General features: G+C 43.2%; 2 protein-coding genes, 1 long non-coding RNA gene and 1 pseudogene across 8 annotated transcripts; 2 read left to right on the forward strand and 2 right to left on the reverse strand.

The window, feature by feature from the left end:
• Positions 1-2,847: 2,847 nt before the first annotated feature.
• On the forward strand, positions 2,848-36,768 carry LOC147576087 (uncharacterized). Of its 2 annotated transcripts, XR_015241749.1 has the most exons (6): positions 2,848-9,641; positions 9,790-9,852; positions 15,138-15,292; positions 30,923-31,147; positions 35,419-35,530; positions 36,647-36,768. It is a non-coding gene; the product is annotated as an uncharacterized LOC147576087 (long non-coding RNA). The 2 variants fall into 2 exon arrangements; XR_015241748.1 differs by lacking the exon at positions 15,138-15,292 and having other exon boundaries at positions 2,856-9,641.
• Positions 13,084-60,446, reverse strand: LOC112854424 (cytochrome P450 2C21). 4 transcript variants are annotated; one of them, XM_086680421.1, is made up of 11 exons: positions 59,150-60,442; positions 58,992-59,046; positions 42,188-42,489; positions 37,621-37,783; positions 35,647-35,796; positions 33,446-33,606; positions 31,497-31,670; positions 30,499-30,640; positions 26,882-27,069; positions 22,344-22,485; positions 13,084-14,578 (listed from the first exon to the last, which is right to left on the reverse strand). In XM_086680421.1, the coding sequence occupies exons 3-11, from the start codon at positions 42,428-42,430 to the stop codon at positions 14,397-14,399; spliced, it is 1,545 nt and encodes a 514-aa protein (XP_086536547.1). In that variant the 5' UTR covers positions 42,431-42,489; positions 58,992-59,046; positions 59,150-60,442; the 3' UTR covers positions 13,084-14,396. The 4 variants fall into 4 exon arrangements, 3 of the variants coding, with proteins under 3 accessions (XP_086536547.1, XP_086536546.1, XP_086536548.1); XR_015241747.1 differs by adding an exon at positions 20,664-20,807 and having other exon boundaries at positions 14,456-14,578; positions 58,992-60,446; XM_086680420.1 differs by having other exon boundaries at positions 58,992-60,442.
• Positions 43,455-45,637, forward strand: LOC112854793 (coenzyme Q-binding protein COQ10 homolog B, mitochondrial-like; annotated as a pseudogene).
• A 1,541-nt stretch (positions 60,447-61,987) lies between the features above and the next one.
• Positions 61,988-111,976, reverse strand: PDLIM1 (PDZ and LIM domain 1). Of its 2 annotated transcripts, none has more exons than XM_086680429.1 (7): positions 111,956-111,976; positions 94,283-94,434; positions 92,593-92,677; positions 87,690-87,889; positions 70,273-70,424; positions 62,917-63,034; positions 61,988-62,503 (listed from the first exon to the last, which is right to left on the reverse strand). In XM_086680429.1, exons 1-7 carry the CDS (start codon positions 111,959-111,961, stop codon positions 62,317-62,319), a joined length of 900 nt encoding a protein of 299 aa, XP_086536555.1. In that variant the 5' UTR covers positions 111,962-111,976; the 3' UTR covers positions 61,988-62,316. The 2 variants fall into 2 exon arrangements, with proteins under 2 accessions (XP_086536555.1, XP_025774217.1); XM_025918432.2 differs by lacking the exon at positions 111,956-111,976 and adding an exon at positions 111,067-111,280.
• Between the last annotated feature and the right edge of the window lie 13,717 nt (positions 111,977-125,693).

Below are 125,693 nucleotides of genomic sequence, written 5' to 3' on the forward strand. Positions count from 1 at the left end.
CTTTTCCTGCTTTCTCCTCTAGTGTTTTGATGGTTTCCGTCAGCATGCATTTTTAAAATATCATATGGGGATAGTGTACATATACATATGTCCAAAGTATATATTCACACATAGTATATATTATATATACACATATACATATGAGGTTAAAAATGTTGTTGTACAAGGAATAGAAGGATCATACCTCAAGATCATAAAAGCCATATACGAAAGACCCAACACTAATATCATCCTCAATGGGGAAAAACTGAGAGCTTCCCCCCTAAGGTCAGGAACGAGACAGGGATGTCCACTCTCGCCACTGTTATTCAACATAGTATTGGAAGTCTTAGCCTCAGCAATCAGACAACACAAAGAAAAGGCATCCAAATCGGCCAGGAGGAGGTCAAACTTTCACTCTTTGTAGATGACATGATACTCTACATGGAAAACCCAAAAGATTCCACCAAAAAACTGCTAGAACTGACTCATGAATTCAGCAAAGTTACAGGATATAAAATTGATGCACAGAAATCAGTTGCATTCCTATACACCAACAATGAAACAACAGAAAGAGAAATCAAGGAATCGATCCCATTTACAATTGCACCAAAACTCATAAAATACTTAGGAATAAATCTAACCAAAGAGGTGAAAACTCTACACACTGGAAACCATAGAAAGCTTATGAAAGAAATTGAAGAAGACACAAAAAAATGGAAAAGATTCCATGCTCTTGGATAGGAAGAAAATATTGTTAAAATGTCGATACTACCCAAAGCAATCTACATATTCAATGCAATCTGTATCAAAATAACACCAACATTCCTCACAGAGCTAGAACAAATAATCCTAAAATTTGTGTGGAACCAGAAAAGACCCCGAATAGCCAAAGCAATCTTGAAAAAGAAGACCAAATCTGGAGGCATCACAATCCCGGACTTCAAGCTGTATTACAAAGCTGTAATCATCAAGACAGTATGGTACTGGCACAAGAACAGACACTCAGATCAATGGAACAGAATAGAGAACCCAGAAATGGACCCACAAACGTATGGCCAGCTAATCTTTGACAAAGCCGGAAAGAATATCCAATGGAATAAAGGAACTCTCTGCAGCAAGTGGTGCTGGGAAAACTGGACAGAGATATGCAGAAGAATGAACCTGGACCACTTTCTTCCCCATACACAAAAATAAACTCAAAATGGATGAAAGACCTAAACGTAAGACAGGAAGCCATCAAAATCCTCGAGGAGAAAGCAGGCAAAAACCTCTTTGATCTTGGCCGCAGCAACTTCTTACTCAACACATCTCCAGAGGCAAGGAAAACAAAAGGAAAAATGAACTACTGGGACCTCATCAAAATAAAAAGCCTCTGCACAGCCAAGGAAACAATCAGCAAAACTAAAAGGCAACCCTATGGAATGGGAGAAGATATTTGCAAACGACATATCAGATAAAGGGTTAGTATCCAAAATCTACAAAGAACTTCTCAAACTCAACACCCAAAAAACAAATAATCCAGTGAAGAAATGGGCAAAAGACATGAATAGACACTTCTCCAAAGAAGACATCCAGATGGCCAACTGACACATGAAAAAATGCTCAACATCACTCACTCATCATCAGGGAAATACAAATCAAAACCACAATGAGATACCACCTCACACGTGTCAGAATGGCTAACATTAACAACTCAGGCAACAACAGATGTTGGCGAGGATGCGGAGAAAGAGGATCTCTTTTGTATTGTTGGTGGGAATGCAAGCTCGTGCAGCCACTCTGGAAAACAGTATGGAGGTTCCTCAAAAAATTAAAAATAGAACTACCCTATGACCCAGCAATTGCTACTACTAGGTATTTATCCAAGGGATACATGTATGTTGTTCCAAAGGGACACATGCACCCCAATGTTTATAGCAGCACTATCAACAGTACCCAAAGTATGGAAAGAGCCCAAATGTCCATCAATGGATGAATGGATAAAGAAATGTAGTATATATATACAGTGGAGTATTACCTGGCAATCAAAAAGAATGAAATCTTGCCATTTGCAACTACGTGGACATAACTAGAGGGTATTATGCTAAGCAAAATCAGTCAGTCAGAGAAAGACAAGTATCATATGGCTTCACTCATATGAGGACTTTAAGATATGAAACAGGGAAGGGAAACAAAAATAATATAAAAACAGGGAGGGGGACAAAACATAAGAGACTCTTAAATATGGAGAACAGAGGGTTACTGGAGGGGTTGTGGGAGGGGGGATGGGCTAAATGGGTAAGGAGCATTAAGGAATCTACTCCTGAAATCATTGTTGCACTATATGCTAACTAATTTGGATGTAAATTTAAAAAATAAAATTAATTAAAAAATGTTTTTTTACAGCTAGACTCATAGTACACATAATATTCTACAACTTGCTGGTTTTCTACTATACGGTATGCCAGGGAAAGTTCTAAGTGATAAAAATTCGAGCAGATGATTTGAATGGACAGATTACAGAATAAGTGATGAAATGGTTACTAAACAAATGAAAAGGTTTTAAAAGTGTACAAACTAAAGCCGTATTATATTTCTTTAAACCTTGATTGGTAAAAGAATTTAAGTTATTTATCTATTTATTTTGAGAAAGAGAGTGTGAGTGGGGAAGGAGCAGAGAGAGAGAGAGAGAGAGGGAGAGAGAATCCCAAGCAGGCTCCAAGCTGTTAGCACAGAGCCTGATGCAGGGCTTGATCCCATGAACAGTAAGGTCATGATCTGAATGAAAATCAAGTTTAACTTGATTTAACTGACTGTGCCACCCAGGTGCTCCCCCCTCCCCCCGCTTTTAAATTTTTTTATTATTTATTTATTTATTTATTTTGAGACAGAAAGCATGAGTGAGGAAGGAGCAGAGGCTGGGAAATGAAAAGATTTTAATGGTAGTATTAGCAAACGTGTATGCCAACACAAAGTGCCTTGTTCTAATGTTATTAGGTGCCATGACATCTACCCTGAGATTCTTACTGAAACTTGTAATCTCTTCTCCATTGCCACTTTCCCCATCCTTCATATTCTGAACCTCCTTACAATGTTTTTGCCACTTCTCATGTTTCGTATTAATTAATCCTTCTCATAAACTTAAGAGGAAGATAGTATTTGTATTTGTTTCCTAATGCTAGTATAACAAATTACCACCAAGTTAATGGGTCAAAACAATACAGATTTACTATCTTATAATTCTGGAGTTAAAAGTCCAATATCTGTTTCTTTGGGCTAAAATTAAGGTGCTGGCAAGGCTCCTTCCTTCTGAGGCTCTAGGAGAGAACCCATTCCCTGGCCTTTGCAGCTTTGAGATGCTGCCAGAATTCCTTGGCTCGTGACTCCTTCCTCCCATCACTCCATCCTCTTGCTTATCTTCCCCTGCTTACCTTAATCTTCCTGGCTCCCTCTCTCTCCTAAGGACTGTGCCATTGCATTTGGTCCACCTGGCTAATTTAGGATAACCTCCTTATTTTAAAATCCTGAACTTAACTGTATTTACACCATCCCTCTTTACCCTGTAAAGTATATAATCACCTGTCCTGGGGTTAGGACATGGCATCTAGACAAGGAAATATGATACTTAAGCACTCCTCTCCCCCTGCCCCATGTATTTCCCTTAATTCCTAGCCCAGACCCTGGTGTTAATTGTTCAGTAAATATTTACTGATTAAACACATAGATCAAAGAGTAAGAAGACCTTCAAAGAGGGTTTTAGGATATAAGAAAGTCCCTCAACTCCTGCGAGAAGTACTCATTTATCTTTTTTTTTTTCTATAAGGAAAAAAATGCCCAAATTTCAGTAAGGCTGTTAAAAAAAAAAAATCCACAGGCCTAAAATGATGTCATTTAGGCTGAAGTCCCAAACTGGGGCTTAATACATAATCTAACTGCAACTTCAACCTTTGCCAGAAACATAGTGTTAGTCCAGAATTTTTCATTCAGCGCCAATGAATCTGCCACTTGGGTCCTCTCCACTCCCCCAAAGAAAGATGAGTCAATCTGTATGAAAAGACAACTTGCTTTTCTCTCTAGGAGGCAGCCATGTCTTGAAACAATCCTTTTGCTAATAACTCTCTTGCCCTACCCTCTTATAAATACCTTCTCTTTTGTATATCTTCTTAGAGCCCCCTCTATTTGCTAGATGGGATGCTGCCTGATTCAGGAATCAGATCTTCAAATTTACTTGGTTGAATTTTGTTTTTTAACAAGGCTTATTTAAACTGATCTTATTTGAAGTGTTTCTTTAAAAAGAAACAGAAGCAAATCACACCCAAACTTCCCAGTGATTATTTTCCCTAAGATTATTAGATATAGGCTACCCATATCTTATTTTTGTGTTGTATAAATATAATAGCATTTGATGGTGGAAGTATGAGACTAATCTCATAGTAACTAGGTAGACTTCGAAAAGTAGAAGGCTTCCTTCAATCGTTTAAAAAGATAATGTTATTAATGATAATTTTAAACCTCTAAGATTTGTGTTTGCAAAGAGCCAATTTCATCATTGAAGAATGTCTACTTCTATGAAGTTCTTAAAAGAGGTAAAAAACTAATTGCTAGAACAGTGGTTGCTTCTGAGGATGGGGATTGCCAGCAAGAGGTGGGAAGGAATTTTCCAGGGGGATGGGATTGTTCTGTGTCTTGATACGATGTGGTTACTCAGCTACTGGTGGTTGTCCAAACTGTATAAGCCATAAACCCAGATCTTACCAGAAGGCCCCAGTCCCCGACACACCCTCCCCCCCGCAATTGAGCAAGATGTTTAAGGCCATTTCAAAAAGGGAAGATGTTTCAAGTATCTGAAAGTAAGCCTTTTCTCCTATTCTGATCTTGTCTGATCATATGTATATACTTGTCCTTTTGAGACAGAGAGGGTGAAGGGACTCCATGAAAAAAAACCATTCTTTTTCCTTGCTTTTCCTGCTTCTTTTCTTACTGGGACCTGCACCCCCACCTTACACATGCCTTAACGTATGTCCTCCTTACGGGGGTTAATGATTTCTTTGGAGTCTTCCAGCACAATAGGTAACATCTAAGGAGTGACCAGGCAGGCTCATCATAAATGTTCTCCAAGACCACTGACTCCAAACACCTTGACGCCAAGACCCTGGGCTTCAGGGAACAAGTGACTTATGAAAGACACCTGGACCCTATCCTTGTTCCGCCCGGTTCCTGGATGCCTGGGGATGTGTGTACCACACCACAGTTGTCAGTGAAAATCCCAGACACCAAGCAAAGACAAGACTCCCTCCTTTCCTTCCTGAGTCTCCCGGACACTCAGTCTGTATCTGCTCTATGTTTTCAGTAAACTCTGCTTCCACCTCCTGTTGCCTCACGTTTGATTTCCAATCTATGTGAAGCCAAGGACCTTCTTGGCTAGTCTTGCAGGACCCCCTCTGGGTCTCTGGACCCAGCCTGCTTATATTACTTTCAAGGTATAGCTGGGCTTCATGTTTTGCATTCTGATTACAGTGTTAATCTTGATAAAAATGATTTCTGATGCTAAATAATAAAATATTTAAGACCAGACTGGTAAGTGCATATGCAGAAACTCTCCAGACTTTAAAAAATCAAACCATTGTTTCCAAATAACTTGTGCTATTTTGTTTTCTTTTTTGCTAAACTAATACATGTTCCCAGGGTGCCTGGCTGGCTCAGTTGGTAGAGCATGGGACTCTTGATCTCAGAGTTGTGAGTTCGAGCCCATGCGGGTGTAGAGATTACTTAAAAAAATAAATTAAACTAATACATGTTCTGTGTTGTATGTGTCAAAACATCAGATACCTAAGAGAAATCACGTAATTTTACCACCCAGTAACTACTTTTAAAAATTGGGAAAATCCCTTCCAGTACTGTTTTCTTTAAAATGGAAGCTGTCTATACATTCTCTTACAACAAGCCTTTCTGGCTTGGTACATTCTGAACGTTTTGTGGCCAAGACAGTTCCCTGAGTAGAAAAGCAGTGAAGTCACACCGGGACCTGCTGGGAAAGGAGTGGGAAGACAGGACTGACCATACAGCATTTTGCCATCACTCTGCCTCTCCTGGTTACCGTCTGCTTCTGCAGAGAGGCTTGCGTCTCCAGAGATGGGCAACCGGGGGTCTGGTAGTCATGGAGGAACAGTCACTTTTCTTTCATGGAATCCTGGCTGCGCTGACCTACAAGAAACAAAAAGGAGCACACAGACTTGCTTCTAGCGTGTTTTAGCCAGATTTCAAACACTTAAAGTTTTTGCCAGGGAGATATGAAGCTTGAGTCACAAGCTGTTATAATCATCCAATGGGCAATGTTGTTTTTCTACCAGCATTTTGTGTACTATCCTATTTCAGAAAATTTTTGTTCAAGGCCAGCTTGCAGACAACAAAATTCTAAAGCCATAGTATGATCATAAATATTTGTGTAGTGCTACTGTGTGCCAGGCATTGTTCCAAGCACTTTATCTACACTAAATCTTTCAATATGATATTGTTCCAAGGCCATCTGGGAAGGATATTTCCATGTCAGAGTTCAAGTTACCAATCCAATACGCCTTGTTTTTCCTTTAAAAAAATCAAAGCATATCAAATAACAGCATAATGATTCTCTAATAGCTGCTTTTATATTTCTGTATTTTAGGAAACGATCTAGATTGGTGCTGTCTTTTGCCAGATTTCTACTGTGACTAATTACTTTCTGAGTTTTGTTTATTTTGTCTTCTATGAATCTGTCCTTAGCTCTTATTTCTTTTAAAGAAACTGTCTTGGCACTGTATAACTGGTCAACTGCTCTGTTTAGGCCTCCCGCTAAGTTGGCTCTCTGCACCCACTGTCCCCTCCCAGCACCGTGACCTGTGATTACTGTGCCTGCAGCCATCTCACTGGCCTGGGCTGAGCTCCAACCACAGCCACTGAGGGGTCCAATGATCAGCTTGGCTTCTGAAGTGTCTCTCAGCCCTTTAATTTTTCACTTGACAATGAAGGAAAACCATTTCTTGGTGACTTCAGTCTTTCTCTTCAAAGAATATAAAAACTCTGCTCCAAACTTAGAATTAATAATATTTCAGTTAAGAAGGAACTTTATTTAGGAGTTGACTGACTCAAAAGATTTCCTATTATTGATAGCAGTGGTTCAATAAATACAAACATTTTATTGATTAATTTTAACCATCTCATTGCATAAACTTTGCCTCAAGTGAGTGACGTGAAATCAATGGGAGCCCTCTCACCGTGCAAGCTGGAGGATATCCTCAAAAGGTAGTACTGAAATTTATACTGAAAATGATTATATATGGCAATATGCTTGAAGACTACAAAAAGCAGCATGATTTCCCCATTAAAACTGAAGTTTGAGGGGCATCTGGCTGTCTTCGTCAGTAGGGCATGTGACTTTAATCTCAAGGTCATGAGTTCAAGCCCTACGTTGGATGTACTTTAAAAAAAAATTGATCTTCAGGGTTCTAAATATGATTTCAAGCAGTACAGGGCAAAATTTCCATTTATTTTGCCTGTTGATAATTGAAATTAAGTTGAAAATTATTCTATAATTTATCTTTGCAATGTCTTATAGTTTTCCATATAAATGTGTTTCACATCATTTCTTAATTCTAAATCTTTTATTATTTCTGATGCTATTGGTGGATGGATTTTTTCTGAAATGTCATTTTCTGATAGTTTGTTACTAGTACATAGAACACTTGATTTTGTTCTTGAGTTTTGGACATTGGCCTTATATCTTGCTAAATTTATTAGTTTCAGGGGCTTTTTTTGTGGATTCTTTGGTGTTTTCTGCCTACAGCATCATATCATCTACAAATAATGACAATTGTACTTCTTTCCCCCAGCTGAAATGCTTTCTATTTTTTCCTTATCTTAATAAACTGATTAGAATGTCCAGTACAATGTTAAATAAAAATGGTGAGACTGGATGTCTTTTCCCCATTCCTAATCTTTGGTAGAAAACTTCAGCCTTTCCTTATTTTATATGTTATTAGCTGTAGGTTTTTCATGGATGCCCTTTATCAGGTTGAGAAAGTTTCCTTCCTAGTTAGCTAAGAGTTTTAATCATGTGTCAAACAACAAAATTCAATTGAGCAATTTAAAATATCAAATTGGCTTTATCAAACTATTCATGATAAGGCAACATCCTATCCAGCAAATGGAAAGGAGCTCCATGGAGCCCAAGAAAAGGAAAGATTTATAAAGGCAGAGAGGAGGCTGGAAAAAATGCATTATTTTAGGTAACGTAACCCTCCTAAGGAGGAACAGAAGTGGTCTATCCGTAAATTTCCTAGTGCTGACTAGTGAATTTTATGTTGACTGGTTAAAGATTACATTCCTAGGTGGGTTGAAACTGCAGTTAGGCTAGGCATTATGTCTTGGGGTGCTGATGTGGGACCTTAATATAAGTGACTCTTTTGGGGGGCCTGTGGTTTTCTTTTTAACACAGGAAAGGCTATTAGGCTTTGTTAAATGCTTTTTCTGTATCCACTGAAAAAAATCACATAGTTTTCTCCTTTATTAATATTGTGAATTATACTGATTGATTTTCAGATGTTAAACCAACCGTACATGCTGAAGATAAACTCCACTTCGTCATGACATATGATACCTTTAGTGTAATACTGAATTCAATTTGTTAATGTTTTGTTAAGTCTTTTTGCATCTATGTTTATGAACGTTAGTGATCTGTAGTTCTTTTGCCTTGTGATGTCTTTGGTTCTGAAATCAGGGTATTACTGGCCTCATAAAATGAGTTCAGAAGTGTCTTTACTTTTCTGAATGATTTTGTGTAGTATTGATATGTTGTTGTTGTTGTTGTTGTTTTCCTTTTTCCTTTAATTGTTGGTAGAATTAACCAATGAAGCCATATGAGCCTGGAGTTTCCTTTGCTGGAAAGTTTTTAATTACTAACACAACTGTTAAAATTTATGTAGGGCTGCTCAAGCTTACCATTTCTTGTTGGGTTAGATATGGGATTTTGTGTCTTTTTTTTTCTTTTAATTTTTTTAATTTTAGAAAGACAGCATGAGCAGGGGAGGGGCAGAGAGAGGGGGAGAGAAAGAATCTTAAGAAGGATGCACTCTCAGTGCAGAGCCCAACATGGGGCTCAATCCCATGACCCTGGGATCATGACCTGAGCTGAAGTCAAGAATTGGATGCTTAACCAACTGAGCCACCAAGGTGCCCATGCATGGATCTTGTGTCTTTTAAGGAATTTGTCCATCTTACATGGGTTGTCAAAGGTGTTTATAATAATCTCTTATTCTTTAATGCTCTGAAGGCACTATAGTGATGTCCCTTCTTTTATTACTGATATCAGTACAATGTATGTTTTCCATTTTTTTTTGTAGCTAGAGGTTTATAAATTTTATTAATTTTTTTAAAAAAACGTCAATTTCTGCTTTCATTAGTTTTTCTCTTCTGCTTTTCTCTCTCTTTTCAAAAGAGAGAGAAATGTATTTATTTTGAGACTGATTGCATGTGTACTCATGTACCCACACACAAGCAGGGTAGGGGCAGAGAGGGGGAGAGAGAGAATGCCAAACAGGTTCCTCACTGTCAATGCAGGTCCAATGTGGGGCTCCATCCCATGAACTGTGAGATCATGACCTGAGCTGAAATCAAGAGTTGGACACTCAACCAACTGAGCTACACAGGTGCTCCTCTTTTTTATTTCATTCATTTCTGCTTTTATATTTTATTTCCACCTTCCTGCTTGCTTTGAATTTAATGTTCTCTCTTATATTTTATTAAAGTGGGAGATGATATCATTGACTTGGGACTTTTCTTCTTTTTCTATTTTAGGTATTCTAAAGCTTTAAGTTTTCCTCTAAGTGTCCTGTGTTGGATGTATCCCCATAAATTCTGGTAAGTTGTATTTTCATTATTAGTCAATTAAAAATATTTTTCTTGTGACTTATTCTTTCACCCAATGATGACTTAGAAAGTATGTGGTTTAATTTTCATATATTTGGGGTTTTCTTGTTATCTGATATTTTTAAAATTACTACTAAAGTTTACTTAGTATGGTTTTCTTTCAATTTGCATTCATTAGTTTATTATCTTGCAAACTAGTAATTCAGGTCATTTATTTTAAGGCACAGTTAAAATTTTCTGCTCTGAGTTACAGAGTAAAAAAAAAAATCTGCCATTTTAAGTGTTAGAAGTTCAAGTTTTCTTTTCTAGAGATTTTCTTTTTTTTTACTTTTTTTAAAATGTTTTATTTATTTTTGAGACAGAGAGAGACAGAGCATGAACGGGGGAGGGTCAGAGAGGGAGACACAGAATCTGAAGCAGGCTCCAGGCTCTGAGCTGTCAGCACAGAGCCCGACGCAGGGCTCGAACTCACGGACCTTGAGATCATGACCTGAACCGAAGTCGGACGCTTAACCGACTGAGCCACCCAGGCGCCCCATCTAGAGATTTTCTTTTGTTTTGAATTTATATAAATGTTTATTAACCTTTATAGTCAAGTTAAAAAAGAGTTCTGTTGAATTGAGGAAAATTTATAATCTAATTCATTAGTTATTTAATTTGGAGATAAGTCAAGGTAAACTAATTTGTTGAGAAAACATTTCATAGAACATGGAAAAATTCTATCAAACTCTCTTGAGCAAGCTAGGGAATCTATTTGGAGTTCATAGCCAGGTTTCTATTTCTTTATTTGCTCTTTGTTTTCTGCAGTAATTGTGTGGTCAGACTATGGCTTGAGCTAAAGATTTAACTTTAAAGTCCTTCCTGGGGGTTGGCAGCGGGGGGTGAGGGGGTTGCCTGGGTGGCTCTGTTGGTTAAGCACCTCACTTTGGCTTAGGTCATGATCTTAAGGTTTGTGAGTTCAAACCCCACATCTGCTCAGCCTCCACTGTCAGCACAGAGCCTGCCTCAGATCCTTTGTCCTCCTCTCTCTCTGCCCTTCCCCTGCTTGTACTCTCTCTCTCTCAAAAATAAATCTTTAAAAAAAAATGTAAATAAAGTAGTTGCTGGGACAGGGCAATCTCCTTTATATTTTGACCTAGCTCATTTATACCATTCTGTGTGGCTATTTTATTTCTTTTGAGATGAAAGAGAAAAAATTACATACGCAGAACACTTCAGATTTCTCATGTATTTACCAACAGGAGGACACGAAGCTCCTGATGAGCTAGAAGCATTAATTCCCAGTACAACATGCATTTATATAGTTTATACAATTGTTGTAAATACTAAGAAACCCTTTTTGGAAAGTCCTTTATCTTTGCTTAAAGCCATATAAAATCAATATAAAGTTTTTTTCTTTAATTTTTATATAAGGAATTTTTTCTAGCCTTGAGATCAGTCATATAACATTGTATAAACATAAGGTGTACAGCATAATGATTTGATATATGTATATATTACAGATTACCACAAGCCTCCCTCCATAGTTACAATTTTTTTGCATATGGTGAGAACTTTTAAAATCTATTCTCTTAGCAACTTTCAACAATATGATATAGTTTTGTTAACTATAGTCACCATGCTATACATTACATCCCCACAACTTACTCATCTTACAACTGGAAGTTTGTACCATTTGACCATATTAACTCATTTACCCCACCACCCACCCCTGGCAACCACTAATCTGTTCTCTGTGTCTATCCAGTTTTTTAGATTCCATATATAAGTGAGATCATACAGTATTTGTCTTTCTCTGACTTACTTCATTTAGCATAACGTGTTGAAGATCCAACCATGTTGTTGCAAATGGCAGATTTTTTTTTATGGCTGAATAATACTCCATTGTATATACAATTGACCTGTGACCAGCAGAGGTTTGAAATATATAGTACTGTATATTTTTAAAATTTTTTAATAAAAATATACAGTACTGTAAATATATTTTCTCATGATTTTCTTAATATTTTTTCCCTAGCTTTGCTTTATTATAAGAAAACACTACCTAATATACAAAATATGTGTTAAGCAACTGTTTATCAGTAAGGCTTCTGGTGAACAGTAGGCTTTAGTAAAGTTTTGAGGGAGTCAAAAGTTATACACAGAGGAAGCTTTAGTGTTTTCTCTGTATAGGATCACATCATCTGCAAATAGTGACAATTTTATTTCCTTACCAATTTGGATGTGTTTTCTTTTCTTCCCCTGCCACCCCCTTTTTTCCTTTTTCTTATCTGAATGCTGTGCTTAGCACTTCTAGTACTATGTTGAATAAAAGTGGTGAGATTGGGCACCTTTGTTTCCTTATATTAGAGGAAAAGCTCTAAGTTTTTCACCGTTGAGGTTGATGTTAGCTGTGGGTTTGTCAGATATGGCCTTTGTTATATTGTGGTATGTTCACTCTGAGCCCACTTTGTTGAGAGCTTTTATCATGAATGGATGTTGAATTTTGTCAAATACTTTTTCCGAAGTTATTGAGATCATGTGATTTTTTTTTTTTTTTTATCCTTCACTTATTTTTTGGAATAGTTTAAGGGGAATATGTTTTAGGTCTTCTTCTTTTAAATGTTTGGTAGAATTCACTACTGAAGCCATCTGGTCCTGGACTTGTTTTTATTGGGAGTTTTTTGATTACTGATTAAATTTCCTTACTAGTAATCAGCCTGTTTAGCTTCAGGCTTTTGTTTTTAAGATTTTATTTTTCAGTAACCTCCATACCCATCGTGGGGCTCAAACTCACAACCCCGAGATCAGGAGTTGCATGCTTTTCCGACTGAGCCAGCCAGGCGTCCCCAGGTTTATTCTTGATCCTTGCGTGTAGCTCCCCCAAGACTTTCAGGCTTCAGCTCAAGTGGAGGTGTTTACTTGGTCCTTCTTACTTGGCCAGCTCTGGTCTCTATTCTTTTTCTTCTACTCCGGAGAATCTGCAAAAATTCTTTTCAGATTCTAAGGCTCTTAAATATTTTATAGTTAGCCTTTCAGCCACTCAGCACCTGATTTCAAATCAGAAATCACCTCAAGAATAAAATCATACAAGTATCAGAGTTCCCGATATAGATTTCCCAAGCCCTCTGTTATCTTGTCCCCACAAATCCTCACAGCTTTCATCTTGTTCCCATGCTGACAAATTTATATGCACGTGTGTGTGATAAGTCAGAAAGAGACAGAGACAGAGAGACCAAGACCTAGATATATAGATGTTATTTATTTCTGGAAATTCCTGGTCATTGCAATGAAATATTTACAGGTGATGGGATTTCCTACTTGAAAATCTATGAAGTTTTAGTTAAAAATTACTAAATCTACCAAAGAATTCAATCCTCAATATTATACAAGGATTTGGTCAAATAGTGTTTTGATTATATACTCATGATAGAAAAGTAAACAGACACATAATTTTTGTCTTATGCTTCAGTATGTATGAAAAATAAAAGTGCACATGTGCAGCCACTTCACATTTATTCCTGAATAATGAAAGACACATATAGCAGCCTTTTTATATCAACAAAAATTCAAAAATAAATACCCTTGAATAAGGAGATAATTTTAAAAATTATAGCCATACAACAGGGTATTTTTATTTATATGACTTGTAAAAATATGTCACCAGCAAATCATAGGTATATTATAAATATATGTGTATACACACATACATAAAAACCCATATTTCTGATATGTGTATTCAAATATAACCATACATACACATCACCTTCCCCTATTCTTTGCCTTACTATGTCTGTGTATGTGTGTGTCTCCATTTGTGTGTTTAACCAGTAGGGGAAAACAGGAAGGGCATCCTTGGACAGAGCAGCAAATTCAAGTTTTATCTCATGTTATTGCCTCTGGCTAGAATGATCTTCTGTTTTCTCCCTGCATGTATATACTTATACATACATGTATACACAAACATGCATCACACACGATTTTTTTTTTTATTTTATTTTGAGAGAGATTGAGCACAAGCAGGCAAGGGGCAGAGAGAGAGAATCCCAAGCAGGCTCCAAGTTCAGCACAGAGCCTGACATGGGGCTCGATCTCATGACTGCAAGATCATGGCTTAAGCTGAAATCAAGTGGGATGCTTAACCAACTAAGCCACCAGGTGCCCCCCCCCCCAGTTATTTTTTAATAATTATTGGGAAAAAAACAAATTGTACATGCCAAACTATCAAGAGATTATTCCCCTGGAGAGCTAACTGGAGTAAGAGACGAGCAAATTTTATATATTTAAAAAACTTTTTTAACTCAGGATAATTTTTAATATTCAATATGACATTTGAAGTCTCTTACATTTGGTATACACTGCAGATGAGATACAGCTTAAGATCTCACAATTACAAAAAGAATTTTATTGGAAAGTGAGTTTTTGTTCCATGTGGGGAAATCTGAACTGAATCTGAAAGGATGAGGAAAATTAGAAGAGACAGGGTCAGGAATGTCATACAGCTAACACACAGGACAGAAAGCATCTGGCTTGTTCACATGAGGCCTGACCTTTCTTCAGACTGGAATGAAGCACAGCTTAAATACGGGCGGTGCAGCACCCACCCCATTGACAATTGGGGCAGTTTCAAGGTCCTTTGGATCAACCACAGATTTCAACGTAAAATGCTGTAAAATGTTGGTCAGTAGTAAAAACAGCTCCATGCGGGCCAGGCCTTCTCCAATACAAACTCTCTTTCCTAAAAATGACACATAAATACTCAATTTTTTTTCTGAGTCAGCACACAGGGAAGAAAATAAATATATTAATAGACTAATTAACCTATGCCTTCTTTTGTCTACACTGAAACCTGGTTACCTTCATTTCCTCAGTACGTTTCTGTGGGCATGTGTAAAGGCCAGGGCAAGTCACCACAAGATGGGCCACTTTGGCATAAAAATTATTTTTAGTTAAAAGCAATCAAAACCCAGCAGATTCAAGAAAAGCTCCTTACCTCTCCCTCAACTTCCAGCTTATACCAAGAAGAGAGCAATTAACAGAGATTCTTCTTTACCTAAGAAACTTCTCTGCGTAACAGGGAGACCTTTGTTTTTGAAACATCTCTCTCACCTTCCCGCTAACGGTGTTCCTTCCCTGTGAATCCCCAGACCCCTTCCCCTCTCCTTAGCTCAGGACGTCATAGAAACCTCATGTTGCCTGACTGTATTTGAAATTTCATGTCTGTGGATTCCCCATATCTATGAAACTAAATTTGATTTTCTCCTCTTAATCTGTCTCATGTCAATTTCACTTTTTAGTCTAGCTGGGAAGGACCTTGAAAGGCAGAAGAAAATTTTTCATCCCGGACACCTGGCCTAGTTGGTAGTACACTTTAACACACTGGATGCTGCTTGTCACAAACATAGCTGTGGCTGGGAGATCCTTGGGACATCTGACCTAGAGCCGACAGAAGGTAAGATTTCCTACCATGTCAGTCTCCTGGAATCTGAGGAGTCTGATAGAGCAAGAACGGTGAGAGTCATTCTCTCTTTCTAAATTCAGATTAGCAGGAGAAAATACTTGTGTAACTGGGTCCTTGGACTTAGCAACTCTTGGTAAATTTGGTAGAGCACTCTTTTGGAGGAAATAGATTAACCAGAGATAGTCTTTGTTTTCCTTGTTTCTCTTATGTTGTTTGTCATAATAAGGAATTAGCATAGGGCAGAAAGCAGGCATAGGCCCTATAAGCCTGCTGTTTAAAGGACATCTTGGAAACCAAAGCTGCAAAACTGGTGGGTGCGGGTCGAACACTTAAAAGCTATTAGAGCACTTGCCACCTTAAGAAGGTTCCTGTGATAGGATAAATTGGTCACAGAACAGGTTAGATTAACACTTGGCCACCTGCCAACCTCAAGGAAACAGCTGTGTAATGAGGTACACTTGAAAACAACACACAATCCCCAACTCTGTGGCACATTCCTCTTAGGAATGAGTGTGGCTCCAAGACACCCAAGATTTAGCTGAAAGAAAAACCAGATAGGGTTTTTCCCTTTGTCTTGTTCATAGAACAAGCTCCTAAGAGCTTGGCTTTGTGAGCAGTGATAATATGCTCTTTGGTCTCCACCATCTACCTATCTGGGTGCACCTTAATGTCCAATTGAAAGGAAGAGGGATATGAGTCTCTCTCTCTTTCTGTCTGGCCATGCCAGCTCTCAAGGGTGTTTGTCATGAGAAGTCCCAGCCCATAGGAGCCTTTATATTCTCAACCTTCATTTCTTGTTAGTGCTGGAAACTGCCATTATAGGAGCACATGCCTAGTGTCACGGATTATTGTCTTTGACTGGAAGCATCTCAAGATTTTGTTGGAGACCAGCAATGAAGGCCTCTGCTTTCTTAGATTAATTATGGGAGTAAACTTTTGGATCATGAGGGCTGTGTCATCTATGCCCTTTCTCTGGACACCTCTTGTATCTTTGGTTAAGGCATTAAAAGGCTTATTGGTTTGAGTTGCTCATAAGAGATCCTACTCATCAATGGCCCGACGACAGATCCTTTAAATTAGTTAATGTTTGAAAAAAGAAGAAAAACATTTTAAACTTAGTTGAATGGCTAGCCTCAGGGATTCCCTTGATAAGATGAAAGAAGAGGAACTAGACTTAAAATAAAGGTCCACATACAACATAAATTCTCCCTAAAATGCCTATTTTAACTTCCCTTTCCCTATAAGGATTTACAGAGAGCACTCCAACTTCATCTCTACGTTCAAATTCTACAGGCTGCTCATGTAATTGCTGAAATCCAGGAAAGGAATTTAACAAAAGCAATAAGGCTGACTTTGCTTCTACCTTCCAGGGCACTGTAATTAGTTTATGACAGCTTCAGGCATTCCTAGGCAATGTACTTGGCTAGTGTATCCTAGACCCCCAAGGCAAAAGAATTTGTGTCCCCTGGACAGCTGCAAAGCTTTTAAATTATCAAGCCCTTTTAACCTCTACTTTCAAAGGATCCTAGCAAATTTAGAGAGAAATTAAAAAGATTAATCACTAGTCACAACCCTCCCTTCAGAGAGGAAACATGACCAAAATTTCTCCTAGGCAAATGATCAGGGAAAGGCCAATATTCAGGGACTGTTAGAAGCCAAGATTAAATTGTGCAACCAGAAAGAAGGCTTTTGTTAAAATGCTTCACACAGACTTTACAAAGGCATGAATCTTTTGATTCCCATTTTAATAAAAAATCTGCCTGATATAAAAAAGCAAATTTAGTTTAAAAAAAAAAAAAAAAGGGCCAATCCCGTGATATTCAGGCTGTAATCCAGTCCTTTGAGGAATTAGAAACAACTCTCTTTCAAAGCTCTACAAAACCAGAGATGCAACTCTAGAAACAAGTCAAAGCTTACCTCTCTTTACCAATCCCCAAACCTGGTCTATTTCTCTCAAAATGTTTACAGATACTACAGAAGATTACAATTTGGAACAATATTGTTTAGGACTTAAAAGAATAATTAAATTTTAAATAGTAATTACACTGAAACTCTAAAAAAAAATTTTTTTTTTACCTTCTCTGTCCCTTGAAATTATAAATTTAATGTCTTTGAACACAGCCCACAATCACCTGAGACTGAAAAAAAAGCAAAAGGTGGGGTAGGGCGACAGTGGTAGGGGAAGAGGCCTTTCCAAGTACAAACTGCTAAAATGCCTCTTGTGTTCAGACTTGGAAAAAACTTGGATACTTTTCTCTGTGCCTTTGTGATGTAAATTTTCTACATTTATCATCTCTAGGATGTAAAAGCCTTTCTTTTAAATACAAACTTCAGGGACACCTGAGTAGCTCAGTTGGTTATTTGACTTTTTTTCTTTTTTGAAGTTTATTTATTTTGAGAGAGAGCGAGCATGGAGGAGGGGCAGGGGTGGGGGGCAAGAGAACCCAAGCAGGCTCTATGCTGTCAGTGCAGAGCCCAATTCAGGGCTTGTCCCCACAAACCATGAGATCATGACCTGAGCTGAGATCAAGAGCTTATGCTCAACTGACTGAGCCACCCAGGAGCCCCAGTATCAGACTCTTGATATTGACTCAGGTCATGATCTCAGTCATGAGATCGAGCCCCACATTGGGCTCCATGATGAGCTTGGAGTCTGCTTGGGATTCTCTCTCTCTCTCTCTCAAAATGAAAAAATAAACATTAAAAAAAATAAATTTGTAAAAGAGCTCCATTTAGTTGGCTTGAAGACAAGTACTTGTAAGGACTGGGCATTCTAAAACTCAGGAAGATAGAAACTAACCTAAATATTTTTCAAGTTTATGTGATCTCAGAAAATATTCAATATTAAATTTTTTAATGTTTATTCATTTCTGAGACAGAGACAGCATGAACAGGGGAGGGGCAGAGAGAGAGGGAGACACAGAATGTGAAGCAGGCTCCAGGCTTTGAGCTGTCAGCACAGAGCCTGATGTGAGGCTCAAACTCACAAGCTGTGAGATCATGACCTGAGCCAAAGTTGGATGCTTAACCCACCAAGTCACCCAGGTGCCCCGAAAATATTCAATATTAAAGCTAATTTAAAGTTGTTGGTTTAGAGTACCTGGGTGACTCAGTTGGTTGAGACTCTGACTCTTGATTTCAGCTTAGGTCATGATCCACAGGGTCATGGGATCAGGCTCTACATTGGGCTCTATGCTCAGCATGGATTCTCTCTCTCCCTCTCCCCTGCTCGCATGCACTCTCTCTCTCTCTCTCAAAAAATTGTTGGTTTAATTAAAATAGCCATGTCTTTAGAGTTATCAGGATTAAATATAAAACTTTTATTCTGCCTATGTTTACTGAAAGTCAAATAAGTCCATATTATAGCTTACAAAATTTGTCAGGAAAAAGAAACTTAAAATAATGGTTGACTTTGTCTAATACCTTATAAAATTTTGTAGCTAGTCTCAGCATAACAGTTCAGAACAAGTAAATAGATGTAGGGGTGCCTGGTGGCTCAGTCAGTTGAGAGTCTCACTTCAGGTCATGATCTCACAATTCATGAGTTCGAGCCCAACATTGGGCTCACTGCTGTCAGCTTGTCAGCACAGACCCCGCTTCAGATCCTCTGCCCCTCCCCTACTTGTGCTCTCCCAAAAAATAATAAAAATAAATAGATAGAAATAAGATTAAATGGTTTGTAGGTAAACTTTTAAAGGGCTACCAAAATCTTCAGTAACCTGAAGTTTTAAAGTTTGGCTAAGTTAAATGTTAAGTTAAATTCATTGAATATCTAGATCATTTCCAAATAAGATAAAATAATGAAACCTTAAGTACCGAACATAGGTTTATCTGTTTTTGTTTCTTTTTTAAAAAATTTGTTGATTTATTTTGAGAGAGAGAAAGTGAATGTGAGCAGGGGAGGGACAAAGAGAGAGAGCATCCCAAGCAGGCTCTGCAATGTCAGTGCAGAGCTCAATGCAGGGCTTGATCCCATGAACCATGAGATCACGACCTGAGCCAAAATCAAGAGCCAGTCACTTTACTGACTGAGCCACCCGGGCGTCCCTCTATTTTTGTCTTATTACAGAGAAACTAAAGATAAATTTGGGTCTGTGAGTAAACCTGGTTTGTTCTTTACTGAAAGACTGTACTATGATGAAGTACATGTTTCTAAGTTACAAAATGTATTCACAAATTTGCCAATCTAAAAAATACTGCTATTATAGTTCACTGTGAAAGTGAGGTACTTCCGTCACAGACCTGCTAATCTGTGACACCAGGCAGGCACTCCTGTAATGGATCTTCCTGGCACAAACAGGAAACAAAGGTTGAGATGACAAAGGTTCCTATGGGTTGGGACCTCTTAAGAACTGTCATGGCCAGAGAAAGACTTGGAGACCCATTCTATTTGGCCACCAAGGTACACCCTGTTAAGTGCATCCTCCAGATGGTGGAGACCAAAGAGAATATTCTCACTGGTCACAAAGTCAAGCTCTTAGGACAAAGAACAAGACAAAAGGAAAAATCCTATCCTGTATATGTGCACTTCAACAGCTTTACCTAAGTGTTGGGTAGCTTGGAGCCACACTAATACTTGAAGGATGTGCCACAGGGTTGGGGATTGTGTGTTGTTTCACAGGGTGCCTTTTTCTTGAGGCTGGCAGGTGATCTGTTATCAATCCAACCTGTTCTGTGACCAACTTACCCCATCACAGGAGACTTCTTGAAGTGGTGAGTGCTCGAACAGATTTTTAAAAAATATATTTTATTTTTTGGAGCACCTGGGTGGCTCAGTTGGTTGAGCATCTGCTTTTGGCTCAGGTCATGATCTCATGGTGGGTTTGTGAGTTCGAGCCCTGCATCAGGGTCTGTGCTGACCGTGAGGAGCCTGCTTGGAATTCTCTCTTTTTTAAAAAATTTTATTTTTTAAGCAAAATCCACACCCACCATGGGTCTCAAACCCACAACCTTGAGATCAAGAGTCACACACTCCACTGACCAAGCCAGCCAGGAGCCTTAGTTCTAACTTCTTTTAAGTGTTCAACCCATGTCCACCAGTTTTGCAGCTTTGACTTCCAAGAAGTCTGTTAGCAACAGCTTTGACTTCATGTACCCATTAACATAGGGCAAAGTTTGTAGGACAAGTGACATAAAAGACACTAAGGAGAACAAAGACCATCTCTGGGGGGAAAATCAGTTACCGAAGAGTATCCTACAAAACTCAACAAGAGTCAGTCCCTAAGCCCAAGGAACCAGACCTACAAGTATTTTCTCCTGTTAATCTAAATTTGGAAAGAGAGAAAAAGGACTCTTATCATTCTTGCTCCACCAGACTCTGTAGACAGAGATTCTCAGAGACTGACATGCTAAGAAATCTTACCTTGTGCCAGCTGTCCTCAGGGACTTTTGGCTATCATAGTGTGTGGGGCGAGCAGGGTCCAGTGAGTTAAGGTGTCCGCTGACACATGAATTGTCTGTTGGGGAGCAAGAATTTCCTGTCCCCCTCAAGGTCCTCTTAGCTGGACTAAGAATCAAATTGACATGAGACAAATAAACAGAAGAAAACCAAATTCAATTTCACGTGTGCAGAGAATCCACACAGACCTGAAAATTCCAAAGATGATCAGGCAAAATAAGGTATTTATGTCATCCTGAACTAAGAGGGTAGGAAAAAAAGAAATATTACAAATCAGCCACAAACATACTAACTAATCACTAATCCCCAGACTGGCAATTTCAAATGCTGTCTAGAGTCTAGTCATTCCTCCAGCGGAAATAGCCCTCCATTCTACTCTGCCTGCTCATATTTTCTACATCATTCTAGATCCAGCTCAGATATCATTTCTTTTATGCAAAGTTCTTTGATGTGCTCAGAGCATATAACTCCCTTCTTTATCTGTTTTCCATAACACTAGTTAATGCTTCTAAAACAGCACATTTCAGATGAAGTTATAATTATTCACCTATCTCACATACTGGAACATAAGTTCTTAAGGTAAGGCCTCAGATCTTGTAATGACACTCACAGTATCAGGGCAAAAGTAGGTCTGCAAGCCCTGTGACTTGAATAGAAATCTCAAGGAGTCTCATTACGCAGTAATGGGCTCAAAATATAGGAAGAAAGGTAAGGAGTAGTATAGCAGCATCTTGCTTTGAGATAATCTCCGGGAGTTGCACATAATCCTGGGACCACGATAGCAAGGGTTGCTTGATACTTGTTTTTCTTAGATATTCAATCAGGAGCAAATCTCCTATTTTTGTCTCTGTTTCAATTACTTCTACAGGAAAGGCCTGTTACCCTCCTGTCTTCCTCCTGTTTCTCCTTTGGAGTGTGCTGAATATTTTCCATTTCTCCTGCCTTCCAGCTCTATTTTGTGTTTGTCTTTTATGCCTACTCTGTGTTCAGGAAGGTGATTTCTATAGATGCATAAACTGAGATGTTAGTTCCCTTCTGAGTTCTGAATAAATTCAGAGCATTGGACATTAAGAAAGTCAGAGTATTTATTCCCTCAATCCTACCCTGTCAGGCTATAGTTCAGGCAGTGGTTGTATCGCTTTACTATAGACACATCTCCCGTTGAGGCATCCACTCTTTCTTTCCTAAAGGTCTATTTGGATCCCAGTAATGCCCTCCTTCCCTCATCCTTTCCAACTTAGGATGGTAACCTCTTCCTGCTTATGCTAGTCTCTGAGTACTTTATATCTTGTTATTTACCTTAATCCTACCCACCCTCTGAAAATCGTCTCATCGTCACATTCTCTTTAATTAGCCTTTTTGAGTATGCCACCTGTTTCTTCCCAGACCACTGACAAATTAAAGGAAGATACTCAAATTTCCATTACCCTCTGCTCCTGCCCCTTTATAGGCATCTCAGTGGTGGGTCCTGGTGCCAAACTTGGTGAGGGCAGACTCCAATTGAACGAGAAATAACCTGGGCTTTGGGAGTGATGCCTCTAGCCTCATACAAATGACAATTTGTTCAGTCCAGAATAGCCTCCACGCAAAGCCTTCCTCATCTCACTGACCCCTGATGCATACATAAAAATGAAGCTTGCTTACCTGCTGAAAAAGCCAGGAAGTAGTCACTCTTCTTAAAGTTGCCACTTTCATCCAGGAAGTGGCCAGGATCAAACTGATCTGGGTTGGGAAACTCTTTGTCATCATGCAGGACAGAAGTCAGAGATGTTAATATGGTTGTGCCCTGATATAAAGAGAAACAGATAAACTGGATTATGATGAAGGTCATGGAGCTTGAAATCCTTTTGTTTTATAGATGAGGAGACTGAGACACAGAAGTGATTTATTTACTCCATGTCACAGAACAAACTAATGACCAACCCTAACAGGTTTTAAATCATGTAATGGCAGTCCAAAGCACTGTTAACAGACTCCAAACTTTGTAGCCTGACACCAGCACTTGCTTTTCAGAAAACTAAGGGAGCTCCCTAGAGTGCACTGTTGACCAATGGATTTCAGTATTGTCTCAAGGTGCTGATGCCACTGAAAATGAGGTCTTCAAAACTCTACTTGAGTGGCCATATTCTTGAAAGCCCTTCATCTTCCCATCAAAATGACAAACTTAGGGGTGTCTGGCTGGCTCAGTTGGCAAAGTGTGGGACTCTTGGTCTCAGGGTCTACGGGTTCTGACTTTGGGCATAGAGCTTACTTAAAATTTTTTTAAAGGTAACAAACGGGTAAGTTTAAAAGAGCTATGCTGTTTCAACTGAGTTGTTGCATATTATTGTAGAAATGAGAGAGCATTTCTGCTTCCTAGTAGGGTGTTATTAAACTCATAGATACAGTGCAACATAATGACTTGGAGGTTAGTTTTCAAAATCAACTGAATCTTTGGAAGACAGTATGGTCAGTCCTAGAATAGGCTTCCATATAAAGTTAGTTACAAAACACTTCTCCTGGCTGGTGGGACCATCTACTTCAGACTATAACAAAATAACTGCTTTGGAGTTGTCCTCACGACTAACACGAATATAAATCCAGAAAAAAACGTATATGAAGAAACAGTTCTCTGGCACAGAACAAGAGGCAATCCAGGATTGTGATACTTCACTAAAGAAAAATTAGGAGGAAAGTGTTGTCAGGCAGAAATTCAGAGTGATTGTAGGGTCTACCTAAGAGTTCAGGGAGGTGAGGGTCAAGCAAAGTGCTACTCTTTTTTGAGCTAAGGAGACAGAGATAAAAACTTGGCATCTAGAATTCATGAAGAAGGATACAGGCCAAGAAGAATCTACAAATAGAGAGGATCTCAAAGGTATATAAGACCTATGACCTTATAAGACTCTGTGAGTCCATGATTATGGGTTGGGAGGCACAAACACAGGAAACTCCATGAAGCCTATCAGGGTACGACTGCTTGAGAACTGCAGGTGGATAACACATGTTGTGCAGTGATAGAGGAACTGAGGTTCCAACCCAGCTAGGATGGAAAGAACTTTCTTAGCACCTCAGATGCTAAGGCAACCCCAAACTTCTAAATCGTTGGACTAAGGAACTCACATCAGACTAAGGGCCATGCACGAAGACTAATTTCAGAATTGAAACCAATCCACAACGGAAGAGTTATAGTAAGCCTCACAGACTGAAAAGCATCTGTCAGTAATTTAGCTGCCTGCCAAAATAAAAGTCAATGCTCTTTAAAGGAAGACAGCATAATCCAGACTCCCCACAAGGCATCATTCAAAATATTAAGCATATAATAAATCATTAAACATGTGAAAAAAGAAATGTGACCCAAAATTAAAGAAAAAAAATTCATAGAAACAGACCCCATAATATCCTAGTTGTCAGATTTATCACATAAGAGCTTCAAAGCATATGAGTGTATGAGTGTGTGTTTAACAGACACAGAACAGTCCATCCAAAAGCAACAGAGTACATGTTCTTCTCAAGCACATGTGGAATATTCTTCAGGACAGATAATATGTTAGTGCACAAAATAAGCATTAACAAAAGGCAGAAGATTAAAATCATATCAAGCATTTTTTCTGACCACAGTGATATGAATCTAGAAACATGAACAAAACTGAAAAATTCACAGATTTGTGGAGATGAAATATCATGCTACTGAACAACCAATGAATTAAAGAATAAATCAAAAGAGAAACACATACCCTAAGAGAAATGAAATGGAAATACAACATACTGAAGCTTATGGGATGCAGGAAAAGCAGTTCAAAGAGGAAAGTTCATAGTAATAAATGCCGACATCAAGAAATATGAAAAATCTCAAACAACTTAACTTTATGCCTCATGGAACTAAAGAAAGAACAAATGAAGCCCGAAGTTAGGAGGAGCAAGGAAATAACAAAGATCAGGGTTGAAATAAATGAAATAGAAACTAAAAGAACAATAGAAAATACCAATGAAACTAAGAGCTTGTTTTTTGAAAAGAAAGATAAGCAAAACTGACTAACCTTTAGTTAGTCTCACTAAGAAAAAAGAGAGGACTCTATATCAGAAATGAAATAGGCTATTACAACTGATACCACAGAAATCAAGAGAACATGAGACTGCCATGCATAATTATACACCAACAAATTGGACAACCTAGAAGATATAGATACATTCCTAAAAACATACAACATACCAAGACTGAATCACAAAGAAATAGAAAATCTGAACAGACCTATTACTCTGATTGAATCAGTAATCAAAACTCTCTCAACAAACACAAGTCCAGGACCAGATAGCTTCACTGGTAGATTCTACCAAATATTTAAAGATGAATGAATACCAATCCTTCTCAACTCTATGTAAAAATAGAAGAGGAGGGTATACTTGTAAATTCATTTAGTGAGTCCAGCATAATCCTAGTACAAAAACCAGACGAGGATATCACAAGAAAAGGCAAATATCTCTGATGAATAAAGATGTAAAAATCCTCAGCAAAATCTTAGCAAACTGAATTGAAGTACAATAAAAGGATCATATACATAATCAAGTGGGACTTATCTTGGGGATGCAAGGATGGTTCAACATCCACAAACCAATGTGATACACATTAAAAAATGAACTATAAAAACCATATGATTTCAGTAGATGCAGAAAAAAGCATCCGACAAAATTCAACATTCACTTATGACAAAAGTTCAACAAGTAAATAAAGAGGAAGTGTACCTCAACATCATAAAGGCCATATATGATAAGACAACAGCAAACATCATACTCAATGGTGAAAGGCTGAAAGCTTTTCCTCTAAGATCAGGAACAAAAGAAGGATGCCCACTCTCACCACTTGTAACGTTTTTTGTGTTTTTTGTTTTTGTTTTTTGAGACAGAGCATGAACGGGGGAGGGTCAGAGAGAGAGGGAGACACAGAATCCAAAGAAGGCTCCAGGCTCTGAGCTGTCAGCACAGAGCCTGACATGGGGCTCGAACTCACGGACCGCAAGATCATGACCTGAGCCAAAGTCAGATGCTTAACCGACTGAACCATCCAGGTGCCCCCCACTCTCACCACTTTTATTCAACATAGTATTACACGTCCTAGTCTAGAGCATTAGCAAGAAAAAGAAATAAAGGGCATCCATACAGGAAAGAAGTAAAACTGTTACTATTTGAAGATAACATGATATTGTAGATCTAAAGACTCTACCCAAACTGTTAGAATAAACTGATACAAAATCAATACACAAAAATCTGTTGCATTTCTATACATTAATAATGAACTATAAATTAAGAAAGCAGTCTTATTCACAATGGTATAAAAAAATCTAGTAATAAATTTAACCAAGGAGGTGCAAGATTGTACACTTAAACCTGTAGGACACTGATGAAAGAAATGGAAGAAGACACAAATAAATGGAAAGATATTCTGTGCTCATGGACTGGGGAAAATTAATATTGTTAAAATGTCCCTATCACCCAAAGCCATGTATAGATTCAATGCAATACCTATCAAGATTCCTATGGGATTTTTTCCAGAAATAGAACAAGTAATCCTAAAATTTGTATGGAGCCACAAAAGATCCTGAATAGCCAAAGAAATCTTGAGGAAGAAAAACAAACCTGGAGGCATCAAACTTTGTGATTTCGAACTCTGTTACAAAGCTATAGTCATTAAGACAGTATAGTGTTGGCATAAAAACAAACATGGATAAATGAAACAGAATAGAGAGACCAGGAATAAACCCATGTATATATGGCCAATTAATTTCCAACAAAGGAGCCAAGGTATACAATCAATAAAAGATAGTCTCTTCAATAAATGGTGTTGGAAAAACTGGGCAGCCACATACTAAAGAATAAAACTAGACCCTATCTTACACCGCACACAAAAATTAACTCAAAATAGATTAAAGAATTTCACATAAGACATAAAACCATAAAACTCCCAGAAGAAAACATAGGCAGTAAGCAGCCTGGGCAATGAATACTATGAAGAAAATCCTGTGGGAGTCTAAGCACTATTACATATAAAATTGTATCAACAGAGTAAAAGGACAGAAGCATGTAGTCATAGGGTAAGATGCCTGGGTTATGACTGTGCCATGCCTGTAGATGGTTATCTATAATCCTACTATTGTGATGGTTGATAACCTGAGATTCTTAAGGAGTAGTACAGATGAAATATCTCTCACCTTGGGAATGAGGTATTCTCTGAACTTAGTGTCCTGAGTCACTGAATGGGGCAGACTGTTGGGGACGAGGTCAATGAATCTCTGGATCTCATGTACCACAGCATCTGTGTAAGGCATGTGGCTCCTGTCCTGCATGCAGGGGCTCCGATGTCTGCCAACCACACGGTCAATCTCTTCCTGGACTTTAGCTGGCAAGATAGGAATCAGAATTTATGTGAAATGAAAATGTCTTTTGGCTTAATCTTCTTATCATGGTTACATTGTGGTAAGAGATTGGGCGAAGGGAAAATCACTTATGGTTACTACCATAGGGGGAAAAAAAAGAAATAATTTGTTTCCTGGGCAAATTGGGATCTCATTAGAGACTTAAATATATGTACATATAAAACATAATTATACCATGAAATTCAGCTCTGATTCTCTGTTTTGTGTACTTTTGTTTGATAACTCAAGGATCTATGATCTTGAAGGCTCACTACAGACCATGCTGTTTAACCACTTTGTGTATGCCAGTATTTTTAGAAAAAATTTTTAAACTTTATTTATTTATTTTGAGAGAGAGACTGAAGGAGGGGCAGAGAGGGAGAAAAGAGAGAATCCCAAGTAGGCTTCATGCTGTCAGTGTGGAGCCTGATACAGGGATCAATCCCAGGATTCATGAGATCATGACCTGAACCGAAATCAAGAGACACCTAACTGACTGAGCCACCCAGGCATCCTCAGTTTTCATTTAAAGTATGTAAGTTCCAGGGGCGCCTGGGTGGCTCAGTTGGTTAAGTGTCCGACTTCGGCTCAGGTCATGATCTCACAGTCCGTGAGTTTGAGCCCCGCGTCGGGCTCTGTGCTGACAGCTCAGAGCCTGGAGCCTGCTTCGGATTCTGTGTCTCCCTCTCTCTCTGCCCCTCCCCCGTTCATGCTCTGTCTCTCTCTGTCCCAAAAATAAATAAACGTTGAAAAATAAATAAATAAATAAATAAATAAATAAATAAACATTAAAAAAAATTTTTTTTAAATAAATAAATATGTAAGTTCCAAGAGGGTAAGAACTACCCAGTGCCATAGATGCTTAATAAATAGAACTGAATAAGATATTTGATTCAGCATGTAGTAACAAGAAGTTAACATTTATTTAGAATGCAACATATGACAGGCATGTTGTATGACATATTACATTACTTTATAATTCCTCAAAATAGGTCTATGTGTTAGGTATTACTTTATGTGTCTTAAAAATGAGGAAACAGGTCCATAAAAGTAAATATACTTCTCAAGGACACCCAGGTATTACGTGGTTTTTCTCATTTCCAAACCCACAATCTTAGCAATTGAATAAGATTACTGAAATTTATGTTATGTTAATTGAAATGAAATTTATGTAATTTATGTTAATGAGTTATATTTTTCCTTTATTTGCAAAATATATGATACATAGTTTAAGTAGGACTACTCATTAGTTAAAACAAACGTTTATTAACTTTTTCTTACGAGGGAGACGCTCTATGAATGTTAGGAAGCATTATCATCTCCCTTAAACAGATGAGGGGCCAAGATAAGCAGAGAGATAGTCATGAGTTGAGGTCACACAGCTACTTACTAGTAAAGTCAGAATCCAAAGCCACTGTAGATAGTCTATAACCCATTTTCTCCAGTACCATGTTGCTACTTTGGTCAAATGGTATTTATCTACTACCTGAAGAAGGAGTCTTTGTTAATGGATTATGTGAAAATTCTGTGGTTTGGTAGCTATCAAGAAAACTTAGGAATTTTAGAGAAGTTTGAAGTTTTACCTTCTCAGGTTGAGAGGCTGGATTTTTATCTAGAAGAGAGTGATTATATAAAGTGGTTAGGAGCTACTTGTAAAATCAGAATGCTTAAAAGAATGGCACAGTAAGGGATGAAAATGGGAAGAAAAGAAAAATACAAACGGATGTGATGTAAGAAAAAATGAAAATGGAAGCAATGTGGAAATACTACACAAAAAGGGCTTTTGCAATATACACAAGACTTAAAGGTTTGGAGAAAAATGTCTTGGTATTCATAGTCATAGTCAACATAGGTCTAATAAGAGTTAGTGAAGTTATTTGGCTGAAAGCGCGTCACTCAAAGGAAATAGTGCCATTATATCGCACAACGTATGAAAACGGGAATTTTGAGGCTATGCTTGTAAATTGCATCATTTGGAAAGCAGTTATTCTTTATAATGGGAGGACAGAAGGACCTTCAACAAAGGAGAAAAATCTGGTGATGTCATGGAGAAAAGCTTCCTGAGATGTAACTGTACTAAGAGTGTCTTAATGTGCCAAAGCACAGAACACTATACAGTAGTGAAGGAAATATCCTCTGAGATTAGCACTCAATAAAAAAAAGGAGGAAAAATGGAAAGGTATTTGCAAGAGAAATCATATTTGTGAGGAAGAATTTATTTGCCCAAAAGGGTATATTTGAAAAGAATTTATTTGAATAAAGTTTTATTTAGGGAGTCTCTTTGATAAAGAAAGATTGTAATTTCGTTGAGTCAATCCTTACACTGCAAATTCATTTGAGAAGAAATATCTTTTGATATAGGCTCCTGGGTGGCTCAGTCGCTTAAGCGTTGGAACCTTGATTTTGGCTTGGGTCATGATCTTGCAGTTTTGTGAGTTCGAGCCCCACATCCGGCTCTGTGCTGACAGTGCAGAGCCTGCTTGGGATTCTCTCTCTCTCCCTCTCGAGCCTTCTCACTCTCTGTCTCTCTCTCTCTCAAAAACAAATAAACTTAAAAAAATATCCTTTGACAAAAATACATTTATCTGGACATGGAAGGCATGTCAAGTGACATCTTTTTAGAGAAAGCAGAAGGCTGATCCTTTTAGATCCTAAGAAAACTCTGCTTATTGCATCTGTCCCAACACAAATCAGGGACATTCCACCACAGCAGGGAAAACAATGGCCTCTGCCCTTCAAATTTCTGCTGCTGTTTAAATATTTCATTATCTTTTTGTACTATAATTGAATTTGAATTTAATTTATCCAATGACAGGAAGATGTACTAATGATGGAAATATTTTTTTAAATTCTTTTAATCTTTATTTTTGAGAGACAGAGAGAGAGAGAGACAGACAGACAGACAGAGTTCAAGCAGGGGATGGACCCAGAGAGAGGGAGGCATAGAATCCAAAGCAGGCTCCAGGCTCTGAGCTGTTAGCACAGAGCCCGACGCAGGGCTTGAACTCACAGCTGTGAGATCATGACCTGAGCCAAAGTGGGACGGACGCCCAACCGACTGAGCCAACCAGGTGCCCCAGAAATATTTTTTTATTTAAATGTTTATTTATTTATTTTTGAGAGAGAATGAGCGGTGGAGGGGCAGAGAGAGAGAGAGGGAAAGAAAGAATCCCAAGCAGGTTCCACACTGTCAGCTCAGAGCCAGACTCGGTGCTCAATCCCACAAACTGTGAGATCATGACTTGAGCAGAAATCAAGAGTCAGATGCTTAACTGGCTGAGCCACCCAGGCGCTCCTAATGATGGAAAAATTTTCCTGTGCATTGTCTAGGCAGGTGAAGAGCGGGATAGTTGTCAGTGTCGCCTTCTAATGTCTACCAGGAATTTCATCCTGCCCATCACCTGTGACCATACCTGTGACCTCTGGGTGCTTCAGCAGGAGCAGGAGTCCATACCTCAGGGTGGTGCTCGTTGTCTCTGTTCCTGCACTAATCACATCCCAGACAGTAAAGATCAAGTTGTCCATGGTAAATTCAGACTGTTTATTGTGTTTTTCCTAGAAATAGTGTGTTAGAATTACTTGATAAATGAAAGAGCCTCAGAGGTAACATAACTCAATATGACACCGTTATCTGGTGTGAGGGCTACAGTTAAAATATACTCAGAGTTATAAACTTCCAACAAGCCCTTTCTGATTCTTCACTTTCTCATCCCCTAGAGTTGATCAGTTCCTCTATAATTTCTTTGAAACATAATTTTTCTCAAGTCCTCACTGCTACTCACTGTCCATTCTAGTATCTAATTACCTATTTTATAATGTCTGTTTTTCTCATTCAAGCCTCCAGAACCACCCATCCCCCACAATGCAGCTATATTCCCAACCTCATCAGTCATCACATCCATGACAGTTGCTCAGTTACAATCAAGATCACCTCTCTGAAAGTTCCACACACTTAATCACTGCACTTACCGTTCCCTGGACCTACTTTATGTCTGTTCATCTAAGCTATAGTTTCTTCAAAACCTACCTCATCTGTGAAGATTTCCTAGTGCCACTCCAAAGGTAAGCCTTTCTAGATTCCTATCTGTTCCTGTGTTCCCTTATCTGTTACATCTTCCATTCTCAGAACTTACTTGATGAAGGATGATTATGTTGTGTATCATTTATCTTAAATGTGTGTGTATTTCAGTCTGTTCTCAAATAAAAAAAACCAGCTTTCACATGATAAATATAAAACCTCCTAAGTCACTTTCAGTGAGAATTTAGAAATATCTCGAGATACCCAATGATTTGCACAATTATAGGTTATGCAAGCAATTAATACATCTTCAGTATATCCCAATTTCACTGGGAAGAACAAAGCTAATCCATGAGTCTCACCAACCCACAAAGATAAAGGGTCACATTATACCTTCTCTATTTTGATCAGGAAGTAGTCAATAAAGTCTCGAGGGTTACTGAGGTCCAGGGATTCTTGGTGTTCTTTTATTTTTTCCACAATAAACTTACATTGGTTAGCAATGTTTTTAAGTAACACATTGTGACATCCTGGAAAGTGTATTAAAAGAGGAAAAGCATTGCAGAGCTGAAAGAGGAAAGAATCACTCATTAATTCACTCAGCAAAGTTCTATAGGCTCATATTATGCATCAGACACTGAGTTCTATGCTGAGTAGATAAAGGTAAGACACGCTTCCCTCACTAGAACATACTTGGAACTTGAAGGAGAGAGAACTGACAAAATGTTCGGAGTTAGAGTATGCACAAGTCACAAAGCAATTTCAGAACCATTTAATTTCCCAACCATAACTCTATGAAGGAATCCAGGAGTATATCACCTCTTCCAAAGGAGAATACTAAGGTTCAGAAAGGTTAGTCAACCATTCTAAGACACCAAACTAGCAACAGAGCTAGAACCTAGTGTTCATCCTGGTTTACTTACACATATTTCTACAGCCCCCTAAAAAAGTTTGCAGGGCTTTTTTTTTTTTTTTTGTAATTAAGAAACTACATCAGAAAAATTAAAGAAATGGCTAAATTAGCTTATTTTTATTTAGGAGTTTTATACCTTTAAGAATGTGCACATTGCCCTTATTTATCTGTCCATTGCTAGTCCTAGAGTGTATGGACTCTGCTCTAAACAGTACTTCACGACTTAATACCGTTGTTAGGCACTGAAGCAATTTATTCAGGCTGGTAGCATGTATCCAACTAGACAGAGAATTGAGAAATCTAGATTCTGGGTCTAGCTCATTCCTTGCCTCGGCTAGGCCATTTTGGAAAATATGCTTAATATCTCTGGGTGACAGTTTCCTGGTCCAAAAACGAGTAGATGCTTTGTTCTCAAGAGTCCTTTCCAGGTGGAACACATCATAACCTTTTGATCCACACAGAACTTTAGTTCTTAATGATCATACAACATAAGATACTAACATTTTCTGACACTCTACTATAGTAAGACATACGTTTGACATCACCACCTTCTTCGTCTATGGATATAAAAAAGGTTTCTCAAAAAAATACCTTGCTATAATTGATGAACTATACTACATTTCTCTATTACTATATTTCATGTTTTAAATTTCATTTCAATACATTAAATTGATTTGATAAGTCACTAATTGGCTACAAATGATAATTCGATAGACATTACTTTAGCCATTTGGAAATAGGGCAAAGGACCAAGGTAGGCATGAGTGATAGATTACCTAGAAAATTATTTCCCATTTATTTATTTATTTTTATTTAAAAAAATATTTGTTTTAAATGTTTATTTTTAGGAGAGAGAGCATGCGAGTAGAGGAAAGGGGGAGGAAGAGGGAGACACAGAATCCGAAGCAGGCTCCAGGCTCTGAGCTGTCAGCCCAGAGCCTGACGCGGGGCTCGAACTCATGAACTGTGAGATCATGACCTGAGCCGAAGTCAGATGCTTAGCCGACTGAGCCACCCAGGTGCCCTGATTTTTTTTTTAAGTTTATTTATTTATTCATTTATTTATTTGTTTAGAGAGATCGTGTGCAAGTGGGGAGGGGCGGGGGGGGGGGGGAGAGAGAATCCCAAGCAGGTTCCACAGTGTCAGCACGGAGCTTGACTCAGGGTTCGAATCCACGAACTTTGAGATCATGACCCGAGCCGAAATCAAGAGTCAGATAACCCACTCAGTCACCCAGGTGCCCTGAAAATTATTTCCCATTGAAAAAAAACCTTGGCTGGGGGCACCTGGCTGGCTCAGTTGAAAGACCATGTGGCTGTTGATCCAGGGGTTGTGAGTTCGAGCCCCATGGTGGGTGTAGAGATTACTTAAACACATTTTTTAAAAAAACTAAAACAAGAATAAAAATAAGGAGAACGTTGACATTACCTGTATCCAGGAGTTGCTTGAAATTAGGAGGTTTTCATGAAAATAATTTATCAAGATTGAAAATTTCTCATCATCATACTCAAAACGATTCTGGAAAACAACGGAGCAGATCACATTGCAGGAAGCACAGCCCAGAAGGAAAGTAGGATCACAGGGAGATGCTAAAACAATAAAAGTTAAAGGTTAGAGCACAATTTTCATATAAATCTTAAGTTGACTGTTTTAAACAATTAAGAAGGGTTAACTTCTGGGATTTTTTTTAAGTATAGGAATTCCCTGGACATGTGATCATCACTATAAACTCAACATGCCTAAAATTTATTGTGCTTCCCCAAACAAAGCTGTCTACTCCAGTCTATTTATTTCCCCCCAAGTGTTCTCCTTGGGGAACTCCCCAAGAGTTCCCCCAAGTGTTCCCCAAATAAGAGCCACAAGATAATTCACAAGAATTACTGGGCACAGTCTGGATAAGCATAGGTCGGGAGCATCCAAAATAATGGAACACTGTACTAGTCTGTTAATAATGTTCTTGATAAACATTTATAGATTAAACCTGTAAAAATATTTAATATATTACGTTGAAATTTTGCAAAACCATATGCGTAGTATAAGCCTCACATCTGTATCCCTCTTCTGCCAGGTTTCCCACCCGTTCTTTGTTGATAGACATCAAAAGTCCAAATGACAGTCATTGAAACTCTATTGCCACCTCCAGAAATTTATTCCAAGGAAGAAAGAAGTGCAAATACTTGTAAAAATGGCATGTTTAATATTAATAGCAGGAAAAAAAAAGGGGAAACAACTTGTCTGGACAATATATAACATTGGTTAAAAAACACAATGCCGGGCACCTGGGTGACTCAAATGGTTAAGCACCCGGCTCTTGGTTTTGGTTCAGGTCATGATCTCGAGCTTTTGTGGATTTGAGCCCCGCGTTGGGCTCTGCTGGAGGCATGGAGCCTGCTTGGGATTCTCTCTCCCTCTCTCTGCCCCTCCCTTACTTGCGCACTCTGTTTCTCTCAACATAAATAATAAACTTAAAAAAAATAATATTGAAAAAAACCCACCATGTAGAAAATAGTACTATAATGGGGCACCTGGGTGGCTCAGTTGGTTAAGTGTCCAACTTCAGCTCAGGTCATGATCTCTGGTTCATGAGTTTGAGCCCCATGTCGGGCTCTGGGCTGACAGCTCAGAGCCTGGAGCCTGCTTCAGATTCTGTGTCTCCTTCTCTCTCTGCCCCTTCCCTGTTTATACTCTCTCTCTCTCTCTCTCTCTCTCTCTCTCAAATATAAACATTACAAAATTTTTTAAAAAGAAAATAGTACTATTTCCTTAACAGTGTTCTTGAAAAATATTTAAATATTGAGGTTCAAAAACCATATATGTCTTAGGATCCTGATCTTATTCCTTCTCTGCCACGACTCCTGTCTACCCCTTCGTCTTCCACCTCCTCTCCCAGTCTGGCACGTGCATACACAAATACACACACTGAGCCAATTTGTGCTACCGAGGCTCACTCCATTCACATCCATAATCCTCCAGGTGAGCTATATAGCAGCCCTAAGCACTGAGAAGGATTTGGCATGAATCCTAGTGCTGAACCACTTGTGCTTTTTTTTCTCCTGATTTTACTAAGATATGACTGACAGCACTGTGTAAGTTTAAGGGACACAGCATAATGACTTGACATATATATACTGTGAAATGTTTGCAATGTTCTCAAGAAGTTACTGGAGAAATTACTTCATTTTTCAAGTTATTGTGGCCAAAACTACTAGCTCATTATCCAAATCCTCGTTCTCCTTGCTTTTCTGTGCACACAGAGAACCACATGTCACACTGCGTCTTAGAGCTGGTATGGTCCTGAGACTGAGTTAAAGCCCATGGAATGTCTGCCATTGTCATACCCAGCCTACTGAAAACCTTATTTGCTCTTTTCTTTGTTCTTTGCTCCTTCTGCTACCCTGCAGAGAGATGAATCCTGGGTGATACTAGATGCCATGTGGTGAAGATATCAAGGCTCCTGTCAACCTGGTGCCTGAAAAGGCTATTGTGCCAACCCCTTCACTTCACTACTGTCATGTGAGCAAAAAGTAAACTTCTATGGTGCTTGAGCCATCAGATTTCTCTGTAGTCTATTTGAAAGAGCATATAGTCCTCCCAAACTATTACTGTTAAATACGTAAAGAAATACACACCATTGGTTTTTTTTAATGCTTCCACCAGATACAAGGCCTCCTCTTGAATTCTGTCTTCAATACTCTTCTTCCCCATGCCCATATTCCGCAAAACCATGAGGGAGAAACGCCGGACTTGCTTCCACTGCTCTCCGTTGCTGAAAATAATTCCTATCAGAAAAAAAAAAAAAAAGAGAGGGATGCCTGGGTAGTTTAGTAGGTTAAGGGTCCAACTCTTAATCTCAGCTCAGGTCTTGATCTCAAAGTCATGAGTTCAAGCCCTGCGTTGAAAAAAAAAAAAAAAAGCCTCCTTAAAAAAGAGAGAGAGAAGAATGACCTCCATTGCCATCAATTCTAGCTGAGTCTTTATCTCAGCAAATGATAATGACACTTAAGCAGGAATGTAACTATGGTGTGGTGCCAGCCATAAGAATTCCAATGAGCCCTGCTTAACCTGCTTTCTGTTAGCCCAGCCTCGTATCTGTCAAGACTCTGGGTTTTACATGTTACTTAACTCTTCTTCTCCATCTATTAGCTCCTTTAACCTCAGAATAACTCTGTGAACCAAGTGTTTTGTCTCCATTTTACTGGTGATCATGGAGGCAAAATGCTAGCTCTGTGGACCACACAGCTAATACATCATGGTGACTCCAAGTTGTAGGTGAAATTTTCAGGGCTGATTTTTGTATGTTGTAAGTGAATTGTAGGAGAGGCAACAAAAAGAGTCAATTCTCAAGAGAAGGAGAGAGAGCACTTGTGCACTGGAAGGAAGTTCATGAAAATCTATTCCTCTGATAAGAGACACAGCCTCTGCCCTCCTCATTTTAACATTTCCCTTCTGTGTGTAATGTCTCTGCCATGAAATATGGTTTTAACACCAAGGAAGGTCAATATCAGACTTCTGGAAGCCAACACAATATCAGGAGAAAAAACAATTCTCGTAGGATATTTGTCCATAGAGATTTTAAAGAATAGTGTAGAGGAGGAAGTGACTCCATTCAGGCCTTATCTCTTTTTACAGGAACCCAGTGACCCACCAGAGGACTGGACAGTTTAAGGCCAGCTCCAGAAACAAATGGAAGACAGTTCAAGTACTTAATATAAAAACCTTTTTAAATTTCTTTTTCTTTCCTCCCTCCCTCTTTCTTTTTCTTTTTCTTTCTTTCTTTCTTTCTTTCTTTCTTTCTTTCTTTCTTTTTCTTTCTTTCTCTCTCTCTCTCTCTCTCTCTCTCTCTCTCTCTCTCTCTCTCTCTTATTGTTGGTCCCCTAGCAACAACTCAGTTCCATTTGGTTCAGCCACCTGAGAACCAAGTGAACTATGTGCCAGGTACTGTTCTAGGGCCTCTTCATATAGAGATAACATATGAGGAGGATCCTATGACCAATTTGGATTTAAAAAGCTTTTTCTAATATCACTCTCAATCCATGTGTACTCACTATGTGTTTTTCTATAATCCTCTTTCCAGAGCTTATCTGTGTATGTATAAGGATTGTATTCTATTGGATTCAAATATTTCTTACGCCTTTTTTTTGAAGAATAAAAGATTGAAGTCAAGACTGGGAATATTTCAAATCTATGCTGGTTCCATGCACACTATTCAAGTTTCCTAAACTAGTCTCTTGGCAACCATGACTCAGGCCAAAAAGCAAAATGTTTGGTGGCTAGGATAATTGAGTCATTTTCCTTCCTTCTTTTTCTGTCTCTTATTATCTTAACTGAAATGAACATTATCCTAACTGGCCATATTTTCAAATGAACACAAATTTATAGCACATTAATGGTTAGGTGATTTGCTTTCATTGCATTTTATGTTTCATGGAGACACCTTGTCACTTTCCGAATCTAAAATATGGATTAATGATCCTTTATGGAAAAAAATGTTGGAATTATGATATTTTCATAGGCTTCTCTAAATACTTACAATTTCTCAATCCCTTAGTTTATAAGTCTTTGCAACTTACAAACCCACATATGTTCCCCAAATGGAGACATACCTAATCCCTGGACGGATTTGTCCAGCACTGGGAAAGGGCCTCTGCCAGAAAACACCTCACTCTGATCAATTAGAGCTTCCTTTACTGCTTCATATCCGTATATCACCACAGTGGGCTTGATGCCAAAGTACACAGTGAACACAGGGCCGTAACTCTCTGCTAGCTGGGAAAGCAATATAAGGTACAGGAGTAGTGAGAATTTCAAAACTAAAAATGTAGATAAGTCTCTTTACTCAAGAGATATTTTATACTCATTCACCTAATAATAAAAGATCTCAACTTCTAGAACTAGTAACTTAATCACATTAAGTGGTAATTATATTATTAGACACATTGCTATTATTATTGTCATCAATAGTTAACCTTTATTCAGCTCCTACTATGTGACAGATATTATATTATGGAATTTATTCATATTCTTTTATTAAATTTTGTCTGCCAAACCTACAGCTGCACCAAATTTCTTTCTTCCTATAGTTACAATAATGTGTTTCTTGTCCTGCTTAAGGGAGGCTCCTCCATCTTGTCCCATGTGTAGACTACCAGTCATCCCTCATTATCCACTCTCTACGTCTTTTTAGCACTAGAGACCTCTAAATACATAAGGACATGGCAACATGGTCGCAGACATTTCCCAGCTTCCCTGTGCGGCCATGTGACTAAGTTTTCGTGAACTGATATTAGCAGAAATGATGTGTGCAAATCCTATGCTTTTGTATAAATGGTAATTGCATGCCCTCCATTTCTCCCCCTACCCGGGGACTGAAAGGACAGCATGGGAACAACCTCACTGCCTCCATGCACATGAGAACAATAGCCTAGGTGCCCAGGATGGTCAACTAGAAGACAAAGAAAAACTGGTTCTCTAGATGACCGCAAGGAAGAGAGGCAGCCCAGCAGCACTCACCTCGATCTCATGATGTGAGATAGAAATAAGCTCTTATCTTCCTGAAGCCATTGTGTTATTGGGGTCTTTCTGTCATGGCAGCTTCTTTGGTATACTAAATTACTCCTTCAACTTGTCCAAGGTTTGAGTCCTCCTGCTACCTTACAATTCATTCTCCATAAAGCAACCAGAGTGCTCTTTTCACAAGGCAAATGTTAACATGAGAGTCCTTTAAGCACGTTAATGGCATCACATTGCTCTTGTGCTAAAGACCAATATTCTTTTTTTTTTAATGTTTATTTTTGAGAGAGCGAGAAAGAGAGAGAGATAGAGCACAAGCAGGGGAGGGGCAGAGAGAGAGGGAGACACAGAATCCGAAGCAGGCTCCAGGCTCTGAGCTGTCAGCACAGAGCCCGACATGGGGCTCGAACTCATGAACCGAGATGGCTTGAGCCGAAGTTGGACACGTAAGTGACTGAGCCACCCAGGTGCCCCAGGACCAATAGTTTTAAAAGCCTTGTAAGACTTGCATTTCTGGCAACTATTTCTCCAATCATATCCCACACCATGTTTTTACCAAATTGGTCCTCTTTCAGAGACAATAACAACTAATTCTCCTCCAGAATGAAACCGCCTGGAATGAACTTCCATCTGCATTTTGTCTGGTTAATGCTTGAACATTCTTTAGATCTCAGCTTCAGCTTCACTTCTTCAGAGAACGCTTTGCTGACATTCCTCCCATTCCTGCTCCACCGAGCTGCATGGCCTCTTTCTATTGTGTCCCTGTTACATGGTTTGTAATCACACACTTATTTGCGTGATTATTTTACAAAACATGCCTACCCTATAGACTATAAATTCCATAATGCCAGTGTCTGTTTTTTCTTTTTCATTTACCATTGAAAATCCCCAGCACTGGGGCACCTGGATGGCTCAGTCAGTTAAGCATCCGACTTTTTGATTTTGGCTCAAGTCATGATCTCACAGTACATGAGATCAAGCCCCATGTCGGACTTTGTGCATGGACCCTGCTTGGGATTCTCTCTCTCTCCCTCTGCCCCTCCCCTGCATGCTCTCTCTCTCTCTGTCTCTCTCAAAAATAAATAAATAAACTTAAAAAAAAAAAAAACCAAATCCCCAGCATCTAACAAAGTAGATATTCAATAGCTTGTTGAATATATGATATATTGAAGGACCCTGCACAAAATAGAACTGTTATTCACATTTCAAAGGAATGGAAATTAACACTGAGAGAGATTTTTAAAACTTGCCCAATGCTGTGAGTTAACAAGCAGATGAGCTAGGGTGCTGACATAATCTCTTTCAATCTCTTAGCGCAAAACACAGAAAGGGGTTTCCAGAAGCTGTGCTCTGGTAACTAGCTGTCTCAGCAAAGACAGATTTCAGACAATCCCTTCAAGATTTAGAGAGGTACTGCTATATAAATAGCTAGGAATAGAGTAGTTATTCACACATTCATTGAGCAAATATAATAGAAACAATTCTGGGACCGTATTTCCTTGACTTAAAAAAATGTGTGTTTTTAGGAAATTATTAGTGTTGTGATCTGTAGATCAGAACTTTTTTTTAAATTGAAAACAGTTTCATTGCCATTAGAGTTTACCAAAGAATAATTACTGAAAAGGGGACCTGCTCACAACATGGACAGGGAATTCCTTCTTTTGGCAATTTTAACAACCATCTCATGGATCTCATCCTCTCTGGCAACCTTCTAGCTGGATACCCAATGAACACTTCTCTTTAAAATCACTTCTTTTCTTCTTAATATGAAATTTATTGTCAAATTGGTTTCCATACAACACCCAGTGCTCATCCCAACAGGCGCCCTCCTCAATGCCCATCGCCCACCCTACCCTCCCTCCCACCCCCCATCAACCCTCAGTTTATTCTCACAGTTTTTAAGAGTCTCTTATGGTTTGGCTCTCTCCCTCTCTTTTTTTTTTTCTTCCCCTCCCCCATGGTCTTCTGTTAAGTTTCTCAGCATCCACATAAGACTGAAAACATATGGTATCTGTCTTTCTCTGTATGACTTATTTCACTTAGCATCACACTCTCCAGTTCCATCCACATTGCTACAAAAGGCCATATTTCATTCTTTCTCATTGCCAAGTAGTATTCCATTGTGTATATAAACCACAATTTCTTTATCCATTCATCAGTTTTTGGACATTTAGGCTCTTTCCATAATTTGGCTATTGTTGAAAGTGCTGCTATAAACATTGGGGTACAAGTGCCCCCTATGCATCAGTACTCCTGTATCCCTTGGGTAAATTCCTAGCAGTGCTATTGCTGAGTCACAGGGTAGATCTATTTTTAATTTTTTGAGGAACCTCCACACTGTTTTCCAGAGTGGCTGCACCAGTTTGCATTCCCACCAGCAGTGCAAGAGGGTTCCCGTTTCTCCACATCCTTGCCAGAATCTATAGTCTCCTGATTTGTTCATTTTAGCCACTCTGACTGGCGTGAGGTGATATCTCAGTGTGCTTTTGATTTGTATTTCCCTGATGAGGAGTGACGGGGAATTCTACCAGACATTTAAAGCAGAGATAATACCTATCCTTCTCAAGCTGTTCCAAAAAAATAGAAAGGGAAGGAAAACTTCCAGACTCATTCTATGAAGCCAGCATTACTTTGATTCCCAAACCAGACAGAGACCCAGCAAAAAAAGAGAACTACAGGCCAATATCCCTGATGAATATAAATGCAAAAATTCTCAACAAGATACTAGCAAATCGAATTCAACAGCATATAAAAAGAATTATTCACCATGATCAAGTGGGATTCGTTCCTGGGCTGCAGGGCTGGTTCAACATTCGCAAATCAATCAATGTGATACATCACATTAAGAAAAGAAAAGAACCGTAAGATCCTGTCAATAGATGCAGAAAAAGCATTTCACAAAATTCAGCATCCTTTCTTAATAAAAACCCTTGAGAAAGTCGGGATAGAAGGAACATACTTAAACATCATAAAAGCCATTTATGAAAAGCCCACAGCTAATATCATCCTCAATGGGGAAAAACTGAGAGCTTTCCCCCCGAGATCAGGAACACGACAGGGACATCCACTCTCACTGCTGTTGTTTAACATAGTGTTGGATGTCCTAGCATCAGCAATCAGACAACAAAAGGAAATCAAAGGCATCAAAATTGGCAAAGATGAAGTCAAGCTTTCACTTTTTGCAGACGATATATTATACATGGAAAACCCAACAGACTCCACCAAAAGTCTGCTAGAACTGATACATGAATGCAGCAGTTGCAGGATACGAAATTAACGTACAGAAATCAGTTGCATTCTTATACACTAATAATGAAGCAACACAAAGACAAATAAAGAAACTGATCCCATTTACAAGTGCACCAAGAATCATAAAATACCCAGGAATCAACCTAACCAAAGATGTAAAAGAATTGTATGCTGAAAACTATAGAAAGCTTATGAAGGAAATTAAAGAAGACACAAAGAAATGGAAAAACATTCTGTGCTCATGGATTGGAAGAATAAATATTGTTAAAATGTCAATACTACCCAAAGCTATCTACACATTCAACACAATCCCAATCAAAATTGCACCCCTGCAAATATGGCTGGGGCCATATTTTATTTAGATATATGGCTGTAACCGCAAACAGTTGGAAGAAAAGTAATCATACTCACCTTGCTTATGGATTTGCTTACATTATTAGTATTTATCTGCAAAATATTTCCAACGATTGGCAGAGGAGTGGGGCCAGGTGGTAGCTTCCCTTTGGCATGGTTTTGATTCCAGAGAAAAAAAAGAATCAAACAAGAAAGATAAATCACCAGAACTATGAAAAGATCCATTTTTGTACCTTGTGTAAATGCAGTTGGAAGCTTGGAATCCAAAGGTTTTATAAATACTAAGTTCCAGCTGATCATCAAACATGCACTAAATCTTCAACCTTTTGGATACTTTTTTATCTTCAGTGGATTTTGACCTATTAGCAAAGAGTAAAACAAAAACAGTCACTTTAGTATTGATAAATATCTAGGTTTTCATTGGTAATCCAACTAAAACAGTAACTCTTACTTCTTCAGAGATGGTCATATTTTAACAGTAAAACTGAAAACTATCAGATTTCAAAGGGCTGGAATTCATGATCTTGACAAATGATGAAAGAGAGTATCTCATGTCAAAAATTACTACTACATGAGCAGAAGAAAGCAGCACTCTCTCAGTGCCTTTTCACAGAAAATCCAGGAAAAGGCCAGAATTAAGAGATAGTAGGGAGAAGGCAGGGTAAAAAAGAAGAATATACAGAGCTAGTCTTTCCTAAAGAAGAGTAGAGATATCCCAACTCTTGGCAGAGCCCCTTTCTATATGTCAAGAGTTCTTTTTTTTTTAATTAAAAAATTTTTAATGTTTATTTTTGAGAGAGAGAGAGCGCGTGTGTGTGTATGAGAGTGAGAGAGAGTGAGAGTGAGAGAGAGAGAGAGAGAGAGAGAGCAAGCGAGCACACATGAAGGGGAGGGGCAGAGACAGGAAGATACAGAATCCAAAATAAGCTCCTGGCTCCTAGCTGTCAGCACAGAGCCTAACACGGGGTTTGAACTCACAAATTATGAGATCATGACCTGAGCCTAAGTCTGATGCTTAACCAACTGAGCCACCCAGGTGTCCCAATATATGTGAGGCATTCTGACACACTTAACTCCCAAAGGGGATGCAGGGTCAAAAGACATTAGAAGACAGGGATCTACCAAGTCCAAGAAAGAAATCACTTAAACAGTGGAAGGTCCTTTGGCTGCATATCACCCCTCCTTCCCCTTGTACATCCATTTCCAATGAGGGTCCTATAACCAGAATACATTGCTTAATCTCACGTGGGTAAGGAAATATACTCCAGAATTCAATACTATAAATATTTGAAAGTGTCTAGAAGCTCAAAGATATGAACAAAACTTCAAGACTCAAAATACATTTGAGGAAATCCAACAAGGCACGACAAATATCACACTTAAGAAACGAGAACATGAGAGTGAGATGATCATGGAAGCTGGGGCCAGTCAGGGGGCCCTGAGAAAGGTGGTTTCAGGATGCCGTCCAAAGTCAACGGCAGCGGCTGGAACCCTGGCTCCAGCACAGGGGCCCTACCTGGAACGTCAGATATTTAGCTTCCTGTGGTATACTGATGAGCAGAACTCTTCCACTACATACCTCAGTTTTGCCTAAGGAGATATATGCAAAAACTTTCTTCAAAATTGTTGCACCATTAATAAACAAAAGAATATTTAGAGAGGAGAATTATAGGATATTCTATGCAGAAAATGTATGATGTGGTATCAGGAATGGAAGACTACAAGCATTTTGTTCCTTGGCGTAAAAAATCAGATGTAATATCAAAGAGAACCGGATACTGCAAAACACAATTGGAAATTGGGTTTCCACCTGTGTTGGAGCGCTATACATCAGTAGGAATCTTGGTGAAACCACATTTGGTAAAGGCATCCTATACTGATGGGAAGCTTTTCAATCATTTGAAGACTATTTGGCATTTTAGCCCTGGTCTTCCTGGCTACCCAAGAACTTGTACCTTGGATTTTTCAATTTCTTCTGAATTCCGCTCCCTTCTGTACTCTCAGCTTGCCACATCATTTTTCGATGAAGTTGTAAAGCAGCTGGTAGCTGCCTTTGAAAGAGGAGCATGTCTGGGACCTCATCAAAATAAAAAGCTTCTGCACAGTGAAGGAAACAATCAGCAAAACTAAAAGGCAACCAACAGAATGGGAGAAGATATTTGCAAATGACATATCAGATAAAGGGTTAGTATCCAAAATCTACAAAGAACTTCTCAAACTCAACACCCAAAAAACAAATAATCCCGTGAAGAAGTGGGCAAAAGACATGAATAGACACTTCTCCAAAGAAGACATCCAGATGGCCAACCGACACATGAAAAAATGCTCAACATCACTTGCTCATCATCAGGGAAATACAAATCAAAACCACAATGAGATACCACCTCACACGTGTCAGAATGGCTAACATTAACAACTCAGGCAACAACAGATGTTGGCGAGGATGCGGAGAAAGAGGATCTCTTTTGCATTGTTGGTGGGAATGCAAGCTGGTGCAGCCACTCTGGAAAATAGTATGGGGGTTCTTCAAAAAACTAAAAATAGGGGCGCCTGGGTGGCGCAGTCGGTTAAGCAGCCGACTTCAGCCAGGTCACGATCTTGCGGTCCGTGGGTTCGAGCCCCGCGTCGGGCTCTGGGCTGATGGCTCGGAGCCTGGAGCCTGTTTCCGATTCTGTGTCTCCCTCTCTCTCTGCCCCTCCCCCGTTCATGCTCTGTCTCTCTCTGTCCCAAAAATAAAATAAATAAACGTTGAAAAAAAAAATTTAATAAAAAAAAATAAAAAAAAAAAACCTAAAAATAGAACTACCCTACGACCCAGCAATTGTACTACTAGGCATTTATCCAAGGGATACAGGTATGCTGTTTCGAAGGGACACATTCACCCCCATGTTTATAGCAGCACTATCAACAATAGCCAAAGTATGGAAAGAGCCCAAATGTCCATGGATAGATGAATGGATGGAATGAATGGAATAAATGGATAAAGAAAATGTGGTATATATATACACAATGGAGTATCACTCGGCAATCAAAAAGAATGAAATGTTGCCATTTGCAATTACGTGGATGGTACTGGAGGGTATTATGCTAAGTGAAATTAGTGAAAGACAAAAATCATATGACTTCACTCATATGAGTACTTTAAGAGACAAAACAGATGAACATAAGGGAAGGGAAACAAAAATAATATAAAAACAGGGAGGGGGACAAAACAGAAGAGACTCATAAATATGGAGAACTGAGGGTTGCTGGAGGGGTTGTGGGAGGGGGGATGGGCTAAATGGGTAAGAGACATTAAGGAATCTACTCCTGAAGTCACTGCTTCACTATATGGTAACTAATTTGGATGTAAATTTTAAAAAATCAAAAATAAAGTTAAAAAAATGTAATTCTTAAAAAAAAAAAAAAAGAAAAGAAAAGAAAAGAAAAAAGAAAATCACATAAGCTGTATGGTCCAGAAACAAATATACCTCGGAATTAAGGCTTCATGAAGTTCACCACACATAAAGGGAAAAAAAGGATTGGTCACCTGTTTGTAACCTTAGTTTATTCACTTTTAGGCAGTGCTTTTATCATTTGCTTTCAGAAGTTAGAAAGCATTTGTTAAACCCAGCTTTGATTTTAAGCCTACACCGCTGAGAATTTGCATTTGGAACATGGAACCACGTGTATACAGAATTCATTCAAGTGTAATTCATGCAAGTAATGTGCATATTAGCATATTTACAATAATGGGATATCATCACTCTTAAGCAGAAATTGAAACTGTAGACTTAAGCCTTTTAATTATGACCTTACCTGAAAGAGGTTAGTTGAGTTCCTCACACAGTATGTATTATATTAACCATTATCACCTTTAAGTTATTAAATTCAGACTATTTATAACTTATTGTCATAGGGCCTGCCTCTTGGCTTAGGATATTCGAGTAATCATCAGATATTTAAAGTAGAAACTTAGACTTAAAAATACTGTTAATGAGGGTTCCTTGGCACTTTTCTTATTTTTAAATTGTTCTTATGGGTATTCAGTGCTATATATAGTGAGATTAACTCCCAGATTAAACAGTGAAGATTTTTTTGGTGAGTGGTCCAGAGCTTTAATATATTTTTCTTATAGTTTGCACCCCTCTCCCAGGTACTTTGACTGCTCTTTCAATAATGCTGATTATGTGTCAAATTTTGTCTACAACAGTGGGCAACACATGAAGATGAGTTGGTTGATATGTCTCCAGCACCATGCATCCCTGTTTTCCATTTATTGTGTGTATTCACTTTCAATAATGTATTTCAAACTGATATTTTTATAAACAAATCAATGTCTAAGGACTGAAATAGTAACTTAATAAAGTTAATTTATTTTTTGTACAGCTAAAAAAAAAAACCAACAAAAAAACAAGAACGTTAGGGGTGCCTGGGTGGCCCAGTTGGTTAAGTGTCCAACTTTGGCTCAGGTAATAATCTCAGGGTTCATGGGTTTGGGCTATGTTTCAGGTTCTGCCCTGACAGTGCAGAGCCTGCTTGGGATTCTCTCTCCCACTCCCACTTGCATGCGCTCGCTCTCTCTCTCTCTCTCTCTCAAAATAAATAAAACTTAAAAAAAAAAAATAAGAATACTAATCCCTGAAGAAGTTAACCTTGAGGAAACAAAAATGGTTAAAATAAGTAAAACATCATGAGATATATTTAGCCATTTAAAAAGAACACGTTATTAGAAAAAGTTCTTGGTAATTAACAATACGATTACAAAACCTTTTTTTTAAGAGAGAGCGAGAGCGAGAGCAAGAGCATGCACAAGCAGGAAGAGGGGCAGAGGGAAGACGGAGAGAGAATCGTAAGCAGGTTCCATGCTGCCCAGCACAGAGCCTGATGCAGGGCTCTATTTCATGACGGTGACATCATGCCCTGGGCCCAAATCAAGCGTCAGACACTTAATTGACTGAGCCACCCACATGCCCCAAAAGCATGTTTTATTTTTATTTAAATGGGTTAGTTAACATATAGTGTAATAACGATTTCAGGAATAGAATTTAGTGATTCATCACTTACATATAACACCCAGTGCCATCCCAACAAGTGTCCTCCTTAATGCCCACCACCTATTAAGCCCATCTCTCCACCCAACACCCTTCAGCATCCTTCAGTTTGTTCTCTGAATTTAAGAGTCTTTTATGGTTGTCTCCCTCTGTGTTTTAATCTTATTTTTGCTTTCCTTCCTTTTGTTCATCTGTTTTGTTTCTTAAATTCCATATATGAGTAAAATCACATATTGGTCTTTTTCTAATTTCACTTAGCATCCACGTTGTTGCAAATGGCAAGATTTCATTCTTTTCGATTGCCAAGTAATATTCCATATATTATATATATGTACCACATCTTCTTTATCCATTCATTGTTGATAGACATTTCGGCTCTTTCCATTTTTTGGCTATTGTTGATAGTGCTGCTATAAACATTAAGGTGCATGTGCTCCTTCAAATCACCACTCCTGTATCCTTTGGCTAAATACCTAGTAGTGCAGTTACTGGTCGTAGGGTAGTTCTATTTTTAACTTTTGGAGGAGCCTCCATATTGTTTTCCAGAGTGGCAGCACCAGTTTGCATTTCCACCAACAATGCAAGAGGGTTCTCCTTTCTCCACATCCTCGCCAACATCTGCTGTTGCCTGAGTTGTTCATTTTAGCCATTCTGACAGGTGTGAGGTGGTATCTCAGTGTGGTTTTGATTTGTATTTCCCTGATGATGACTGATGTTGAGCATTTTTTCATGTGTCTGTTAGCCATCTGGATGTCTTCTTTGGAAAAGAGTCTATTCATGTCTTTTGCCCATTTCTTCACTGGATTATTTGTTTTTTGGGTGTTGAGTTTGGTAAGTTCTTTATAGATTTTGGATACTGACCCTTTATCTGACGTGTCATTTGCAAATATTTTCTCCCATTCTGTCAGTCACCTTTTAGTTTTTCTGACCGAAAACATTTTTTAAATGAACAAACGTGCTGAGTAATAAACTAAATTTAGCTGTATTTCAATTTATTTAGCAGGAAGACATTGGGAAACCAAAGGTTTCCCAAGAATAGAGTATAAAGTAATAATAATGAAAACTACAAACAAAGTTAAATGGTATGGACAATAGTTCTAGAAGTTCCAATGAATTTATGATAGCAGTTTCAAGGAGAGAGAAAAAAATACTTAAATGGAAAAATAAGCAAAGGAAATTGAAGAAAAATTTCCTAAACTGATGAAAAATGCAAAGGATCCACACCAAGTTTGAAGAAGGATTAAAGTAAAAAGACCGACACTCCCACAATCTTGTGAGACCTTGGAACATCAAGAAACAAAACAAAACAAAGACAAAATGTAAAAACTCCTGGAGAGGAAAAGGAAGTTATAAAGAATAAAGATCAGTTTAAAGCTTCCCATATACGATGCTTTTACATGACAGGCTACAGTGGAGTAAGGTATTCAAAGGTTCAATAGGAAATGATTTTCAAATTAGTGTATGCCAAAATAGGATTCAAATATGAGGTCAAAATACAGGCATTTTTGAACATGTAAACATTCAGACATTTTATAACCTTGAAACCATTTCCAAAATGATTGAGAAAAACTCCAACAAAATAAAAATGTATCCAAGAGGGGCACCTCAGTGGCTCAGCCAGTTAAGTATCTGACTCTTGATTTCTGCTCAGGTCATGATCTCATGGTTTGTGGGACTGAGCCTTGCGTCAGGCTCTGTGCTGATAGTGTGGAGCTTGCTTGAGATCCTCTCTCTTCCTCTCTCTCTGCTCCTTCCCTGCTTGTGCTCACTGTCTCTCAAAATAAATAAACTTAAAAAAAAAATGTATCCAAGAAAAGGGAGAAGGCGGGATACAAAAATAATGTGCAAAAGAAAACTTTTTTTTTTCAAGCACAAAATGAGTATTTTAATTCAGTTTCAGAAAAAGATGTTACATGAATTTGGATTATAAAAGAAGCTTGTTTTTCCAGAAATAGAGGGAAAAGAAATAACCCATAGTAGATTCAATGATAATTTTCTGGATCTTCCTTTTGTATCAAAAGCTGTGTATATTATTACAATCCAGGCCTATCTCAAGAAACAAGAAAATCCCCAAATACAACATCTAACAGCACACCTAAAGGAAATAGAAGCAGAGGAGCAAAGACACCCCAAAGCAGAAGAAGAGAAATAATAAAGTCAAGAGCAGAAATAAACAATATAGAATCTAAAAAAACTGTAGGGGAGATCAATGAAACCAAGAGTTGGTTTTTTGAAAAACTAAACAAAATTGATAAACCTCTAGCCAGGCTTCTCAAAAAGAAAAGGGAGATGACCCAAATAGATAAAATCATGAATGAAAATGAAATTATTACAAAAAATCCCTCAGAAATACAAGCAATTATTAGGGAATACTATGAAAAATTATATGCCAACAAACTGGACAACCTGGAAGAAATGTACAAATTCCTAAGCACCCACACACTTCCAAAACTCAAAGAGGAAGAAATAGAAAACTTGAACAGACCCATCACCAGCGAAGAAATTGAATCAGTTATCAAAAATCTCCCAACAAATAAGAGTCCAGGACCAGATGGCCTCCCTGGGGAATTCTACCAGACATTTAAAGCAGAGATAATACCTATCCTTCTCAAGCTGTTCCAAAAAAATAGAAAGGGAAGGAAAACTTCCAGACTCATTCTATGAAGCCAGCATTACTTTGATTCCCAAACCAGACAGAGACCCAGCAAAAAAAGAGAACTACAGGCCAATATCCCTGATGAATATGGATGCAAAAATTCTCAACAAGATATTAGCAAATCGAATTCAACAGCATATAAAAAGAATTATTCACCACGATCAAGTGGGATTCGTTCCTGGGCTGCAGGGCTGGTTCAACATTCGCAAATCAATCAATATGATACATCACATTAAGAAAAGAACTGTATGATCCTGTCAATCCATGCAGAAAAAGCATTTGACAAAATTCAGCATCCTTTCTTAATAAAAAACCCTTGAGAAAGTCAGGATAGAAAGAACATAAACATCATAAAAGCCATTTATGAAAAGCCCACAGCTAATATCATCCTCAATGGGGGAAAACTGAGAGCTTTCCCGAGGTCAGGAGGATCCCCCTGTGTTGTTCAGTGGTCAACCGTATGACTTATGAACTCTATAATGGAAAGTATTTCAACTAAATTACATTCTACAAACATTTGTTAAGTATCTTGCAGAATCACTTGGACGTCAAACAATCTGTTGAAATAGTGAGTGGACAGTTTCACAGTGGGTAAATAAAAAGGGAGGTTCAGAAAAGTTTGTCTCTTTGCAATCTTTATTTACTTTTTTTTTTTTTAATTTTTTTTTCAATGTTTATTTATTTTTGGGACAGAGAGAGACAGAGCATGAATGGGGGAGGGGCAGAGAGAGAGGGAGACACAGAATCGGAAACAGGCTCCAGGCTCCGAGCCATCAGCCCAGAGCCTGACGCGGGGCTCGAACTCACGGACCGCGAGATCGTGACCTGGCTGAAGTCGGACGCTTAACCGACTGCGCCACCCAGGCGCCCCTATTTACTTTTTTAAAGAGCAAGAAAGCACGCATGCATGTGCTCTCATGGGGGAGGGACAGTGAGGATCTTTTTTTTTTTTTATTTTTTTTTTTCAACGTTTATTTATTTTTGGGACAGAGAGAGACAGAGCATGAACGGGGGAGGGGCAGAGAGAGAGGGAGACACAGAATCGGAAACAGGCTCCAGGCTCTGAGCCATGAGCCCACAGTCTGACGCAGGGCTCGAACTCACGGACCGCGAGATCGTGACCTGGCTGAAGTCGGACGCTTAACCGACTGCGCCACCCAGGCGCCCCAAGGAGTGAGGATCTTAAGCAGGCCCCATGCTCCTAGTGTTGAGCCTGGAGTCATGACCTGACTCAGACGCTCTGACCTGAGCGTCTGACCTGAGCCAGACGCTCAACCGACTGAGCGACCCAGCCACCCATCCCTTTGCAATCTTTAGAACTCTCTTCCTCCTCCTCCTCCTCCACCCTCAGCAGAGCATGGAGCCATGGGGCACATGCTGGTAGGCCAGGGCCTCTGAAGCTGCTTGTGGGTCCAGATCAGGCTCTGTCTTGTCACCAGCCTGCAGCACCATGTGCACCTATAGCCAGCCCCTCCAGCTGTGCACGCCTGGCCTAATCCTCACCATCAACCATCATTGCAGTGTGCACACCTGGTGGGAGAGTGTGCAGCCGTGGGGGGGTGCACACCAACAGCTAGGGCCACTGCAACAGCCAGTGAGCCCTTCGTTGGACTGACTCCTGCTGCCTGCCCTTGCTAAGTGAGCTAAACCAGTCACAGAAGGACAAAGACCACATGATTCAACTTAAACGAAACATCTAAAATAGTCAAACTCATAGAAACAGAGCAGAATGGTTTTTGCCTGGGGCTTGGCAGAAGAGGAAATAGGAAGCTGCTATTCAATGGATGAAGAGTTTCAATCACGTAAGATGTAAAGTTCTAGAGATAGCTGTGCAACAATACTGTATTGTGCACCTAAAAATTTGAGGGGACAGGGGCGCCTGGGTGGCTCAGTTGGTTGACTATCTGACTCATGATTTCAGGTCAGGTCATGATCTCGCGGTTCATGGGACTGAGCCCCATGTCGGCATCATCTGTGCTGTCAGCATCAGAGCCTCCTTGGGATTCTCGCACTCTCTCTCTCTGCCCCTCCCCCGCTCTCTCTTGCTCTCTTTCAAAAATAAGTACATATTGAGGGGGGAAAAAAACAAAAGATTGACTCAGATATTCTCACTCTGTACTCACTACTTTTCTGGACATAGCTTTCTTGGATAGTAGGTTTCCTTCAGCTACATCTTTTGTCATTGCAGGTTCTCTTCTCCTGAAGCTAACTTTTTAGAATGCTTCTCAGACTGTAAAACCATCTGAGACAATTTCACACAGAATTCCAGAACTTATTTCATTCTTCAGTAATAGAAAGTGGAGTATCCATTTTCGCAACTGCAACATTGGAACACTATTCTGGACATCTTCGCTATGAAGAATGAATTTTGAGGGCGCCTGGGTGGCGCAGTCGGTTAAGCGTCCGACTTCAGCCAGGTCACGATCTCGCGGTCCGTGAGTTCGAGCCCCGCGTCAGGCTCTGGGCTGATGGCTCAGAGCCTGGAGCCTGTTTCCGATTCTGTGTCTCCCTCTCTCTCTGCCCCTCCCCCGTTCATGCTCTGTCTCTCTCTGTCCCAAAAATAAATAAACGTTGAAAAAAAAAAATTAAATGAAGAATGAATTTTGAAAAAAATGCACACTGATCAATGAAGTAGCCACCTCTTAAGAAAAAAAAAACAAAACACCTTAGACAACTCAAGTTGGTTGTGCCCAAACCACAGCTATGAAGCTGGGATTCTGCATTGTTCAGAGAATGATCACATCTCCTACTGTCCACTCCGCCCTTCAGTTTTCCCTATCATTCTCCCCTTTGGGTTATCTCCTCTCTTCAGTCCTGCCAGGCAGTTTGAACAGAAGATAGCCGTGGGCACATCAACTTAAAAACTTTTTAAGAAAAAGAATCAAGGTGGGGCGCCTGGATGGCTCAGTCGGTTAAGCATCTGACTCTTCATCTCAGCTCAGGTCGTGATCTCACGGTTTGTGGGTTCAAGCCCCATGTTGGGCTCTGCATTGGCAGTGTGGAGCCTGCTTGGGATTCTCTTTCTCCCTCTCTCTCTGCCCCTCCCCTGCTTGCGTTCTCCTTCTCTCCCTCTCTCTCTCTCTCAAAATAGATAAATAAAACTTTTTAAAAATTAAAAACAAAAAAGAAAGTGAATACTATCCATGCCTTTCCAACTTCTATAATTCTATTCTAATCTATCCCCAAATTCACCTTTCTTGTTATCAAACCTGTGCTCTTAGGATGTTTCGACAGAAGAAAGAGTCTACATCTCAGGATAAGGTTCATTATTTCTATTTCATCACAAGTCAGATATAATCATTATCAGGTTGTCATAGGTAAGTTTTTTAGCATTTAGCACTCCCTAGGAGTTATTAGATGCAATTACTTGACAAAACAATTGCCCAACATATATCCCAATATAAAGAAACAATAGTACAAGTTTTCCCTGGATATACCCATCTGTTCAAGTGCATCAGGGGATTCAGTGGTTCTCATACCTGGCCTATCAAAATTATGCTAGAATCAAAATAAAATAATGTTGCCCAGAACAATGAAGTTATATTTAAATACAGTACTGGGGCAATAGCTACTGATAATTCAGACACCAGAGGACTTGGAGCCCTCCTCATCCTGGGAGTAATGAAGAGGCTTTACAGCATCCATAACACCCTTCAAAATGGGCAAAAAAAGCAAGTGGTGCATACAAGTGAATTCTTCCCAGAAAGAACTATGGCCTCCAAAAGGTTAAGAACCATTCCCAAGAGATAGAAAAAAAGGACAGATACTGAAAGGAATTTGCTTCTTCTTACAGCTCCTTAAATCAGCTACTTGACCCAAATCACTGCACCTCATCCAGATCCCATGAAATTGGTTGTTCAGACCAAATTCCACAGAAAATTATTTGAATGTCATTATTTTTGACCTTCTAGGCTCTACCCATTTAGGGTCCTAGGTCCTGCCCGCTAACCAATTTCTCCAATCCACCCAGTGTAACAGAAAATAGATGATTAAACCAACTGTAATTTCAGAGGAAGAAATGTCCTTTTCTTTCTGGGAGTACCTCTCTTCTATGTGTTCTAGAATCTTCCCTGTCTCATTTCGGTGAAAACTTTGCACTCACTCAATAAGTATCTTTATTTCCTTCCCATGTACTTTTTCCACTTGATCCAACCACTATTTAAATCTGCCACCCAGATCTTTCCCACTTTGGTTTAACTTCTCAAAGAGAAGATCTTCCATTACTGAAATTTCTCTCACCATCATCTCCTTCCTTCTAAATTGCTCTCTTTAGTTATGACTCACCAGCAAATCCTCTTAGCCCATCCAAAGGCCACCCAGGTGTCTACCTTCCTCACTCAATCTGATCTATTCCTTCTTTTTTAAAAAACGTTTATTTATTTTTTAGAGAGACAGAGACAGAGTTTCTGGAGCAGGCTCTGCACTGACAGCAGTGAGCCTGATGCAGGGTTTGAATTCACAAACCATGAGATGGTGACCTGAGCTGAAGTTGGATGCTCAACCAACTGAGCCACAAAGGCGCCCCATTCCTTCTTTTTCATGTTTTTCTTCTCCTTTTGCTTCTTTGGACTTGCCCAACTGATTATCTTCCTAGATCCATGAGAACGCAGAGAGACAATCTTCATGTAATCTTTTTTTTTTTTTTTAATTTACCCATTTTGAGAAAGAGAGAACACGAGCATGCATGCATGCATGCACATGATCAGGGAAGAGGCAGAGAGAGAGGATCCTAAGAAGACTTTGCACTGTCAGTGCAGAGCCCAATGTGGGACTCCATCTCACGAACCGAGACAAAGACCTGAGCCAAAATCACAATTCAGATGCTCAACCGACTGAGCCACCCAGGGGCCCCAATCTTCATGTGATCTTCTCTGCATTTCCATGGCTATGATGATTATCCAGACTCTCAGATACTAGGTCTAGAAATTAGAGACCTCCAGCAGGCCCTTGAACTACCCCCTCACTGTATTTCAAAACACTCCAGGGAACTCCTGCATAATTTCCCTCAAATATCACCTGCAAGCACATCCCTGTTCTTGCTCAAATTTCCACCGAATCAAATAAAAAATTGCTAACTCAGTATTCAGATCACTCCATACATACCAAACTCCAATTCCTTATCAGGCCAAAGCCCATTTTTACCAAACCACTTAAAGTCCTCTGCTCCCTCTACCCAGTCTCCTTGCCAATCCACTTGTCTAAAGTTGGGCATGTCCTCACCAGATACGGAATTCCCTTCCCCATCTTTCACGGCCAACTTACGCCATCACTTCTTTTAAGTGCACTATGTTTAATCATCAATTATAGCTTCACTTTAGAGCACAGTATTTTACATATGCTGCTCCTTAAAAGTTATAATTATTTCATCCAAGACATAAGAGTATGTATGTTCTGCCTTTCTTCAGTTCCACCTTTACCACTCACCAAACAGGGATCATGTTTTATCATTCTCAAACATTACAAGATTGAAAGTCCCCCATGATGCTTAGTGTAGGTCCACACACATAGTACATGCTGTTGTAAATGCTTGCCAAATAGTAGTATTTGCCCAATCACCTAAATGCCTCCAGAAAGAATAAAATGATGAGCCTTATAACCTAGTTCACATTTGTTCTGTTTCATTTTGACCAGAAAGAATCAAAGAAGTTCCAGTGATTGTTAGTGTCCACGATTCTTGTCATTCCTTTAGTCTCTCCAAAATAAAACTATTTGAATCAGCAGTATTGTTAAATAACTTATTATGGCTTTCCTAGATAGAATGGATGAAAGAAGGGAAAGTAAGCTTAATAGAGGAGGCCTCATCTACCTAATTAAAAAAAAAAAAACAACTCGGGCACCTAGGTGCCTCAGTTAGTTAAGTATCCGACTTCAGCTCAGGTCATGATCTCATGGCTCATGAGTTTGAGCCCCACGCTGGGCTCTGTGCTGACAGCTCAGAGCCTGGAGCCTGCTTTGGATTCTCCCTCTCTCTCTCTGCCCCCTCCCCTACTCCCCCTCTCCCTCCCTCCCCCCCCATATAAACAAACAAACCAACAGACAAAAAAACCTCACTGAGCACACTTATACCTATGCCACGTCCTGCACGAGGCTTTGGGATCATAAAGATAAATATTACATGGTCCCTGCAATGGAGTGAAACTTCTACTACACATATAAAATAATTCTCTATACTGGAACTCAGAAAGAGGCTGAGAGAAAAAACTATAATTAGAGACAACAATCATTCCTTATATTCATATATCATTTTGGTGTTTATAATCAATTCATAATAGATTTTTTTTAATTACATAAAATTACATATTGAAAATATGCCTCAATAAAAATGGCTACATAAAAAGATTTTCAGACATTCCAAATGAAGTAAATTCACCATGGCAGACCACACTGATTAAGATTATGACTAAAATAAATTATTCATGCTGAAGGAAAATGCTCCCAGAGGAAAGCATGGATATATAGGAAGGAATGAAGACCACTGGAAAGGGTAATGTGGGAATTACTTAAAATTATTTAGAAAATTATAGAGTAATTTTCATATCTTTTTTAAAGACTACTGTTGGGTTTAAACATGTGTAGAAATAAAATACATGAAAAAATGTAAAAGATGGGAGACAGGAATTGGAAATATGCTATTATAAGGTTTTTTTTAATGTTTACTTTTGAGAGAGAGAGAAAGAGGGAGAGAGGGAACATAAGTGGGGGAGGGGCAGAGAGAGAGGGAGACACAGAATCCAAAGCAGGCTCCAGGCTTTGACCTGCCAGCACAGAGCCCAACGCAGGGCTCAAACCCATGAACTGTGAGATCATGACCTGAGCTAAAGTCAGACACTTAACTGACTGAGCCACCCAGGTACTTCGATTGTAAGGTTTTTATACTATGCTTGATATAGTACATTATTACTTGAACATTGACATTAAGTTGGTGATATAAATTGTAAACCACTAAAAAACAACACACAAAAATAGAGCTAATAAATAATTGAGATCAAACGGAACCATAAGAAATAACTGATCCAAAAGGATGTAGGTAAAAAAGAAAATAAAGAACAAAACTATGAGAAAACCAATAGCAAGATGACAGACATTTACCCAATGACATAAAAAATTAAATGAAATAAAAATGGTCAAAACCAAAAGGTAGAGATTGGCTGGCTGAGCAAAAAAGCAAGACTCAAACAAATGCTTTCTAAAGAAAACCAACTCTAAATATATAGACACAGAAAAATTAAAAGGATGGAAAAAGATGTAATATTCAAACATGGATCAAAGAAAGCTGGGATGGCTCGCTTAATATCCAAGTAGATTTCAGAACAGGGAATATTACCAGAGATAAAGATGTTCATTTCATAATCACAAAGGAGTTACCTCATTACAAAATATAAGAACCTTAAATGTATATGTACCTAAAGCAGAGCTTTAAAAGATATAACACCAGGGTGCCTGGGTGGCTCAGTCAGTTAAGAGTCCCTCCCACTCTGGACTTTGGCTCAGGTCATGATTTCAGTTTGTGGGATTAAGCACCATGTTGGGCTCTGCACTGACAGCACGAAGCCTGCTTGGGATTCCGTGCACACGCTGTCTCTCTCTCTCTCCCTCCCTCCTTCAAAAATAAATAATCATTTAAAAAATCAATAATAAAAAAAAAACGATATAAAACCAGGAGTGCCTGGCTTGCTCAGTCAGAAGAGCATGCGACTCTAGATCTCAGAGTCATGAGTTCAAGCCCCATGCCGGGTGTGGAGATTACTTAAATAAAAACTTTAAAAGATATAAAACCAAACCAATAGAACTAGATGAATTCATATATTATAGCTAGAGATTTCAAGTGTCCACTCTCACTAAATGATTGAACAAGTAGACAGAAAATCTCAGTAAGAAGATAGAAGACATGAGCTTAATTACCTTGAAACTATTAACGAGCTTGACCTAATTTAGTTTATAAAACACTCCATCCTAAATAGCAGAATATACATTCTCTTCAAATACATATAGAATGTTCACCAGTCTAGACTATGATCTGGGCAATAAAACAAACTGAAAAGAATTTAATTCCAACTCACAGTGGAATTGAATTAGACATCAATAACAGAAAGATAGCTGGAAAACCACCAAATATTTAGATATTAAGGACAACGATGGGGCATCTGGGTGGCTCAGTCAGTTAAGTGTCCGACTTCAGCTCAGGTCATGATCTCGCGGTTTGTGAGTTCAAGCCCCACGTCAGGCTCTGTGCTGACAACTCAGAGCCTGGAGCCTGCTTCGGATTTTGTCTCCCTCTCTCTCTGCCTCTTGCCTGCTCACATTCTGTCTCTCTCTCAAGAATAAACATTTAAAAAAAATTTTTTTTAATAGATACTAAGCACAATGCTTCTAAATATCCCACGGGTCAGAGAAGAAATCCCAGGAGAAACTGGAAACTACTTTGAAATGAACGAAAATGAAAAGGCGGTAGTGTATCAAATTTGTGGCCTGCAGCGGAAGGAGTACTTACAGGGAAATACACACCATTAAAAGCTTACATTAGAAAAAATGTGTCAAACCAATGTTCTAAATGTGCACCACGAAATAACGAGAAAAAGAAGATCAAACTACCCCAAGGCAAAGAGGAAGAGGGAAATAATAAAGATTACTACAGAAGTCAAACAGAAACCAAAAAGAAAACAGACTGATGGAAAACAGAGGAGAAAATGATAAAGGGTCGCTACTTCAAGAAGGGTGAGTAACTTGGCTAAGTTCCACAGCTAGGAGCATTAGACCCGGTCACCCTGGGAAAAAAATCTCAGTCCCTTCCAGCATGGGAGGAGCCCAGGGGACTGGAAGTCTGGCTGAGGCAGGTCCCTCCCCAGCAGAGTCACCAGGTACTCAGATCCCTCTCAGCGGGGAGGTCTCACCCACGTGGGGAGAAGAGGAGAAAGCCTTGCGTAAAAGCAGGATTCCAACCCGCCAAACACACTTGGGCACAAAAATAAAATGCCATTTCCTCGGCTGCACGATGAAGCCCACAGCCCGGGTTCATTCTGTTGGTGGCTCATTTTGCTTCAGTCTGTCCGTTGCCCTTGGCCTTTGCCTACCTGCGCCCACCAGTCACTGTAGGAATGGGATCTATGGGCTCACATCAAATCAAGGGGGCCTGAGGGACAAACCGACAAAATCCCACCACAAGATAATTTACCCAGCCCTCAGCCATACGGTGCACACGGGACAGGAAACAGCCAGATCTGCAGCTTCTGTAACACAGACCAAGGCACGAAGGCAAAGTTAGATTATTTTATTAGCAGTGTTTAATGGCCCACACTGTGCTCTTTCCTCCCGCCGCTAGGCTCTGCGCACCTGTCTTTCAGCAATGACTGATCCACACGCCTGGCCTTGACCAACAGCCTCCGACGGCATGCAAGACGGGTCACCTTTCTCCTCAGACTCCAGGATTTTCTGCAGAAGCTTGGAATGGGGTGGACTATTTTTCTAGCTCCTGCTTCTCCGTAGCATCTCATAAACCTCAGATTCTTGACCTATGCCAAGGTTGCCAAAAGGACAATGCTTCAATCTGGGAAGAGCGTATGGAAATTCATTATGTGTCAGAAGTCAGAAATAATTCACCATGCGTTCCTCTCTGGTAAATATTAGACACAGATCTCAGGATATACACAGGTAATCACAATGCAGTAAACCCTCTCTTAAATTCAACAGATGGTTTGCCAAGGTTTCGAGGTATATTTGTCACCAGCTGCTGCTTCAATGCAACGTGTCTTCTGCCAAACAGTTTCGGCAAGTCAGTTCCTTGTTGGCTTAGTCCCATTGGACAGAAATGCTTTACTTCTTTTCAAATTGATTCAGTGACATGGCATCAAGAGAATATTTAGAGGGAGGAGGGCAGTCAGCCACCACCTAACCACTACAACAAATCCCCTGATGCTCTCAGACCCTGACCACAGGCACTCGCCCACAGAGCAGAAACCACAGCGTTCCCTGTAACCCACTGCACGTGTTTTCTCACAACCCTATACGTTCTATTTCTCATTTGCACCAAGTCCCTGGTTCCCCACCTATGAAATTGCCCATTGGTATGGTTTGTGATGCTCGCAGAGCAACAAATATAAATGCATTTTGTAATATGGAAAGTGCCATCAATGTAAGGGACCGTTATACCTGATGTACTTTCTAGATGTTACTCTTTCCTCTAGAACAGGGCTCTTGGGGGTAGAAGAGGGAAGCAGGTGAGGGAGCCAACCTTCAGCACATGGCCAAGGGACTGGGGACACCAGGCCACACCTGCCACACTCCTTGCTCCTGCCATTCCGAGCTCCGGGCATAGAACAATGGGGTCCGCAGAGCTGAAAAGTCTGCCTTAGTGGCCCATTATGGGGGAGAAGCTCTTTGGCGTCTGGCAGGAGGAGAACAGCCTGAGTCAGTCTGCTCTACGTTTAAAATCTGTCTCGGGGCGCCTGGGTGGCTCAGCTGGGTTGAGTGTCTGACTCTTGATTTCAGCTCAGGTCATGATCCCAGGGTTGTGGGATCAAGCCCCATCTCAGGCTCCGTGCTGAGTGTGGAGCCTGCTTAAGATGCTCTTTCCCTCTGCCTCTCTCCCTCTCTAAAATAAAATGAAAATAAAGTAAAATCTGTCTCGAATCCAGTGACTTCCCACCACTCCCACCCCCACCCCCTGTGCCAGTCTTTCCATTCCTTACCTGGACCGGGGCAGTCGCCTCCTACCTGGTCTGTTTATACTTCTGCCCACTATGGTGAGTTTTTGACATGGAATGCAAATCAACCATTTAAACGGGTAAGTCAGTTTAAGGTACGTCCCTGTGAAAAAAACTCTCCAAATAAATCCCACCTCAGAAAAAAAAAAAAAAAAATCCAAAGTTTCTGTCATGGTCGTCAGAAGTGTTTTCCCAGGAAGTAAACTGTGACCCGGGGATCAGCGTAAGGAAAGTTTATGAGGGGTGCCCTTGGGACCAAGACCTGGGGAGGGGAGGCGGGGGGAGAAGTTGGCTACGTACGGCCTAGAGGGAGGTCTCGGCGGACCCCTTCAAAGCTGTCCAGGGCTCGGGGCCCGGATATGCCTGCCTCTCCAGGCACTGGACCACCTGGGAAAGGGAGCGCTCTTCAGCTGATGGACATGGCCCTCCGCTGGCAACTCGGGGACCAAGTCCTCGGGTTCTGAAGGGGTATCCAAGTGATGTGACACTGTCAGCTTCGGAGAAATCTTCATGCGACTCCTCGAGGCCGCCCCTCCCAGGTTCTGGTGGGCCAGCCTTCCCTGCGGGAAGCTTAGGGAAGGTCAGTGGGATAAACAGCCCCTGCCCCCGAAGTTGGTAACTTATCATCATTACCTCAGTCTATTTCCCTTCACCCTCACCTAGCGACTCTGAGCATCTGAGGCTTACCTGATGGCAGGACCACCACCGGTCCCAGGCCCTTCTCAGGCTGCAGCTGCTGAACTTGTCTACCAGCCATTCAAATTCCACAGACTACCAAGAGGTGCCTGAGTTTAACACCTACGTGAGATCTATCCTGAGTTTGCGTCCCTCCAGAAAGGAGGGGGGCTTGGGGCACCTGGGTGGCTCAGTCGGTTGAGTGTCCAACTTCGGCTCAGGTCACGATCTCACAGTTCGTGGGTCCGAGCCCCACTTTGGGTTCTGTGCCGACAGCATGGAGCCTGGAGCCTGCTTCGAATTCTGTCTTCCTCTCTCTCTGCCCCTCCCCCACTCATGCTCTGTCTCTCTCTCTCAAAAATAAATAAGCACTAAAAAAACCCCAAACAAACAAAGGAGAGGGGCTTAGTGGCAGCAACCAGCTGGAGAGGGACTCAGGGGATATTCAAGGTCAACTGGTAAAGCTCTCCATCTATTATTTGAGAAGCATTCATTTCCTCAGATAAGTCCCAGAACAGCCAGATATAAAAGAAAACATCATTTCATTACAACATAACGAGGTTGATCTTATAGTAGCATCAGAGAAAGAGAATTTGGAGCAAGCTTCCAAGAAAGGTGAGAGTATGGCTCATTCAGATGTCAAATTTCTCACACCTGGAGGCAAAAGGCCTGCAAATGTCAGAGATTTGTTTTGGGAAAGCCCAAAATAAGAGGAGAGAGGCCTCGGAAATCCCATCTGGCTTCAGACAGGAAACAGAGCACATGGTCAAATGATAGAGAACGCCACACCGCCTCGGTGTCTATAAATTTATTGAGTAAAAACAAAATCAACGTCACACAGATTAAATTTGGTTTGGTTCCAATTTGGCTGATGTCCATTTGCGGCAGAGATGAAGTGAGGCAAAGAGAAGACCCCGGGATGCTGGCAAGGGGGCCACGGAACGAAACAACCTCCTGTTAATCGTACAAGCAGGTGTCACAGGGCCAGCGAGTCAGTTAGCAGAGGCAGGCAGACGTGGTGTTTAAGGAGCAGGGATAAAACCAAAGTTGGCAAGACCTCGGAGGGGAGGAGAGGGCCAGGACAGCGAGAGGACAAGTCGCGACAGGTGCAGGGCTGCCGATTCACTTGGGGAACACGGTGACCACGTCGTAGCCCTCAGGGGGTGTGACCCTCTCCCGGGCGTGCTTTTCACAGTAGATCTGATCCTCCACAAAGAAGTGGCCCTTCTGTTTCAGGTTGGTGCCACAGTCAGTGCACACGTAGCACTCAGGGTGGCGGTGACGGTCCCGCAGCTTCACAAACACACCGCTGCAGGAGGGAGGCAGGACAGGGCTCCGTTAGTGACAGGCACCTGAAGGAGGCACTGCGGCCGGGGCGTCCTTCCCCGAGGCCCATCAGAGGGCGGGTCAGGGCCTCAGAACGGGCCTCCACTCATAAAGCAGCTGCTCACTCCTGGGGTCTCAGACATTCCTCTTGAAACCCTCCCGCTCCGACAGAGCAGCCCTTCCTGGGTTTACACGTTCACACCGTGAGGGGTCCGTGGCCCAGGGAAACCTGTACACCTGGCTCTGGACCAAGGCCTCCTTGGCCTCTCTGTTCCATTTTCCAGGCGGGACTTTCTCCCCATCACACCCAAAATGCACAACGTCCGGCACCTGCCGCATTTTCTTGCTTTACCCAATCTGCAGGGCCTCCCACGCCCGGGGAAGGCAGGTACTCACACGATGCCGGTGCCGCATTTGTCACACATGGGCAACTTCTGAGCGTTTCCAATAGATGCAGCCACTTTGGTGACCGGAGCCTTAACACTTCTGAAACCTGAGGGCTTGTTGGGGTCCCCTACAAGGAGGAAAACACTTGGGTTGGCCAGGAAGGGTGGGACTGCAGAAGTTTCATTTAGTTCTTTCAGAGTCACTTATACATACGTTCCAGCAAGTTCCTGGGCACTGCAATCAAACAGACCTGACTCTGCTGTGTGACCCTGGGCAAGTTACTTAATCTCTCTGGCCTCCCAATTTCCTTTTCTATAAAACAGGAGATCATTTTTCCCTCTACAGTGGTACAAAAAAATTAAAAAATACAAAGCCTTTCCACAGTACATGGCACAAAGCCCTGAAACAAATGATAGTTCATTTTGATTAAATGCATGCATATACTGATACGGGAACTTAAAAATGACTTACACAGTTGGAATAAGTAAATAAAAACATTACCTGATAATTAAAAGACAATGTATTTAGATGCCAAAATAAACCCACATCACAAGGGGGCGCCTGGGTGTCTCAATCGGTTAAGCATGACTCTTGGCCTCAGTTCAGGTCATGAGCTCACAGTTCGTGGGTTCAAGCCCTGTGTCAGGCTCTGTGCTGTCAGCGCGCAGCCTGTTTGGGATTCTCTTTCCCTCTCTCTCTCAAAACAAATAAACTTAAAAAAAGAAAGAAACCCACCTCATAAGTGGTACAAAGTCCTTCCAGTAGAGCATCTATCTATAAGCAGCCAGATAAAAACCACCTGCTACAGAGCAGAGACAGCAACCTCCCTGCAGTCAGCCCTGGATGGATAACTGAAGCCCCCAGTTGATGGGTGCCTCGCTGCAGCCCAGTTCATCATGCCTTCAGAGCCCTCTATCGTGGCTTCTATTAACAATGGCAAGCTATTAATATTACTATTATTGCCATCTATTCGGCTGGCAGTATTGTCGTTTGTCAGCTATTTACACATCTCTGTGACTGCAAATTAGTGGACCATGACCCTGTTTTACATACTTGGCAAGATTCCACACAGCCTAGCCTTGGGCTTGGCAAATAGCAGAGGTTCAATAAAAACACAGAAGTGAGTGGTGAAATGCCATGACAAATGCTCGCTGGTCCCCACCCTAGTCTGACATGTTTTGGCCCAAGAAGCCATAGAAATCTCTACACCAGTGGTTCTGAACAGGCATCTGTGAACATCCCAGGCACCAGAAGAGACTTCCTAAAATTCACAGGCCAGGCTCGTAGCCAGAGCTGCTGACCAAACATCTCCAGGTGCAGGGGCCCCAGGAGATCCTACTCTATATGTCCCTGGTTAAAACCCACTTCTTCAGACTAAAGCAGCTCTTCTCAAATTTTACTGTGCATCAGAGTGATCTGGAGAACTCACTAAAATGCAGCTCGCTGGGTCCCATGCTGAGTTTCTAAGTCAGTAGGCCTGGGGTAGGGCCTAAGAATTTGCATTTCTAACAAGCTCGCTGGTGCTGCTGCTGATGCTGCTGGTCCAGGAACCACACTTTGAGAACCACACAAGAGCAAAAAAAAAAAAAAAAAATGGTTCTCATGTAAGGTGAGGAGGTAAGAGTCATCCTATAGCTGTAGCCAGGCTGGGCAATCCTGAGCTGACAAATGAGGGCCCTGTTTCTCTCGTCCTTTTAGAAAATGAGTCCCCACATATTGACTGGTGCTTCTGAACCAAAAATTGAGAGGAATTCAAGTACGGGGCATTTATAATTGGCTGGGATGGTAGGCTGTTTATTTTGTTTACAATTATCTATACCCTCCCTACCCTTACCATGCATCTAGGTCAGTAGATCTCTACTGGGGTGTGTGGGGGGGGGGGGCGTGATTCTGTCCCCTAGGGATCAGTTTTGCTCATCACAACTGGAGGGCAGTGCTTCTGGCATCCAATGGGTCCAGGCCAGAGATGCTGCTAACTGTCCTAAAATGCACACAACAGCCCCACCACAAGGATTTATCTGGCCCCAAATGTCAACAGCACCAAACCGAGAAACCCCACTCTCCGTGGAGTATATGCCCTGCCCCATGGGCCTCAGGTTTGGCCACATGACTCGCTCCGGCCAAGGGAAATGTGAGCAGATGTGAGCCCTGTTCTGGGAGAAGCATGAGGTGCATTTGGGTGGTTTGGTCCTGTCCCCTGGAGCTTCCGGCCTCTGCCCGAAAAACGGCAAGCTCCAGAGAGTGACACCTCCCCCTACTGGGCTCTGGGATGGGAGGACTCCTGGAGCCAGGCCGGGCCCAACCAGCAGCCCTCCTGTAACAGGAACAAGAAATGCATTGGCTGCTGCAGCCCACTGCTGGCTGATGCAGCCTGACAGCTAGCCTGGGATATTTTGTCACCTTACAGAGAACAGCAAGAGGGAATATTTGAAAGCAGCCTGTCTTAAAGGCCCCATCATGGGTGTTGATGGCATGGTCTCTCGGGGTTCCCCCATCAGTGCCGGGAACTGATCGACACAGACGTCCATCTGGCAACACATGAGAAGGGGCAGATGTTAGGAGGCTCCAGGGTTTCCGCTGTTTTCAGCCATAAGCTCTACAAATAGGCTTCGGGAAGGCTTGGTGCTGCCCCATTAGCGGCCTTTGGCACTTTGCTTATCCTAAGTCCAAAGTCCCCTTTTGCCTTTCCAAACCTTCCTCCTTCCTTGGCCACAGTCCTGACTTTATTATACTTTCTGCATTAATTGTGATTTTAAAAAATATTGCATTAAAGTATAATTTTTGTCTTGGCTGTTGAGTTTTTGTGGTGCTCTCTTAAATTCTGTACCCAAGGCAAAGCCTCCCTCCTGTCACTCTAATCCTGGCTCCCTCTGGGAATCTCAGAAGGGCCTGGGTGGCCAGCTTCATACCTCTAAGCATCCCAAAGAGGCTTCTCCCTGTTGCTAGAGCCACCCGGGCTGCCGCCTACCCTGTGAAGGAAGGACATGCGGTGTCTCTGTGCACCCCAATGGCATGGAAGGGAAACTGTGCCCAGGGAACCAGTTCAGTGAGGTCATGGTCTCACACGATGGGGCTGTTTTTCACATAATGCATTCCATCTGCTGACTCGGTCAGTAGAACATGGGACTCTTGATGTCAAGGTCATGAGTTCGAGCCCCAGGTTGGGTATAGAGAGAACTTAAAAAAATAAAAAAAGGAAGGAAGTTGGGGAGAGGGAGGAAAGGAGGGAGGGAGGGGCAAAGGGAGGAAACAGCACAGGGGGAGGAGAGGCAGCTGTGTGCTGGACAGAGCCAGCCTTCAGGGTCGTTCAACCCTGCAGCACCATCTGCTGGCTTCATCTTCTTCTCTCACTTATCCAGCCAGCACTGCAAACTCAAAGAAATTTCACTTTGTCTTTTTCAACTAGCTTACGGTAAAAATATTAGCTCCCTTTGGACTCTGGTAAGCTATAAAAAATTCCAAATTTCTCTTCTTCCAGTGAAACTGGCATTGTCCAAGCTTTCTGGAAAAAAAAGTGAAAATGGGTTGAGTAAAAGCAAAGCTTTTTTTTCTATCCACTTCACTGCTCAACCACCTTCCATGGCTCCACATTTCCAAAGAACCAAATTCATGGTCCTTAACCTAGCACCTGGACACTTCCTGAGCAAATCTCCAGCTTTCTCATCTTGAAGCCTCTGGTGCCCACTGTACTTTCTCAGTCCTTGATGCCTCCTTCCAAGTCTCCTCTCATTTCAAGTCCTCTTAAGTGGACAGATGGATGATAAACAAGATTCGCTGCATACGTATCGCAGAAAGCTCAGCCTTAAAAAGGAAGGAAATGCTGACACCCGCTACAACACACGTGAACCCTGAGGACATTATGCTAAGTGAGAGAAGCCAGTCACAAAAGACAAATACTGTAGGATTCCACTCATAGGAAGTGCCTGAAGTAGTCAGACTCATGCAAACAGAAGGTACAATGGTGGTGTCCAAAGGCTGGGGGAGGGGGCGATGAGGAGGCAGCGCGGAACGGGTTCCAAGCTTCAGTTTTACAAGATGGGCTTCTGTGGATCGGTGGTGCTGATGGCAACCCAACAGGATGGATGCAGCTAATGGCACCGTGTACACTTCAATATGGTTCAGACAGTACATCTTGTGTTAGCTGCAGTTCACAGTTTAAAAAAAAAAAAAAAAAAAGGAAATCCTCCTTCTCCCTGCAAATTTGGAATCTGATCCAGGGCAAGATGAAGTCTGAGAAACCCAGGACCCTTTCTCGTACTTCAAAGGCTGAATTTCACCCAAAATAAGAAGACCCACAGAGAATCTTTTGGAGGCTTATCACCAAACCCTACCGCAGCCAAGCCTCCCACGCGGGCCTCACTGATGGAGGGCCTGGCACCTGACATGCACCATTTCCCTTGACGCTTTAGACCATCTGTGAAGTAGCCATTATCAGCCTCCCTGGACATGTGCAGAAACCAGGGGTTGGAGAGATGGACAACCTGCCTGTGGTCTCAAGGCGGGTCACAGGCAGGGCCTGGACGCCAGTGCTGGTAGGGCAGCATTGCTTTCTGAACCCCAAGCCTTCTTGAATGAGAGTAGCCCTCACTTCCCTGAGCTCTGACCATTTCATCTCAGATAAAAGATGGCATTGAGCTCCCTCCCGAGAGCCTTCTGAATGCAGTGGATGTATGAATTAGAACTTATGGTGTTTCGTTCAGTGAAAATTTAATTCAAGTACATAATTAAGAGATATGGGAGAGACTGAATTTTTATTTTCTTTGAGGCAAAAGAATAACCATAGCAGGAAGGAAAGAACTATAATTCTGATTCTCCTGCTACGAGATGTGGTCATGTGACTAAATTCTGGTCAAATTAAATGGAATACTAGTGTGGGACTTCTGGAAAAGAAAAAGCTGGCTTGTCTGAAAGGAGGAGCCTCCACTTAGCCCTTCTTCCTCCATGGTGCCTGGATGTGGGTGTGCCGGCTGGAGCACCAGCTGCCAACTAGGGCCATGAGGTAACCTTGAGAATGGAAGCCACTGCATGGAAGGAGTCCAGATCATGATGAGCAATGGAGCTGACACATCAGGAGTGAGCCTGGGCTTTAGGTCCTTCTCTGGGACATGGGGGCGTTTGACTAGATGAGTTCTGCAGTGTCTAGGTCTTTGTCTGGGCTGGAATGGACTAACTTTTCCTCTCTTAACTGAAGGGGTTTGCACCCACTTACTCAGAGAGTAGAATAAATTGTGGTTTCTCATGTTTTGACAAAACTGTCATTCTCTAGGGTTGGCCCCCAAGTCACTTGTCAGTTGGCCCTAAAAGTGGAACTTAATACAGAATATGACTCATTCCTTCCAAAATGCACAGGTACAACAAGCAAAGGGGGAAACTGCTGGTAAAACAATATCCTTTTAGCATAATAGGAGAACTTTCCCCCTAACTTCCTGTGCTTGTAAATTACCAATTTCGGGAAAGAACCCACCCAAATGGGGAGGAAGCCTGGGTTTGGGTTTGTTCAGTAGGGAACTTTCAGCTCAGGCAGGACTCCCAAGAAGCCACACCTGCGTTTGGGGCTGGGGGTTCTGGGGGAGGGAAGTTACTCTTACAGAGGGTGCTCAGCTCTGAACAGACAAGTGTTCCCTCGGGCCGGTAAAGCCAGTTTCACCATCAGCATCACCAACTGTCTCTTCACATGTGGACACATGGGGTGGGGGTTGGGGGAGAAGAAGAGAGACCAACGGAAAGCAGGGCTCCAGCGACATCTGAGCCTCAGGGAAAGCAGGGGAGACAGAGTGTGGGGGGCTGGGCAGCACAGAGATCAGGAAGGGGTGCAAAACCCAAGCCTCCAGAAAAGTCATTCATGGCTAGGCTGACAGGAGAATCAGGAAGTGCTTGTGAATAACCACCAGGGAGGTGGGCGGGGCAGGGGCTGTGGCTCCCAGGTCACCTTCGTGAGATAGAAGAAAAAGCCAGCGACACCATCTGTCCAAGCCTTCTCATAACAGACTGTAAATGTTAAAGATAGCTTTAGTCCTATCTGCTTGAAAGCTGTCTGTATACACAGTCTATGACGTCTGCAATGCAAAGGCTGTCTCCCGAGGCCTGCAGAGCCACACAGGTGGCCCTGGGTCCTCAGGCATCAGAGCTCGCTCCCTGGACAAGCTAAGGCTGGCCTGGCACCTGCTGATGAGGTTTGCAAACAGAATCATGGGCACGAAGCACCCACTGCATGCCGGTCATGTAGCAGGTGTCTGTGCGGTTTATGACACTGGATCCTCACACCAGCCTTAGATGAGAGGGCTTCTGTTCCCGACTGACAGATGAGAAAACAGGCCTGGAAAGGTTTGGAGACTTGTCTAAGGTCACGTGGGGAGGATGGGGCCAAACCGGGGCTCTCTGGCTCTCGGGAGTCCACCTACCCTAAAGCAAGAACAAATGCACCGCCCAGAGTAAAAGCCCAGCACCCAGCTCCGTGTTGCTGCGTCCTTTTCATTCTGCTTGTCACGGCCCACGGCCTTCACCCAGTCACGTGTGTCAGCCACCGCAGCAGCATGGGCTCAAGCCCAACAAATGGCCAAGGGAAAGAAGAACAGGTTCCCACAACAGTCAAGCTCACCCTGACGTCAGCCTCCTAAAGCTCATGTGACAGAGAACACCTGGCCAGGTGTGCTTGGGAGCCCATGCATTCTCTCTCTCTCTCTCTCTCTCTCTCTCAGAGCTTTTATTTATTTATTTATTTATTTATTTATTTATTTATTTATTTATTTTTAAATGTTTTTTTTTTATCATTGAGAGAGAGAGAGACAGACTGCAAGTGGGGGAGGGGCAGAGAGAGAGGGAGACACAGAATCCAAAGCAGGCTCCAGGCTCCGAGCTGTCAGCACAGAGCCCAGGCTCCAAGCTGTCAGCACAGAGCCTGACACGGGGCTTGAACTCGCGAGCCGCAAGATCATGACCCGAGATGAAGTCGGACGCTCAACCGACTAAGCCACCCAGGGACCCCTCTCTCAGAGCTTTTAGCATTTTTTTAAATTAATTTTTTAATGTTTATTTATTTTTTGAGAGAGCGAGAGCAAGCCGGGGAGGGGCAAGGTGGGGGGAAAGAGAAATCCCAAGCAGGCTCTGCACTATCAGCACAGAGTCCAAGGTGGGGCTCGAACCAATGAACTGTGAGATCATGACCTGAGCTGGAACCGAGTTGGACGCTCAACCGAATGAGCCACCCAGGCGCCCCTTGGCATTTTAAAAGCCATGCTTTCCAAAGCACACCGTGCCCCTTTCACCCACTCAAGACTGTAGTCCCTTTGTTTCAGCCACGATGGACCCTCACCCAGGCCTTGCCCAAGAGCCTCTGAGCACACGCATGCACTCAGGGTTGATTACCTTTCTCCTCAGACTCCAGGATTTCCTGCAAAACCAGGAATGAGGTGGACTGCTTGGGGGGCTCATTTAACTCCTGTTTCTCTTGGAGCATCTTGTAAACTTCAGATTCTTTGTCGATGACGAGTCCGCTTGGAGGCTGAGAATGGTCTAAGCTGTAAAGAATGTTTGGAAATTCATTAGGACATGTCAGAAGTTAGAAAAAAATCACGAGGCACCCCTTTCCAAGTGAAGACACCCCTGAATCAAAGGGTAGATAGAAAGGATCCCATTGGACAAAGCCCTCTCTTAACTCAGCTGCAGACGTCCCACCAGTAGTATGAGGTGTCTATAGTCAGAGCTGGTACTGCTTCAAGGCAGTAAGAGGCTACCTTCTCAAAGAGTTTCAGTAATTCAATTACTATTTGGCCTAATCCCATGGAATGGGAAAGCTCTGCTTCTTTCTTAATTACATAAACAACATTATGTCTAAAGAAAATTTAGAGGAGAAAAAATGTCAACCACAACCTGACCACTAAAAGCTCAGCTGGGTCCCCTCAGTACAGGCCTCATAAATTCTTCTCAATAAAGTGCTGTTCCAATGTGAGGGAGGGGCTGAGGCCTGAGCTCGGTTCCCCAGGGCAGGAAAGGATGGCTCCCTGGGACAGGATGACTCCCCGGGACAGGATAGGATGGCTCCCCAGGACAGGACAGCTCCCTGGGACAGGACAGGACAGCTTCCCAGGACAGGACAGGTCGAGCTGGGGCTGCTTCCCCCCAAGGCCTGTCCAGGGAGGAGTCTCTGCTGCCTGGTGTCAGAAGGGGTAACAGGGAGGGAGACCCTAGTCAGCTCTACCTGCAAAGTCTGTCCCGACCCCCGTCCTCAGCACCCCCTACCTCCACCGCGTGTCCAAGCCACCGCCACCGACCGGCATCATGGACCACCCTCATCACTGGCCCCTGCACTGCCATCCTCTGCCTGGGACAGTCTTATTTCCAAACAGAGGCCACGTGATATATTAAACACAAGAACTGCACAGTGTTGTGATGTGGCTCCAAGTGACTTAGAACCAAATATTTACAGTTCTAATAACAAAATACAAGTTTAATCAAATTCATCTTCTTTGGCATAAACATTCATTACGTAAAGTTGAAAGGCCCTGGAGGATGTGATCTGCTCCCCTCTGCAAGCACACGGCCTGCCACCCCTTGCTCGCTCGGCTCTAGTCACACCAGCCTCCACGCTGTTTCTAGAACACGGCAGCCTTAGACCCTCTGCACTTACTGCTCCCGGTGCCTGGAGTGCTCTCCCTCCAGATTGCCACATGGCTGCCATGTTTCCCTCCTGTCTCTGCTCAGATGTCCCTCCTCAGAGAGGGCTCCCGGTCCCCAGCTGAAAACAACCCGCCCACCCCTGCGGTCACCCTCTTCACTCTACGGCATCTTCCCCCACGTTGTTTCTCACCCTCGTCCTATGAATCCTACGTGCATCTGTTTCCTTATTGTCCCTCTCCCCCTAGACAGTGAGCCCCATGAGGACAGGGCCTTGGTCGGTCTTGTTCACCAGTACGTTCTTGACCCTGATCAGTGCATGGCACAGGTCCAGGGCTCAGCCGGTGTGAGGGAAGTGAAGGGCAACTGCCAAAGGGATCAATTTGCTGCACCCTCTCTGCTCCTACGGGGTCACAGGGTACCCTACAGGGTGGCAGGACCTCCCAGGGGTGTGCCTGGGAAATGGCAGCCCAGCCTCCTGGGCCCAGATCAACCTTGTTTCTCAGGCTCAGTTGCTTTTCCAGAAGCTGCCATCCTCTAGGGAAGAGGGACAGTGCGCCCAACGGGGCCAAAGAGCAAACATCAGAAGGACGGACAGTTTACCGATGCAGGTGGATAGGTCTACGGGTCTGTGCGCAAGCAGGTTGTAACCTGTGGGTGACAGAGCTCTGTGCTACCCAGCCCGCCAGGCCACCTCCCAGCTGCGGCTCTCAGCAGTCTTTCTCAGCAAATCTAACCACTTTGTCTTTAGGGCTGAAGCCACTTCTCTAAGTGCAAGTGAGTTGTGCCAATGACCTTTACTCCCTCGTTACCCACCCTCCCACCCACTGTGTAGTTCATTCACGTTCCCTCTTAAAAAGAAAACAGGCATCTGGGTAATTATAGGGGTAATCCTCCCCAGGTTACCTCTCCCTCTCCTCTTTCTCTCCCTTTCCCAGTCAGCCTCCCGGTGGGGGGCGGGGGGCACTCGGGGTGCTCAGGTCCCCAGCTGGAAGCAGAGTCAGTCACCTCAGTGAAGCTCAAAGATTGAGGGAAGGTCAAAACGGAAGTAGAAAGACACATCAGCTGGTCACCTGCACTGGCTGCCGTGCAGGGAAGGGAAGCCAGCCACCGGCCCTGTCCACTGCTGCCGGTCCCTGCCTTTGTCTCTCTCCCTCCCGCCCACTGGGGACTGTGGAGCCTCCCATCCCCCAGGCAGGTGATGGGCCACCTTGAGGAGTGGTCTTTTTTAAAAATAGTTTCATGAAGGTTTTTTTTTGTTTTTTTTTTTGTTTTTAATTTAAATCCAAGTTAGTTAACTTATGGTGAGAAGTGGTCTTAACCAAGGGCCATTGTCTTCCTCTGGCCACCTCTGAGTTGTATGCCTGATTCTCTGTGAGTCTTGAGTTCTGAGCTTGCCCTGTATAAATATATTACATTATTTTTGATGAATGTTTAATGTTTTTTCCTATTACACTTAGAACTATTTTAAAATCGAGATCAGACCATGGAATGTTCTTGGGAGAATTCTTCCCCTTCTTTGGGGTATGTCGTTATGTCTGGAAGCCACCAAGGGAACGTTAAAAATGACAAAGCTCAAACCACAAGGTCATCACTTACTCTTCCAAGAAACAGTCTTGTAAACTATTTCCGTGATTAAAAAAAAGGAAAACAATTTACTGTTTATTCTCAAGCAATGATTAGATTGTTCTACCACTTGGCAATTTATAAAACACGATCCATTACCTCATTTCAAGCACTGAGACATATAAGTAAAAAAAAATATCATCCACAAAACAAACGAACAAAGAAGAAAAGAGACAAACCAAAACGTCTTAACTACAGAGAAAAAACTAATGGTTCCCGGTGGGGGGTAGGAGGGGGTGGGCATTGGGTGAAACAGGTGAAGGGGATTAAGAGGACACTTATCATGATCACTAAGTCATGTACAGATTTGTTCAATCACTATATTGTATACCTGAAATTAATATAACACCATATTTAACTACACAGGAATTTTAAAAAATCAGTATCTTCTTTAAAAAAACAAAACAAAAATAATATCCTCAGTTAAAAAAAAATTGATTGTAGGACAAAAACATACATAAGAAATGGAACCCAAAAAAGCATATTCTCATTTTTCATATGTAGTAACAAATGGAAGGACGAATTCTACAGCAATCAGTTACAAAAAGGTAACAGACGGGACTGAGTCACCAGGGAACTAGTAGTTGTGGGGTCGGCAGTGGTGGGGGGGGGGGGGACACTGAAAATTAACCACGTTCTTCTGAATCCAGTTTTCCCATTTTAATAACAAAATACAAGCTTTTAATCAAACTCGACTCCTTTAAAAAACAAACTCGGGGCGCCTGGGTGGCGCAGTCGGTTAAGCGTCCGACTTCAGCCAGGTCACGATCTCGCGGTCCGTGAGTTCGAGCCCCGCGTCCGGCTCTGGGCTGATGGCTCAGAGCCTGGAGCCTGTTTCCGATTCTGTGTCTCCCTCTCTCTCTGCCCCTCCGCCGTTCATGCTCTGTCTCTCTCTGTCCCAAAAATAAATAAACGTTGAAAAAAAAAAATTTTTTTTAAAAAAATAAATAAAATAAAAAACAAACTCAATGCTGTTGCACTAACCCTATTTACACACTTGGTTTCCTAGCCCTGGTTTCTCCCCTAGTCACAGTAGTTACTCTTGCTATCAAATGTTTGACGTTTTGTTACCATGTTATCTAAACGTTTCATAGTTTTTCTCACTCTTTTAGATCCCAACCCCAGGACCCGTCTCCCTGTGATAGCCAGGTGTTCAAGGATGCCAGTGGTCCTTGGGACGAGAAGAAACTCCCTAGAAGTTTGTCTAGCAGAGGAAGATTCTGGAGGCCAAGCCTGCTGCCCCTGTGTGACCCCCTAGGCCTGCTCCAGTCAAGAGTAGTGGGGGTGAAGGTCAGAAGGTCAAGGAGGACAGAGAACAGCAGATCCCTGTCTCTGGGGAAGGGATCAGCACAGCGGTCGCGGGATGCAAGTCCGTTCGATGGAAATAATGAGGTGACCAGACTGGGGACATAAGGGGCTCTTTAATCTTTTTAGAACTTGAACCAGCCCCAGTGCAGCAACTTGATAATCTGTATACAAATCCCAACTAAAGGAGGCCACAAGAAAAAAGTTCCCACGCTGATAAAACCTTAATGGCCCAGTTTCTCACATAGTAAGTCAACTTTGGTTCCTCCCTAAAACTGCCTGTGTGAGACAAAGTTTGGGACAAAAAGGGGGATTACTTGAATTATAAGAAGCATCCAGCAGAGAGTCCAATGTGGGGCTTGAACCCACAAACTGTGAGATCATGACTTGAGCTGAAACTGGATGCTCAACCGACTGAGCCACCCAGGTGCCCCTATATTAGTCATTTCTTAGATTTTTTTAATGTTTGTTTATTTTTGAAAGAGACAGGGTGTGAGCGGGGGAGGGGCAGGGAGAGAGGGAGACACAGAATCCCAAGCAGGCTCTAGGCTCTGAGCTGTCAGCACCCGATGCAGGGCTCAAACCCAAGAAACGGGAGATCATGACCTGAGCTGAAGTCAGATGCTTAACCGACTGAGCCACCCAAGTGCCCCATTCATTTCTTAATGGTCCATCTCCAAAGGGTGGCCTGAGTGGCCTTCAAAGGCCACTGAGATCACATCGAAATCTTTAGCTGCTCCATCATCTTTTTTAAATTTTTTTTTTAATGTTTATTTATTTTTTGAGGCAGAGAGAGACAGAGCATGAACAGGGGAGGGTCAGAGAGGGAGGGAGACACAGAATCCAAAGCAGGCTCCAGGCCCTGAGCTGTTAGCACAGAGCCTGACACGGGGCTTGAACTCACGGAACGTGAGATCATGACCTGAGCTGAAGTCAGATGCTTAATCAACTGAGCCACCCAGGCACCCCCATCTCTCTTCTTTTAAGTAAACTCTATGCCCAACGTGGGACTTGAACTCATAACCCTGAGATCAAGAGTCACAAGCTCTATGGACTGAGCTGGCCAGGTGCCCCCCAGGCCAGTAGGAGGTCTAGATTTACACACTCGCCAGGCTGTAATGAGGCACCCCAAGTATCCACTGGGGTGGTATCAAAGAAGGCCCAGTAGGGAGCCTTTTTTCATCCTATACATCTGGAATGAGAAAAGCCTAGGAGAAAGTGAGGACTCTGAGAACCAACCAGTAGTAACAAGGCTACCACTTACTCCAGTGGTCGCAGCAGAGGGCACGTGGGTAGCCAGACGTCTCACTCCTGTCCAGCAGTAAGGAATAGGCCTGAGTAACCTCAGTGTCAAGACAGGCAAAGTGGGGAAACTGGACTTCTACCCCTACCTTGGTCAAGACCACTCCTCAAGGTGGCCCATCACCTGCCTGGGGGATGGGAGGCTCCACAGTCCCCAGTGGGCGGGAGGGAGAGAGACAAAGGCAGGGACCGGCAGCAGTGGACAGGGCCGGTGGCTGGCTTCCCTTCCCTGCACGGCAGCCAGTGCAGGTGACCAGCTGATGCGTCTTTCTACTTCCGTTTTGACCTTCCCTCAATCTTTGAGCTTCACTGAGGTGACTGACTCTGCTTCCAGCTGGGGACCTGAGCACCCCGAGTGCCCCCCGCCCCCCACCGGGAGGCTGACTGGGAAAGGGAGAGAAAGAGGAGAGGGAGAGGTAACCTGGGGAGGATTACCCCTATAATTACCCAGATGCCTGTTTTCTTTTTAAGAGGGAACGTGAATGAACTACACAGTGGGTGGGAGGGTGGGTAACGAGGGAGTAAAGGTCATTGGCACAACTCACTTGCACTTAGAGAAGTGGCTTCAGCCCTAAAGACAAAGTGGTTAGATTTGCTGAGAAAGACTGCTGAGAGCCGCAGCTGGGAGGTGGCCTGGCGGGCTGGGTGGCACAGAGCTCTGTCACCCACAGGTTACGCACAGACCCGTAGACCTATCCACCTGCATCGGTAAACTGTCCGTCCTTCTGATGTTTGCTCTTTGGCCCCGTTGGGCGCACTGTCCCTCTTCCCTAGAGGATGGCAGCTTCTGAAAAAAAGCAACTAAGGCTGAGAAATAGGGTGGGATCTGAAACTGGATATTGAAAAAAGGACTGGAGAGTATACTGATGGCAAATAAGCCCATGAAAAGATGTCTGACATCCTTTGCATGAGGAAAGTGCAAATTAAAAGCAGAATGAGATATTACTACACACCTATGAGAATGGCTAAAATAAAAAATAGTGGGGCACCTGGGTGGCGCAGTCGGTTAAGCGTCCGACTTCAGCCAGGTCACGATCTCGCGATCCGTGAGTTCGAGCCCCGCGTCGGGCTCTGGGCTGATGGCTCAGAGCCTGGAGCCTGTTTCTGATTCTGTGCCTCCCTCTCTCTCTGCCCCTTCCCCGTTCATGCTCTGTCTCTCTCTGTCCCAAAAATAAATAAACTTTGAAAAATAAAAAATTAAAAAAAAAATAATAAAATAAAATAAAATAAAAAATAGTGACAATACCTAAAGTTAGAGAGGATATGGAGAAACTTGATTATTCAGACATCGTGAGTAGGAATGTAAAATGGTACACTGTACAAAAAACAGTTTAGCAGTTTCTATAAAATTAAACATGTAACTAATTACCTTATGATCCAGCAACTGCACTCCTGGGCATTTCTCCCAAAGAGCTAAAAATTTATGGTTGCCCAAAAATCTGTTCACAAATGTTTATAGTAGCTTTGGGGGCGCCTGGGTGGCTTAGTCAGTTGAACGTCTGACTTTGGCTCAGGTCATGATCTCGCGGTTTGTGAGTTTGAGCCCCACGCTGGGATCTGTACTGACAGCTCAGGACCTAGGCCCTGCTTCAGATTCTGGGTCTCCCTCTCTCTCTCTCTGCCCCTCCCCTGCTCACACTCTGTCTCTCTCTCAAAAATAAATAAAAACATTAAAAAATATTTATAGCAGCTTTATTTATAACAGCAGAAAAACAGACACAACCCAGATGTTCTTCACTGGATGAATGGTTAAACTGTGGTCCATCTGTACCACGGAATAAAGACAAATTAGGATACAGCGATCAGACAGAAGATCAATAAGGAGACACAGGTTTTGAATCACACGGCAGACTGGACTGTGACAGACTATAAAACATTCCATCCAACAACAGCAGAATACTCATTCTGCTCAAGTGCACATGGAATATTCTCCAAGACAGAACTTGTGTTAGGCCACAAAGCATGAGGAAAAAATTAAAGTCTTAAATTTAGGAAGACTGAAATCATCAAGTATCTTTTCTGACCATGATGGAATGAAACAAGAAATCAAGAGCAGAAGGAAAACCGGAAAATTTACAAATATGTGGAAATTAAACAATACACTCCTGAATAACCAATGGGACAAAGAAGAAATCACAAGGGAAATTAGAAAATATTGAAACAAATGAAAATGAAAAACATGGGGCGCTTGGGTGGTTCAGTCGGTTAAGAGTCAGACTTCAGCTCAGGTCATAATCTCACAAATTTGTGAGTTCGAGGCCTGCATCATGTTCTCTGCTGTCAGCACAGAGCCTGCTTTGGATCCTCTGTCCCCCTTTCTTTCTGCCCCAATCCACTTACTCTCTTTCAAAATGGATAAACTTTTTAAAAAATCAGCAAAAAATATAAATAAATAAATAATAAAAGTACATCTTTAAAAAAGAAAATGAAAAAATAACATACCAAAACTTATGGGATGTGGTAAGCTGAGAAGGGACTTTATAGCTATAAATACCTAATTAAAAAAAGAAGAGAGATCTCAAGTAAGCAAACTTTATATCTCAAGGGAGAAGAAAAGAACTAAAGCCAAAGTTAGCAGAAGGAAGGAAATAATAAAGAGCAGAGCACAAATAAACAAAATAGTGGAGAGAAAAACAATGGAAAACCATCAACAAAACTAAGAGTTTGTGTTTTTTGTTTTGTTTTGTTTTAAGATCAACAAAATTGGGGCACCTGGGTGGCTCAGTTAAGCATCCAACTTCGGCTCAGGTCACAATCTCACAGTTTGTGAGTGCTGACAGCTCAGAGCCTGGAGCCTGCTTCAGATTCTGTCTCCTTCACCCTCTGCCCCTCCCCCACTTGCACTCTCTCTCTCTTTCTCAAAAATAAATAAACTTAAAAAAAAAATTAGGGGTGCCTTGGTGGCTCAGTAGGCTGAGTGTCCAACTTCAGCTCATGTCATGATGTCATGGTTTGTGGGTTTGAGCCCAGCATTGGGCTCTGTGATGACAGCTTAGAGCCTGGAGCCTGCTTCAGATTCTGTCCCTCTGCCCCTCTCCTGCTCACACTGTCTCTCAAAAATAAACATTAAAAAATAAATTTAAAAAAAATAAACAACAAAATTGACAAACTTTTAGCTAGACTAAGAGGGAAGACCAAAATAACAAAAAAATCAGAAATGAAAGAAGAGGCATTACAATGAATATGACAGAAATAAAAAGGATCTTAAGAGATCTTTATGAACAATATGCACAAACTGGATAAGCTAGAAGAAACAGATAACTCCTAGAAACATACAACCTAACAAGATGGAGTCATGAAAGGAAAAAACCTGGACAGACCTATAATAAAATAACAAGGTTGACTCAGTAATCAAAAATCTCTCAACAACAAAAAACTCAGGACTAGATGGCCTCATTGGAGAAATCTACCGAACAGTTAAAGAAGAATTGACACCAATTCCAAATAACTCAAGAGGAGGGAACACTTCCAAACTCATTCTATGAGGCCAGCATTACCCTGAAACCAAAACCAGACAAAGGTACCACAGAAAAATAAAACTACAGACCATTATTTTCAATGAGCATTGATGCAAAATCCTCAGTAAATGGAATTCAACAGCATGTTAAAATGACTATACTCCATGACTAAGTTGGATTTATTTCTAGAATGCAAAGATGACTCAACATACAAAAATCAATCAATGTAGGGGCACCTAGGTGGCTCAGTTGATTAAGCGTCTGACTCTTGGTTTCGGCTCAGGTCATGATCTCCCGATTTGTGAGTTTGGGCTCTGCGCTGACAGTGCGGAGCCTGCTTGGGATTCTCTCTCTCTCTGTGCCCCGACCCCTCTTGCACCCTCCCTCCCTCTCTCTCTCTAAATAAGTAAATAAACTTAAAATAAAAAAAAGTCTTGTTAAAAAAAATCAATCTAATACACTTCATTAATGGAACAGAAGACAGAAACCACAAGAGCATCTCAATAGTTAAAAAAAAATTGATAAAACTCAACATATTTTCATGATAAAAACACTAAGCAAATCAGAAATAGAAAGAAATTACTTCAACATAATAAAAGCCACGTATGACAAGACCACAGCTAACATCATACTTAACTGGTAAAAAATTGAAAGTTTTTCCTCTAAGATCAGGAATAAGACAAGGATATCTACTCTTCTTTTTTAAATTTTTTAAAATGTTTATTTATTTTTGAGAGAAAAAGAGAGAGCACCAATAGGGGAGGAACAGAGAGAGAGGGAGACACAGAATCCAAAGCAGGCACTAAGCTCTGAGCTGTCAGCACAGAGCCCGACATGGGGCTTGAACCCATGAACTGTGAGATCATGACCTGAGCTGGTTGGTTGCTCAACAAACTGAGGCACCCAAGATGCCCCAATATCTACTCTTACCACTTCTATTCAACATAGTACTAGAAGTCTTAGCCTAAGCAATTAGGCAAGAAAAGGAATAAAAATTATTCAAATTGGAAAGGAAGAGTAAACTTATCTGTTTATAAATGATCTTATATGTAGAAAATCTTAAAGATTTTCCACAATAAAAAAATTTTTATTTCCACAAATAAAAACATTGAAACATTGTCAGAATAAAGAAATTCAGCAAAGCTGCAGGACACAAAATCAACACACAAAAATCAATTGTGTTTCTATACACGGACAATGAACAATCCACAAAGAAAATTAAAAAACAATCCCATTTACAATAGCATCAAAAGAATAAAATCTTTGAGAATAAACTTAACCAAAGAGATGAAGACTTGTACACTGAAAACTATAAAACACTGATGAAAAAAATCAAAGAGGACACAAATAAATGGAAAGATATCCATGTTTATGGACTGGAACGATTAATAATGTTAAAACGTCCAGAGGCACCCAGCTGGCTTAGTCAGTAGAGCATGTGACTCTTAATCTTGGGGTTGTAAATTTGAGCCCCACATTGGGTGTAGAGATTACTTTTAAAAATTTTAAAATGTCCACGTTACTGAAAGCAATGTACAGATTCAGTGCAAGCCCTATCAAAAATTCGACGGCTTTTATTTATTTATTTATTTATTTATTTATTTATTTATTTATTTATTTTGCAGAAATAGAAAAAAGCATCCTAAAATTCATATGAAATCTTAACGGGACCCCAAACAGCCAACACAATCTTGAGAAAGTAAAGCAAAACCAGAGGTATCACATTTCCTGATGTCAAAACATAACATAAAAGCTACAGCAACCAAAACAGTGTGGTACTTGCATAAAGATAGACATACAGATCAATGGAAGAAAATACAGAGCCCAGAAAAAAACCCTGGCAAATACGGTAAAAATGATCTTTGATAAGGATGCCAAGAATACACAATGCAGAAAGGATTGTCTCTTCAATAAATGGTTTGAGAAAAGTGGGTATCTGTATATATAAGAATGAAAATGGACCTTTATCTCACCATAAGTAAATCAGCTAAAAAATTGACTAAAGACTTAATGTAAGGCTTAAAATCATAAAAATCCTAGAAGAATACATAGAGGTAAAGCTTTCTGACATTAGTCTGGGAAATGATTTCTTGAATTAACACCAAAGGCACGGGCAACAAAATCAAAATTAGACAAGTGGGAGTATTTAAACTTTTTAAAAACAAACTTCTAAACAGCAAAAGAAACAATTAACAGAGTGAAGAGGCAATCTATGGAATGGGAAAAGTATTTGCAAACCATATATTTGATAAGGGGTTAATATCCAGAGTATGTAAAGGACTCCTACAACTCCATGACAAAAAACCCAAATAACCTGATTTTTAAAATGAGCAAAGGGTGTGAATACACATTTCCCCAAGAAGATACATACTGGCCAGCAACAATATGAAAAGTTATAGAATAGCTGCTACCAAAAAACACACACACACAAAAACAAAAAAAACAACTATCCAAAACAAAACCAAAAACCAAAACCCAAAAGAACCACAAATGTTGGTAAGGATGGAGAAACCGGAACCCTGTGCACTGTTGGTGAGAATGCAAAATAGCACAGTGCTATGGAAAACGCTATGGAGGTTCCTCAAAAAATAAAAAAGAAAATTACCATATGACCCAGAAATCCTGTCTTTGGGTATCTAGCCAAAAGAATTAAAATCAGGATCTCAAAACGATATTTGCACACTCACGGTCATTGCAACATTATTCACAATAGCTGAGGGGTGGAAGCAACGTAAATGCCCATTGACAGATGAGTGGATAATCAAAGTGTGGTACAGACAGACGGTGGAAGATTACTGAGCCTTAAAAAAAAAAAAAACAAACCTGTCACATGCTGCAACATGGATGAATCTTGATGACATTATGCTGAGTGACATAAACCAGTCACAATACAACAGACAGCTGTGTAATTCTACTTATATGAGGTACCTAAAATACTCACTCTTAGAAACAGTGCAGGAAGGGAAGAGCAGAGTTGTTCAATGGATACAGAATCTGTTTTGCAAGAAAAAGTTCTAGAGATCTGTTGCACAAAGATGTGCATATAGTTACCAGTCCTATACACTTAAAAAATGGTTAAGATGGTAGATTTTTTTTTTTTTAAGATTTATTTTTAAGTAATCTCTATACCCAACATGGGCTTGAACTCACAACCCTGAGATCAAGACTGAGCCAGCCAGGTGCCTGTAAAATGGTATATTTTAAGTATTTTTACTACAACGAAAAAAAAATCCTTAGAACAGGAAAAAAAAAGTTACTATTGGTACAACCTGAATAAATCAAATAAATCTCCAGTGAACGATGCTAAGTTAAAAAAAAAAAAAGCCAATTCCAAAAAGTCACATCTTGTATGATTCCATCAATATAACGTTCTTGAAATAATAGAAATAGATAGCAGATAGCAGATTAGGGGGTTACCAGAGGTTAAGGAGGGTGGGCGGAGTTGGGTGTGGCCATAAGAGGTGACATGAGAGATCCCTGTGGTGATGGAAACCCTCTCTCTTGCCCGTATCGATGCTAACATTTCAGTTTTGATACTGTGCTATAGTTTTCAAGGTGGTACCACTGAAGGGGACTGGGTAAAGGGTATAGAGGACCTCTATTATTTCCTATAACTGCATGTGAATCTACAATTAAGATAAACAGTTTAATTACATTTCCCCACATGATGGAAGTTAAGCGTTAATTGGAAATAATGTAGAGATAGATTTTTAGTGCTTGCTATTTATGTAAGTGGGGGTGAAGGATGCAGGTTGACTCAGAAAAACTCTTCATGTCTGAGATGCCTCAACTTGGTTACCCCACTGTTCACCAAAAAATGCAGCACTGAGAAACCCTACATAATCATTTTTGGAAAAGGAGCCTAGCCAGAATGCTCCCTACGTTTTAGTCTTCAAAGGCCTGGATGTTGGACCTGTAATAAGAAACCAGAGGAGTAATTATGGGCACCAGGAGAGGACTCCAGACTCCCGAGCCAATTTTCTGTGGGCCGCGGGCAAGTTTAGCTAGGTGGCAAACAGCCACCTTCATGATAGAGATTTTCTTCCCATCCAGCTGTGAATGCGTCAGGATTAATACCATCCCTCTGATATCATCTGAATAGAGAACAATGCATCCCTTTATTCCCCCTGCACCTGCTTAGATACAGGCCTCGTGAGTATATGGGGAGATCTCCTGAGAACACAAGTTGGAAGAGTTAGTATGCTTGGACTACTGTGTTGGTCAAGGGAGCCCAACCAATCATTCCATGAAGAGGCCACCACTCCATCAGGAAGGTGATGAATGGTGCTGGTTGGCAGGACTGAAGCCACAATGCTGGAAAGAAAGAAGTCTACCATAAGTCACAGCAAAATCTTCTCCATAATGTTTATCTGCATGCTTCTGCTCTTCTGGAGGCCCCAGTACTCAGAAGTGATGGGTATGGAGTCCTCATGGGCAGTGAAATCAGGAATAACTGGCATTCACTGAGCACGTGCCAGAGGCCAGGTGCTGTGCTGGGTGCTGTTTGCACACCTCAGCTCATTCTCTGAATAGCCTGCTGGTGAGGTAGGTCATTTAGGTGTATTATGCACACCTGAGAGATGGGGGGGCTGAGTCTCAGAGAGGTTACATGGTCTGCCTAAGAAGCCCAGTTGGAATTCAAGGGCCCTCTATCTACGAAGCCTGTACCTTTGGGAAAGTATTAAGCAGCATCACATCTACAAGGAAATACAGGCTCTGAATCACCAGAAAATGGCTACAGCCCCTAAAATCAGTTGAAAGAGGTCAGAAGGCAGGTGAAAGCTTTCGTTTGAACACAGCAACATTTCCTCCACCCACTTGGTACACAGAAGGCACTCAATAAATGAGTGTTAGGCTGAACTGACCTAAAGGCTCTCCCAGTCAGCTGTGTGTGCGCTGGGAGCACAGGCGGCGGATGGTGCCCTCTCGCCCTGCATCCTAGTTTAGTTTGGAAGCAGCAAAGCGGTCTGTATCCTCACGTGGGGACGCGGCCCTAGGACGCCCTGTGAGACACGGAGCCACACACACACTAGGCTGCTTTGAAGTGCATGGGACAAAGAAACTCAGAGTGAGCCCCAGGGAATCAGTGATGACCTCAGACACAAAGCATGAAGGGAGCCAATTGTGGAACCTCTGAATTTTACAGACTAAACAGTGGGGGTGAGTGAGTGCCTGGGACTTCTGCTGACTGAGCAAGCAAGTTACCCCGCGGCTGCTGGGTATCTCTGAGAATGCACAAGTGGCTGCTCTAGAAGCAGCCTAGTAAGCAAAGCCCCACGACGGGCAGCATGGCCCTTTCGGTCACTGTCTTTGCCACAGGCTGCTGGTATTCCCACTGTTTCTGGATTCATCTTCAAAGAGTTTGAGATGAGGCAGAAGCTCGGCCCCCTATGCGGAGAAAATCTCGAAGGAGATTCTTGGTACAAGACTCAGAGCCTGCTGCAGCCAGGGGATGCGGGCTGGAGGAAAGGCTTGCAAGTGTCCAGTCAGTTTCAGACTTAATTGTTTCAGATTGGAGGCGGAGAGCAGGCAGGCAGCATGAAAGGAGAAAGAAGACATTAATGAAGGAATAACTGCCAAGGCCATACTAAAAATACTTCCCAGGCACATATTTCTCCCAATGCATAGCAGCTCTTTCAATTAAGGATGTGTCATTTCCTGGGTTATTAAATCCAGATCGCAGAACATTCCACTCTAGGACAGTAAAAGAGGGTCACGTTCTCAGCCTCCACCAGCACCAAAGCAGCAAAGAATAGGGATCATGGCCCTTGGTGTTCCTGTCACTCAGCTCCCAATGGAGCTGCATGAAAGCAAGGTTCCCTTCAGGGTGTGTCTGTGGAAAGCTCGGGGGGCCCGGCACGGCGCTCTTTCTCAGATACCCCCAAATTCCCCTGTAGTCACTTTGAAGGACATCATCACCTCAAGCAACTGGCTTGAGGCACTGCAGGAATCAGAATTTTGGGGAAGAAGACATTAGTAGCCACTTTGCCTCAGTTACTACAATAAATGTCAATAACCTTGAACATCTTGTAAAGCCAAAGGCATCTGGCAAAAAGTCTCCCCTACCAGACACTAAGAAACTTAAAAGGAAATCGCAGAGCCTTTTGGCGCTGGGCACAGGGACCTGCATGCACTGGCTACCCAGTAATGTCCATCTCCCTTTGCAGGGAGAGGGGGGCTATATGCACGGTAGGTCCAAGGAGCCCTTGAGAGGGATCCCCATGACAGCCCTTTCCGAACAGTTAAGTAGTCTGGAAACTCTCACCTAACCTGCCTCAACTCTTACCTAACCTGCCTCTGAAGCAATGGGTTCTGCAATTTACTCACTCTAAGAGCCGAGCAGACTCTTGTTAAAGGTAAATTGGGAAGAAACTGAACAGCAAAATGGGCTTTAGGGCTAATGTAAGAACTGAGGATTCTAAGTGGGAAAGATCCTCAGAGATTGGACAAGGTTTGGACCACATGGTATTTTCCAACAAATGTGACTGTCACCAACATTTATAAATCAGGGGGTTTCAGGGGCACCTGGGTGGCTCTGTTGGTTAAGTGTCCAACTTCAGCTCGGGTCATGATCTCACAGCTCTGTGAGTTCAAGCCCCACGTCAGGCTCTGTGCTGACAGCTCAGAGTTTGGAGCCTGCTTCGGATTCTGTGTCTCCCTCTCTCCCTCTGCCCCTCCCCTGCTCATACTCTGTCTCTCTCTCTCTCTCTCTCTCTCTCAAAAATAGAAACATTTGGGGCGCCTGGGTGGCGCAGTCGGTTGAGCGTCCGACTTCAGCCAGGTCACGATCTCGCGGTCCGTGAGTTCGAGCCCCGCGTCGGGCTCTGGGCTGATGGCTCGGAGCCTGGAGCCTGTTTCCGATTCTGTGTCTCCCTCTCTCTCTGCCCCTCCCCCGTTCATGCTCTGTCTCTCTCTGTCCCAAAAAAATAAATAAACGTTAAAAAAAAAAAAATTAAAAAAAAATAGAAACATTAAAAAAAATTGGGGGGGGGGGCACATGGGTGGCTCAGTCGGTGAAGTGGCCGACTTTGGCTCAGGTCATAATCTCACAGTCTGTGAGTTCGAGCCCCGCGTCAGGCTCTGTGCTGACAGCTCACAGCCTGGACCCCACTTCGGATTCTGTGTCTCTCTCTCTCTCTCTTTCTCTGACCCTCCCCCACTCACACTCTGTGTTTCACTCTCTCTCAAAACGAAATAAACATTAAAAAAATTTTTTTTAATAAAAAACAATTTTTTTTAAATCAGGGGGTTTCAGATAAAAAGAGGCTTTCTGAGAGCTTCTGTTTCAGTGAAATTAATTAGCAGAAATTAATTAATGAGCAGAGCTGCTGGAACCACTCTGGGCTGCTGCACATCCAGCTGCTTACAGGCCACTCTGCTCCCTTTGTCTGCACTCTGAGCTCTGCCCTCAGGTCCTTATCTTCCCTGCCACATTTGGGCATGGGAGGTGGCAACTTGGGACCTAGTCTGTCCCCTTTTAACCCACAGAGAGAGAACTGGTCCCACCTCCTATTCTCCATCCTCAAACCCAGTTCCTTTGCTGTGGGTTCAAGTATCCCCAGTGTTTCCAGATTCATCTTCAAAGAGTCCAGGATGGAGCGGACACTGGGCCTCCTATGCTGGGAAGACAGAGGATACTCTGGATAAAAACTGAGATTGGTGACAGGAGGGGACAGGCCTCCCCAGCCCTGAGAGAGCTGTTTCCTTAGAACTCGCTACCCTGTCCACCCGCAGCCCTCCTCTCCCCTGTGTCTGCCCCAGATCAGAACCGGTTCCAATAGACACACATTTATATCCTCACAAACTTCTATTATTTCCAGTGGGCCACTGTAGGGAAAAAAGCAGACGCTGGTTCCCAAACATTTCATCATGAAGTGCTCATCCTTTGTTCAGATCAGATGGTGAACACAAGCAGAAACCCCAAACTATAAATACTAAAGAATATCTCAGGGGGCACCTGGGTGGCTCATTCAGTGGAGTGTCTGACTCTCGATTGCAGCTCAGGTCATGATCTCATGGTTCGTGAGTTCGAGCTCTGCATCGGGCTCTGTGCTGCCAGTGCAGAGCCTGCTTGGGATATATTTTCTCTCTCTCTCTCTCTCTCAAAACAAACAAAAATATCTCAGGAATCAGTAGGGCTGTCAAAGAGGGAATATGCTCACTGAGAAGATGATGATGACCAGAGAAATCAGGGAAATAACAATGTCAGTCTTGGTGAATAATTGATTAGTTTGTGCCAGATATGGTGCCAGACGCTTTACATGTTACTTATGTTCACAACAACCCTATAAGGCAGGTGGTATTTGCCCCTTTTTCAGAGATAACGGAAAATGAATGCAGAAAGAACAGTGCTAAAGTAGATGGTTTTCTCTCTGGGTTGGTGGCTCAACCTCTTCCCACCCATCTGGATGAACCTGGTCCTGCCACGCACAGCCTTTTCCAGGACTGGCCTGTGGGGGGATCCAAGGGCCTACTTACGCTCTGCCATTTGTCTCTTGCCCGCTGGCTGCTGTCTTGGACTCCAAGGCGTTGTTGAAGTTGGAGATGTTTTCAGAGGAATAGAGGCCAGCTGGATTGTTGTACTGGTTTGTGATGACCCTGGGGGCAGAGCTGGTGGCCGGTGAGGCGGTAAAGGGCACGGCACTCCGGTTGTGGGCACTCCCTATGTGAGGGACCTCCTGTAGGCAGAGATCAGAGGAGATCAGTGCACACCCCCGAGAGACACTGCAGGCTGAGTGCCAGAAAGAAGGGTGTTCTGTTGAGCTGTGGTAGCCCTGATTCAACACCAAACTTCAACTGAGGGGCTCTGACGTGCCCACCAGACACGCAGGCAACGACCCACCGACCGACCGACCGACTGACCGACCGACCGGGGGAAGTCTCCAGCTGGGCATGTGGGTTTCGCATGCCAGCTCCACCTTGTTCTCCCTGGAGGCCCAGTCAAAGCCTAATCTGCTGCTAGGCACCCCCTGGGCATAACACCTCTAGATGCCTTGGGCTGTCATGATCTAAGCTTGGGCTGAAACTCCCTTTCAAAGTACATTCCAAAGGGATTACAGTACAAGGAGGAGAACAGGCAGGCTCTTGGGGCCTGGGTCAGTGCAGAGCAGGAGATGATAAAAGGTAGAGACAAACTTCCTAGAACTGAGGGGATTAGACAAGCAAGATAAGAAGCCCACGGGGCCACCGGGCAAAGCAGCTGCTGAGGAGGCAGAGGTGGTTCAGGGCTCCAGCAGGAAGGGGTAAAGGGGGTTCAGGATCTGCAGTTTCTCTAGAAGGACAAGGCTGCCCAGATGGAAGGCTAGGCGATACCTGTTACAGGGGTGGTGCCTGGGGGGAGCTGATGGAGAGGACTTTGATCTCCTCTGGGCTCATCCCCCCCTCTTTCTGTAATTTGAGACAGTGCCCTCCACCCCTTCCCTGGACTGCCAGGAGCCAAGGATAATTCCTACAGCTCCAGAGCTCATTGCGTCTTTGCAAACACACCCCCCCCAAACTTTTTAAACTAACATTCCTGGTTTTAAAAATCATGGATTTTTCTGACAACTCCATCAGGAAGGTGCTTTCTGCACGAATGTCCTGGACCCACCCGATAGCATGCTCTGTGCAGCTACTAAACTCAACATGCATCGTATTTTCTGTGTTCCCCAACACAGAACCTTCCTGAACGCTGGTCCCCTTCTTAACACTCAGGCCCAGAAGAACTGATCCCCAAAGATTTCCTTCCAGTCTTCTGTCTGTTGCTTTTTTTTTCTCAATCTCTCTTTCACTGAAACGTTGTCTTTCACGCTTTCTTAGAATACATTACAAAGTAACAATTTAATTCACTGTGTACTGAGAGAGAGAGAGCATGAGCATGTGCACACAAGCGGGGGAGGGGCAGAGAGAGGGGGACAGAGGATCTGAAGCAGGCTCTGTGCTGACAGCTGATGCGGGGCTCAGACTCACAAACTGTGAGATCACGACCTGACCTGAAGTCGGACTCTCACCTGAACCACCTAGGCGCCCCTCGCTGGGTACTGATTAAAAATAAAAGACAAAAAGAAAATAGTTTTATGATGGAGATTTTTCACTATTCAGACAGGCTTCTCTTCGACAAGTCAGAACCAGTGAGGTTTTAATGTATAAGTTACATTGAGTGGACTTTGTCCACACTGGACAAAAGCTAAGTACACACAGATCATTCACAAAAGGGGAAGTATAACTAGTTAAGAAAATGACTTTAGCAGGGATACCCAGGTGGCTCAGTCAGTTCAGGATCCAACTTTGGCTCAGGTCACAATCTCACAGCTCATGAGTTAGAGCCCTGCACTGGGCCCTCTGCTGTCAGTGCGGAGCCTGCTTCAGATCCTGTTTCCCTCTCTCTCGGCCCCTACCCCGCTCACTTTCACTCTCTCTCTTCCCCCCAAAATAAACCAAAAAAAAAAAAAAAATGACTTTATCAGTAATCAAAGCATGGTTAAGTCAATCCTATGGCACAACTACCATGAGGAATAATACATAGTCGTTAACAGCAGGGGACTTGCAGATGGTTGGTGGCCTGGGACTTTGGCCCACGTCAGTGGCTGCCCTACAGCACTGCAGGACAGACCCACAGCTGCAGCCAGGGACGCAGTTCTGTCGTCACCTCCGTCTCCACAGCAATTCCAAGGAGCAGCACAGGATGCTGAGCACCAAGGAAGATTCCTATTTTTCTGTTTTGGCTCCATTTTTCCCATCATTTCCTCTCTGGCTTTGGGCAAGTTATACCTCTCTGAGGCCATTTCTCATCTTTACATGGAAGTAAGTAAAGCTTTCTCTCACAAGCACTTGGTATGACCTATCAGTGTACCAACGACAGTGACTGCCACAAAGCAGACATTCAGTCAGTGTCTGGTCCCTTCTCCCTCCCCAGACACACATTTCCAATTAGAATGGAGAGTCAATAGAAAATTATTCCGGTTGGACATTCTCCTTTTTCACTTTATAGAGAATCTTCTGAGAATACATCCGTTTTGTACTTAAAAGGAGTATCTCTAACCCCATGTGAATACTGGTCTTTCCAGAAGTCAGGCGGTTAATTCAGGGCCTGCCTCTGGAATGGATGATGTAATTGTTTGGGCTTTGTATTTATCAGTCTCCAAGGAAACTGAATAATGAGGAAATATAAACTAGGTGTGTGACTACCCTGACCTCAGATAAGCCGGGGTGGTGGCTGGCATTACATGAACTAACAGATCTTTTAATTATAGATGAACTCTGTTCTTACTCATTCTGTTATTTTAGTGAAAGGTTTTGGGAAAAGGAGAGTGAGAAGTTTTTCATAGGAACAAAGAATTACTGAATCAAAAGAAAAATATACTCAAGTTAGGTGTTAAAGCATCAGAGAATTTTTTAAATTTTTTTTGAAGAAGAGAACTACCTTCAAAATATTAATACAGGAACCGGACTATAGGCTTAACGATGAAAATTCAAGCATAAGATATAAAAAGTATAACTGAAATGAAGTATTCCCTTATTTAAGTGAAAAGTAAGATTTTAGGTAGACCAAATCAGAACAAAACCATTTCTTACGTATTATAAAACATGTCACAACTTAGCACATTAGAACTTAACATTTATAGTAAATTCAGTGAAGTGGCTAAGAACGCCTTGGGAAACTGGAATTAACAGTGGCACATTTAAAATTAGTTTGCACGCGGAGTCTGGCTGGCTCGGTAGGAAGAACATGCAACTCTCGATCTCAGGGTCATGAGTTCAAACCCCATGTTGAGTATAAAGATTGCTAAAAATAAATAAATAAACTTTAAAAAATTAACTTTTTTACAACTGCCAGTTTACAACTGAGTGCCATTTTATGAGCTTTCCTTATAGGAGCTGAACATGTTCATGCCAGTTCTGAAATGCCAGATTCAAAATTGCCCTTGATGTAACTCTTAGGATTTCTTGAGTATGATTTTTATTATATTAATGAAACAAATGCTGTATACCTACATTTCAGAAATGTTAATGGATACCTTTGAGAAAACATGACTTACAAACAACCATTCATTTATTCACACCAACATACTTTGTGAGTTCATTTTCATAGAAGCTTCTGTCATGTATAAAGGAGATCTAGTTATGTGCTATTTTTATTGTATCTTGATTCATCATAAAAAGTTGTGTCCCAAATTATTTTAGGAAAAAAAATTAAAGTTCAAATCTTCAGCTGGGGTTAAATGTATAACAATCACACATCAGTCTAAGAGAAGTTTTCAAAAGCCATTCTCAATTTACTTATTATTTATTTTTTAAGATTTTAAATCAAGTAATCTCTACACCCAACATGGGGCTTGAATTTACAACGCTGAGATCAGGAGTCACATGTTCCACTGACTCAGCTGGGAGCCCCTATTTATTAACTTATTAATAATTCATTAATTTATCCAAGATACACACTTTGTAAAAAGTAGGTCAGGCCCAAGGAATTTTACAAAAATGTTCTAAACATTCTTAAGTTTTTTCCACTTTTTTTTTTAAGTTTAGTTATTTATTTTGAGAGAGACAGAGACAGCATGAGTAGGGGACAGGTAGAGAGAGAGGATCCCACGCAGGCTCTGTGCTGTCAGTACAGAGCCCGATGAGGGGCTTGAGCTCACAAAGCTGCATGATCATGACCTGAGTGAAACCAACAGTTGGACACTTAACCGACTGAGCCAGCCAGGTACCCCTCCCCTTATTTCAAAAGAATACCCATTCACTGTAGATAATTTAGAAGACGCAATTAAGGAAGAAAGAAAGAAAATCACTTACAATCGATTTGTTTACAAATATGGGATCTTTAGACAGTTTACCGTCCTCGGAAATTCTATTCGGCTGACAAATTGTGCACTGACCGCCTAGCAGTTTCAGTCTGAAGTGCACTTTATTTTAGCGATTTTAGGGTCTCAGTGAAACAAAAATGGAGATTTCCATTGCAAGGCTCATGGAAACAAGAGAGTGGGGTCTGGGGAGGAGAGGCAGGGTTACGATTCTGATTCCCCTCCAGGTTCTAGACCTCAGGACCCACACTGATTTTCATGCCTGGTATGATTCACATGTATCTGAAATCCACAGTGAGCTGAGCCAGCTCCTTTATTTCATGCAGTCCTGCCACCCTATTCTGCACAGGAAAGCTTCCACCCGCTTCCTGTATCGCTTCCTACACTCTGTGTCCAGCCCTGGCCCTGGCGTCACTGCCTTGGGGCTTTCCAGCTCTTTCCTCCCGCGTTCCCTTACGGGAAGAAGTGAACAAGAGCCAGGTCCCAGGGTTGTCTGTGGAGGGCTCTCCTGACCTTGGCCCAGGCCCCCAGGGCAGGCCAAACAGTTGTGTCAAAGGAAGACAAGACAGGAGCAGTGGCAACGGTGAACAAGTACTTACTTGGGGTTCAGAGGCTAAATTCATCTTGTACGGATGACGTTTCCCTTCCTCTGTCACCAGGGGAGACCAGATTTTTTGTTCAGATCTGCAACACATTGACAATGTTGTTTCATTCATGCTAAGTCACATATACTAAAAACAGGACGGGAAAATGCCCACTGCTGCCTGACTTCTGCGCTCTGAACACTCTGCCTGCCACTCGCCTTCCCCTCTGTTTGCCACGAGTGTGATCTTCCCAAAGCACCCATCTGATCACGTCTCCTCTGATGGCTTCCCATGTGGCGCAGACCTCTTTCAGCCTCACCCTCCATCACTGCACTGTGTTGCTGACCCCCAGCCACACCAGCCTCCTCTACAGTCCCGAGCAGCCTCACATGGCCTACCTCTGTCGGGACAGAAAGAGCTTCTCCTTTACCCCTCCCAGTGTTCTTGAGCCAGACTGGGGAACTGACTCACCAAGTGTGAAGGCTGGCTGGTCCAAATAAAAGTGATGCCTCCCTTCTTGAGTGTGCAAAGGATTTCTTTGTACTGATCACATAGCATAAACCTCAGTCTAGTCTAAGCTTTCATTAGTGTAGAATGAAATAAAACATTTATGCGTATCCTGTATTGTTAGACTGCCAAGCACAGGGCCAGATACAAGATACACCTGTTGAATTTGTTGGTAGATGAATTAAAAAAAAAAAAAATGAATGAATGAGTGTCTTGGAAAGGATTTGGACTGAGGTAGAAGTGGAGAGGAGAATGAGGGACAAACGTGCTTTTGAGGGGATAGAAAAAGTGGTGTGGGGTGACTCTCGATCTCAGGTTCTTGAGTTCAAGCCCCATGTTGGGGGCCTCCTATAGGGGCAGGGCTCTAACATATATGAAATATTCTGACCTCCTGCCCTACACCTGGTCCTCCCACTAGTCCTACAGCACAAGGTAGAAAAAGCGATAAACCTATTTCAGATAAGAACCTGAGCAAAGGGCCCACGATGAAGAGCAGTGGAAGCCAAGGTTAATTGCATTAAACAGCAGGTAAGCAGAAGATCAGAATGAGGAATGTGAACTTGATCCAACAGGAAAGAGGGAGCCAGCAAATATTAAACCAAATCTCTCCTGACATCCAGCCCTTGCAGGAACCGCCCCCCCACCCCTGCCCAAGACTAATCAGAAACAGAATGGGAATTCCACCCCAGTGACCACTCCCAAGCCCAAGTGCTCTCCTCAAGCAGCGACCAGACCCGTTGAGAACATTCAACTATCCTTTCTCATAGCACTTAAGCTTACACGCAGCACTTTGTCTAACGTGTTGGTATCTTTCTCTGCCACTGTAACCTCCAGGGGTGGTACCCCCGGCTTCACTTGGTGTGATGCACGTAGCATCCTAAGTAGATTCTCCATGGTATCTGAGAAGAAATTTTCATTTCGTCGTAGCTGACTGCTTAACTGATTTGACTTCCTCAAAGTTTTGGTTGGTTGTGTTGGAGCAAGTGAAAACGCAGAGCTCCTGGAGAGAGACGCCCACACTATAAGAAACACTGGGAAAATGCGAGAGGAGAAAGAAAAACCTGAGGAAACCCCAATCCTACAGACCTGCTGGCCTGCCGCAGGGCACAGGGCTTGGGCCGGAGGGGATCTGGGACAGGTGCGGTGGACCTTCCCACAAGCAGCCTGCAGGCGAAGAAGGAGCATTTCCACGCCTTACCTGGTGACCGTGAGAGTCATGTTGTCTGCGCAGCCCTTGATTTTGTTCTGAGCTTCCAAGTGTGTCAGACTGCTGGTGTTTTCCCCATCGATGGCTGTGATTACATCTCCGATGCACAGGTTAGCCATCGCAGCCTTGCTTCCGGGAGTGACCTGGAAAAAAGGGAAGAGCAGGTTAGTTCCTATTCGTCTCCAAGGAAACCATTGAGTAAATGACCACTGGTGTAAGTATTCACTGATCAGAGCACTTCAAAGGGGAAAAGGACTGAAATTGTAACTTTAAATAATAATCCTTTATATCCATGCAATACACATGCTTTACAAAGAGTCCTTTTCAATATACCGTGTCGTTGGATCCTTACGACAACCTTCTAAGAGAGGACAAATGTCAGTCCCTATTTTAGAGACCAGGACACTGAGGCTTAGAAAGATCTGTGATTTACCTGGGATCACCCAACTAGTTTATCACTGTATTACTAATCATCCAACTAGTATATTTACAGAGCCAGAACCCAAACCCAATGTTCTTCCCACTCAATCTTGTTACTTCCTTAAAATAAGTTACCAAGTATGTTAAAAACACGCACACACGTAGGGATGCCTGGGTGGGTCAGTTGGTTAAGCGTCCGACTTTTGATTTCGGCTCAGGTCATGATCTCACGGTTCGTGAGTTCGAGCCCCACGTCAGGCTCTGTGCTGACAGCGCAGAGCCTCTTTCGGATCCTCTGTCTCCTCTCTCTCCGCCCCACCCCTGCTTGCACTCTCTCTCCTTCAAAAATAAACAAACATTTAAACACACACACACACACAGAACATAATGCATAGCAACATCCTATTTATTTCTATAAAAATCTTATTTATGCACAGAACAAATAGGAACACTTCACACAAAATTGTTCACAGTTATACATTTGTATAATGTTTTTGGCTTTTACAATGATCTTGAATTATTCTCGTAATTAAAAAAAAGCAAGAAAGAATACTTTAAAATATGGTGGTGAGGCTTACATGGTCTGTTTCCTCCCTCTGAGAAGTTGATTACAATTAGGATCATTTCCAATAGGTGGCTGGTTTTCTGCAGCCCAATGCTTCTTTTTTTTCTTTCCCAAGATTTTATTTTACTTATTTTTTAAATGTTTATTTATTTTGAGAGACCGACCAACCACGAGCAAGCGGGGGAGGGGCAGAGAGAGAGGGAGATAGAGAATCTTAAGCAGGCTCCACACTGTCAGCGCAAAGCCCGATGCGGGCTCAATCCCACGAACCGTGAGATCATGACCTGAGTGGAAATCAAGAATCAGACACTTAATCAACTGAGCCACTCAGGCACCCTTCAAGATTTTGTTTTTAAGTGATCTCTACACCCAGCGTGGGGCTCAAACTCACAATCCTGAGGTCAAGAGTCACACGGTCTTCTGACTGAGCCCGCTGGGTGCTCCAGGCCAATGCTTCTGAACTAGCAGTTCCCAATTTATGGGCCACCCATGCTTGGGGAAAGCCAGTCAATTACTGCAATGGGTTGTCAAATCCATTTGCCTACTGAGCAGCAATACATGTGGACCGAATAAATATCCTGCTTCACACACTGACAGATGTACAGCTATTTTTCAAGTGAACTACAGATGTCATTGCAATGAATGAAGTACAAACTCATTCGGAAGCAGTACTAACCACAGAGTAATTGTTTGCTACTAGGTATTTTCTAAACCAAGGTGTGCTAAAAATACTGTCATCCCAGGGTTGGTCTATGACTTGTGATATTAAAAGACCTTCCTTGATGGGATTCCAAGTCCCCCGGGAGCAGAGTGGTGGCAACACACCCAGACTCCTAGCGCTCAGGGCATCCTGCCTCCCCTTGGAGCCACCGTGGAAGATCCTGTGAACACCCGGGTGTCTCCACAAAGCCACACCATGGGTCAGAGGCCCTTCGAGGCACCAAACCAGAACACAAGGTTTGTGTGGGAGGCCTCTGTGGCTGATGCAGTTTTCAGCAGCCATGGTTTCTTTTTCTTTTTTTTCAATGTTCACTTATTTTTGAGAGAGACAGAGAGACAGAGTGTGAGTGGGGAAGGGGGAGGGGAAGAGAGAGAGGGAGACACAGAATCTGAAGCAGGCTCCAGGCTCTGAGCTGTCAGCACAGACCCCGATGTGGGGCTTGAACTCACGAACCGCGAGATCATGACCCGAGCCGAAGTCAGACGCTCCACCGACTGAGCCACCCAGGCGCCCTAGTAGCCACAGTTTCTATTCAGCCCTCACCCATCTGAAAACACTGACCCTTCTGAGACGGCTGGTGCGATGCTGTCGTCATGGCCCATCCCTCCCAACAGTTCCCTGACCCCAGGGAATAAGGGGTGGATGACTCGATCCTTGGGGTCCCTTCCAGCTCAGACATGCTATGACTTTATCAGGCAAAACTCTTCTGGAATGTAGCAGGAAGCCAGTGCAGGGATCGTGACCTCCTAACCTTCCTTTCTGGCTTTCCCATCATCTATTTACCAGAGATCTGTCTTGTAAAAAGCAAGAGACCTTGGGCGCCTAGCTTGCTCAACTGGTGTAGCATGCGATTCTTGATCTCAGGGTTGTGAGTTCAAGCCCCACATTGGCCATAGAGCTTGCTTTAAAAAAAATGGCCCCAGGCATTACTCTGTTTGGGATTGGCAATAATTCTGTCGGCAAATTCTATCTCCAGAAAGAGCAGCCTGATGGAACCCATCTATCTTAAAATCTAATAGTGTGAAATCTGTTAGTGTGAAATCTAATAGCATTAAAGAGACCCCTTAGGATAAAATCCAGAATCACTAACAAGGTCCGTGCAGACCACACTTCCTTCCTCACCTTCATCATACCACTCCCCCCAACTAAGCTCTAGCTACATGGCCTTCCTTAGTTCTCTCCAACCACAGGGCCTTAGCATCTCCTGTAACCTCTGTCCTGATTAACTTAGTCTCTTCCTTCAGGTCACACTTAAATGACCCACTGTCAGAGAGGCCTTCCCTGACCTCCAATCTAAGGTAGATCCCCACCTTCCTTCTAACACACTGTTTTTCTTCCTCATGACACTTGTCACATTAGATCTGTAAATCTATTTTGTGGGTTTATTGACTTAATGCCTGAGGGCCTACTAAACAGTAAGGTGTGTGAGGGCAGGATTTTGTCTGCCTTTTGTGCTGTGGTATCCTCAGTGCCTGGCGTAGTCACTCAATAAATATTTGTCCAATGAATGACTGAATCTAAAATATCTAGTGTTGTTAAATATATAACATGTTGCTTTATTATACCCTTTCATAAATGGCTATTTCAAAAGGAATCAAATAATCATTTCCCTCAATAGCGCTATCCTGGAATGTAACTACCCACAAAACTAAAATGATGAGATGGGGGTGGGGTGGGAAGGGACAGGCTTGAGAAAATGAAAATAGAAGTTTCTTTTTTACTTTAAAATGCTCAGCTTCTAAGAACTCTGGAATTTCCAGCATTGGTTCAAACTGTCTTGTGGGAGAGGCATTTCTGTTAAGTACATCCCGACAGGTCCTGGACAAGCTAGAACCAGTCTTAAGAGTCCCAAGCCTGAGTAACTGGGCCCTGACCACCCCGTTTCCTGGTCTGATTTTTTTTTTTTTTTTTTAAAGACAAACTGATGGGAAGCTAAGGGAAATCTCAGAAAGTTACAAGACAACATCATCAGCTGGGACTTGGATGAGATCACACAGAAAACAGATCACTTTTACTTTTGAAAAAAAAAATGGATTTAAACAATGCAAAGCCCTTTCACATTCAATCTAGTGTTTGATGACCTCACCACCAACATATGACAATTTCACAAAGGGGCACCTGGGTGGCTCAGTCTGTTAAGCGTCTGACTTTGGCTCAGGTCAAGGTCTCACAGTACATGAGTTCGAGCCCCACGTCGGGCTCTGTGCTGACAGGTCAGAGCCTGGAGCCTGCTTCAGGTTCTGTGTCTCCCTTTCTCTCTCTGCCCCTCCCCTGCTTTCCCTCTGTCTCTGTCTCTCAAAAATTAATACACCCTAAAAAAAATTTAAAAAAGACAATTTCACAGATAAGGAAATTGAGATTCAGAGAAGCCATGAATGATTCAAGTTCTCACAGCTAAAGGCTTGAGCCTGAACTTGAAAGCACATCCCCTCATTCCAAATTCCATTCCCTTTCTGTTTACCAAGATGCCACAGGAGATGCGCCCAACCTAACTGCCAGAGCCAAAGAGAAACCCAGATTTAAGAAGACTCCTCTGCCTTAGCCTCCTGCACAAGGAACTGGTGTCACAAACTTCCGGGGAGTCTCCGCCCCAGGACAAGCATCTCTGCTGCTCTGTACTGGGCTGGGCCTGGTGACCCCACCCTAGTAAAATACCCAAATCAGAACATGGCACTGGGAGAAGACCCGTGTCTACAACCCTGGTTGGTCTCCATCCTGAATGATGAGCTCCCATCCTCCCGACACTGTTCATCATAATCGTAACAGCCAACAGTTCATACATGCTTCTTATGTGTCAGGCACAGTTTAAGTACCTGGCGAGGGTTAACCTATCAGTGTTCATGCCATGCTAGCAGGTAGCTGACTGGTATTACCTGCATCCTTACAGTTGAAGAAATGAAAGAACAGGGGTTAAAGCTATTTGCATGAGGCTACGCAGCTGGTGGGCTCCAGAGTCTATCCACTTAACCCCGTATCCCACACCGTCTATTCTAATTTCCTCCTGACCATCAAATTCCATTAGAACCAGCTCACAGTGGAGTCAGCTTCAACGCCTAACAAAGCAATCCTGTACACTCCTCCGAAGAAACAGACACATTAGCTCAAGAGACATCCTCAAAAACCCTCTATCAGCTTTCTTCCCCAGAGACCACACAACACCACTCTTGCTTCATGAGAACAAATAGGCTTAGGCACAACCATTTCCATTAATGAACAACCTGCCATTTTCTGCAGAATTCACTTAACGTCTGTCTCACCCGTCAGCCCCCAGGCAGACACTTGGCTCAGAGGTCAAGCCATACAACCACCCTACACTGCAAGGTCCTGATGCATCTTTAAAGCCTTGCTGCCAGACTCCTGAGCTCTTAAGGTTTTTGAGGAGTTTAATTTCATTTCTAAATGGTGCAGAATAGAACTGCGATGGAGCTCTCCCACTTTCTTCAATTTACATCTAAATAACTAAACACAGCTGTTACACAGAACCGAATGTTTTGCATACCCACTAGCCATAAGTGAAAAGATACCCTTGCTCCTCTGTGATAATGGCATGTTTCTATTTTATCCCTCCTCTGTTCCCGTCTTCTCTTTCTCGGTCATGCATTCACCAGCCATTCCTTAAGTACATTCTGAAAGAGAGTGTAGCTTGTTGATTAAGCTGTGGCTTCCAGGGGCGCCTGGGTGGCTCAGTCAGTTAAGCTTCAGCTCAGGTCATGATCTCATAATTCGTGAGTTCAAGCCCTGCATCGGGCTCTGTGCTGTCAGCACAGAGCCTGCTTCGGATCCTTTGTCTCCCTCTCTCTCTGCCCCTTTCCTGCTTGCATGCACATAAACACGTGCACACACACACACACACACACACACACACTCTCAAAAATAAGTAAACTTAAAAAAAAAAAAGATGTGGCTTCTGAAGTCAGACGGTCAGGGTTCAAGTCCTGTCTCTGTCACATGTAAGCTAAGTGTCCTTGGGCAGGATATTTCACCTCTTTTCATCTAGGAGACATGGGTGATAACAGTCCTGACACCAGAAGGCTGTTACAAGGATTACATGAAATCATTCAGGCTGAGCACACGGTCAAGCTCCAGAAATACAAGTTACTGTTTACAGATTCTGGGAACCACACAAGGCACTGGGATGCAGCTGTGAAAAAGATGGTGCGTACCATCAAGGAGTTCACAACCTCCTGAGGGAGACGGGCACGTACAACAGCCAGTGGATGGAATCGGGGAAGACTCCCAAGAGGAGGTATTGCTTAAAACTGTGTAAAGGCACTACAGGAGGCAGGAAAGAGCATGCAAGTTACAGGCACAGCATGTGGACTGGCAAAGGGAGAGAAAGGGGATGATGCTGGAGACGTAAACACGGACCAGGCTGTAAGAACCCTGCTGTTTTCTAAAAAGACTGTACTTTGACAAACAATGGAAAACTTGCCAATTTTTATATAGTGGTAAATTTCACACAAAACTCTACATTCTCAGCTCCTTGTGAGAAATCTGGCAATTCTGGACCTGAACAATCAGCACTGGCTGAGAAGCCTCTGCCCCCTTAGATCAGGCACGAGCTCTCCATTCGGCACAGCCTCCCCCCCGCCATGCTCTATCGCCCCCCACACAGAAACATGGTACCAGTTGCCACTTATCAGAAAACTCACAGCTCCATGGAGTGTGCACTAACAGACAGAAACCTCCAACCACTCTTGCAGCTACCTAATAGTTTTCTTACTACCTCACCCTCAAGTCAAAACTCATTTATGTTGCCTCCTGACCCCTCATGCAAATGTGTCTGTGTGATCACTGGCTTAGTTTTAAAGTTACGTAAAGCAAAATTAAATGTAAAATGCTTTATGGCTAGGATTATGAGACACCCTAGTTGGCTCAGGACACTAAGCTATTTTCCCAGCTTAATTATCAAAAGCACTCCATTTCACTTTTAGCAGTGTTCCAGTCTGGATGACAAACTGAATTATTACCCTTTTGACAGAGAGAGTGATTTTAACTAAATAGTCACTAAATAGTTTAAACAGTTCTGATGCAGAGCTTTTTTTCCCTAAGGAAAAAAATTATTTCTATTCAGAAGGTTCTTTCACCTGTGGACAGGAATATAGGGCAATTTCCTGAATGTTCACAGAACACGGTTAACCTTGCCCCTTGGAACTGGTATCTACACCTCAGGCCAGAAATGGAGCCATGTTACCAAGAACTCAGGAAAACTCTGATATTTGCAAGGATGATGCAATTGTTCCCAGGCAGGCCAGTCATCAGATCCCCTAGGGAATCTATACATTTTGTAAAGCTTCCCAGAAAATGTTGATGCTCATCAAGTTTGGAAACATGGGTTTAATTACCCCTTCCCCTAAAGCTCTCTCCCTGAAGTTACAAGGTAAGCAAAAAATACTCAGACCCTAAAATCTTCCTCCAGAAACAACCTCAAGGGCTTACACTCCTATTGAGATACACAAAAGGCCCTTGAAAGAAACATCCATGAGAAGAGTATTTCTCTATCTCTTACTGAAACAGAATAAATATAAATATATACATACCGTGATACACACACACACACACACACACGATACATATATGTGCACCACATGCATACATACGTATAGGGGTGCCTGGCTGGCTCAGTCAGTATAGTGTGTGATTCTTGATCTCGGGGTTTTGAGTTCGAGCCCCATGTTGGGTGTAGAGATTATTTAGAAATAAAATCTTTAAATGGGGTGCCTGGGTGGCTCAGTCGGTTAAGTGTCCAACTTCAGCTCAGGACATGATCTTGCCATCCGTGAGTTCGGGCCCCACGTCGGGCTCTGTGCTGACCAGCTCAGACCCTGGAGCCTGCTTCAGATTCTGTGTCTCCCTCTCTCTCTGCCCCTCCCCCACTCACACTCTGCCTCTCAAAAATGAATGTTAAAAAAATTTTTTTGAAGATAAAATCTTTATATACACACACACACACGTGTGTATATATGCATGTGTGTGTGTGTGTATTGCTTCCATCATGCTGGTCAACACCCTTGAAGGTGATATGCAAACTTCATTTTGTAGAAGTAATTTCATTCCAGATGCTGAATCACTCAACATGGTTGCTATTTTGCCTTGGCCAGAACCCTTACAGTGTGATATGCAATTAGAGAAACCATCTGATTTAAAGGTCTGGCACATCTCTTTCCTCTTCTATGGTCCAATTTTATTTTAAACCGTATGATGTGTGTTATGTTGAAATATTGTAAATGTGTGTTGTAAATTACCTTAAATTCTTCTTATGAGTAGGTGAGATAGCATAAATGATATAATTCAGCATTATATAAAAGAAGACTGGAATAAGGAAATTTGGAATTCAAGTTCAGTCTCAGTGCCATGTATCGTTAGGGTCAACCTCCACGGATTTAATGGCTGTATCAAAGTAGGGTATAAATTTAAAAGATTCTGAGGTGGGCAACAGAACAGCACCCAAACCTGCAGTATGCCATTTATTTATTTATTTGTTTGTTTGTTTGTTTTTGAGAGACAGAGAGAATATGCATGAGCAGGGGAGGGGCAGAGAGAAAGGGGGACAGAGCATCCGAAGTGGGCTCTGTGCTGACAGCAGAAGCCTGATTTGAACTCACAAACCGTGAGATCATGACTTGAGTCGAAGTTGGATGCTTAACCGACTGAACCACCCAGGCTTCCCTGCAGTATGCCATTTAGATGTGGAATTTGAACTCTCAAGTCATACTTTTAACTCAATTTCTTTGTGGGCCCAGGTATGGCCCACACTTTGAAGCTACATTATAGTCACAGAAGCTGTATGAGCTTATACAGGTTCCCCTGAAAATCCTCAAGAAAGTTTCAAAATGTTACACTGTAACCATTTTCTCAACAAAATGAGGCAACAGAGTAGGGTTTGGGTGCTTGTAGATGAGTTGTGCCTTAATTCAGCTTCACTTCATGGTTAGTGTGAAGGAAGCTATTACACTGAGGAAGGACAACTCAGAGACTGCTCTCCTAGACTGAAAGACCAAACACTATTTCTTACGTAGGAATAAAATTAAAAAGGAGTTAAAAAAAAATAGAACACCCTAATTTATCAAGAAATCACCGAATCTCACAAACAAGCCTTTATGAACCCCATGTCTTTCTAAATCGCTCCAATAATTACCATCCATAACCCAAAGCCCAACCATCGACTAACCACATGACCTTGGGCAAGGTGCTCTCTATAGCTCAGCTTCTTTACTTATCAAATGGAATTTATAATAGCAGCAACCTCATTAGTTTGTTGGGAGGATTAAATGACATTACGGGTGTCAAAAGTTTAGAACAATGTCTGGCCTATAATAAGCACTCAATGCACAGATCACCCCTGGTATTTATGTAACAGCACTGCGTCCTGATGCCTTCTAGGCGTTCACTATGGTGCTGGCCTCTCTATACACATCACCTTAATCCCCACCACAGTCTTTTGAAGACAAATACTATCATCCATACCTTACAAGTGAAGACACTGAAGTTTCAGGGGCTATCCCTGCCCAAGGACACAGAGCTAGTAAGTGAACAAGACAGAGTTTGAGCCCAGAGCAGGCTGATTCTGAGACTACATTTCACCATGACATCAAGATGTCTTTAACTTTTGATTTGATGCAGTAAAAATAAGGCAGAAGGTACAAAGCAATGATGTCTACATGACATGTAAATTACTATGACATGGCACATTGATGTTAAAAATGTTACACGAATAGAGAAAAGTCTGAAAAGTTTTGCAGCAAACTGTCAAGAGTTTATTTACCTCTGGGAAGCAGGACTGGGGAAGGGTGTGGGGAGGGGTCTTAACCTTATGCATTCCACATTTTTACGTTATTTAATTTTTTTTATAACAAGCATGAAAGTTTTTTATTTTTAATGTTTATTTATTCTTGAGGGAGAGAGACACAGAGTGTGAGTGGGGGAGGGGCTGAGAGACAGGGAGACACAGACTCCGAAGCAGGATCCAGGCTCAGAGCTGTCGGCACAGAGCCCGATGTGGGGCTTGAACTCACGAGCCACGAGATCATGACCTGAGCTGAAGTCAGACGCTTAACCAACTGAGCCACCCAGATGCCCCAAGCATGAAAGTTTTTATAGAAACTTTTAATTGAAGTGTAACGCACATATAGAAGAGTGCACAAATCATAAACACACAGCTGGATAGAGTCTCACAGAGAGGGCACCCACGAACCAGCACTAGGTAAAGAAACAGAACTGTACTTCTGAAGGCCCCTCCTACCGCCTTCCCATTGCTAACCTGACCCTGACTCCTAACACCATGGATTAATTTTGCCTAATTTTACATAACTGAAATCACATAGTATTTTCCCTTTTACATGTTTCCTTCATGTCATTGTGCAGAGTTGCAATTCGTGCAACTGCCGGTGGTGTTTAATGTCCTCTAACTCTACTACTAGTTGTTTATCCATCCTATTGTTGTTAGACACTGGAATTATTCAAGTTTGGGGCTACCGTGAATAGTGCTGCTTTGAAAACTCTTGACGTGTCTTGCTGCCCATATGGACACGATTCTATGGAGTATTTAACTATCAGAATTGTTGGTCATAGGGTATGGGTATGGGTTCAGCTTCAGAAGCATGAGTATTTTTTACAATTCATTTAAAAAAGAAATGGAGGGGCGCCTGGGTGGCGCAGTCGGTTAAGCGTCCGACTTCAGCCAGGTCACGATCTCACCGTCTGTGAGTTTGAGCCCCGCGTCGGGCTCTGGGCTGATGGCTCAGAGCCTGGAGCCTGTTTCCGATTCTGTGTCTCCCTCTCTCTCTGCCCCTCCCCCGTTCATGCTCTGTCTCTCTCTGTCCCAAAAATAAATAAACGTTGAAAAAAAAAAAATTTTAAAAAGAAATGGATGTTGGGGCGCCTGGGTGGCTCAGTCGGTTGAGCAACCGACTTTGGCTCAGGTCATGATCTCGCATTCGTGGGTCCAAGCCCCGCATCGGGCTCTGTGCTCAGGGCCTGGAGCCTGCTTTGGATTCTGTGTCTCCCTCCCTCTCTGCTCCTCCCCCACTCAAGCTCTGTCTCTGTCTCTCAAAAATAAATCAAAACATTAAAAAAATTAAAAAAAAAAAGAAATGGATGTAAAACGTTGTGGCCGTATCTGAATTTAATCTATCCATGTGCATTTCAGACATCTTTATCTTCTGTAGGTCATACCTGTGTCCTTATGGTCTCACGTGGTAATATGAGTAGTCCAATCTATAAAAACTGGGCTCTCAGTCCTTGGTCAAGAACCCGGGCTCCTTCAAGACCACAGTGTTCTTCAGGAAATCATTTCAAAGGTTTATGGAATTTGCCCAGAAGGCAGTGTACCACGTACGTGAAAGCACACCGCAGGCCTCAATTACGGAGGAGCATTCCAGTTCGCCCACGATGAGGCTAACGACAGCGACAATCACACAGGGTGCGAAGTGCCATACAGAAATAACCTTTTTCTCCCTTAGGCTTTCATGGGTATGTTTCATTTTGGCCTTGGCTTGGCTGCCACTTTCCAGGCCCATGAGTGGCTGAGCAACGTGGATCTGTTTATCCCTAGTCATCTTCATTTGACACAAAAACTCCCCCAAATCCCCTCCTACCCACCCTGGCAGGCTTCTCTCTAATCCTTCAAATCCTCTGTGCTTCTGTTCTCCACTGGCCACGTGGTCATGGAATCCCACAGCTGGACTGTCAATTCTCGCAGGTGGGGCCATGGCTTCTGGCTTTTCCGGGGATTAGGGAGGGGAAGTGCTGGTCTCTGGGATGCTCTGAGCTCCAGAAGCACCTGGGCTAAGGCCACAAAACAGCTAAGGTCACCACAGCCAACTCTCACGGGTATGATAGGCTCTGGGGTGAGGAGCCCAGGAGGGTCCTCCCTACCCCTTACATTGTACCTGTACCACCATTAGCACTTCTTGGAGCTGAGTTATGTGCCAAGATTCCCACCAATGAAATATTGACAGGGATCATCTAGAGGCAGAACACAAAGCTAGCCTGGGAGCCAGTCTGCCTCGTTTCAAATCCCAGCTTTGCAATTTACTGCCGGAGCGTCCTGTGTCTCTGTGTCATGGGTTGTGGGGAACACAGAAGATAATGCAAGTGCACACCTAGCACAGAGTGGGCATTCAAGAAACGTTAGCCGCTGTTAAAATGATTATTATGAGATAGAGACTAAGGGTGTGGGCTTTGAAGCCAGACCAATCTCATGATTAACACAACAGTCATCTGAACACAGATAATGACGGATGAATAACACAACACAGAATCCTCTGAAAACACTTCTGAATTCAGAATACATTTTCTTAATCAACTCACAGTCGAAGGTACAACCAATACCATATTGCCTAAAGCTGAAACATTTCTTAACAGCGAAGAAGTAGGCCCTCGTGTTCAAAGGGTACAAAACCAGTGGGTTTGCTGGTTTGTTATTTTATCTTTATGGATAACTGAACCACAGAGAAGGTGAACAATGTGCCCAGGGTCACCCAGTGTGGTGCTCAGGACTGGAGAGGAGCTCAGCCTGAGTCTCCGCCCTGGACATGTTACCAGGTACCATACAGACGTTCTGGCAGTTTTCCCCAGGCTTTCCTGAGACACACTGGAAGTCAAATCATCCTCTAAAAATTGATTTTCTGACATAGCCACCTTTGCTCATTTTTAACCAATTTCTACCCTCTTCTTTACAAGGAAGCAGTTCAGTCAATGTAAAATTGTGTAAATTCAAACAAATTACCTAAAGCAAAGCTCTCTGTGGAACAATGGGGTGGCATCCTCGGGAAGGAGCTGCCAGTCCCTGCTCTCTGCACAAAAGCAACTGCTTGGTGCTCTTCCCAGTCCTGATGAGCCAAGGAGAGTGTGACCTCAGCGGTTAGGTGATAATCTCCTCTTGGTCCTTTGCTGCGCTACAATACCTGAACGTCATTCTTCTCCCCCTCTCCTCTTTAAAGACAAATCCTGGCATGCAGAAGGTTGGGCAAGGGCAGAGTATTTGATCAGAAGGTCCCAACACTGCTTGGTGAATTTCCTGCCAGTAGGCTCAAGCATTCGCTTAAGTGCTATTCCAGGGGCACCTGGCGGGCTCAGTCAGAGCATGTGACTGACTCTTGACCTCAGGGTTGTCAATCTGAGTCCCACCCTGGGCGTAGAGATTACTTAAAAAAAAAAAAAATTATTGAAAGCACTTAAATGCTTTTCCCTTTGACCCTCTTCCTCCTCTCTCCTTCGATCAACCATGGTCAGCTGGAGCAGCTAATATTTCCCAGGTGAGGAGGGGTGCGGGGCAAGGGCTATTAAAATATAGTAAGCCTTTATGGACACTTCTTGCCTTTCACAATTTGACAGGCCCTGCTCTTTCGACCCTTAGGACATGATGCAAATCTACTTCAGTCTGAAAAGAACACTCCTAAAAATCAGAAAAGACCCTCTGGCTACCAAGTTATCCATCATTGAGCTTCCTTTAGGACACCCAAGCAAAGGGTACAGCATTCCCCATAAAACCACACTGCTCTTACTTAGCAAAGGCTTACTCAAGAGGCAAATAACAGCTCCTCCCACCAAGAGCACCCCCTTATCTCTGGCCCCACCCTTTCCTGTCTTTTGTCAGTTGCTGGGACAGAAAAACAGTCAACATAAATTGGGCAGCAATTTCGGTCTGGGTGTGGATTCTCTGAAGGCTTCCCTTGAAAGCAACTAGAGGAAATAAGATATTGATATGGGGCGGGGAGGGGGGGGGGGGGGGAACCTTAAGGAGAGACAACTGTAGATTTGGAGCAGGAAGTGACAGAGAAAAAAATCTCAGAGGACAGAGGCAAATATGTGGCTAGATCATCACGGAGTCCACAGTAGGGGCCTTGGGGTAGAAACTGGGAAGAGGAAGCAAGTTGGTTCATGCCCATTTAAAGTTGAAAACCTGGATTGAAATTTTAAGTTTATCACAATAATAGAAATAAACAATGAGGAGTAAAAGAACTACACACACAATGTGTTCTGTATGATTCCACTCAGAAACAGGTAAACTTAAGCTATGGTGTTCAGGAAACATATTTAGGTGGTAAAACTATAAAGAAAAAAACAAGGACGGGGCGCCTGGGTGGCGCAGTCGGTTAAGCGTCCGACTTCAGCCAGGTCACGATCTCGCAGTCCGTGAGTTCGAGCCCCGCGTCAGGCTCTGGGCTGATGGCTCAGAGCCTGGAGCCTGTTTCCGATTCTGTGTCTCCCTCTCTCTCTGCCCCTCCCCCGTTCATGCTTTGTCTCTCTCTGTCCCAAAAATAAATAAACGCTGAAAAAAAAAATTAAAAAAAGAAAAGAAAAAAACAAGGAGGTGATTACCATATGTCAAGATAGGATTATGTCTGGTGCACTTCTGGAGCGCAGGCAATGTTCTAGTTCTTGTCCTGAGTGGGGGACTACACAGGTATTTACTTTATAATTGTTTCCAATGCATTTATATTTTATGACTTTTTTTTAATTACAAAAAAGAATAAGAACCCCTTTCAAGCATGCAAGATTACAGTTATATCCGGAAGCTTTAGTAGCTTCACAAAAGACTGGAGCCAATACCAGAATAATTCACGCCACAGAAAGCAAACGCATTTATTCAAATGAAAGGTGCTCCTCTCCTGGCCTAATTTTATGGTTTGCTTTGGCGTGGAGACTCAAAGTCTATGTGTATAAAACCATACCAGCAAAGTGTGTCTGCCCCAGATGATAAATGTAGTGCACCTGCCAGCCAGAAGGCGTGTGGCTCTGTCAGTGCTTACACCTCCCCTCTCCTGTTCCCTGAGCACTCTCACGCTCCTCAACAGGCAGCCGACGGTTGGGGTTACCCCCATCTCAGAGACAAAAATGTAAGAAGGCTCACCGCCAGGTACAACTCAAGTAAGAAGTAGAAACCAGACCACCATAAGATCTCAGACGACCACCTCAGGGCCCCTTGAGGACGACTTTCTCATCCCCAGGAGGTGAGGAGACACATCTTTTATCCCACGTAGAAATAATGACACGAAGAAACAACTGTATAACGGAGAGCATGAGAACGTCCCCTCTTCTGCGTCACTGTCACTTGTCAAAGCCACTGCCAAGGGCATTATAAAGATTAGCTTCCCTCACTAGACCACGGACACCTTGAAAGTGGAGCTGTGTCCTCTCATAGCTGGGACCCCAAGGCTTTGCACAGTATAAGCTCGTTAAACATAAACGAGCTCATAAACAAATGAATAAATATATGAAGGTACAAACCCATGAATTTAGTGTTGTGGTTTCCATGCCACATAGTCATTCCTGCACAGTGCCACTTGCACTTTTTTAAAGCAGTTAAAATGACAGGAAGTAACTGCCCTTTTAACAGATTGGCAATATAGCCTCCACTTCTTAAAAAAAGGTTTCATGCCATATATAAATTCAGAAGTGGAAAGGGCTGACAGGTTAATTATAGACACAAAGGGCAAGGACAAATGGACTATGAGGTAAGCGAGTCTAAATGTGCCTTCCCAGGACAAGCATTTATTAATAAGCCTGCAAACACTGGGTACAGTCAGGTTCAGCTCTGTGCCAGGCTTGGGGGCAGGGGTCTAGATTAGGAGAAGGCACAGTTTCTACACTTGAGGAATTTGGCTGGTATCTGAGAAGACAGCATGTACCTGTAAGAATAATAAAAGAAGTCCCCTCAGGATAGCAGGTGGAACAAAGGGGGAACAGGGCCTAAGATCTGAGTCACCTGCCCCTTTAGGGGACGGGATAGTCAGAGAAGACCTCACTGGGCTAGACCTACCTGGAAGGAAATATGGACGGGACAGTGATTGGCAGAGAATCCAAGAAGAGGCCCCCCAATTCTTTGCCTCCGGCACCCCCCACCATATTCCTTCAGCCGCTGGAGGCAGGGATTTAAGTAAAAACAAAACACCCACAGGGATCTTCCCTTCCCTCTCCATCCTCCCACAAAGAACAAAGAGATGTTCAGATGACTGGGGAGGCAAATTTAGGGTCAGCTTCAGCAAGCAGATGGCCCCCAAAATGGAATACCAGGCCTCTAGGCAGGGTGTTAACACCAGGGAATGCTTTTTGCTCCCCTTTGTCATTTATTGGAAAATATTTATTGGCTGCCTTTTAGATGCAGGCAGTGAATAGGGCAACTCCCACTGGGACATTACAGTTAGTCCAGACTAGAAGACCTAAGCCTGGGCCTCCAAACCCTGAGTCTGAGTCTCCCGGGGGTTTCTGCTTTATTCCAGGGTAATGGGCCTGGTGGTCTCCCATTACACCTGGGCCTTCCCAAAGAAAGGCCCCTCTAAGAAGCTTTCAAGCAGCATTCCCCCTCCACGCAAAGTAAAAACTCCTCCCCACCCAGTATCCCTGGGCAAAAGTGGCTGTTCGGTTGATAACCTGGGAACGGCAGGAAGAAATAAGGCATGGCCATCTCCCGCAGGAGGAGGGGAATGTCCAAGAGGGTTTATCTGGGCTTGCTTGTTTCCAAAATCCGGTACTTTCTCCAAAAGGTAGGAACGAGGTGAGACCTGGCCACGGAGTTAAGTCCAAAGAGTGGAAAACTAGTTGTTTCAGAAATTCATCACACCTGCCCCGGGTAAACTTCCCACCTACTCCACCTCACTTCCAGGTCTTTCCAGCTGCTTCCAATCTACTTTCAGCCACTCGGGCGACTTGTGAAGAACTGGGACGGGATACCTGCCAGCGTGCGGTAGCTGCGGGGACTCTCACGCCCTCGCGCGTGGACAAGGCGCGCCCACACGCCGGGCCGCGCTTCGGTGGCGAAAGAACGAAAACTGCCCCCTCTCTGGCGCGCGCTGACACCGGCAGTGCGCGCCCGGCCGCCGCCCGTTCGCCTCGCCCGGGAGCGCAGCGGCGGGGAAGGGGCGGAGGCCCCAGGCGCACGGGGAGCGCTTGGCGCGAGGCGCACCTGGATGCGACCCGCCGTGCTAGCTCGGGCCCGGGCTCCCTAACATTGGTCTCCAGGCAGCGCGACCGCGGGACCCCGGACCCCCTCCCCCAGATCCCCTCCGGGTCCGCCGCTCCCCAGCTCGGTGCTCCCCGCTCCCTGAGCGTCCCGAGCGCTCTTACCCGGGAAATGGTCAGGGGTTGCTCGAAGTCCTTGCCCCCCACGAGGCGGAAGCCCCATGGTCCCGGGCCCTGGAGGACTATCTGCTGGCTGGTCATGGCGGGGCGACCCGAGGGCACAGACGGTGCAGGACGCGGTGCACTGGGCTCCTGGCAGCTGTCGGAGAAAGAGCGCGCTGCGCGGGCCCCGGGAGCCTGGGGCGGGCGTGAGGAGGGAGGGCGCGGGGGTGGGGGCGCGCGGGGGCGGGGACGGCTCCGCCCCGGCGCCCCGCCCCGCCCGGCCCGCGGCCTCTCCCCGCCCAGCGCGCCCGCCCGGGGAGCCCGGAGGCGGGTCGGGGGGTCCGGGTTCTCCGCAGCCCCGCCCCAGCAGAGTCTCCCGCCCGCCCCTCTCTCCCCCGCGCAGGCCGCCGCCGCTCCCAGCCCCGCCGGGGGTGCTAGGTGCGAGCCAAGCAGGTTCCGACACACACACACACCGCGCCGGAGACAAAGCCGGGCTCGGCGCTTTCGAAAATGAGTTTGGAAGTGCTGTGCTAACTCAGCCCTCAGAGGTCCACTGCATTTTCACGTTTGCTTCTCGTGAATGCTAATGATGTTTAAAAGGTGCTTTCGAATGATCTCATGGGATGCGCTGGGGCATTCAGGGCGTTTAACCCCATTTTACAGATGAACTAAGTGAGCCGGCCTGAAGTTAGAAGGCTCGCCTGAGGCCACACCGCTGGTCAGTGATGCAACCGGAACCCCGCCCGGGCTCCCCGTGCTGCAGAAGCTCACACTGGAACTTTCCTAATGCTAATGAGACCATCGCACGATGTTGTGACTGGACTTCACAACTTTCCTAGAAACCTTTCCTCCAGACGGGAGTTCAGAGTTCGAGTTCGCCGTAGGTTCTGACCTTCATTTCAGACGTCAAGTCCGGGGTGGGCCAAGGGCTTAGCGCGTGGAGAGAGCCCTAAGTTGAGGACAAAAACTTGAGTTCCCAGCCTGCTACCTGCCTTGTAACTGGGCTCCCTGCCACCCTGGCCTTTCAGTGCATTCTCCACGCCAGACCAGACCAGGTTCCCCGCTGTCCGCTGGGTCTGCACTCCAAGTAAGGCTGAAGTCCAAACGCTTATCAGGCCACCCACAGAATAACCCAACTCCCTGTCTGACCTCATATCCTCCTACTGTCCCCCCACCCCTACCCCACACTGGCCCTGCTCCTGCCTCAGGGCCTCACAGCAGGGCCTCTGTCTAGAATTCTCTTCTCCAGCCATCCATGGCCTTCTCTTTGTTCAGATGTCATCATACAGGCCATTGCTGAGTGCACTCAATTTCAAACCCTCTCTCCAGGGGCGCCTGGGTGGCTCAGTCAGTTAAGCCTTTGACTTTGGCTCCCGTCATGATCAGTGGGTTCGAGCCCCACATTATCAGCTCTGTGCTGACAGCTCAGAGCCTGGAGCCTACTTCTGATTCTGTCCCTCTCCCGCTCACCCTCCGTCTCTCAAAAATGAATAAATGTTAAGAAATCTAGAACCTTCTCTCTAGACTGCCCTCTTACCTTCCCTATTTTATCTTTCTCCATTGTATTTATCACCATCTGACATATACTTAATATTTTACTTATTGTTTGTCCCATCCCCACCTCTAACCATTAGTTCCCGGAGGGGAGCTAATTCAATCACTGCTGTATCCCAGTGCTTAGAATAGTGCCTGGCACGTAGTATGTAAGGAATGCAATTCACTGGCCACCCTTATGACCACCTTGCCTCCCTGGGCCCAGGTTCTTCATAGATTTCTTGGCGCTTGGGCCCCAGCACAGTGCTGGGCACACAGCACATGCTGTATGCATTTGTTAAAAGCAGAGCTCTGTCTCTGTGACCCTGGCATACTTACCAAGGAGCACTGTGCACAGATTTGCATATAAACAAATACTTTATTTGTCCAATTGTGTCACAGCACAAATGCATATGCCTCGAATTGGTTCCTCAAAGTGGATCTATGTTATCTCTACATCCCTTACAGCCCCCCCCCCCCCCCCCCCCCCGCAACCTGACATTCTTCCTTGAATCTGAGAAAAAAGGAATGGAGTTATAGCCAGGAACCAGCCACCTGCTTCATCGAAGCCAAACATATACCCTCTTCAATTAGATTCTGTGGATTAGAAAACATGTTAGTGTTTCAAGTCCCTGCAGAATTTGGGGGAATCATTAAATTCTGAGTCTGCCTTTAGATGTGCAGTAGTTTTGAATATTTTGTGTTCTAGGAGGAGAAAAAGGTTGAAAAGCCACAGCCTGTGTGTTCCCCAAGAGCAGGGGGCTGCCTCTCATTCTTCCCAGGTGTCCCACTGGCATGAACCTGATACATCGTAGGTGCCAATGAGTGCTTATTGCATGCAATATTCTTTACAAATATGGGGCCCTAGTACTGCTGTGAGGTCGTCCAAGTCCACAGCTGCTGTTAAATGTTAAATGTTCTTGGTTGTTAAATGTTCTTGGTTGCGGTCCGGCTTTCCACAGCAAGAGCTATGAAACAGTCAACGCTTTGACCCAGTCATCCCCTTTCTGGGCACTGATTCCAAGGACATAATTTCAAAGGAGAAAAAAGCTATATGTACAAAGATATTTATAGCTGCATTATTTATAATGACGAAAAACTGGAATCAAGCAGTAACAGAGAAGTGGCTAAATATGGTATGGCCGTGAGGGAATAGTACACAGCATGAACATGAAAACAGTGAAGGGTACGAGGAGGCAGGGGATGTGCTTTCAAAATACATAAAAAAGAGTTTACAAAATTATGTGTAAACCCAATAGTATTATTTATAAACAAAAGTATTTGTTAATTTGATGTTAAAAAATAAAAATGATGCCTAGCTGCTATCAAAAATTAGGAGAGGGGTGCCTGGGTGGCTGAGTAGTTTGAGTGTCCAACTCTTGGTTTTGGCTCAGGTCATGATCTCACTGTTCATGGGATCAAGACCCGTGTGGGGCTCCGTGTGCTGACACTGTGGAGCCTGCTTGGGATTCTCTCTCTCTCTCTCTCTCTCTCTCTCTCTCTCTCTCTCTCCCCCTCCCCTGCTCTCTCTCTCTCTCTCTCTCTCTCTCTCAAATAAGCATTAAAAAAAAAATTCTCTCTCTCTTCCTCTGCCTCTCCCATGTGCATGCTCTCTCTCTCTCTCTCTCTCTCTCTCTCTCTCAAACAAGGTCCTTAGATGGATGGAGACTAAATGCTAGTGTTTTGGGGTGGAGGGTAGGCACCTCATCTTCTATCTAGAAGCTAGCTCTGAGATGGGCACACAACTTGTACTCAGAAAATACCCAGTGATTGACAGCTCTGACCCCTTGCAAATGCAAGCAACCTTGTCTTATCTTAAACACTGTTACTTGTTTATCTATACTCTCCAGGTCCCTCAGACCCTAGACTCAAGCCGAGTACTAAGGGAATGCCCTTAAGCAACCTCTCTGAAGTTCAGTTGTCTTATTGTTATTATTATAATGCATTCCATAAAAGTTTATTGACCTAAACAGCCTTCATCAATCAAATTTTTGGGCGTGGGCGGGTGGGGGGACTTGCAGGAGAATTCAGGAGAAGTGGGAAGCAAGGAGGGTAGGAAAAAGTGGTCCAGAAAATCAGGGGGGACAGTGGGCCTTCCCATCTCTCAATTTTACAGTGTGGACAGGGTGGAAGGTGACTGTTGGTGGGTTCCTCCAGTAAGGCTTCTTGCAGATGGAACACAACCCCCCCCCCCCCCCAATTGCTCCACTCCCCAGCTAGCCATTGCCAGGACCCTCCAGAGCCACTGTGCTGAGACTTAGCTTCCTGGAACAACAGCTCCAGTTCTTAAAGACAGGGAGTCCAGGCTGGGCTAGGCTTGAACTATAGTTTTATTTAATCTCCAGGACAAGTCCTGTACTTCCGACCGCAGAGCCCCCATTCCTGGAGATCGCCGCTAGGACCCCTCCCCTGGGCTAAGCGTTTCTTGAGGGACCTGACTCCTAGACTCTACCCCTAAGGGGGATCTGAGCCCCGCTGGCCCAGAGAGAGTGCGGGCGCGGGGTCGCAGCGGCTCTCAACTCCCCAAACGGGTGCAACTGCCCCAGCCAAATCACACCCGAGCGACTGACTTCCTTCTCTTTTCTTTAAAAAGAACTGAAACTCAAGCTCACAGTCTTGAAAAACAAAGGCATCTCTCCCTGCCTAGTCCTATCCCACCAGTCTAGACCCCGTTGGTCCCCAGCCCCGCTCCCAGGGTCGGCGCGTCCTTCACTGGGATCCACGCGCGGCTCCTCCCCGTGCGGCTCCAGGACGACCTGTGGCGGAACCGGCCCGGGGAGGTGCCCCCGGCTGTGCCACGGACCGGACAGCGAATGGACTCCTAATTCTTGCTTTTCTCCCACTTCCTGCTCCAGCCGACAGGGAAATCCTGAGGTGGCCTCTTGGGATTGGGCGCCTCTCAGATTCCGTTCGGCACCGAGCATGCTCCGTGGTGCCTTGGGCCGCCAAGACACCTAAGCAGTGGACCTGGCCTCCGGCCTGGTGAGGGTGTGGACAGATGAGCTAGTGGTGCAGGTTGGCCCTGCCCAGAGCAGACCAGAGCTATTTTGTGCACCTGCCTCCTGGCTCCCTTGACAGGTGGCACAAAAGTTATCAAAGGCAGAGAGGCCTGGACCACTGCTATTTCTCAAGCATCCCTGCTTATTAAAAGAGGAGTGCCTCTGTTAAGCAAGTGTCTGACTTCCGCTCAGGTCATGATCTCAGGGTTCATGGGTTCGAGCCCAGAATCAGGCTCTCTGCTGTCAATGCAAAGCCCACTTCAGATCCTGTATTTCCTTCTCTCTCTCTGCACCTCCCCCCTTCTCTCTCAAAAATAAATAAACTTTAAAGAAAAAAATAAAAGAAGAAGAGATTGGAAACCTGGATCATAGAGTAATGCATATTAAATGTTTATATTGAAGAAGTTAAGAAGACAATGTCATATAATTGTGTTGTTCACAAGATAATTAATAGATTAATAAACAATGTAATTTGTCTGCTAATGGGACCTGAATTTAAAGTTGTGTGAACATATTTCATTGCTGATATTCTATTTCTGTGGCTTTATATGTAACCTCATCTAGAGAAACTTCAAAAGTCTAAATTTGAGTCTTTAGCTCACCTGGAGTCACCCTTTGGCCGCTTCCCCTAACGGGGGAAGGTGGCTTGGGGTCAGTTACCCAACAGACCCTAGCCCAATACCCAGACAATGAACACTGCCTCATTACTAAACAGTGACTATGAGTCAGAGTGTGTGCTAGAACTTGACATCCATTGTTGATTTCATCTGGACAAGAGCCCAGTGAAGCGTCACGATGCCCTTATTACCAGAGGGAGCAGAGGCATGGAGCCACCGCCCTGGACCCCTGGACCCCCGTCATGGAAGGACTTGTTCCAGCTCCTGGGAGGGGGACAGCCTCAGGCTTCCCACCCCTTCAAGGAGTGCCTCCAACTGTGAAGAGCAGCCTTGCCCGAGGGCATGCCCTTCCCCATGCTGCCTGTATCCCATGACTGGTCTAGGTGGGGACAAAGAAGTGACCATTTGGGCCCAAGGTGGGACAAGTTGGCTGGGTCGTATTGGCCCCAGAGTTCCCTATGGAATAGGTCAAGCCCAACAGGCCTATGTGGCAGCTCAACTTCCCTCTCTGCCCAATCCAGTCTCCTCCCTACTCCCTTCTGCAGACATGGAGCCCGAGGGCACTCCTTAATAAACATCCTGCATGCTTCACTCTGTCTCTGGGACCAGGGAACCCAGCCTGCAACAAGCCCAGACAGGTTAAGAGATTTTCCTAAAATCACTCAGCAACCAAGTAACAGGGCAAAGTCTGAGCTGGGGAAGCATAGGAAGAGTGGTAGGGTCTGAAGAGCTTTGTAATAGAAGAGGGAGGGGCAGGTGGTTATTCAGAGTTTCCTAGGATTCCAGAAAGACCCCTCAGGCCCACAATTCATGGAGGTCCCAAGGACCAGATCTTCCCACTTCACTGGCATGCACACCCACAGCCCTAGTGCCAGCAACTCAACTCGACTAGATCCTTCAGGAATGGTTTTTTGGACTTCCTCCTTGGAGGATGTGGAACCTGCAAAAAGCTTTAAAAGTATGAGCACATATGGAAGCAGAGAGGCCATACCAGGTGGCAGAAACAGGACAAGGTAGTAGGAAAGGCAGAGGATGGTCTGCTGGAGTGACCTTATGGGATGACAGGCAGGCTGTAAAGTCTGCGGGGAGGGCTCTGAATGCCAGGGATCTGATGTGGTGTGCAGTGGGGACAGGCAAAGGCACTCCCTTAGCCTCATCTCATTCCATCCATTCTCTCTCTCTCTCTCTGACATCCTCCCTCAAATCCATTTCCTTTTGGGGCTGGCCTGTGCTGCTGGCCTGGTCTGGCCGTGGCTGATACTGAAACCAACTATTTATAGCATTTGAGGACAGATGGAGTGGCAGGCCAGTTTCCATGACGCCAGGGCTCCTTGAGGGTAGCTTCCTCCCCGCTGGGTCCCCACCGCCCCCACTGGGTCTGTCTCCTCTTCTATTACCTCTAGCTCTCTACTCTCATGTGGTCATTCCTTGGGAAGCAATGAGGGAGGGGGTGCTGCATGAGAACAGAGCTGGAGGCCAGCGGGCAAAGGTGATGCCACCACCTGTCCCCCTACTCCCTGCATTAGATCACAGTCCAGGCTGAGGAGAGGTCCCAGCCATCACCACAGGATGATGCGGGCCTGGGCTCTTCCACTCTCAAGCCTAACCACCTAGCTTCTGCCTTCACCTCCCACCTGCTGACGGCCTGAGGTTATAAATCCCTTAGAGCTGATGTAACCTACAGAGGTCTGGAGGTCAAAGAGGTCAGAAAAAAATTAAGGGGAGAAAGTGAAGACAACACACTCCTAGCCAGAGGGTAGCTCCTATTCTGGAAGCACCGTAGAAAGAGAGTTCTGCCATTTGTCAGCTGTGACAGTTTGGCAAATCATGCAGCCTGTTGTTTCCTTCTTCTCTTTTAGTCAACACCACTTACCGGACACTTATCATTTGCTACAGGCTGTTCTCTGTGCTAGAAAATCAACAGCAAACCAAATGGACACAAATTTTCTCCCCGGTGGGGCTTACATTTTAGTGTGATGGACAAACAAAACAAGTAAACCATATGGTATGTTTTGTGTATGTATGTTTAGGTAGGTGTGTATGTGTTTAAGTAAGTATATGTATGTATACGTGTATTTGCATGCATATGTGTTCCAGTCAAAAGGGCCTACAAGCAAAGATACTCCAGAGCCATGAGTACACCTGGTATCCTGATCTTGGTTTCTAAATACCACAGGAGGAGGCCAAGACTTCTCAGAGAAATTCTAGAGCAGCAGCAGGGTAGGTACAAGATTAGCCTGGGCTAGCTTGTTACGCAGAGAGTAAGAAAGTGCTTGAAAAAGTGGTGGGGGCGTGTTCTGGGAGCACAGAAGCCTGCTAAAGGGGCTCTAGCTGGTCACATCTGAGGCAATTTCTTTTTTTTTTTTTTTTTTTAATTTTTTTTTTCAACGTTTATTTATTTTTGGGACAGAGAGAGACAGAGCATGAACGGGGGAGGGGCAGAGAGAGAGGGAGACACAGAATCGGAAACAGGCTCCAGGCTCTGAGCCATCAGCCCAGAGCCTGACGCGGGGCTCGAACTCACGGACCGCGAGATCGTGACCTGGCTGAAGTCAGACGCTCAACCGACTGCGCCACCCAGGCGCCCCGGAGGCAATTTCTTAAAATAATAAGGAATTCTAGCCTATTGGGAAAAGTAAGAAGCTACAAGTCCACACAGTAGATAAATGGATAGATAGAGAAAGGCAGGCAGGCAGGCAGGATGGCAGGAAGGAAGAAGGGGCAGGAAAGGTTCTTGCTTACAGTAGACTTTTAAACCCCATGTAGTAAATGTAGAGGGAATAGCCAGAGTTTGAAAACCATCATTTTGCAGCTATCATGGCAAGGATTAATTTGGGTGTGAATCATCATTGGATGCAAAGTCAAGTGTGAGAGTGCGATGAGAAGCAGGGTAGGGTGTCTGCGTAGTCTTAAAACCTCTCCCCACAGATTGCCTATCAGATACGAAGGGGGAAAAACAACAACAAAAAGACAACAGCAAAACTTGGCAAATTCTAACACCATCTTGCCAGAAGATCAAAATTAACATCACCTGTGAGGAGCAAAAGAACACTGTGTGGCTCAGACAATGATATCCTGAGAAGGACACAATATTGCTTATGTAACATTCCAGTCAGGAATGCATAACTTGACTCTAATCGCAAGGGAACATCAAACCACCCCCTTTGAAATCTAAAGGGATGGGGAGGTAGTGGGCGGGGTTTAGTGGTTGCCAGCTCCCAAGGAGATGTTTCCAAGGAGAGGGCAGAGGAGAAAAAGTAAATAAATAAAGGCATGGGGGAGGGACTATATTCTTCAAAAAGGGCAATGTCATAAAAGACAAAGTTTGTAGACACATTTCAGATTAGAGGGGAATAAAGAGACAATCTAAATGCAATGTATCTGGGAGGGAGGGCAAAAAATGGATGCAGATGTGAGATTAGATGAAAGTTCAATGTTCAATTTACAACAATGTTCAAAAGGATCAGTGTCTAAGTAGAGAACTAGATTATGGTTGTGTAAGAGAATATCCGTATCTTTAGGAAATTCCCGAGAAAGTGTTTAGTGGTAAAGGGCCACATGTATGTATATGTAACTTATCCTCAAATGTTTCAGAAAAGAAATGTGCATGCGTGTGTGTGTCGGGGGTGTAGAGTAAAACTAGGATAAAATGTTGACAATAGGTATATGAGGTGAGGGATATATGGGTGTTCTTTGTATTGTCTTTATTCTTTTTCTGTGATCTTGAACCGATCTCCAAGTGAAATGTTTTTTTAAAATTTTTTAATGTTTATTTATTTTTGAGAGACAGAGAGAGAGACAGAGTGCGAGGCAGGGAGGGGCAGAGAAGGGGACACAGAATCCGAAGCAGAACTCACAAGCTGTGAGATCATGACCTGAGCCGAAGACAGATGCCAAACCCCAAACCAACTGAGGCACCCAGGTGCCCCCAAATGCAATGTGTTTTTGTTTGTTTTTTTTTTAAGGAAAAACATATAGGATGATAGATGGTGTTGCAGTCTATGGCGAAAAGTAAATATGGGCTGTGAATGTTAATGATAAAATGATGAAACTGATGAGGGAGGACTTCTCCAGGAAAGTGATCTGAGTCAAGACCTGAACAGGGGAGCGAGCACGTAGATATGTGGGGAAAGCATTCCAGGCGGAGGAAATGGCACAACAATGGGAACCAGCCTGGCACCTTCCTCAGCAGGGGCTGTGGCTGAGCTGAACGCCTGGAGTCGTGGAGAACTCGTGGAGGTCAGAGAAACACCAGCACCTAACCGGGCGGCGCCTCCCGCGTGGGGCATCTGAGAACCACCAAGAGCAAGAGGAAGGTCCAAGGGCTTTGTTGTGGATTAACAGATCTGCCCCTTGTCCCCCACACTCTGCTGTGTTGGAACGAATGGCAGAGCAGGCAGGAGCGGCAGCAGGGGAGCAGGGAGTGGCTTGCTGCAAGAATCCAGCCTAGAGGTGACACTGGCTTGGGGACCCAGGGTGGGAGCAGAGGAGTCTGGGGGCGGTGCTTGGATTCTGGCTGTATTTTATGGCATTTGCTGACAGATGGGAAGCTCGGTGCAGGCGGGAGGTCAAGGATGACTCACGTGTTCTGGCCTGAACAGCAGCTACGAGGATGGAATTGCCATTAACTGAAACAGGGAGGCCTGTGGGAGAGGCAGCTTTGGGGGAACCCTGAGGAATTTGGGTCCGGACATATTTAAGTGGCAGACTTACCCAGTAGGTACTTCTGTGGAGATGTGTAGCAGGCTGTTGTATGTAGGAGTCTGGGGGCCTGAGAGAGGCCCAGGCAAGAGGCGGGCACACAGGGGATTTTTAGGCCGAGGGGATGGATGAGGGCACCGGGGATGGGGACAAGAAGGGGGCGGGCAGGGAATGGGCCTGGGCCCACCGACTGTGAACGCGCGGGGGCTGGGGAATGAGGAGGAGCAGCCAGAGCAGACGCAGAAGGAGCCACCCGAGAGGTGGGACCAGAACCTAGACAGAGTGTGACCTGGGAGCCAAGGAGAAAGGAGTATTCAGGTGTGTGTGAAAAGTCCAGGGAGCTGAGAACTGAGAACCAGCCATACGATTCTCGCTGTTAAGGCCCTTGAGGGTCCTGACTGCAGAGTTTGTTAGGGTGACGGCAAAATCCCAATTGGAGGGGATTCAAGACGGGAAGGCAGCCGAAGAGCGGGAGACAGCAGGTATGCATAGCTTTCTGAGGTATTCTGCTGTAAGGGAAGGAGAGAAATGACGTGGTCACTGGAGGAGGAACAGGATAGGAGAGGCTTTTCCTTAAATGGAAGGGGGAGATTGGATCTTTTTTGCAGGGTCATGGAAAGGTTGCTGTATATAAGGGACTTCATTGTTTCTAGGTCAATGGGACCTTCTTTATTCTTTCCTGGGCCTGATCCTGCTCTGGGCTGACCCTCTGATGCCCCCCGGATGAAAGCTCAGCCTCCCCTCTGTCCCTTTTATGCAGCAATTCTTGAAAATTCTAGTCTCTCTTCCTGGAGCCCCCTCCCCATCTCCTCTGGCCTGTTTCTCCCACAGGTTCCTGGAAAGTGCCCCCTAGTTGCACACCACCTGCTCTGGCCCAGCCCGTCTCGATCCATGCTCCATGTTAAGGAGCCCCACTTTAATTCTTTGGAAACGTTTCAAAAATACTAAAGACCGTTCACCTACAATTGGACTCCCAAGCAGAAGGCGTTGAGGGCACCTCCAAACACACAATCATTTTGTGGGTACAAAGCAAGAAGAGGTTTCAGGGAGTGGTACCAGTTGAGGGAGGGCGTAGGATGATGAATTCTTAGTGACAAAGAGGTAAAGACAAATCCAAGAGAAGTGCCAAGGAAGAACTGACAGGTCTTGTCAACCGTTGGGTGGCAATGTGTGCGTGTGTCAAAAGCCTTAAATATGGTGTGCCCTTTGACCTAGCCATCCCACTTCTAGGAATTTGTCTAGGAAAAAGTAGGCATTTAAGGTACTAAGAGCGTGTAAAAGGTTGTTCACCATCGAGTTGTCCATAATTGCGAAATATTGGAAACACCTTAAGTGTCAAAAATAGATGGCTGCTAGATACATAATGGCACAATTATACCGTGGAATACCATGTAATCATTAAATAAAGACATAGAGGTGAATACGTCTTGTCAAGAAAGGTGTTTATGATAAGTGAGAGGAGCAGGTTATACACACACGCGTAGAGCATGAAAGAGGTTATATATATCTCAGTGGTAATAACTAGGTGAGTTCTGTTTTGCTTTGATAACTTTGTGCTGTTTCATTTAAAAAGTAGAAAAAAGTAGGAAAAAAAGTTACCATAGGAAAAATAAAAGGGTAATATTAAAGTTAGGAGAATAGATAAGATTGCCCAAGCCACAGATTATAGAGGGGGAAGCTTAGGGAACATTCATAATGAAGTAGTGAAGAGAGGAGGAAAAGCCGAGAAGGAATTCAAAGACACAGTGAGGGGAGAGGCAGGAAGATCTCACGGAGGCCAGGAACAAGTGAGCTTGTGGTCCTCGCTGCTGGTTAGCTACCCAAAGTCATTCCCAGCTCCCTTCCATCTTGCCCACTGCCCTCTGACAGTTTCTTTACAGTGAGGAGTAGCCATGGGATTAGCTCCAGCCAATGAGATGTGGGAAGATGTGGGGAGCTTTTTGGAAAGGATTTTTCTTCCCTAATCACGCACAGAGAAAACCTGTGTCCTGTGTTGCTGTCTCCTGCCATCAAAGGTGGTTGTATGGGGATATGATGCTTGGAGCTGTCAAGGTGGCCAACTTGTAATCATGAGAGAAAGGCCAGGAGAGTCAGATACACTAACCCAGAGTGTGTCTTCTTTTCTGTGAGATAATGAGACACATCTGTCACTTTGGGGGCCACCTGCTACTGTAGGTAGAGTCATTCTTTTTTTTTTTAAGTTTATTTATTTATTTATTTTGAGAGAAAGAGAGAGAGAGCAGGGGAGGGTCGGGGGGGGGGGGGGGAATCCTAAGCAGGCTCCGTGCTGTTGGCACACAGGCTGACACAGGGCTCAAACTCATGACCTGTGAGATCATGACTTGTGCCAAAATCAAAAGTCGAACGCGTAACCGACTAAGCCGCTCAGGTGCCCCAAACGTTCTTTTTTTCAAATTTATTTCTAATTATTTAGTTACTAGTTGAAGTCATTCTTAGCTGACACAGAAGATATGGTGAGTACAAAGTTCTTGGGGGCCTTTGAGCTTTGTAGGTCTGTGACACTACACAGGGGAGCCACAGTGCAGGTGATAAAGGGTAGGTGTGGTGAGGAAGTGCGGGCAGCGAGGCTGGACCCTACTTCTGAGAGGCTTGTGAGGGTGGAGGATGAGATGGCCTGGAATCAGCAGCGGTCCCCGAAGAGTTCTTCTGGCCCTTGCTGCTCTCTTGGCTCAGGCGGAAGATTGAGGAGACAGACCTGTTTTCGAACCTTTAATGTTCAAGCACAGAGTAGGTGCTCATCAGATGGTTGTCACAGTTATCATTATTTCATGAGTCACTTTTGAAGATGCTATAATCTCTTGGTAAAATTTAGATGTCCTGAGGTGTACTGGTCTGCAGACTTGTCCCGCAGTCTGTCCCTGGGAGGCAGAAGGGGGTGATCAATGGAAAGCACATGGCTTTGGAGTCAGACTGAATCCAGTCACTTGCTGTTTACTCTTGGGCTGCACTCTTCGGTCTCAGATGCCTTACTTGTTAATGGAGATCAGAATACCTACCTCGTAGGGTTGGTATGAGAAGTAAATGAGAAAATGCATGAAAAATGCTGGTATGCAGTAGGCACCGGAATAACAGGAGAACTCTGTGGTGGGCACTGCCTTTAAACATCACTTCCTTTCCCTCCTTCCTAATAGAGTCTCTTTGATCCAGGTGTCAAAGAGCTGAAGTGGCATGTCTGAGGTCTCATAAAATAAGTATCAGAGTATCAGAGGTGGCACTTGAACCCAGACCTTCTGGCTCCCAGCCCTTTGTTCTAATACTTCTCTTTTTGGGAACAATTAGCGCATTTATCCAATATGACAACTAGGACTTAGAAGTTCCTTTTTTTTTTTTAAAGTTTATTTGAGAGAGAGAGAAAGCATGAGCAGGGGAGGGGTAGAGGGAGGAAGAGAGAGAGAGAATCCCAAGCAGGTTCCACACTGTCAACACAGCCTGATGTGGATGGCAATCCCATGACCGCGAGATCATGACCTGAGCCAAAGTCAGACACTTAACTGACTGAGCCACCTAAGTGCCCCAGAACTTAGAAGTTCTTTTTTTTTTTTTAACCTTTTTAATGTTTCTTTATTTTTGAGAGAGAGAGAGAGAGAGAGAGAGGCAGGAGAAGAGAGAGAGGGAGACACAGAACCTAAAGCAGGGTTCAGGCTCCACGTTGTCAGCACAGAGCCTGATGTGGGGCTCAAACTCATGAACCAAGAGATCATGACCTGAGCCGAAGTTGGACATTTAACTGACTGAGCCACCCAGGAGCCCCAGGACTTAGAAATTCCAAAGCATAGTCCACTTCTCCCCACGAAAAAGAGATAGCAGCCACAATGGCTTTTATGACCTAGTCTTGGAAGTGACATCCCATTTCTTCTGCCATATTCTACTGGTTACACAGACCAGTCCTGATAGAATGCAAAAGGGTGCGAATACTGGGAGATAAGGATCACCAAAGGCATTCTTGGAAGCTGGCTACCACAAGCATCTTAACATTGTTACGAAGATACTTTTGACTTTATAAATCTGCTGAAAGGGTCTGGGGACTCCAACAGGTCCACGGACCACACTTTGAGATCCAGTGACCCTGATGATATAAGCTCATGTCAATCTATGTGATTTATGCTACTATTTTGAGGATGATTCTCAGCTCTACCTCTCTTTGCAGATTCACCTAAGTTTGTAAGTATCACTATATTTATTTATTTTTGTTCGCATAATCTCTATGCCCAACCTGGGGCTCGAACTCACAACCCTGAGGTCAAGAGTCACACATTCCACTGACTGAGCCAGCCAGGCACATTGTCAGTCTCACTTTAAAAACAAGTAAGTCAGAGGGGCCAGAGACTCTTAATCTACCTACTATTTTGTCTCTGTTGATACCAGGGGGAGAGTGCTGGAGGGGCAGAGGAGTTGTCCTCCAGGATAGGCATCATAAACCAGTGACACATGGTCATTCAGCTGTCTCATCAAGGGCTTTTCCAACTCTGGGTTCAACTTAAATTTTCTTAAATAATTTCAGTCTGAACCACCTGCCTGGCTACTCTATTCCACAGATTATCTATATCAAGTAGTAACTTCTTTCATTTGTCTTAAAGGCCTCAGCTAAGCATTCCCGAGGCAGGCTTAATCTCCACATGCCAAGACTTGGTGAATACACTTATGTAAACTCATGCAAACACTCTTCATGACTATTGAGACTCTAATCCTTTTCCTTCAGAAGAGTCCTAATATTTTTAGCATGTGGTATGGTTGTGCCGTGCCCCCACGGTCAGATCAA

Source organism: Puma concolor, chromosome D2 (genome assembly GCF_028749965.1).
Source record: "Puma concolor isolate L17-30 chromosome D2, mPumCon1.1.hap2, whole genome shotgun sequence".
NCBI lineage: Eukaryota > Metazoa > Chordata > Mammalia > Carnivora > Felidae > Puma > Puma concolor.

Excerpts from the sequence above, each read along its gene's own strand:
- LOC112854424 (XM_086680421.1), bottom strand. The coding sequence starts at position 42,430 with ATGATCAGCTGGAACTTAGTATTTATAAAACCTTTGGATTCCAAGCTT. Across the intron at positions 31,671-33,445 it reads CAAGCAACTCCTGGATACAG|CTCTGCAATGCTTTTCCTCT; the intron begins GTAATGTCAACG and ends TTCCTCTTTCAG. Across the intron at positions 22,486-26,881 it reads GAGAATACCTCATTCCCAAG|GGCACAACCATATTAACATC; the intron begins GTGAGAGATATT and ends TCTTTATATCAG.
- PDLIM1 (XM_025918432.2), bottom strand. The coding sequence starts at position 111,162 with ATGACCAGCCAGCAGATAGTCCTCCAGGGCCCGGGACCATGGGGCTTC. Across the intron at positions 94,435-111,066 it reads AACCCCTGACCATTTCCCGG|GTCACTCCCGGAAGCAAGGC; the intron begins GTAAGAGCGCTC and ends CCTTTTTTCCAG. Across the intron at positions 63,035-70,272 it reads CCTGGAGTCTGAGGAGAAAG|GGGACCCCAACAAGCCCTCA; the intron begins GTAATCAACCCT and ends TCCTCCTTGTAG.